Source organism: Zingiber officinale, chromosome 3A (assembly GCF_018446385.1).
Source record: "Zingiber officinale cultivar Zhangliang chromosome 3A, Zo_v1.1, whole genome shotgun sequence".
NCBI classification, from domain to species: Eukaryota; Viridiplantae; Streptophyta; class Magnoliopsida; order Zingiberales; family Zingiberaceae; genus Zingiber; species Zingiber officinale.
Window position 1 is genome coordinate 162,030,000 of NC_055990.1, and position 115,588 is coordinate 162,145,587.

At 39.5% G+C, this 115,588-nt stretch overlaps 11 protein-coding genes, 1 long non-coding RNA gene, 3 other non-coding genes and 1 pseudogene across 21 annotated transcripts; 9 read left to right on the plus strand and 7 right to left on the minus strand.

Annotated features, from left to right (window-relative positions):
• Positions 1-1,292: 1,292 nt before the first annotated feature.
• Positions 1,293-3,241, minus strand: LOC122053172 (pentatricopeptide repeat-containing protein At1g09820-like). The gene has a single exon (XM_042615099.1). It carries the CDS (start codon positions 3,190-3,192, stop codon positions 1,387-1,389), a length of 1,806 nt encoding a protein of 601 aa, XP_042471033.1. The 5' UTR covers positions 3,193-3,241; the 3' UTR covers positions 1,293-1,386.
• A 17-nt stretch (positions 3,242-3,258) lies between these two features.
• Positions 3,259-5,101, plus strand: LOC122053175. The gene is made up of 3 exons (XM_042615101.1): positions 3,259-3,438; positions 3,566-3,627; positions 4,764-5,101. The coding sequence occupies exons 1-3, from the start codon at positions 3,381-3,383 to the stop codon at positions 4,881-4,883; spliced, it is 240 nt and encodes a 79-aa protein (XP_042471035.1). The 5' UTR covers positions 3,259-3,380; the 3' UTR covers positions 4,884-5,101.
• Positions 5,102-5,478: 377 nt separating this feature from the next.
• Positions 5,479-5,562, plus strand: TRNAL-CAA. Its single transcript has one exon. It is a non-coding gene; the product is annotated as a tRNA-Leu (tRNA).
• Positions 5,563-7,686: 2,124 nt separating this feature from the next.
• TRNAL-CAA lies at positions 7,687-7,770 on the plus strand. The gene has a single exon. It is a non-coding gene; the product is annotated as a tRNA-Leu (tRNA).
• Positions 7,771-30,418: 22,648 nt separating this feature from the next.
• Positions 30,419-33,455, plus strand: LOC122050856 (annotated as a pseudogene).
• Positions 33,456-33,804: 349 nt separating this feature from the next.
• LOC122053176 (ABC transporter G family member 28-like) lies at positions 33,805-43,573 on the minus strand. Its single transcript, XM_042615102.1, has 14 exons — positions 42,968-43,573; positions 42,795-42,871; positions 42,322-42,594; positions 41,144-41,207; positions 40,900-41,046; positions 40,720-40,754; positions 39,860-39,933; positions 38,782-39,623; positions 38,197-38,493; positions 37,141-37,629; positions 36,862-37,010; positions 34,828-35,117; positions 34,590-34,714; positions 33,805-34,241 (listed from the first exon to the last, which is right to left on the minus strand). The coding sequence occupies exons 1-14, from the start codon at positions 43,255-43,257 to the stop codon at positions 34,085-34,087; spliced, it is 3,309 nt and encodes a 1,102-aa protein (XP_042471036.1). The 5' UTR covers positions 43,258-43,573; the 3' UTR covers positions 33,805-34,084.
• A 123-nt stretch (positions 43,574-43,696) lies between these two features.
• On the plus strand, positions 43,697-48,860 carry LOC122053177 (SEC1 family transport protein SLY1-like). Its single transcript, XM_042615103.1, has 3 exons — positions 43,697-43,854; positions 43,934-45,784; positions 48,435-48,860. The coding sequence occupies exons 1-2, from the start codon at positions 43,824-43,826 to the stop codon at positions 45,781-45,783; spliced, it is 1,881 nt and encodes a 626-aa protein (XP_042471037.1). The 5' UTR covers positions 43,697-43,823; the 3' UTR covers position 45,784; positions 48,435-48,860.
• Positions 48,861-49,365: 505 nt separating this feature from the next.
• LOC122053178 lies at positions 49,366-52,414 on the plus strand. Of its 4 annotated transcripts, XR_006132163.1 has the most exons (5): positions 49,368-49,565; positions 49,815-49,957; positions 50,207-50,304; positions 51,633-51,711; positions 51,893-52,414. It is a non-coding gene; the product is annotated as an uncharacterized LOC122053178 (long non-coding RNA). The 4 variants fall into 4 exon arrangements; XR_006132164.1 differs by having other exon boundaries at positions 49,369-49,565; positions 51,633-52,414; XR_006132165.1 differs by having other exon boundaries at positions 49,366-49,565; positions 50,180-52,414.
• Positions 49,428-49,530, plus strand: LOC122054303. Its single transcript, XR_006132631.1, has one exon. It is a non-coding gene; the product is annotated as a U6 spliceosomal RNA (small nuclear RNA).
• A 10,914-nt stretch (positions 52,415-63,328) lies between the features above and the next one.
• On the minus strand, positions 63,329-63,844 carry LOC122050857 (zinc finger protein ZAT1-like). The gene has a single exon (XM_042611727.1). It carries the CDS (start codon positions 63,842-63,844, stop codon positions 63,329-63,331), a length of 516 nt encoding a protein of 171 aa, XP_042467661.1.
• Positions 63,845-67,217: 3,373 nt separating this feature from the next.
• On the plus strand, positions 67,218-73,701 carry LOC122053179 (mitogen-activated protein kinase 2-like). Of its 2 annotated transcripts, XM_042615105.1 has the most exons (6): positions 67,218-67,598; positions 69,445-69,574; positions 71,155-71,292; positions 72,340-72,672; positions 73,184-73,367; positions 73,449-73,701. In XM_042615105.1, the coding sequence occupies exons 1-6, from the start codon at positions 67,438-67,440 to the stop codon at positions 73,616-73,618; spliced, it is 1,116 nt and encodes a 371-aa protein (XP_042471039.1). In that variant the 5' UTR covers positions 67,218-67,437; the 3' UTR covers positions 73,619-73,701. The 2 variants fall into 2 exon arrangements, 1 of the variants encoding a protein (XP_042471039.1); XR_006132166.1 differs by lacking the exons at positions 73,184-73,367; positions 73,449-73,701 and adding an exon at positions 72,794-73,173 and having other exon boundaries at positions 67,241-67,598; positions 72,340-72,750.
• Positions 73,702-74,005: 304 nt separating this feature from the next.
• LOC122050858 (U-box domain-containing protein 35-like) lies at positions 74,006-77,001 on the minus strand. The gene is made up of 8 exons (XM_042611728.1): positions 76,857-77,001; positions 76,707-76,792; positions 76,515-76,636; positions 76,223-76,442; positions 76,096-76,181; positions 75,758-76,007; positions 75,565-75,666; positions 74,006-75,498 (listed from the first exon to the last, which is right to left on the minus strand). The coding sequence occupies exons 1-8, from the start codon at positions 76,999-77,001 to the stop codon at positions 74,371-74,373; spliced, it is 2,139 nt and encodes a 712-aa protein (XP_042467662.1). The 3' UTR covers positions 74,006-74,370.
• A 3,061-nt stretch (positions 77,002-80,062) lies between these two features.
• Positions 80,063-82,954, minus strand: LOC122050859 (U-box domain-containing protein 52-like). Its single transcript, XM_042611730.1, has 10 exons — positions 82,810-82,954; positions 82,660-82,745; positions 82,468-82,589; positions 82,184-82,395; positions 82,049-82,106; positions 81,710-81,959; positions 81,516-81,617; positions 81,117-81,440; positions 80,274-81,029; positions 80,063-80,194 (listed from the first exon to the last, which is right to left on the minus strand). Exons 1-10 carry the CDS (start codon positions 82,952-82,954, stop codon positions 80,105-80,107), a joined length of 2,145 nt encoding a protein of 714 aa, XP_042467664.1. The 3' UTR covers positions 80,063-80,104.
• Positions 82,955-94,197: 11,243 nt separating this feature from the next.
• On the minus strand, positions 94,198-99,508 carry LOC122053180. The gene is made up of 7 exons (XM_042615106.1): positions 98,772-99,508; positions 97,910-98,194; positions 95,878-96,984; positions 95,586-95,755; positions 95,253-95,417; positions 95,017-95,170; positions 94,198-94,940 (listed from the first exon to the last, which is right to left on the minus strand). The coding sequence occupies exons 1-7, from the start codon at positions 99,505-99,507 to the stop codon at positions 94,414-94,416; spliced, it is 3,144 nt and encodes a 1,047-aa protein (XP_042471040.1). The 5' UTR covers position 99,508; the 3' UTR covers positions 94,198-94,413.
• Positions 99,509-104,947: 5,439 nt separating this feature from the next.
• On the plus strand, positions 104,948-110,014 carry LOC122053182 (UMP-CMP kinase 3-like). 3 transcript variants are annotated; one of them, XM_042615109.1, is made up of 11 exons: positions 105,043-105,068; positions 105,180-105,224; positions 105,744-105,798; positions 106,023-106,077; positions 107,049-107,166; positions 107,712-107,868; positions 107,961-108,041; positions 108,120-108,227; positions 108,795-108,866; positions 109,282-109,323; positions 109,866-110,014. In XM_042615109.1, the coding sequence occupies exons 3-10, from the start codon at positions 105,772-105,774 to the stop codon at positions 109,288-109,290; spliced, it is 627 nt and encodes a 208-aa protein (XP_042471043.1). In that variant the 5' UTR covers positions 105,043-105,068; positions 105,180-105,224; positions 105,744-105,771; the 3' UTR covers positions 109,291-109,323; positions 109,866-110,014. The 3 variants fall into 3 exon arrangements, with proteins under 3 accessions (XP_042471042.1, XP_042471043.1, XP_042471045.1); XM_042615108.1 differs by lacking the exon at positions 105,180-105,224 and having other exon boundaries at positions 104,948-105,068; XM_042615111.1 differs by lacking the exon at positions 105,043-105,068 and having other exon boundaries at positions 105,215-105,239.
• A 238-nt stretch (positions 110,015-110,252) lies between these two features.
• Positions 110,253-114,001, minus strand: LOC122053181 (uncharacterized membrane protein At4g09580-like). Its single transcript, XM_042615107.1, has 4 exons — positions 113,682-114,001; positions 111,696-111,966; positions 110,770-110,940; positions 110,253-110,693 (listed from the first exon to the last, which is right to left on the minus strand). The coding sequence occupies exons 1-4, from the start codon at positions 113,849-113,851 to the stop codon at positions 110,577-110,579; spliced, it is 729 nt and encodes a 242-aa protein (XP_042471041.1). The 5' UTR covers positions 113,852-114,001; the 3' UTR covers positions 110,253-110,576.
• Positions 114,002-115,588: the final 1,587 nt, after the last annotated feature.

A 115,588-nucleotide genomic window follows, 5' to 3' on the forward strand; every position in this document is an offset into this window, starting at 1 on the left:
GAGTTGCTGAGTCCAGTATAACTATAACAGCTCCACAAGGGGAAAAACCATGAAGATTGATTTGATTGTCACTTTGCCAAAAAGAAGGTACAATCTAACAAAATTGTCATGCCATTTGCCCGCACCAAAGATCAGTTAATGTGAGTTAATGGAGTTGCTGAGTCCCTAAGAGGTTCTGGGATCATATATAACTATAACAGCTTGAGTTTTCATAGTATCTTTAAGTTAGTTTGAAGGGGGCTATTAAAGAACTAAATGTAAATAATCAATGTTTGACTCCCTTGTCAGATGTGGAAAGCCTCTGACATTTGAAGACAAATGATGCAGGGAAAATTTGCTAATAAAAGGCACCTCAGTGCAAGATCTCTGAATTATAGCTATCCTTCCAGATGGAAGGAGACAAAACATACCTTCTGTTCATCAATGCAGGATGTCTTGGATGTTATTGTTATTTTTGGTATGTGGCGTACTGACCAATTCAGTAGTGAATTGGTCAACACAATTTTTTGTTTAAGCTTTGAAACAAGTTATAAGTAGTACACAGTAAAGTTTTGCATAGTTAGGTATTATCTTTCAAAATATCACTAGTGAAACATCATGCATGTAGTTCAATGGAAGAATAAGATCCATATAAATGATGCCAAAGAATGAGACTAATAGCCAAAACAAAATCCCTAGAAATGGTCACAGTTATACTAGTCAACTTAAAAAAAATTATATTCATGATTCGTAAGATACAAGATCACCATATTGACAAAAGAATGCAACTTGTTAGCACGATATACTTACATGGTGCTATCTGAAATATGCTCAGTCGGCTGTGCTACATTTATTCCTTTAAAGGGAATTTTTTTCCAGTTCATGCAGTTGTAAACAAAAGAAATCAGATGCCACTATGCATCACTATGACCTTTGCCATCCAAACAGATGTACAACCCCTGAACTACAAACTGCTTGAACCCATAAGATCATTTACTTCTCATATTACACTGCTGTGAGCATATAACCTTTAAACTTGATACAGAAAACTGACTTTTTTGCAAGATTTTCAAGCAAATCATTGTCTACAATAATGTTTCTGATATTGCAATAACCAAGTTAACGAAACCTGTAGAGCATGGATATCAAATCTCATTGCAGCAATTCAACAGTTTTATTCTATATGATGAAATCAGTAATCTTAAATGAAACATGCAGAAGTTGAAAATTTCTATGCCCTCAGCCTATTAATAAATGGTATCTTGGTCATAGCCACCACCACTATCATAACTTGGAAAGATTTAGAATTTATCAGAGAAACTGCAATCTCTTTCTCAATTAAAGTCTCATGAATATACATTTTACTCCTTTAAAATTAATCTAATGCCATACTATTCCTTTCTCCAACTAAGCCAAACTACTGCTACAAAGATGTCCGTCTATATTAGGAACATAACCTTTCTCAATCATCTCATCCTTGATCATACCATAAGTCACTCTGTTTGGTAACAAACCTTTCTCCAGTATCATGTTCAGTAGCTCGTTTGCCTTTTCCATCTTACCTATTCCACAAAAGTACTTGATAAATATATTATAAGTTGGAACATTTGCACGTTTTCCACTCCTTTCCATCCTTATCTTCATATTATAAGCTGCACCGAGGTTCCCTTTTTTACAGAATGCTTCTATTAATGTATTGTATGTTAGGTGGCTTGGCTTCACGCCCATCTCCAACATCTCATCCAACAACTTAACTGCCTTTGCTAACTTCCCTTCATTGCACAAAGAACCAATCAACACATTGTAAGTCACAAGATCAGCTCTTACGCCTTTCTCTTTCATTTCATCTAAAAGCTCTACAACTATTTTTCTATCCCCATTTTTGCAGAATCCATTTATCAAGCAATTATAGGTTGAAATATTTGGATTAATCCCTTTCTTTAACATCAATCCTTTCAACCCAGTTGCTTCCTCCATCATACCAGCACGACAGCACCCATCAATCAAGGTGTTGTACGTAATAACATTCGGCAACAAGTTGTTCTCACTAATGACATCCAAAAACCCCTTAGCCTTTTCCATGTCTCCTTTCTTACACAATCCATTGATGATAGCATTGAAGATCACCACATAAGGATTCAAATTATAATCCTGCATTTCCGTAAGCAACTCCAGAGCTTCTCCCAACTTGTCCTCACAACAAAGACCATTGATCAAAGAGCTATAGGTAACAACATTGGGGGAGAGTCCTTGCCGCTTCATTTCATCCAGAAACCTCATTGCAAAAGAACTGTTACCATCCTTGCAGTAACCGTTGATCAGAATATTGAAAGTAATCACACTGGGACGAATATTACTGGCCACCATCTCTTTTAGTATGGAATCAGCCTTGTACAACTTCCCAGCTCCGCCGTTCTTGCAGTGCCCATCAATGAGCGTGTTGTAACTAACTACCGACGGTGAGAACCCCCAGGACTTGATGGAATTCAACACATCTGTAGCTCTCCTCAGCTTTCCTACCTTACAAAGGCCATTAATAACAGTATTAAAAGTGTACAGGTTGGGTGCTATCCTCCTTCGCATGATCTCCTTATACACAGTTTCCACCATGTCGGCCTTCTCCTTTATTAAAGAATTTAATAAAGGGTTACAAGACAGGACGGAGAGGCGGTACCCGTAATCGCCGGTACGGTAAAAGACCTCGATGGCGGAATCGATCTTCGAGTTATTTACCAGGGCAAGGAGGAGCATGTCGGCGAGGATGGAGAGGCAGTCATAGCGGCGGCGGGAGGGCTCGGCGGTGACAGAGAGCATGTGGAGAATGGATATCGCGGAGTGGGTACCGGAAATGGTGAGGTAGTGGAATTCCGAGCGAATTTTGGGGTAGAGCTTATCGGCCGCGAGGGCGAGGATGAGCCGGCAGTGGAGGTGTAGTTCGAGCGGTACGCGGTAGTGGCTCTGGGACCAGCGGGAGAAACATAGGGCAGTGGCAGAGGAGGAGGGGCACTCGAGAATGAGGCGGAGGAAGGATGCGACAACATCTGCAGGGGTGGCGGCGGAGGCGGAGATGAGAGTCTTGAGGCAGGACCAGTCCTGGCGGGAGGCGAGATCACAGATGGTGGCGGGATCAGGAGAGCTCAGATTACTGGCGGCGGTGGATGTGGCGGAGCAGATCGATCGGAAAAGGAGGCGTCGGTGGAGAAGGCGGGGCATCAACGGAGATGAGACGACACCACGGGTTTGGGTTTTTCCAGCATCCTGGTTCTGTATATATAGTCGGAACCGACTTCAGTCACGACTTAAGCAGCGACATGTTGGCCAGACTTTATATCACGCCCCTTCCTTGCTTACTCCTCAACAGCTAGGGTTTCGAACTTGCAGCGAGAGAGAGAGAGGGAGAAATGTCGAAAAAGAACAACTTGGCGAAGCGGAAGAAACAGCACGAATTCGACCTCAAAAGTGAGATTTTTGCCCTCCTCGTTATTTTTCACAAATGCCTGTCCTTCCTTTTCTCCCTTCGCCTTTTTCCCGTGTTCTTTGTACGTTGTCTTTGTTCTATGCCTTCTGTGTGTGTTCTTTCGATCAGGAGAAAAGGAAGAAAGGGAGAAGAAAGAGAAGAAGCTGCAAGCTAAAAAGAACAATATGAAGGTGCGCCTCTTCACTAAGATTGCATTTTTTTTTTCTTTCAATTTATCGTTGGCTTTTTAACTTCTTAATGTCATTATCTCTTCTTTTTCATTAACATTGTTTGAAAATGTATTTCTTTTAATCATGAACTCTTTTGGATCAAAACTCGGTTCTATGCGTGGAGAACATAAAGCTCATACGGTCATACGACTCTGATATTATGTTTTTGACCTGAGATTTGATTTGAAACAAGAACATCAATTTGAGAGCCCTCAGAGGTTTACTGCAGAATCACTTTAGGCTTACTGATTCTACATTTCAGTTTGGTTTTATGATGGAATATAATTTTAACTGTTCTTGTTATACATTGGTGTGGGGCACCAGAGTCAAAAGTGAACAAATACCTAAATGCTTAAAGTCATTTTGAGATTGTTGGGAATGTTATGGCCAAGCAATTTTCGATTCAGTATCGCCCAAGCAATAAACGGCTGAAATGGGGCTAAAGTTCTTCAACCTTATGAACATCAATCTGTCAATTCCTTCTGTTTGGACTCCTTATTTTATACAGGATCAGAACTTTTAGATTCTTTACTCTTCACCGGATGAAACCTTGCATGCCTCAAAGAACCCCTCTGGCTTGACCTTGGCATGGAAGCAACATGAGATGTTTCGTGTTGGTCGGCGGGTGGAATAAAATCTTTCGCTTGTGCAGACTGGCCCGAAACAAAATTGCATTTTATGGTTTCCAGTGCTATAAGCCAATTACAGTATACTGACTGGATTTGTTTTATAGCACTATGATAGATATAACCTTGCATTGTAGGGAATAAGGAAAAGGCAGATGTATTCAGGCTGAAGTCTCTGCCTGGATACTAATACAGATGTGGATCTAAGTATTTGACACTTTGTTTTTAGAAATTTTTATATACAAGATCGACAAAAGTACCGGGTCGAAATGCCCCATTTTGACACAGCTACTGAGGAGGTAAATGAGGTTGCCTGAAATGGAGTAAGGAACAAATGACATTTTTTTTTCTGTTCTAAACTCTGGAACTTGTATTTATTTGGCTGTTTTTAACTTGAATTGTTCTTATAAGAAATTTCTTCTTTCCTTGAATTTTACTTATCTTTTGTTTGCTTTAATTCAACTTATTTAGGTAGATGGTTCTGCCATGAAAAGGAGGAACAAAGGAAGGTTTCGAGTTGGGAAGGTGAAAACCAAATTATCCAACTTGGCCAAGGCTAAAGCAGCCCAAGCCATGGAACTTGACAAATAGGCAACCATTTGAATGTAGAGGCTTGATTACATGAGCAGATGCCAGCAATTTGAACCATGTATCATGCGAGTTTAGCTAGAAGTTGTATGGTTCTTTTCACTGAACAACTGCAAAATTAAATCTTGCTATGTTTCTTAGAGACTCGAGTGGTGTGTAATTCACACGAATTTGAATTTTGAATCCAAGTGTTTGGCTGGATTGCCTTTAAAAGGCTTTTACATACAACCTTGTAGAGTCCTCCTCAAAAGTCAGGATGGTAGATCGAAAGTATTAGAGCATCTCCATGTCAATTTTTCTAAATACATAATTTATTTTAAATTTCAATTTTTCTAAATACATAATTTATTTTAAATTATATATTTTATATAAAAATTATTTTATATCAACTATCATATCTATTCTTTAAATTTAGATCGACTAATGAAAAATAGATATATAGAAAGAAAAATAATAAAAAAATAAAAGAGTGAAGAAAATAATAAAAATTTTAGAGTAGTTGATATAATATAGAGTGAAAAAAAATGATAGTTTCAATTTAACATGGTTAATGGAACAATATATATGAACTAAAAAAATAAGCTTTTTAAGAACATGGGTCAGGATGGCCGAGTGGTCTAAGGCGCCAGACTCAAGTTCTGGTTCTCGTGAGAGAGCGTGGGTTCAAATCCCACTTCTGACAATTTATGTTTTTTCCTTTGGAAAATCCAACTTTTCGAAAATGTCATTTTAAATTTAATATTAAATTTTTATACGGAGTAATTGCAAACATTGAACGTTATTTTGACACACCATTAATCAAATTTTTTAGTCCCCTCTGGAAGGGGGCTGGATGGGCGATGATTAAAATATGGGATATTATAATATGAGGTCTTAGGCTCAAAATTCGATGTGTCCGAATACATCTCCCCTTCATGCCTTGTCACCTGTATTAATTGTTAGTAGACATCCGTATTTTATTTCCTTTGTGTTGGTCTAGGGACGAATTGACGGGAGCGCTGAGGTGAGCGAATGAAAAAAAAAATGAAAAGGATGAAGGATGGAGTCTAATGGCTATATTGTAGCATATATATGGGGAGGAGCTCTCTCACGCGTGGGTACATAAGGGAGTACAAATCCAAGGCACTAATCTAAGTTGACTCGTGTGTGAGCATGATTTGCATCATTGAATGTCAGACCAGTCGAGGTTAAATTTATCCAAGCGAACGAACCAATATTTATCGCTCAAATTTAATTTTACTACCTGCTCAAATGAATAACGGATGTATTAACTAATGTTAATAACATATCCAAAACCTCCTGGCATTTTGATCTAGGTGAGTAAAGACATTAAATGGTGAGATCTTGAGTGGAGTGTGCAAGAACAATGATCTCTATCCATCTACCTTCTCCCATTGTTTTTCCTTTGTCATGCATCCACTCGGCAAATCCACTCATGATAGCCTTTAGGTATCTCTTAGTTTGCCACAACCATCAATATTTGGTGAGGATCACGATTTACTATTATATCATGGGAAACATATACCCCACGACAACCTCAAAGAACAGTTGAAGGTGGGATAAATCTTGTTTAAGGATACTACGTAATATGCAGACCTCAACATTGTTTCTTCCTGATTTAGATAATTAAGTGATCTCATTCCTAACTCAATTATGACATCGACTTGGGATTACTTCCCGAGTGTTCTGTATCTTCTATTCACGACTTGGCTACACTCGGCATCTACTCAAGCGACTTGAGTCCCGACTTGGCTGCACTTAGCATTAACTCCGATGACTTACATCTCGACTCGATTGCACTCAAAATCCACTCGAGATTACTTCCGAGCACCTGATTCTCCACGCTCGAGTACTTCACACTCAGGTGATACTGTGACTTCTCCTCGACTCAGAGCACTTGGTTGACTCAGCGCTTGGCGCTCGGAGACAGCTGGGACTCGGATTCGGTGATACAAGAGCAACCATCTTCCATACTACCTAGCAACTCTATCTAATCTTCAGGATCGATAGTTTGAGATTATTAGCTAAGCCGCTCATCAAATAAATCTAACTTGATTTATAATTTCAATTTGGACCTCACTCCTTGTATCTCCGACAATGAAACTTATTTAGCGTGCAAAAACAAAAGCATCAAAAATCCATATGCGGCCAAAACAATGATGGATAAAATCTAATGAGCAATCTCACGGAATGATCAAACTATATATGTACCCGACAACGATCGTTGCATGCATGTTCACTCCTGCCTATGTTGTAAATGAACCAAACTGCTCATGAGCTATTTGAAGCTCGATTCGATAAAAACTCGTTTAAGCTCATTTAATGAGGCTCGTTAAGATAAATAAATCAAGCTCAAGCTTCACAATATTCGGCTCGTTAGCTCGTGAACATTAGTAAGCTCATAAATAACTTTTAAATGAAAAAATAATAGTTTTCCTATTGAATTTATAGATTTTATACTCTACTTATGAAAAATATAGACAAATATATTAAATTTATTTATTAAAATAAAATTATAAATTTTAATAAGAATATTATAATTTTTTCTAAATATATAATTTAGATTTTTATGAATATTTAAATTTATAATTTATAATTTATATTTATTAAACTCGTTTAAGCTCGATAAAAGTTTGAATAAGCTTATGAGCCATAAATATATTCATTAAATAAAGCTCGAGCTCGGCTCGATTATAAACGAGTCAAATTCAAACATTCAAGAGTCCGGCTCGGCTCAATTACACCTTTAAAATTAATCAGCTTGGTTCCAGATTTATAATAAAATATAAGCCGTTGTAACATCTGAGTCAGGATGGCCGAGTGGTCTAAGGCGCCAGACTCAAGTTCTGGTTCTCGTGAGAGAGCGTGGGTTCAAATCCCACTTCTGACAGACATTATCTTTTTTCCTTTCTAAAATCCAAATTTTCGAAAATGGCATTTTAAATCCCACTTCTGATAGTATTGTTTCTTTTGGTTCCCTATTTTACTGACACTTCCTCACTTTTCTCATAGAGAATTAAAAAAAAACACTTTTTAAAATGTAAAAAATAAAGAAAAAGGACTGATATCAATTGCCATTTTAACTTTATTTCTTAATCCAAATATATACATCTAATTGAAGTCAAGGTCAAACTTTCATGAATAAGTTTACTCTTCCTTTTCATTTGTGTATACTAATCAATTCCCCGTGCATATTGACTTATACGCCACCACGTTGACTAAGAAATATATTAAACTAAGATGGTGCACGCAATTTTTAAAATTTTTGAAATTTGTGAGGACTTTTTAACATTTTTTTTTATACCTTCGCTCTTTTATTTTTCATTGAATTTATCCTTTATTTTCAATTTTAAATGTCAATCAAATACTATTCTATTTTAGCAATAAAAAAAATTAAAATATTTATATCTTATAAATTGTTAAGAAAAATAATTAATTATCTTACCTTTTAAGGAGAGCGCACAACGTTCAAGTTATTATTTTATTACTTAAAAAAAAATTACGAGTTTGGATTATGAAAATAAACTTTTATAAAATGTAAGGTCAAACTGTGTTTAATATCCTTCTCTGACATCACATGACCTGAGCTTTACGTATTGGAGTATCTTTTTATCATACTATTTTTTTTTATTAAGAATATGAATTAACTAATTTTGATGAAACTAAAAATAAAATTATGTTAATACTTTTTTCTTTTCATAATAAAAATAATAATTTTAAGATTTAATAGTAATTTTTTTATTATTTTATATAAAAAATATACACTATAAATATTTTGGGTTAGTGACTGATCCGGTAGTAAGAGTGGGCCCCCCTTCTTGCAAAGTCAACGCCAAGTGGAAGTCACCGGAACAGCCGCCCACCCAGAGGAGAGTGTGGTCCGACCGGACGGACGGCCGTAGACGGTCGGTCCGATTGGACTGTCGGCCGGTCGATGGAATCGAGTACCTGGAGGGGTCCGGCCGGCTCGCACTTATAGTTGGGAGGCACCCTGTCAAATCGGGGTTCCGACGCTCAGTTAAAAGGGTCATGGACCGAGCTGACCTTTTGACCGACCGCAGTCATAAAGCACCCCTGTTAGTCTCCACAAAGCACAAGTAAACCATTGCGGATGTCCGGTCGGATGTTTAGGTATCTGTCCGCTCGGACTACAAGTTTGGAGCAAAGGAAAAGGCCAGAGGATTTCTTTCTTTGACAACCTGTAGGTTTCACGTGTGTGCCATGCTCCAAATCTTGTGACAGGGGATTCTGCTGTCCCATCGAGGGCATGCTTTGACTGTAGCGATATGGGTCAGGTAAACTTTCTGACAGCCGCGTACCTAGGAAAGGACAGAGGACACTTATGCACTTCGGGATTCCGCTGTCCCATCGAGGGCATGCTCTGACTGTAGCGATAGGGGTTAGGTAAGCTTTCTGACAGCCGCATACCTAGGAAAGGACAGAGGACACTTATGCACTTCGGTACGCGTGCCCAAACTTGACACCGCTCTATATAAAGAACCTCAGGTTTCACCGGCAGGAGGATTCTGGTATGTACTCTGAGACTTCTGGAGCCACCTTGTTCATCGTGATTTACCTGACTTGAGCGTCGGAGGGTCGTCGCTGGGAATCCCCTTCCCGGCTCGACTTCTGTGCAGGATAGCCGGAGCATCTCGACACTAGTTGGAGATCTACATCAGCGAGCCTTGGAGCGCCACGTGCCCAGCGTCTGTTGACTTCTGGTTCGGACAGGATCAAATTGGCGCCGTCTGTGGGAACGCTCCTGCATCCGATCAGAGACAATGGACGAGGCTGGACGACAACACACGGTGACGCTTTCAACAGAAGAACTCGACGCCCTGGTCAAGATAAGGGCCGCCAAACTCATAGAGCAAAAACAAAAAGCATCCGCCGAGCGGGCGGAGCAGCAAGCAACATCTGCGTCTCATGGCCGAGCGGAAGCACCTCAAGCCACCGTCGCATTTCACCGAGCCTTGTTTCGCACTCCTGAAGCTGCACCAGCTCGAAGAGATAGAGGCTCCTCTTCAGATGAAATGCCAAGGCGGGATGACAGAAAAGGGAAAGCCCCCCGGGCAGACTCATCTCCCGAGCGGACCAATCGCCAATTCTCGGAAGATATTTTACGAGACCCTCTGCCCAAGCACTACGTGCCTCCGACGATCGGCGAATACAATGGAACAACGGACCCGGATGATCATCTGGGTAAGTTCGATAATACAGCCACGCTCCATCAGTACACAGATGGAGTAAAGTGTAGAGTTTTCCTTACCACCCTCTCGGGATCGGCTCAACGGTGGTTCCGTAGGCTGCCGGACGGATCCATCACAAGCTTCAAAGACTTCCGAACGGCCTTCCTCCACCACTTCGCTAGCAGTCGGCGTTATCAGAAAACAAGTGTTAGCTTGTTCGCCATCAAGCAAGAACCAAAAGAATCGCTTCGAGCTTACATCCAGCGATTCAACCAAGTGGCGATGGACATCCCAACGGCCACATCGGAGACGATGATGAATGCCTTCACGCAAGGCCTTGTGGATGGGGATTTCTTCCGGTCGCTCATCCGAAAGCCGCCCCGAGATTATGATCACATGCTACATCGGGCCAACGAATATATAAATGTGGAAGAAGCGCAAGCCGCTCGGAAAAAGGAAACTCCGGCCGAGCGCGCACCTGTTCATGCCGAGCGGAAACAGCACACCGCTCAGCAGCCACCCAGAGGACCGAGGGCCGAAGCAATTCGATCCCCTCACGCCAGATCGCACGTACAAGAAGTGGCTGCCGCTCGGCCCAAGCCAAAGAAGAGGTGGACCCCTATGTTCTGCAAATTCCACCAGACGGATACGCACAACACGAGGGATTGCCGAAGCCTTCCCTTTGTGTCCAATCCTGTTCCCAGGAAAGCCGAACGACGGTCACCTCCCATCGACAGGAGGCAAAGGACCCAGGAAGCCGACCGGACCCGCATAGAGAGGCGACATCACCAGACGTCCGATCGGCATAGATCCCCAAGACAGGAGAGTCGCCGGACGTCCAGAGAACGGTCCCGACCGTCCGCTCGGGAGGAGGAAAATAGGAGCAATACTTCCCGGGGCGAGATCAACGTTATTGCTGGCGGACCGACCGGAGGAGATTCCAACCGAGCACGAAAGGCGGCCGTCCGGCAGCTGCAGATCCACACGGTCGGCTGTAGCCAAGAGCGGGCAAGTGGACCGGAAATCACTTTCGGGCCTGGAGACTTGGAAGGAGTAGAAGTGCCCCATGACGACGCGCTGCTCATTAAAGCGGTAATAGCAAATTACACTATTCATCGCGTATTTGTTGACACAGGAAGTTCGGTCAACATCATATTCAAGAAGGCGTTCGATCAGTTACAAATTTATCGCGCCGAGCTGCTGCCCATGACAACCCCGCTCTACGGGTTTACGGGTAACGAAGTTCAGCCGGTCGGACAAATCCGGCTGGCCACCTCACTGGGGGAAGAGTCGCTCAGGAGGACCAGGACAATAAACTTCGTGGTGGTCGACTCTCCATCATCCTACAATGTCATTCTGGGACGACCGGCGCTCGGCGAATTCCGAGCGGTTGTTTCAACCTTCCATCAGAAGATAAAGTTCCCCGTGGAAGACAAAGTAGGAGAAGTGCGTGGAGATCAACTAGCAGCTCGGCGATGCTATATAGAGATGATCCGAGCAGAAGCTTCTTCCGCTCGGAAGGCCCCCCGAATCGAGGTACACGCCATAACCGAGAAACCTCCTGCTTTAATTTATGATGAAAAGGTGGAAGTTCAGATCCATCCGACCCGATCAGAGGCCACCACTTTCATCGCCTCGGATCTAGAGGAAAAACAGAAGAAGAAGCTGATCCAATGCCTCCAGCAAAATCATGATGTCTTTGTTTGGTCGACACACGAGTTGCCCGAATTTCGCCGAGCCTAGCGCAGCATGAGTTGCATGTCCGACCTGATGCTCGGCCATGAAGCGAAAAAAAGAGATTTTAGCGCCGAGCGGAATGCCATAATCCGGCGGAAGTAGAAACTTCGGAGGCCGGCCACATCTGTGAGGTTCGGTGGCTAGCTAACGTGGTATTGGTCTCCAATCCGGGCGGCAAGTGGAGAGTTGCATTGACTTTCGGGACTTAAACAAAGCATGTCCCAAAGATTTTATCCTCTGCCGGATAGATGGACTCTACGGTCGGCTGTGAATTAATTTGCATGCTCGACGCCTACTATCATCAGTGCCGCTCACCCGCGAAGATCGGAAAAGGTTAGCCGTGCCGGCCACTTCGTTACAACGTGATGCGTTCGGATTGAAGAATCTGGGCCACCTATCAACGCTTGATGAACAAAGTGTTCGGGGAGCAGATAGGGCGGAATCTGGAAGTTTATGTGGACGACATTCTTATTAAATCCGTCCTAGCGGCAGATCTCTTTAAAGACATGGAAGAGACATTCCGAACGCTACGCAAATACGAGTCAAGCTAAGTGCCTGTTCGAGCAAAGGGAGGACGTTTCTTGGGATACGTAGTTACCGAGCGGGAATCGAAGCCAACCCCGGCAAGGTGAAAGCTCTGCAAGACATGCTTCCTCCGAAACACAAGGGAAGTGCAACGGTTGACCGGCCGGATAACTGCTTTGTCCAGATTCATCCGATCGGAGCCTGCCATTCTTCAAGATCCTGCGCAAGGCTACTAAGTTCCAGTGGAACGAAGAGTGTGACCGTGCATTTGAAGAGTTGAAAACATATCTGAATTCTCTGCCTATACTTGTCAAGCCGATCGGGGGTGAGTCACTTTATCTGTATCTATCGTCAACGAGCATGCTGTAGGCTCAGCACTTGTGAGGGCGAACGGTGAAGAGCAACCGGTGTATTTTCTGAGCCATATTTTGAAAGATGTGAATCTCGCTACACCGGGCTCGAGAAGTTGGCCTTTGTTTTGGTTCTAGCCGCTCGGCGCCTCGACCGTATTTCTTGGCTCACACAATCATTGTCGGACGAGCAGTCCACTCGGAAGAGTCCTGTTGAATCCGAAGCGTCCGGACGGCTTATCAAGTGGACGACAGAATTAGCGAGTGACATCCAATACCAGCCCGGCGATTAAAGCCCAATCCTTGGCTGATTTTGTGACCGAAGTGCAGAGGCCGGCCGGAAGCTCTGTGGAGGATATATGTGGATGGGTCTTCCACTCGACTCGAAGCGGGATTGGGATATTGCTTATCTCACCGCAAGAAGAAAAGATGCACCTATCCGTCCGGACTACAAGGCCACCAACAATGAGGCGGAGTATGAGGCCCTTATAGCCGGATTACAGGCAGCACGACATGTGGGAGCTGGTCGGGTGACCCTCTATTCAGATTCACAGTTGGCCGCCAATCTGGCACCTTTGAAATCAACGTGTTCGGCTTAAACTCTACGCGAGGCCTTTGAAAACTCAAAGCTACTTTCCGAGAAGTGCTTATTCGGAAGATTCCCGAACGGAGAACCAGGCGATGGATGAGTTGGCCAAACTCGCGAGCTCAATAACGTCGGTCGCCATTCAGCAACCAATTGAAAAAGCAATGGTGGCGCATGTCGACCGGATGCAAGGCCTCGCGTTTCCAAGTACTGGAGGACACCTATTATAGAATTCCTCCGTTCGGGCACCACACCATCCGATGAATATGCAGCCCGGCTCCTCGGAAGAAGAGCCGGTCGGTTTACACTCATCGGAGATCAGCTTTACAAGAAAGCTTTCTCGCGTCCTCTGCTAAAATGTGTAAGCTCGGAGGACTCAGCTTACATCCTCCAGGAAGTACATCAAGGATCATGTGGAGGTCATCCGGGCGGACGCTCGTTAGCCAAGAAGATCATCTTGGCCGGATACTTTTGGCCAACTTTACAAGCAGATGCCGCTCGGACAGTATCTACATGCCTTTCATGCCAGAAGTATCACAACTTCTCCCACCGACCGGCAGAGGAGATGAAGGCATCAACCATCTCATGTCCGTTCGATCGGTGGGGAATGGATATTGTGGGTCCCAATTGCGACCGGGCAGAGGAAATTTTACTAGTGGCGGTAGACTATTTCTCCAAGTGGGTGGAGGCCGAGCCACGGCAAAGATCACCGAGCAAATGGTTAAAAATTCATCTGGCAAGACATCATTTGTCGGTTCGGCATCCTGCGTCGGGTCCGACAACGGGCGGCATTCACAGGAAGATGTTGGAGGATTGGTGCCAAAGCTACGGCATTGAGCAACATTTCACGTCCGTGGCCTATCCTCGGAGCAACGGTCAGCTGAAGTCGCCAATTCTTCGCGCTCGGCTCGACCATTTGGGAGGAGTTGGCGGATGAAGTGCCGAGCGTCTTGTGGGCTATCCGAACGACGCCAAAAGAAGGGACGGGAGTCACACCGTTCCATTTGGTATATAGCGGTGAGGCTGTCATACCGGTCGAAGTCGGCGTTGAGTCAGCCAGGATCCAGAACTATGATGATGACAACACCGAACGAAGAAACATGGAGCTGGACTTGGTAGAAGAGGAGAGGGCAAAGGCGTCCGTTCGGCTGATGGCGTACCGTCAGCAGATGAAGCAAAACTACAACCGGCGCGTAATTCCCAGATCGTTCCAAGTCGGCGATCTTGTCTGGAAGAAAGTCAAGTCGATCGGCGACGTCGGCAAGCTTGAAGCGCCATGGGCAGGCCCTTTCAAAATCATCGAAAAGCTCCGCTCGGGCGCATATTATCTGGAGGATGAGGACGGACGGCAGCTAGATAGGCCGTGGAGCGCGAACCACCTCCAGCCTTACCGGGCGGGGTGAAAGGTGTATCACTGTAAATCACCCTGTGTATTTCATTTTTCGACTAAATACTTGAAATGCAGAGATGAAAAGTCAAAGGAGCGAATATAAGGCATTATCATTGTAGCACGAAGGCCCCGCGCCGTTCGGCCGGAGGTAAATTGGTCGAGCCAAACGCTCGAAGCACGAAGGCCCCGCGCCGTTCGGCCGGAGGTAAATGGGTCGAGCCAAACGCTCGAAGATCGAAGGCCCCGTGCCATTCGGACGGAGGTATATTATCCGAGCCAAAATACTCGATGAAGTAGATCCTGAGCCGTGCGGCCACGAAGGCATTATCCAAGCTGGGGGAAAGGCAAAGAGCTACGCCGAACGGAAGTGTCAAAATTAGCCTTGACGGCCGTCTAGCATCGAGAGACGAGCCGGCCGGCTATAAATATCCGCTCCGACGAGCACCGTGGTTAAAGATCAAGAGACGAGCGGCGTCTATAAACCCTCCGGCGGAAGATCGACGAGCACCGTCGTTAAAGATCAAGAGACGAGCCGGCGTCTATAAACCCTCCGGCGGAAGACCGACGAGCACCGTCGTTAAAGATCAAGAGACGAGCCGGCGTCTATAAACCCTCCGAGCGGAAGACCGACGAGCACCGTCGTTAAAGATCAAGAGACGAGCCGGCGGCTATAAACCCTCCGGGCGGAAGACCGACGTTAAAGATCAAGAGACGAGCCGGCGTCTATAAACCCTCCGAGCGGAAGACCGACGAGCACCGTCGTTAAAGATCAAGAGACGAGCCGGCGTCTATAAACCCTCCGAGCGGAAGACCGACGAGCACCGTCGTTAAAGATCAAGAGACGAGCCGGCGTCCATAAATAATCCGAGCAGGCCAACCGTCGAGCTCCGAGGTTGAACATCGAGAGGTTCGGATCGTCTCATAACCAGCGATTATTGGTAGCAACACAGAATTATGTGCGGCCGAACGGAAGAGCTGGAGAAAATACTCCAGCGATTCTCCAAAGGTGTGATGTGACAGGAGATGAGCGCACAACACAAGTGTTAGCAAGGGGACAGTACAAGAAGATAAAATACACTAAAGGAAAGCATTTCATTAAAATTAAAACCTTAGGCCGAGTGGCCTAAATACAAAAGGGTTCATGATCAGCCGAGCGGCTAAATTACAAGAATTACTCGATGTAGTCGTAGAGGTCCCTCAGAATGTTGCTCAGAAGCTCCACCTGATCGCCGCCCGGAATATTGGTGGACTCCGGAAGAAGGCCCTTCGACTTCAGATAGGTCATAGTAGCCGTAATTGCCAAGTCGAAAGCCGAGTACATCCGCTCGCAAATTTTCTCCGAGAACTCGGGCGATCGGATGTGGCTTTGTCGGAGAGCGGCGACTCGGCTCGGCTCGGCATCCTGGTATTCTTTGAAGGTTGCCTGGGAGCTTGTGAGGGCCTCATTCAGACGTTCGATCTTCTCCGCATCAGCCGAGCGGCCTGCCTTCTCCCGATCGAGCTGCTCTGTCGGCTCTTTTATCTTGGACTCCAGGCCCCGGGCCTCCACGTTTTCTTCTCCGGATCGGAGATGGCCGTGTTCTTCCGAGTGGTGGCGAGTTATCTTTGTGTCAAGCGACTTGACCTGCCGCTCGGACTCGGCTAGGGCGTGGGCCTGGTCAGCTGTTTTCTTCTGCTCAGCAGCCAGCAGAGTTTGAGCTTTCTTGAGCTCTTTTTGCAGCTCGGAGTAGGAAGGTCCTTGGGAGCCGCTCGGACCACCTGGCGCCCGCAGTTGCCTTATCTCCTCGTCAGACGGCTGGAAACTGCTATCTCTTCCACCCACCTCAAACGAGAAGGCGCAGTTGTTAGAAGCCGAGCGGAAATATTTTAGGCAAAACAAAAACAAAAACAACGAAGAACTTACCCCGTAGCCGGTTGCATGTGGCTGTTGGCTAAGTTCGAGAGGGATCAGTGCTACGCGCCCGAGCGTCGGCCCACATCTCGAGGCTTCCTCTTCCTCTTCGAAATCGTCCGAATCGGATCCCCGCCCCTCTTGATCGGAAGATGAAGAAGAGATCGAGACGACGGCAGCGGCAGGTCGACGGGAACGTCGCATCCTTGCTCGGTGGCTCCTGATTTCCTTCTCGGGGAAGATTGCAGGAAGCGCCAGTCCCCCCAAAAGCCAAAACCATCCGACGAATTGCCGAAGTAGGAATTTTACTTCACGTTTTCAAATTTAAACGTACTCTGTGGGCCCCACTTTTTTTTTTTTTAACCCTTGTTATTTTCCGTGGGCCCCGCGTGTTGAATCCAGTCAATGAATCAATTTATTTATTTTGGAGGGTAGCTCCGCTGTCCACCTGCTGTTGAGAGGCCTGAGCGGCCGATTCAGCCTGGGTGCCGCTTTCTCCTTCGTGAGAACCGACCGGCTGAATACCCAGCGCCTTCATTTCTTTGGCTGCCACGGCCTCTAGCGCCGCTGCCTTTCTCTTTAGAACGCCGGCCATCACCGAGTCCATGACGATGTCAGCTGCAGGAAGAGAAAAAGAAATCAGTTAGCAATTAAAGCAAGTGCCAAAGCAAAGTTCTTACCGAAGCTAGTCGGAAGTGGGGTCCGTATAGGACTCAGCCCAAAAATGTACATCACTCCCTCGTGAAGAAGCTTGTTGATGTCAAGCCATAGACCGGCTAGTACATTTGCGGCGTGAAGATAATCCGGTCGGGTCTTGAATTTCTTCAGTTCGGGAGGGGGAGGTAGACTGACTTGCCACTGGGTCGGAAAGTTTGGTTGGCTGGGCATGCGGAGGTAGAAATAATAGTCCTTCCAATGTTTATTGGAAGTGGGTAGTTTATTGAAGAAGACCAGACCAGGCCGAGCTTGGAACATAAAGGTGCCCGGCTCGGCTTGCTTAGGATAATAGAAGTAAAGGAAGACCTCCGGTCGGAGGGGATGTTGTGAATCTTAAACAAAACGACAACGCCGCAGAGCAGACGAAAGGTATTTGGTACTAAACTGCCGAGCGGCACGCTAAAATAGTTACAGACGTCTACTATAAAAGGATGTACGGGAACCGCAGACCGGCGATGAATTGGTCGCGAAGACACGAAACCTTGGCGGTGATGTGAGGCCGAGCGGACCGGCTAGGCGAACCCGATATCCTCGGGATTTCAAATTGTCGACCAAAATATCAAAATCCGTTGTTCAAACGAGATCGCATGGTAGTATACCATGGGCCTAAAGATTGTTCTTCGGGATGAGAAGAACGGCCATGATCGGAGACGAAGAAATCAAAAGGAAGTTTCAAAGGCGAAATGGAGTTTCAAAACTAGAGCGATGCGAATTAGATATCGGAAAGGAAAAAGGAGAGATCTAAAACCTTACTGGGGAAGAGGGAGCCGGATAGCGTCAAAGGGCAAAAGCGAGATCGCCGGAGCTCCAGAGCGCAGAAAGCAACAGTAGAGGTGACGGAGGCGTGTGAAGGTGAGGAGGAAATGAAGAATTTATAGGGTGAGGGCCGGGCGGCCTCCACCGTCGGATCCAGGTCACGGGAATCAAAGCATACATCTAGCCGTATATTTCGAATTGCTTCGGTCACATCAAAATATCACGCTGCCGCCTCCGTATTCCGAGAGCATCGTTCCACGTGGCAGTCAATCATTCGGAGCATTTAATGAAGGTATGATCGACATTGATGTCGAAGATTGGCACAGAACGCAAGGAGATCCGGCGAAAGCCATCATTGATTCATTCAAGGATATCTCTGCCGCTGACCGGGCGGAGAGTATTAGCATGGAGGAGCCGTTCGGCTAGACTCACAGTCCAGTCAGTCGGACTATGCGCCTCCTTCGACTAGACTTGAAGGGAAGGCAAGTGATCCGGTAGTAAGAGTGGGCCCCCCCCCTTCTTGCAAAGTCAACGCCAAGTGGAAGTCACCGGAACAGCCGCCCACCCAGAGGAGAGTGTGGTCCGACCGGACGGACGGCCGTAGACGGTCGGTCCGATTGGACTGTCGGCCGGTCGATGGAATCGAGTACCTGGAGGGGTCCGGCCGGCTCGCACTTATAGTTGGGAGGCACCCTGTCAAATCGGGGTTCCGACGCTCAGTTAAAAAGGTCATGGACCGAGCTGACCTTTTGACCGACCGCAGTCATAAAGCACCCCTGTTAGTCTCCACAAAGCACAAGTAAACCATTGCGGATGTCCGGTCGGATGTTTAGGTATCCGTCCGCTCGGACTACAAGTTTGGAGCAAAGGAAAAGGCCAGAGGATTTCTTTCTTTGACAACCTGTAGGTTTCACGTGTGTGCCATGCTCCAAATCTTGTGACAGGGGATTCTGCTGTCCCATCGAGGGCATGCTTTGACTGTAGCGATATGGGTCAGGTAAACTTTCTGACAGCCGCGTACCTAGGAAAGGACAGAGGACACTTATGCACTTCGGGATTCCGCTGTCCCATCGAGGGCATGCTCTGACTGTAGCGATAGGGGTCAGATAAGCTTTCTGACAGCCGCATACCTAGGAAAGGACAGAGGACACTTATGCACTTCGGTACGCGTGCCCAAACTTAACACCGCTCTATATAAAGAACCTCAGGTTTCACCGGCAAGGGGATTCTGGTACGTACTCTGAGACTTCTGGAGCCACCTTGTTCATCGTGATTTACCTGACTTGAGCGTCGGAGGGTCGTCGCTGGGAATCCTCTTCCCGGCTCGACTTCTGTGCAGGATAGCCGGAGCATCTCGACACTAGTTGGAGATCTACATCAGTGAGCCTTGGAGCGCCACGTGCCCAGCGTCTGTTGACTTCTGGTTCGGACAGGATCAGTGACATTAAAAAATATATTTTTCTTAGTTTTTAGTTAAAATAAAATGTGATATTAAATTAATTTATTTTTAAATGTGATATTAAATTAATTTTTTACGGAATATTATTATTATTATTTTTTTATGAAGGAAAGTTTCTCACAGTAAGTTACTATTGAAGATTTAGCCCATCCTTATCAAATTATTATATTACACATATAGTATGTGTAGGGGCCTAGCAGACCTTTACCAAATTATTATATTACACATAAATTGTGCACGCGCGATGACGAGTATAAATAAAAAAAGTCATTAAATATTTTGAGTGTACTTCTATTCAAATTAGTCTTTCTTTTTAAATATAAATATGTAGATCAATTCAATGTATCTAGAGTGTACTATTCACAGTGATAACTAAATGATTTTGGTTAGTTAATTGTCCAATGTACCATAGAAAGCACTTGAGTCAAATTACATTAATTAGGTTAATTAATGATGACGATGATGATATAATAATCTAGGTGTCCTTATCCTATTGGTGAGTGAGAGCTAATATAAAGATTTAAATTGTACTATGCAACTTTTATTAATAATAAAATATTCTTAATTTTGATTGAAATTTTAACAGACAAGAAGAAGAGGCTAAGTTCTTTGTATATGATCTCATGTCGAAACTATAATTTGTTAAGTTGTCGATTCAATGAATTCATTCATGATGACATAAAGGTGAATATATTCGTCTTCAGTGCCCTTATTAATTCATCCCAGGGTTAACACGAAAGAAATAAATCATGGACAATTACTAGCCTTTGAAATAATGACTAACACATAAGGGAGACATTTATCTCGATTTTATCGAGATTCGAACCCTTTCAATAAATTCATTCATGCTCCATTCCCCAGCGTCCCTTTCAAATTTAGTAGTGGAAATTTAGTTGGAATGAACAGTGGGCCCACCAAATCCTCTCGGTTGTCGCCATGCAACTTCATCGAGTAATTATTATGATTCGGTGTAGCGAAATTCAATGTCTTTCAATATATGACTTAAGAAATACACCGACTGTTCCTCGTCGTTCTGCCTGACCAACGCCGAGCCGACCGCGTGCTCGGTCGAGGATAGATAAATTCGGAATGGTTCACTGACAATTAGCTTAGCTAGTACAGGTAATGAGTTAAGATATTCCTTAAGCTCTTCGAGCGCCCGGTCGCACTCTTGGTCCCATTGAAACTTGGTTGTTCGGCGCAATATCTTGAAGAATGGTAAGCTTCGGTCGGAAGACTTGGAGATGAATCGAGACAACACTGTTATCCGACCGATGAGACGCTGAGCTTCCTTCAAATTTCTAGGTGGCGGCATATCTTGCAGTGTTTTTACTTTGCTGGGATTTGTTGGTGCAATCCCAATGGTCTGTGCGACCATGTGTTTTGGTGTTTGGGCAAAGGGTTTAAGTTAGGTTCACCCTTGTATTTGATATGTGTATTTGAGATGTGCAGGTTTACAGGATACACATGTGACTCAGGTTGATGGCTTCGGGTCTGGTGAAGGATGGAGCATCCGAGGGACCGTGGACAAGCCAGCAAGGACAAGGGCCGAGGGAAGCGACTTCGAGGCATACGCGAAGAATGACATTGGGGACGAGCCGCGGGCTTGAATGCATCCGAGGGACGAGAGCCAAAGGAAGTAAGCTTGAAGGCAAGAGGTCAAGGCTGCAAAGAAGCGTCAAGTGAGTCATCATAAGGGTGAGGGTACGAGTGCACGAGAGATTGCACTCGGAGCAAAATCCTACTTTTAGGGTTTTACTGTAGCAGTACTGTAGCGTTACTATAGCAATAATGTAGCAGTCGACTGCATGTTTTAGCAGTCGACTGGGTGCGAACAGAATGATTATGTTCGTTCGATCAGTGGGGATCAGTCGACTGCATGTTTTAGCAGTTGACTGCACCAGTCAACTGCAAGTTTTAGCAATCGACTGGTATCAAGCCGTTGGGATGTAACGGTCGAATTTACACAGAAGGTAGTCGACTGCATGTTTTAGCAGTCGACTGGTAGGCGGGGTTTTCAACCCGCGGCCTATATAACCAAAGCTTGGGAGCTTGGTTATAGTTGACGAAATTAGTGGTGGGTAACCTCTAATTAGTAGTCAACTAGTGCTCTAGCAATCCAAGTGCTCTTGATCGAGTTGTGGCGAGGTTTCTCCACCGACAAGGAGGATTGTGCTAGCCGGAGTTTCCAGGGATTAATCCACTGACGGATTGAGGGATCGTCCACCTTACGGGCAGCCGTGGAGTAGGAGCAAGTTATCTCCGAACCACGTAAACGAGCTTGTTAGCGGTTTGCATTCTTTCTTATTCTTGCCTTTAGTTTAGCTTGTTTGTTTAGTATTATTCCGCTGCGCTCGTTGTAGGAAGAGCGAGTATTTGGAGGTGCCGTGTATCCAACCCCCCTTTAAGCCAGCCACTGATCCCTTACAAGTGGTATCAGAGCTAGGTGAGCTCTTGTTGGACTAATCGCCAAGAGAGCGGCTAGAGGAAGAAGATGGAGTCTGAGGGACCTCTCGGATGGGACATCCGAATCCCACCTCCATACGAGCGTGAGGACTTCGACTATTGGAGGAAGCGCATGGAGAAGTGGTTCCAAATGAATTGGAACTAATGGATTGCGTTGGAGGAACCGTTTAAAACTCCAACGGACAAGAAGGGAAAGCGTCTTCGACGTCGATATTGGACCGATGAGCAAAGGGAGCAATCAGAGACGGACAAGGAGGTAACTAGAATTTTAATTAATTTATTACCTCCTAATGCGATATTGAATGTAGGTGAATACGAGAATGCAAGTGACCTTTGGAAAAATGTAATTGCACTTCATGAGAGTCCTACACAAATCCAAGAAGAGAAGGACCAATCAAATGTTGACACGAGCTCAACATCCGAGGAGGAGAAGGAAGATGAGGAGGTATCATCCACATCTTCAAGGGAGGAAGAAGTGGAACTGTCCACATCTTCAAGTGAAGAGGAAGAAGAGAAATCCAAGGAAGAGGAGATCTTGGAAGCTCAACCCTCCACCTCAACTACCAAGAAGAGAACAAAGGATCACATCAAATGCTTTGAGTGTGGTAAGATGGGGCACTACAAGAGTAGGTGTCCTTCGCTCAAGAAGATAAAGGAGGTAAACTCTAAACTCACTAAAGTTAATTTAGAAACTAATGTGAGTTGTAGGAAGAAGAAGGAGAAGAAGCACATTAGGTGCTTTACATGTGGTGAGTGGGGTCACTACCACACAAAGTGCCCAAGGAGAGAAGAGCTCAAGAAATTGGCGCACTTGAAGAAATGGGAAAAGAAGAGGAGCACAAGTCATGGGGGAGCTTCAAAGGTAAAAGGGAAGGTAATCCCTATTTTGAAGTTTAATTCAATCTCCAATTCTTATATGCTTGTTAGAAATAATGTAGATTGTTTACCTAAGGATAATTTTGGATTTAGATATCATGATAGAAGTAGGGTAATTGTCGATCAAAACCCTAGGAAATCTATGCATGAAAAATCTAGAAACAATAGACCTAGGTAGACCCAAGGCATTAATCCCAAGAAGGGGAGACATATGCCTAGAAAAGTGGGTAGGTCTAGGAATGTCCATGGTGGACATGTTGATTCTAGGGTTAGGAACCTAGAAAGGGAAAATCAAGCTTTGAAGGCAAAGCTTGATAAGTTGGAGAAAACCCTAGAAAGATTCAATGTTGGATCTAAGGGTTTAGGTATGGTGTTGGGTAGCCAAAGACCCAACAATGATAGATCGGGTTTGAGATACCGATCTAGTGTCTTTAAGGCTAAGGGAAAGTCTTATGCTAGGGTTGCATATGACTATAGCAAGGAGAAGCCAATAAATGGCAAGGGAAAGCCATTTAAAGGTAAGGAGAAACTAACCAAGGTTAAAAAGGTTAGATTTGTAGGCCAAGTGTCACCGGAGGTGCACCAATGTGGTCTAGCCATTATGGATGAGTCACCTAGGGAGGTGACTAAGGTTAACAGCTCTAGGGGGAGCTCAAAGAGTCAATTTGGGACCCATGGCCAATGGATCTCAAGGGGGTTTTACTTGGGAGTCTAGACAAGCCATGGAATGTGCCAAGTGGTTTGGAGACGGACTTGAGTCTCAACCTACGGTTTTGGCACAATTAGTTTATGTTTCATGCAAGAAATATGATAATTGGGGTCATATAACATGAAAATTGATTTTGGATGTATAAATGTCATATAAACCAATGTTAGAGATGCATTATGGGTTAGTATGGGTAAATACATCAAGAGGAAGCCAAAACTAGGACTTTAGGTCAATGTTCAATTGAACTTTTTAGCTAGTTTTATGTTTTGTATCAATCTTGAGATTTGTGATAAATATATTTATATATATATATTTTTTCCCCAAGTAGACATTGATAAAATAGACCTCTCCACAAAATTTGAGAATTTTTGGAGGTCTATGGAATTTCTGGCGCATTTCTGAAGTTGGTTAGAAAAGGCTGATTTTTGCATGAATACTGTACGAGTCGACTGGTAACACTGTTCATGAGCACAGAATATTTCTGTAAGCTCGTTTTCATGGGGGCAGTCTACTGGTACTTCTGACAGTCGACTGATACCAATCTGAAAGTATTTTCAACACTGGATTTTGACCGGGTCAGCTCTTATATGTGTATGAAATCCATGGGAGATTAATACATGAGTTTAGGGTCAATTTGGATGACAAGTTTTCAATAATTGGGATATTGTTGGAGAACTTTTTGGATGTTAGGCAAAGGGGGAGAAGTAAGGTTTAGTTGGGAAAACCTGAAAGTGTCTTTGCGTAGGGGGAGCCTTGGGATAGGTTCTTAAAAAGCTCGTTGTAAAAATCCTAGCTCATTGGGGAGCGTAGGTGTAGGGGGAGCCTTGAGATAGGTTCAAATGCATGTTTCATTGTTTGTGATTCGGCGGAGTAAGTCCAAGTGTGTAGCCTTGGCATCGTAAGTCCATTCGGCGTTGTAAGTCCAAGTGTGTAGCCTTGGCAACGTAAGTCCATTTGTTTTAGCATATTTATTTGCTATTGTTTTCCCTAACTTAAACGTATTGCCAAACATCAAAAGGGGGAGATTGTTGGAGCAATCCCAACGGTCCGTGCGACCATGTGTTTTGGTGTTTGGGCAAAGGGTTTAAGTTAGGTTCACCCTTGTATTTGATATGTGTATTTGAGTTGTGCAGGTTTACAGGATACACATGTGACTCAGGTTGATGGCTTCGGGTCCGGTGAAGGATGGAGCATCCGAGGGACCGTGGACAAGGCAGCAAGGACAAGGGTCGAGGGAAGCGACTTCGAGGCATACGCGAAGGATGACATTGAGGACGAGCCGCAGGCTTGAATGCATTCGAGGGACGAGAGCCAAAGGAAGTAAGCTTGAAGGCAAGAGGTCAAGGCTGCAAAGAAGCGTCAAGTGAGTCATAAGGGTGAGGGTACAAGTGCACGAGAGATTGTACTCGAAGTAAAATCCTAGTTTTAGGGTTTTACTGTAGCAGTACTGTAGCGTTACTGTAGCAGTACTGTAGCAGTCGACTGCATATTTTAGCAGTCGGTTGGTGCAGTCGACCGCGCAGTCGACTGGGTGCGAACAGAATGATTCTATTCGTTCGGTCAGTGGGGATCAGTCGACTGCATGTTTTAGCAGTCGACTACACCAGTCGACTGCAAGTTTTAGCAGTCGACTGGTATCGAGCCGTTGGGATGTAACGGTCGAATTTCCACAGAGGGCAGTCGACTGCATGTTTTGGCAGTCGACTGGTAGGCGGAGTTTTCAACCCGCGGCCTATATAACCAAAGCTTGGGAGTTTGGTTATAGTTGACGAAATTAGTGGTGGGTAACCTCTAATTAGTAGTCAACTAGTGCTCTAGCAATCCAAGTGCTCTTGATCGAGTTGTGGCGAGGTTTCTCCACCGACAAGGAGGATTGTGCTAGCCGGAGTTTCCGGAGATTAATCCACCGACGGATTGAGGGATCGTCCACCTTACGGACAGCCGTGGAGTAGGTGCAAGTTATCTCCGAACCACATAAACGAGTTTGTTAGTGGTTTGCATTCTTTCTTATTCTTGCCTTTAGTTTAGCTTGTTTGTTTTGTATTTCCGCTGCACAAGTTAACAAGTGTAGGAAGCAAGGATTTGGGTGAGACGCTATTCACCCCCTTCTAGCGAACGTCAAGGTCCCAACAGGATTTGCCTCGATACCTCGCTCGGTGACGATGTAGCCTAGGAAGCGCCCACTCTTTGCGCCGAACAGGCATTTGTTCGGATTCAGCTTGATCTCGTACGTCGGGAGTGTCTTGCAGGTCTCCTTGATATCTACACATAGGTCATCCGCTCGGAAGGATTTGATTAATATGTCATCAACGTATACCTCCAAGTTACGACCGATCTGCTGTCGGAATACTTTATTCATCAGCCTCTGATAGGTAGCTCCGGCTTTCTTCAACCCGAACGACATGACATTGTAACAATATGTCCTGTCGGCCATAATAAAGCTGACATTTTCCTGATCTTCCCGAGCGAGCGGCACCTGGTGGTACCCTTGATAGACGTCCAGCATGCATATCAGCTCGCACCTATCAGTGGAGTCTACCATCTAATCAATTCGAGGTAGTGAGTAGAAGTCCTTCAGGCATGCTTTGTTGAGATCACGGAAGTCGATTCAGACTCGCCACTTGTTGCCCGGCTTGGAGACCAACTCTACATTTGCGAGCCAGCTCGGGAATTAAACTTCCCGTATGTGGCCGACCTCCAGCAGCTTATCTATTTCTACCCGGATGATCAGATTTTGTTCAACGCTAAAGTCTCTCTTCCTTTGTTTTACTGGCCGAGCGTCCGGTCGGACATGAAGTTCGTGTTGCGCAACGCTCGGGGAAATTTCGAAGAGCTCGTGCGTCGACCACGAGAACAAGTCGTGGTTTTGCTGGAGACAGGCGATCAACTCCGCCTTTTGTTCAACTTCCAGATCGGACACTATGAAAGTTGTTGCTTCTGCTCGGTGAGGATGAATTTGCACTTCCTCTCTCTCCTCATAAACTAGAGTAGGTGGTTTTTCAGTGATGGCGCTTACCTCTAGCCTGGGAGCCTTCCGAGTGGATCTGGCCTCGGTCTTGACCATCTCAACATAGCAGTGCCGAGTGGCTAGCTGATCACCTCTAACTTCTCCCACCCGGTCGTCTGCCGGGAACTTGATCTTCTGACAATAGGTTGAAACTACTGCTCGGAACTCATTGAGGGCCGATTGGCCCAAGATAATGTTGTAGACTGAGGGGACGTTTACCACGATGAAGTTAGTGGTTCTGGTCCTCCTGAGTGACTCCTCTCCAAATGATATGGCCAATTTAGCTAGGCAATCGGTTAGTGAACCCGTATAGTGGGGTCGTCATTGGCAGTAGCTCGCCTCAGTCGATCTGGAGCTGGTCGAAAGCCTTCTTGAAGATTATGTTTACCGAGCTCCCTGTGTCAACAAAAAATTGATGGATAGTGTAGTTAGCGATTACCGCTCGGATGATGAGGGCGTCATCGTGAGGGACTTCCACTCTCTCGAGGTCCCGGGGGCCCGAAGCTGATCTCAGGGCCACTTGCCTTTTCTCGACTGTAGCCTACTGCATGTATCTCTAGTCGACGGGCGTATGACTTCCTGGCTCGGTTGGAGTCACCATTGATCGACCCGCCGGTGATGATGTTTATTTCCCCCGAGAGGTATTGCTTCTGTTCTCCTCCTCCCGAGCGAATGACCTATTCTGCTCGCGAGAGGCTAGGGGATGATCGACGCTCTCCCTCCGCTGATGATGGCGTTGTCGCTCGGGTGATCTTCTTGTATCCTCCCACCGTCCGGCGGATTGATGCTCATGTCGTCGGTTGGGAGAGGGAGATCGGCGACGATAACCCCTTGGGGCCGGTATGGTGATTGGCGTCAGACCACGGCAATCGCGTGTATTGTGCGACGCCACATGCTGCACGACATGCACCCTCATTTCCTGGTGAGGCTGGCCTTCGGCTCTCAGCCCTTTCGGTGGTTGGTGACCACTCGGTGGTCGCCATTCGGCCGACACCGAGGGGTCGGCTAGTGCTTCCTTCCTCCTTGCCGCCTACGCCTCCTCTACATCTATATACTCATTAGTCTTCTTGAGCATATGGTTGTAGTCGCGGGGTGACTTCCTGATGAGCGACCAGAAGAAGTCGTTGTTCGGCCGGCACCGAGGGGTCGACTGGTGCTTCCTTCCTCCTTGCCGCCTGCGCCTCCTCCACATCTATATACTCATTAGTCTTCTTGAGCATATGGTCATAGTCGCAGGGTGGGCTTCCTGATGAGCGACCGGAAGAAGTCTCCCTCGACGAGCCCCAGGGTGAAGGCATTCATCATGGTCTCAGATGAGACCGAGGGAATATCCATAGCTACCTGGTTAAATCGCTAGATATACGCACGGAGAGCTTCTCTCGGTCCTTGCTTCAAAGAAAATAAACTGACCCTTATTTTTTAGTAGCGCATACTGCTCGCGAAGTGGTGTAAGAAGGTCGTTCGGAAATCCTTGAAGCTTTGTATCGATTCGTTCGGTAGTCTCCTGAACTATCGTTGGGTCGAGCCAGAGAGCGTGGTAAGAAAGACCCGGTACTTCACCCCATCTGTGTATTGGTGAAGTGTAACCGCATTGTCAAACTTACCCAAATGGTCATCTGGATCGATCGACCCGTTGTATTCTCCAATAGCCAGTGGAGCATAGTGTCTCGATAGAGGGTCCTGCAGTATCGCTTCGGAGAACTGGCGATTAATCCGTTCGGGGGACGCGTCGCCTTGAGATGCCTTGCCCTTTTGGGCGTCCCAAACAAGCGCTTCATCTGAAGAGGATCGCTGCTCTTGATTCGCTTGTGCGATTTCCGAGGGCGTCTGGAATAAAGGTCGGTGGAACGGTATCGGGGCAGGCAGTGCCCCTCCATGGGTGTCGGTCGGGCCTTTATTTTTCCCCCAGATGGAGAGATGTTCCGGCCGGTCCTCCTGCGCCGCTCAGCCTCCTGACGGTGACATGGCCTGTTGCGCCAACCGATCAGCCAGCGCCTTCTGTTGCTGCTGCTCGATTATTTTGGCTGCTCAAGCTTGCACAAGCATATCGAGCTCCTCTTGAGTGAGTGTCGTAGTGTGAAGTCGTTCAGCTTCCTCCATCTTCTCGGCTCGGATGCAGGTGCGTTCCCACATACGGCGCCAAATTTGGTCCTGTCCGAGAGTCGAGGTGATGGACGCTGGGAGAACGTGTCACCCTTGTTGACCGTTGGTGGACTCCGAGCTGGAGGATCCTGCAATCACATCAGTCTCAGTGCCGAGCCAAGGAGGGGTTCCCCGGCGATGACCTTCCAACGCTCAAGTCAACCTTCGATGATGTGTAAGCAAGGAAACGGAGAATCAGAGTAACAGTGTAGCTACAATAAAATTATGCATACCTCCGTTGAAGCTTGGGGCCCTTTATATAGAGCTCCGAAGGCTCGTGTGCATGCTCTCGAAACGTGCACGCTTCTCAAAACTTACCCTGAAAAGATATATCAGGAAAGCGCCCCTGACACCATACCTCAATGACCCGAGTATATCTCTGATATGACGGGGGAAGCTTCTATCGTACGATCCTCTGCTAACCATGCCGCCAACCATGCCGTCTGTCGGTGGCACGAGTTCCCACAAGGATATCGGCTAATCCTCCTTTTGTTTGTTGTGGGCCAAGCGGGATGGCTGTTTGACCAGCCCTTAGCCGTCTGGGTGGTCCAGCCCTTGGGCTGAGCAAAGTGGACACTCGACCAATATTCCACTGGCCGAGCTTAGTTGTTGTGTCGGGCTATACCAGGGTGTGACTGCTCGGCTGCGATCCCATTTCGCTGGTTCCAAGGTTCGATGTAAGTCTGAGCGAGATGGTCGCTCGGCGTATGCCTTGTTGGTATGATTTTCTAAGCGTCGGAAGTTCGGTATGCGACCAAGCTATGGTAACATTGGGTTGATATCGACTTGGCTATCCTTCATCCTGGTCAGGCAAGTGGGTTGTCCGACCGGCCAGCGATGCAGGGGCGTTGACCTCCTAGTCTTTGACTTTCACCGTGACAACGACCCTCTGAGGGATGGGTCCTTATCACCGGATCACATGTATATATATAATTAATATATAAATATAATATTATTAAAATATTTTTGATAATGACTTATAAAATATATTCTGAATGACCAGATTCTAATCATTCAATATTATGAATTCTCATAACCTCAACGAAATTAAATAAAATTTAGCTAAAGATTTATCTATTATTTTTCTCTATCGAAGTTGGTTTTTTAATTAATATATTTTCCATGGAATTTTAGATGTGATGGCTAGATCGTGCGAATCCACCCAGCTAGTCATTAGATCCTATTAGTTGACTCTGAAAACTATGTCAGATGAGACGCCAAACATTGTTTTCGATCACACAGGAGCGACAACGTGTTGGGGAGACGACCGACCGTTTCGTTGTAAGTTTACCCGACCGCCATACGTCATTGTTGCACGTGCTCTTGCGAGTCTTGGGCCCCACGGTTCTGGCCCAATGGAAGGATCGACCCACCTCACCCAATTTGTACATCTCATTTATTGGCATATAAAATGACCGGGAGTGGGACGCTCAAATGCTGAACAAAAAACCAGAGCAAAAAAACAGAGCACGCGAGCTGCTTCGATCTCTTCTCCCTCTGCCAATCTCAATGGATTCTGACAGCCTTCTCCACTTTCTACTCTCTGAATCCTTCTTGGTAACGGAGACCATCTCGACAGGTCCTTTCCGGTACGACGACGCCGGCGGAGAGGGCCACCCTCTTTCCTTCGACATGAACGACGCCGAAGAAATGAAGTTGTTCGATGTCTTCTTCGTCAGGGACGACGACGACGAGCGGGGAAGGAAGCGAAGAGGCGGAACCCCGTAACACTAAGTAAATGGAGGTGGCGGCGGCGACGGAGAAGACAACATGGGAGAAGAGCTACCGTGGGGTCCGGAAGCGGCCGTGGGGGAAGTTGTTGGTTGATACTCGGAATATCGTACCGGTTCCACTGTATAAAAATTTTGTACAAGTCCTGAACCATTCCTAACAACTTATTGTGTTTTTAAAAATTAAATTAGGAATCACAAGCGGAACTTAACATTATTGATTCCAAATTTAACTTATCTGTTCTTAGAGGTTTAGACTTGGATTATAAACGATACTTAACATTATTAATCCAAGTCCACCCATGTTACAAAGTTGATTAAATATTTATTTCTAAAATTGACTTCTAGGTTAAACATGGCGAGACACTAGGCCTTCTTGGTTATGGGATCATCTACCACTTCCTTGACAAAGCCTTTTAAAGAAATTTAATATTCAATCTCCTTATAGTAACCCTAGGTTTAACCAATAAGAACAATCGAATCACAAGATCGAAAAAGAAAAGAAAAGAACACAAATTTGAAACCCAGAATCATATGTCTCTTGTGTTTGGTATTTCAAAATTCATACAAAGAAAACTAATATGATGCGGAATAGAATTACTAGTTATACATTTCTTTGTAAGCAACAACCTCTCGATCTTCTATCGTATTTCTCTTCTTATCTCGGACATTGTGTGAGCGACGATCTACCAAGACGAGAACCACCCAAGCTTCCTTCTTCTCCAACAAGTTTCGACCACCACAAGATCTCCAAGAAAGGATGAGGTTCGACCACCACCACCAAGCTCCAAGGGATGCTAGAAACAAAGCCTCCTATCTCTCCTTCTTCCTCTAACAATATCCGGCCACCAACAAAAACTCCTTGAGATGAAGATGTCGCCGGCCAAGGAAGAAGAATAGGAGATGGAGAGGAAGAGAGGGGTCGTCCACCAACCAAGGAAGAGAGGAACCAATAGAAAAGATATTGTTATGAGGTGAGACACCTCTACCCTCTCTTTTATATTCCTTGGTCTTGACAAATAAGAAAAGTTTTATTAAAACTTCCTTATTCTCTTTGGCAATAAAAGGAAAGTTTAATAAAATTTCCTTTCAAACTATATATGCCCGACCACCTTAATCCTTCCAAACAAGGAAAGTTTTAAACATAAAATTAAAACTTCCTAATTTGTTTCCGGAAATTTTTAAATAAAAATTTCTCTTTAAAAAATTTCATTCATGGTTAGGAAACTTTTATAAATTAAAATCTCTCTATTAAAACATGTGGATGATTTACAAAAGGAAAGTTTTCTCTAAAATTAAAATCCTCCTTTCAATCTACAAATAAGGAAAGATATCAAATCTTTTCTTAATCTTTTGTAAAAACTATAAAAGGAAAGATTTAATTTTAAAACTCTCTTTTAAATCATGAGGATAATTATAAAAAAGGAAAGTTTTATAAAAAAAATTAAAATCTTCCTTTTAACTACTAATAAGGAAAGATATCAAACTTTTCACTTAATCTTTTGTAGAAAGTTATAAAAGGAAAGATTTAAATTTTAAACTCTCTTTTAAAACCATAGCTTCCACATAAGAAAGATTTTAAAATAAAATCCTTTTTAATTTAATGTGGCCGGCCACACCAAGCTTGGGTTCAAGCTAGGGCCGACCACCTAATGAAACCAACTCACCTTGGTTTGGCCGACCCTAGCTTGGGCTCCAAGCTAGGCTTGGCCGGCCACCTTAAGGTGGGTAAGAGGTGGGTATGGGTGAGTATAATACTTTATAAATAAGAGGCTACGATAGGGACCGAGAGGAGGAATTGGTTTTGGTCTCCCTATAAAATTAAGCTTCCCGTGTTCGCCCCGAACACCCAACTTAATTTCATCAATAATAATTCATATCACTAAAGAATTATTATTGAACTACCGCACCAATCCCAAATTATATTTTGGGCTCCTTCTTATCATGAGTGTGTCAATCTCCCTGTGTTTAAGATATCGAATGTTCACTAATTAAATGAGTTATTGATAACTCACTTAATTAATATCTAGCTCCAAGAGTAGTACCACTCAACCTTATCGTCATATCGGACTAAGTCCACCTGCAGGGTTTACATGACAATCCTTATGAGCTCCTCTTGGGGACATTATCAACCTAGATTACTAGGACACAGTTTCCTTCTATAATCAACAACACACACTATAAATAATATCATTTCCCAACTTATCGGGCATATTGATTTATCGAACTAAATCACACCCTTTGATAAGTCAAAGAAATAAATACTGGATATATGTGCTTGTTATTATATCAGGATTAAGAGCACACACATCCATAATAACAAAGGTCTTGTTCTTTTATGCAGTCAGTATAAAAAGAACTTATCTTAAATGGTCTAGCTCAATACACTCAGAATGTACTAGTGTAATTTTATAGTTAAGACAAACTAATACCAAATTACACTACGACTATTCCAATGATTTGTTCCTTTTTATCTTAGTCGTGAGCTACTGTTTATAATTTATAAGGAATTGATAACATGATTTTTTGTGTGTGGCACCACACACCATGTTATTTACAATATAAATTAATTGAATAACTACACTTAGCATATAAATATAGACATTTGACCAATGTGATTTTTTATTTCAAAATAAATATTTACAAAAAGCTAGGCTTTTAGTATACACTCTAACAGAAGTTTGCGGCGGAGATCCGGGACTCGACGCGGCAGGGGGCTCGGGTGTGGCTGGGGACCTTTGGCAGCGCGGAGGCCGCCGCGTTGGCATACGACCAGGCCGCATGGGCTTTGCGGGGGGCAGCAGCGGTGCTCAACTTCCCTGCAGAGCGCGTCCGGGAGTCGCTGAAGGCGATGGGGAATGGATCGACCTCGGGGGCTCGCCGATGCTGGCCCTCAAGAAGAGGAATCACATCAGGCGGCTGCGGCGATCAACCGGGAACCAGAGCAAGGGGAGGGAGTTCGACGCCACAACAAGCTTCCTGGAGTTACAGGACTTGGGAGTAGAGTATCTAGAGGAGATCATGAGGCTCTCTGAGCTCACATGACAATCATTAGTGGCAAAAGGTGAAATCGTTCGCTCCCAGCGTCTTCGTCGCATCCGACCCAAGGTCATCACGAGTAAAGTAAATCACGACAATAGAAAGGGCAAGTGGTGGTGGAGTGAGAAACACAAGATCCGAGGATTTACGTTCCGACAGTCCTACGATTCGACCCCGTGCCCTCATGACAACCATTAGTGTACAAATGGATAATAGACTATCCTACTCTCAGGAAATAAGACAAATTGTTACCACCTACACTAATTATTAGTAATCACATGTTATTTAACTCTTCTATATTACTCTAGAAATGAATTGACGGAGGACGTGGAAAGCGAATCATCTTTTACCACATAAAATAAGACAAATTGCAATCTGCGAGTGAATAGACAAAAGACCAACTAGCTAATGCTTGTGGCACTCAACCAATGTTCAACGAAACAGAGACAAAGCATGTACACCTCGAAACACAATCAATTTATCTACTAGCTTTTGCTGCTGGCTGGTTTCTATAAGGACCAATCTGATCGCGATGTGCTTTACATTATTGCGCATTTCCTCGACAAGTTAAACATCAAAATTGAATGAGGAAGATAGGAATGAAGCTAAGACAAGAGGCATGAAAACTGTATCCCTTAGCTCTTCTGGAAAGTGACCATACAAAAGAAGGCAATGCAGCGAAAAAGGAGGCCATACAATGCTAGGATAACTATACTCAGCCACCAATCGCCAATGTCGTATCCATTCTTCATAAGCGAGCCGCACCGGGTTATCAACCATACTCCAGAGTACCTGCAAGGAACAGTTTAGTCTGTTTCGATTTGGTGCAGATTCAGGTCATGGCACTAAAGCATACTTGTATAGATAATCAGTGAAGAAAAATGGTGAAGTTTGGAAGTAACTTATGTTTAGTATTATCAGCAATCAATCAAGAACTTTTACAGCAAAGAAGTTTCATTACTTCCCATCTGTTCATTTTGTTTTTCACTTTCTTTCGATATCGAGAAATTGGAAAGGTGAACTAAGTCTCAATGAAACCATTTTTTTAAGCTAATCCTGTGATGTTAGCACATGCCGACTTGGATAACATTTATACTTTAAACACTATTGTCCAAAGAGAAAAGAATCGAAAGGTCATACTTGTTTGCATTTGCAAGGACAAAAGCTTCCAAGGCCCACTTCGTGTAGCATAAGTTTGCCAAGGTTTTCGAGGTTTTCTGCTGAGTTGCAAGTAGAGTCAAAACAACAGGTAGTAGCACAGACCACTGCCATTCGAAAATAATGATGATTAAATTTTAAAAAAATAGAAACTAGTATACGAGTGAGCTAAATGATTGCATGAATGTAGAGGGATTATGATGTGTAATGTAGAGCATACCAGTTGTGCAGAACCTGGCTGGAAGAAAATTGCAAAAGCGTATCCGATTCCGGTCACACAATAGACCAGTCCGACTAAGATGATGTAGTTGTCTAAAATGGATGATCTAGGATTGTTGAAGAAGTAGAACATAGAAAGATAAACAATTGGCTTGATGATCGTGTTGAAATGATCAATTGTATCTCTTGAAAGAAAATAGGCAAGTGAGCTCATGCCAGATGCTCGTTCTCTCAAATACTGCAATCTTTCGAGTGAAAATGATCTCAATGCTCCAATCTTGCACAAGAGAGCTGCGATTTAAGAGTGATAATTAAGAAGTGTATGCTGTTATGCACCAAATACATCAGAAATCACAAGGTGATGCCAAATCAATTAACTAAAGTTTCACCTTCCTAAAGGTTCTTAAGACAATAGATTGTCTCCATTTTCGACTAAATACATGGTGAGGCATGCATGAAACATAAGCGTAAACAATAAACAACGATTCAAAAGTATGTCACTGGATTATGCTGCGTCATATTTGATCAACTAAAAAGACTTACTGATGCAAAATCAAGTCAAACACTAAATCTGACTGAAAAACTGGATTCAATGCGAATAATGAATATATCATTTTAAATAAGTTAGAACTTTTGTTAGGCAACAAGTGAACCAGGAAATTAAATATTTTAATCAGGTTGACAATAAGTTGCCAAGGGAATTAAGGAGTTCTATGGTGGAATACTACAGCGAACAGAATTTTTTTGTTTAGCCAAAGGGCCAAAGCTGAAAAACATGAGTATATTTTTCTTATGGAACCTGTTAATTGCAAAAAAGGCAGCCCGGTGCACGAAGCTCCCGCCATGCGGGGTCCCGGGAAAGGATCCATTGTACGCAGTCTTACCCTGCTTTTTGCAAGAGACTGTTTTCATAATTCAAACCCGTGACCTTTTGGTCACATGGCAACAACATTACCGTTGCGCCAAGGCTCCCCTTCAACCTGTTAATTGCATAGGCTGCAAAAAGGAAGAAAGCAAGAATTTTTGTGTGCCACACGATAGCTAATGTACATTACAAACCTAGACTGATATCAATCAACACTAACTATGGGTTTTTGGATCACCAAATTGCTCTGTCTAGCAAGATATTATTATTTTGTATTATGTTTGCACCTTCCTGCTAGTATCTTCATGGCACATGAATGATCAGCTTAGTTGCTAACAAATTAACACCAGATTACTTAAGCAAATAAATGCATTTCTAGATATGAACTCCTAGTGTAAAGTCATCAAATCCCCAACTGATCAATCAAACACCTGGTGGATATTAATCAATTATAATTTACCATGTACAAGTTTGTCATATACATCATATTTGCCGTCCTATGTCTTTGCCATAACTGAAAAGTGAATGCATAACTCATGTAACCCCTCCCCTCTATATCAATAACCCTACTTGGCCACTGAAGTCATCAAGGATACTCCTCTCTACATCTCTTCTTGTTCTCCGTTTTCTTACAGTTTTGTGCAACAAATGATATGACTTAGGCTGAGATTTGACCTTCAGTTACAGAAATGAATTCTCTCTAGTGTCAAGTCAAGAGATCAATCATGAAACTCCTCATTGATTGTATGTTCCAAGTTTTCTATTTTGCTTGGACTTATTGGGAAGGCCTAAGCTTCAGACGAACTAAAATATACCATGAAGGCTTCCAACTATTCAACCTGTATAGGAAGTAACTCAAATTCGCCAAAATTTTCCTTATCAAAACAACTATCACTACCAACTTACCAAGTCTAAGAAAATTTATTTTCTTGAGTCAACTTCAAATTGTCACATGTCTCAGGGCACAAGTATATACCCTTGTACATTATTTCTTTACAGGATTAGTTAAGGGTAGAATTTCACCTTTTTTCCCCCTCAAAAAAATTGTTGTCTGTGGTACAACAAATTATTTGTGTTATTTACACAAGTTTATGTCCAACAAATTGATAATATATATAGCATAAAACACAAAAACAGAAAAAGGGGTAAAACTACAAGTCTCCAACTTACAAACAGCAATGACGGTATATGTGTAACCCAGTGCACCGAATGTTTCATCGCTCACTTTAGCAAGTGTTCCTAAGCATACACCAGCCAGACATAATATAAGAAAATCAACACCTTGAATTCTAGCTTCCCGAAGCCGTTGCTTGCCAACCCTGTAAATGAACCAGTAAGATCGAAACATGAAATTCAACAATTACTATAACATATGACCATTATTTTCTGAGTTTTGAGCATTTGTGGGCCTTATTAAGATCATGAAATTTTGACAGGTGCAATATTTACCTTCCCAAAAAATATTTATATTGGGTAAGAACACCAGGTGTCCTTCGATTAGATAAATCTGCTGATTTGGAGAAATTGTAATCATACTCATCTTTCTTTTGTCCCATAATATCCTTGACATTATCCCATACTTCTCCTGCGATTGATTTTTTCTCAGTCTCAGGTCCAGTTTCTGAATGATTTCCTCCAGTTCCCCTGTTAGATGAATCAGCGTCACTAGCATTCTGTAGCATATCTGGGGGTACATCATACCCATTATGCAGCATCCAACGTAGAGGTAATTCTTTGTAATTTACACCTGAGCTCGCACTTGGCTTAACTATACCCTCTAAAATATCAATGAAATAATCTGGAGGATTTACACGCTCAGGGACATTGATTCCCAGGCCTGCAAAGTATTCTTCAACTTTTTTAACTGATCCAAGATAAGCAATCATGCCTCCTTTTGCTAGAAGTATCAAATCATCAAACATATTGAACAAGGTGTAGCTGAAACAAAAGAAGATCGTATTACTCAATCTCATAGAGAAATGATTACATGTTTTTGCAGACAATATTTACAAAAATTGCTTCATGGTTTTCCCAGCATAAACTGGTAAGCGAGCTGGCATACAAGACTTGTCTAGCTAGTAGCTTGAACGAATATAGCCAATAAAAATTGCATTTTGTCTAAATATTTAGACTATTCATGCAACATAATTTAATAGCTAAAAAAATTTAACCATGCTGAAATTCTTATATGCATAACGACATTGCACTAAAATGCAGCATAGTTCAAGTCATGTAAAATAATTTGGCATTCTAACAGGAGAGTCAGAAGCATAAACAATTACATAGTGGCCAGTCAAATGCTAGCAGTTTGTTTTCTTCTTTTGTTAATCTTTTTCTAACTTTTTGAGAAACTAACCACTGACATTTTGCAATAGGCAACTAGTTTCCTTCAATATTAAATTATTATTATTTGTATACGACATGGATGTTGGAGTCCACTTGCAGGAGAAAATTTATAGTTTAGTATAATTGTGAAGTTCATGTTGCCATGAATGTTAAAACAACCTGGGTTGGTGAACAACCATGCAGATGTTTACCCCTTCAAGGGCCTCACGTCGAAGAGCTCGCAGCAACAAATTTGAAGAAGAACTATCCAAACCAGATGTTGGTTCATCCAATATCAAAAGAGAAGGTTCCATGACCATTTCAAGACCAACATTCACTCGTTTTCTTTGTCCACCAGAGATACCACGTTTCTCTACAGTTCCAACAAGCGACTCTCTTATTGCCTGTAGGCCTAGGGCCTCAATAACTCTTTCTACGACTAAAACTTTATCAGCTTTGGAAATGTCTGCCGAAAGTCTGCAACATCATGGAAAAAGGTTACAACCATGTCTATAACTATTCTCATTAGTGAGAGAAACATGAACAAGGACTTGTATAAATCTTTTGCCATGCCAATACAAAAAGGTAAATGGTTACATATGATTGTGATTATCATTAAGAAAATGAGAATCTGGGTGTTTTAAGAGCATAATAATTTATAGAGTCTACACCTACTTGATGTAATTCTGGCATACCAAAAGTAAAACATTAAATTGCTAATCTCAACATATGAAAGAACGCAATGAAGTTAATGTACCATCGTACCTGCATCTAGCACTGAACCAAAGATTCTCTTCTACTGTTAAATTTCCATGAACAATATCATCCTGTGGGACAAAACCAATAATTTTTTTATAAGACCGTATCGGTTCTGCTTTCCCATTTATAAGTATGTGGCCTGACATAGCACATCCAGTTGCCTTTCCAGCCAGAGCACTCAGAAATGTGGTTTTACCAGCCCCAGATGGGCCCATCACTGCTGCCACACGACCAGGCATAAGTTTTCCTGTAACAGACCTTAGGAGTTTTTTCTTACTCCCTTTAAGAGTCAGCGTGAGATCCTTGAAAGCAACTTCGATTGCGAGCCTACTTCTACTATCAGAATCAGTGGCCATGGAGATTACTCCAGAAAAGGTCAGGTTCGCGTTCTCTTGCTGCATAGCCTTTTCCTTCTCTATCTGACCATATGCATACTTGAATATTTGGCTGCGAGTATGCATTTGTTTTCCTCTAGGCATATTCTTCTTCAAATTTTGATCTCCTATTTCAACATTGAAGCCTTCATAACTATCAGGATTTTCCTCTAGTGATTCAATCATGTTAGTAAGATTGTTTTGATCCTTTTTCTTGGAAGGTTTGCCTGCCCCCTTTGAAGGCTCAGTACGAACAGACTTTTTTTTAGAAAATGTGCGAGATAACTGTGTCTGCAGGCCAACTGCATGCTTCTTAGCAACATCTTTAGCACTTTTCCACCTTTCACGAGCTTGAGCAGTTTCTCTTGCATGTCTTGCAGCAGCTTCTCTAGATTTTGCTTGTCTTCTTTCACGACTGGTGAGAACTTGACCAGAGAAGTTATATATTATCAATAGCAACAAACACAATGCAACCTACAGTAATTACACAAAAGGTTAGTAGGGTACAATTGAGATGCACTTCCACTAGTGTAAGGATAGACTTCCTCCCCACCACCCCCCAAACAAACCATGTTAATTTCTATAAGGGATGAATGCTATAACCGAATTGGATGTCCATTTATTAAGAATTTCTTAATACGATAATAATAGTCGAACTCGACAGCAGTAAGAGTACGAGAAGAACAAGGAGTAACCAAAATAAGACTCACCATCAGCAAGGCTCCAAATATGGTAATATCTTGATTTACAGAATTTGGTGGACAAGAGCGTTTTTGGAAGCACCCTGCAAAAGCATATAACTTCAATAAGAAAAGGCTAGTTTCAGTTGCAAAAGAACGCAAAAAAAACTTTTGCTAGGCTTCCAAAAAAATAAAACACGGCAGATAGTTAGCTCAGCTGAGGAGCAAATTAAGTTTGCGGCTTGGTAATCAACTTAGGCCTCTCAAACAGACTATGTTGAGTTCTGTAGCAAGTGAGAGTGATTTTATTCTCATTGTGAGAAATTCTATGGTGTGGTTAACATACTTTGATAGGCATTTTGTTGGAGATAAAAAAACTTCAGCCTCAATTGAGCCAACACCAGATGAAACTCGACTTAACAAATCACATAGATCAGCCAAACTTCAATCCAATATATTTGGCTTCAAGTAGATTCAAACTTCAACGATGAATCCAAATATAGATATTTTAACCCAACTTCACTCCATGCTAAGTTGAAAATCCAAATAGATGTAAACTTGAATGATGAATCTAACCCAAGTCTGAGAGATCCATGCACCCATCTAGACTCAAAGAAGTCGATGTCTCTGATTTAGCACTTCCCCTACTTAAATGGAAAGTTTGAATTTTTACTAGGATGTGCTGCCTAGAAGAAACCTAATAGCTAGTCCTATAATCTATTCGTTGTTGTTTTAGATGGTTTCCGTTTTCTACTTTACAATTCAAATTTTCATTATCACTTGAAACATTTCACGAGATGTATTTTATATTTCCTACTTTATAATTCTTCATCATTGAATAAAACATTTTGCAAGATCTCTAATTAACTAAGTCACTAGAAAAAACTTACTCGTTTGAGAAGTAGAGCCCTTCCTACAGTAATATCTGAAGCAAGTATTATAAATGGGTGTCAGTCGCACATATAAGAATCTAAGTAAGAATTGTAGTATAGTTGACTCTCATGAAGAAAGTCTCAAATGATATTATAGGTAGAGAATTGCTCTAGAAAACTAGGATTGAGAAACAATACCCACTACTACAAGAAATTTTCTGTATAGTGCTTGGACAGTAGAACCCTGCAGGGCAAAATATTTCACCACTAGATACCACGTCAGCCCACATATCAGCACTCCCACATGTATGGTTTGGTTCTCCAGCAGGTAGCTGGTAGTTGTACCTGAATATATTTTAATGTCAAGATGCAAATAATATTGCTTTAAGAAATTAAACAATGTATATCTGGCAGAACCTTGAAAAGATTGAGATCAACTTACGGATCACAAACACCAGTAGTTTGGTTGAACTTTCCAAGTGGGCAGTATGAACCTAATGGGCAGGCTACAGACCATTAAAGAAAATGAAATTAGTGAAACTTTCTTTGTAGTTCCAATGGTAAACTAGGGCATATGACGTTAGTAAAGTGTAAGGTAGCATAAAAGGTACTTTGTTGAGCACCATCTAAACTAAAATAGTTATAAGAAGAAAACAAATCAATGCTTAAAACGGAAGGTACCATTTTTTTCTCTCTCTCTTTCTAGATTTGGTGAAATATAAAGTTACAGTAATCTTTAAAACAGAAAATAATATTTCCCACATCTATAAATCACATGCACAAATAAATAGATTAACAAATGTATTTGATAGTAACTCTGATAGAATGAATAGTTAAAGTCAAGGCTTCCCCTTCCGGAAAAATAAAATAATAAACAATTTGATAGCAAGCTACAAATTTAGGTCTGTTCAGTAGTTAACTAAGTATATAGCTATACAGGTACAAATCATATGCAATTATCTTGCTCAGTTTACCCTGAAAGTGAAGAGAGGTCAAATACCTCAGTACATACTGCTGGACTATTGCAACTGTCCATTGCACTGTATCAACTGCTGAATTGAAAGAACTATTCAATCGAATGCTTATTTGAGGCTTTACCATCTAAAAAGTTAATAAATTTACATAAAGCCCCAACTAGAACCAAGGTATCATGGTCTTGTTTTCCTGCAATTTATACTAATAAGACTGTATCTTCGATATGGTTTGAAGGAAAGCAAAGAGGATAGACTACCACATGAAGCTCTTGCAGGTTAGTTTATGGGCTATAAGACAAAATGACTATTTACATAACTTTTTGAACCTTAATCCATTTTTAAGCTAGAAGCTACAGTCAAACTAAGAATTCACCTCATTCTTTGTATGATTAATGTATGTGTTTCAAATAAAATTTTTACTGAAGAAAGGCAAAGGCAATGTGAATATAAATGCAGAATAAATAGATATCTCAAGCATATAATATAATTCAATATGATCTAACCATTTTTGACATGTGCAATAAGTGGTTTTCTTTTTACTGAGAATTAAGAAATTGAACTACAGGTTGAACCAACATAATGATATGATAACAAATTGAAGTTACTTCTGAGAACACGTGTTCAAATCCAAGAGAAAGATACTCACGGATCATGCATGTGATACCATGGGGACAGAAGAAACCCTCACAACAAGGATGACAATTTGTAGTTCTGATCGGCACGACCTTGGAGTCTCTAAGATTAACTTTTTGGCCATCAGAAGCACTGCAAGACCATCCTGGCTCGCATCCAGAAACCCATGATGTCAAATTACAATTCTTATTAGGTCTCAGATAGTTCTTTTTTCCACCATTGTCATAGAAACTGCTGAAGTAAAAGTTAATTTCTGCAGCTGTGCATAGGCGACGAGTGAGATCTCCTGTTAATGCATTGAAGTATACCGTCATAATGACTTGAAAAAATAATGTGGAGTATAAAAGATCTCTAAGCAAACCTGAATTGTTAATACGAAATGATCACTTTTATGAAAAATATGGAATGATTATATTCTCTGAATGATTTGTATAAACTAAAAAAATGAATGCATTGCAGTAGGAAAGCAATCAAAAAAGTTCGCACCTTTAGTTTCTTTGAGGCAATTTGAGATAAAAGTGGTGTCCTTGGAGAAGTTGAATGCCTCATTCCACTCCTTGTCCCTGGAACCAACACCACCATCTCAAACATCAATCCCCTGCAACTGAAGAATCCCAACAAATGATCCAGAAAAAAAAAGGAAGGGTCGATGAGCATACGTGTTATCAATGCAGAAATCCAGCTGCCGTCCAATGTCCTTAGCGAAGGCGCTGGTTAGGTTCATGACCTTTTGGTACACCACCTGAGTAAACATCTGGGACGCTCCCTGGCCAATGCCTCCGCCCCCGCCTCCGCCTCCGCCGCCGCCGCCGCCGTCGTAATCGTCATAATCCTGGCAGTGGCCGAGAGGGAAGAGGAAGAGGAGGATTAGGACCGAAGAAACGACGGGTATTGGAGAGGCATAGGCGGAGCCCCGTCGCGGCCTCCGGCGGGACCATGAGGCCAGCATTCTTTTAGATATCTCGTCGAGCTGGGGCAATTGCGGGCTGCCCTGAGAGGCGGTTTGGAAAATGGCAATGCAGATGGGGGTGGCGGTGTCGGAGGAGATGGAGGAGGAGGAAATCGGAGAACGGGAGAAGGAAGGAGAAAGGAACGGAAAAGAGACAGAGAGACGCAGGATTGGAGCGATGGAAAAGGAGCTACCTTCTTAATTTGGGGGGCGGGAAGGAAAGAGGACCAAATGGTCTTTCTCGCCTGTCATCCACAAATAGAAAATCATTAAATCAGTATAAATAAAATATAGATAATTATAAATAAATTAAAAAAATGGGAATTTCAAATAGAAAAATCATTTTGACAAGAAAATCGAATATTAGGGGTCATTGTAACATTATCAAAATTATAGGAGATAGTTTTGAAAAAAGTTAAATATAAAGGGTGTAGTTCTAGAAAAATCTGAAGAGGCTTGAACTGCCCCCTTTCTTCTTCTTCAGATCCGATCGAGAACCCTCCCTGCCTTTTGCTGCGGACTCGATTGCGATTCCGACGAGCGCGAGAACCCGATTGGCCGTGGACATGGCGCTCAATCTTCGGCAGAAGCAAACTAGTAAGCCCCCATCTTCTTCTGCTATGATCTCATTCGTGATTTTCTCTGTTTTCTGATCGTATCGATGTTTGTTCCGAAGATTTCATTGTCCGGATGCTGAATCTGAACCAGACGATAACTCCTGGCGGCGCCGGTGGGATGTCGTCCGCGTCCGCCCCCGCCGAGGAGGTCTACAAGATCCTCATCATGGACGCCTTCTGCCGCGTCGTCTTGTCCCCGCTGATACGTGTCAACGACCTCCGGAAGCACGGCGTCACTCTCTATTTCAGCATCGACAAGGAGCGCCAGAAAGTCCCCGACGTGCCCGCTGTCTACTTCGTCCGCCCTACTCCCGAAAACGTCGAGCGGATCGCTGCTGATGCGGCTCGTGGCCTCTACGACGCTTTCCATCTCAATTTCTCATCCTCTCTTCCTCGCCCGCTGCTCGAGGATCTCGCTCGGAGGACCCTCGAGATGGATTCTGTTCACCGGATCTCGAAGGTATACGATCAGTATCTTGAGTTCGTGTCTCTGGAGGATGGTCTCTTCTCGCTCGCCCAGCCGAAGACCTACGTCCAGATTAACGATCCCTCAGCGGGAGATCGTGAGATTGAGGACCTCGTGGAGAAGATAGTCAGCGGATTATTTTGCGTCCTTGCCACGCTGGGAGTTGTTCCGGTGATCCGGTGTGCTCGTGGTGGTCCTGCTGAGATGGTCGCGTCCGCTTTGGATGCTCGTCTTCGTGATCATCTGGTCACAAGAAACAACCTTTTCACAGAGGGCGGAAATCTTACTAGCTCCTTCCAGCGCCCAATCCTCTGTTTGTTTGATCGGAATTTCGAGCTGTCTGTTGGGATCCAACACGACTGGAGCTACCGTCCACTGGTTCATGATGTGCTTGGATTGAAGCTGAATAGGGTGACAATGCCTGCAGAAAAGGGTGCAGCAAAGTCGTGTGAATTGGATGACTCCGATCCGTTTTGGGTTGCCAACAGCTGGTCTCCATTTGAGAAGGTGGCAGAGGAAATAGAGACCCAATTGAGCAAGTACAAGCAGGATGTTGATGAGGTGAATAGGCGAACTGGGGGAAAGGATGGTGTTGAGTTTGATGGGACTGATCTGATTGGTAATACCAAGCATTTGATGAATGCAGTTAACTCACTTCCTGAGCTGACTGAAAGGAAGAAGGTGATCGACAAACACACAAACATCGCCACTGTTCTTTTGGGTGAAATCAAAGCAAGGTCCTTGGATGCTTACTGCACTCTTGAAACTGACATGCTGAGCAAGGGAAGTGTGGATAGAAGTTCTTTGCTCAGTCTTCTCAGAGGGAAAGGTACCAAGGTAGATAAGCTTCGTGTTGCAATAACCTATCTTCTTTCTTTGGAAACAACACCACAATCTGAATTGGAGTCAATAGAAGCAGCATTGAGGGAGTCTGAGGTCGATACACGTGCCTTTCACTATGTGAAGAAGGTAAAGTCCTTGAATACATCCTTGACTGCCTCAGCGAGCTCTGCTAGCAGGAGTAACATTGTGGATTGGGCAGAAAAGCTCTATGGGCAGTCCATCAGTGCTGTAACCGCAGGTATGAAGAATCTATTGTCAGGAGGGAGGCAGCTGGCTCTAACAAGGATAGTGGAGGCTTTGATGGAAGGGAAGCCAAATCCAGAGGTTGATTCTTACCTTATATTTGATCCAAGAGCCCCCAAAACAGGTCCTGGAGCACAGTTGAAGGGACCCTTTAAGGAGGCAATTGTTTTCATGATAGGTGGAGGGAATTATGTAGAATACAGGAGTTTAATGGAGCTGGCACAACGCTCGCAGCCAGTGAAACATGTGATATATGGAACTACAGAAATTCTTAATGGGATTGAATTTGTTGAACAACTTACAGAGTTAGGACAAAAAATGGGTCTAGGAAACGCTGGAGGCCCAACTGCCCAATGAGGTACAGAAACATCATGTTAGCTTTCTTTCATACAGACTTCATCTTTATCTCTTTGTGTTAAGAAAGATAGAGAGATTACCTATGTAAAACTGTGTTTTTGTCGGTATCTTAGATAAGATTGAGTGGTAATTACGTATTTACGTTCTTCTGAAATCAGCTAACTGCTTTCTCACAATTTCAACACTTCATTGTCCATGTGGAAAAGTTCAATTTGTTAATGATCAGAATTATTAAGATCTTGGTTTGCCTTGTTGAATTATCCTATATATTTGTCTTTAGATTTAGATGAGAGAATTTATAAGATGGGGAGATACTTTTTCTTAACTGTAAATGAACAAACCCCTTTCGAATAACAGCTCACTTATTTAAGAGCTTATTTATGTTATTTGTGATTGAATAAGCAAATTTCAAAAGCTTATTTATTTGATCATTAATTAACCAGATAGATGGACATGGGTAAGCTTTTTCACATATTAAATCTAATGCCAAGAGATACAGGCAAGTCCTATTGTTCCAATGATATGTCTAGAATAGGGACCAGTAGAATGATGACACTTTTGATACTTGGTGCTACTTTGCTGCCCAATATGGGTCAAAAAAAAGTGCTACATAAGTTGATACAATTGACGTGAAGCTCTATTGCAAGCTATACATAGCCTGCTTCCAGGAATATAGAGCTTGAGAGTATGCAACACACATATAACAGAAACTTGAAAGAAATAGTTACAATGATAAAATTAAGACTACTATACATGCATGGTAAAAGTAGAATAATAATATTGGCAAAACTAATCTGGAAAGAAATTAGTCAATTATCCCAAGACTCATTACATATGTAACTTGCATGCCAAGTAGAGAAAATATTATTTGAGTACATAACCATACTTTTAAGTTTCTTATCAAAGTTGTAATTTTACAGTGTCTTGAATGTTATTAAAAAAGGCAACATGAAAATGTCACATCATTAAAGTTATAAAGCAAATGTAAACATAAATTCATTGGTAACAATTACAAACTGAATTAAGACAATTGTCCTTACTTTGCAATATGCATGCATCTTCTACAAAATCAATTTTGTATTCTTTGAGATGCATAATTTCTTGTAGAAAGTCAGGTCAGATTCAGCAAACATTATAAGTTGTCAAACAATAAAAGATTATGACAATTTGGTAATGAAACAAGCAGACGGTGGAGCCATGAAGTTCAAAGTTAAAATCTTAATGAGACAAATATAAAGAGATTAATATTTTCTGAGGGAGTTGTAACTACATTTGATTCAAGGACAAAGAAATTATATCAATAGGAAAGTATAATTTGACAATTCATGTAAAAAAATAGGTTAGTACAGTCAATCTTTTGCCAACTTGTTCCATACATCAATGCAAGCTGACACCTAGAAAATATATTTTGAATTTGGATTGGAATCAGTATCATACTTGAGATTGGAAATTTTGAGCTGTGAACATAAACTGTTTACCTGAACAATTATTTGTGTTTCAATATTCTATGTACTCATAACTTATCGCATTCATGATATATTGAGTATTCCAAATAGTAGATATGGGCTTGCTCATATAGATTCTATTAAAAATATGTTTTATACGAATAGAATTTATGTTTAGGATTTTGTTTTATTTCTGGTCTAATTATTCTAATTAGACATATATTTTTGCTAATTGAACTTTATGGGGTTTTTTTTAATCAAAGTCCTTTTTAGCATTGTAGTATTCATATTAATCAAACATAGCTAAGCCATCTTATGGTGCTATAGCTGATGGAATTCCTCATTAGTTGAAGGAATTGATGAAATCCAAAAGAGACTAACAAGAGGTTGTGGAGATGGTTAAGATGTTTGTAAAGGCATGTGGGATGTGCCTCTGGTCAGCCCTAGAGATGTGCTGCGATATTATCATGTTTCGTTTGCCTAGATCTTTAAGGATATTTAGTCTCATATGCGACGAAGATAAGGAACTTATTGAACGAGGAGTTGAGAAAGTTCCATTTTTTTGTTTACTTGGCAGAAGGTGATGGCATGGATGGAAAGGAGACAAATTTGTTGAAGAAAAGTGGCTGTGTTGTTGGTTTCCATATCCATTCACTGACTTTTGGCGGATTGGTTTCACTGGAAAGGATCAGTTGAGGGATCCTTATTTAGGATTCTTCCTTCTATCCATGAACTTCATAAATACCAATTTTTTTCGATTCCCCTCTGATCTTAATCTACTTCACTGAAGTAAACACAACCTTAGAATTGCAGCCCAAAAGCTAGGTCGGCTTGTTTAACTGCTCCATAGTCCCACTCAAGAGAAGGTTCACATACCTTTCATGAAGCTTGTCACCTGAAAAGCAAAGCATATTCATTTCTTTTGTTATGTTTGTTCATTTCTAGAACCGCATGTTCTTTTTTCCCCTGATTAAACTGATGAGTTGAGGCCACTGGAAGCAACTTTTGTAAAAGAAGTGATTCCTCATATCATCATATTGAATTCGCTAATCTATTACAGATAATTCTGCAATTGTTATTGACTAATGTTATCTGACCAGTTGTCTATTCGCATTTAGTTATTCAAGTGGTAAATATAACATTCTCTGGTTGATTTTTTATACACATTTGTGGCTGATTAATCTTTTTCTTTTAAAATTTTTGAAGGGAGGGATTGCTTCAATCTTGGTGACAACTTCAATTGGATTAATTGCACACAATGCAGGAATGGGCCTCGACCTTTGGAATAGACAGCTGCATGCTCTACCACCTAAGCAAGCAGACACTTCACCCATAGAACTTGCAGTCCAAGAGTACCGACAATCTCCCTGATTGATGAGTCTGTGTTTCTGTTTTTGCTGTATTCTTGCAAGTCCTTGCTACGTTTCCATGAGCCACCATTCCATAACACCAATATCGTAGATTGGTAACCATTTTATAAGTTTACCTCTTTATAGCAGCTCTATGTATTTCCTTCAGCAAGTAATCTGAATCTGCGTGTTGCGTAATGTCTATTGGCGAGAATTCGTCAATGGTATTTTTCTATTGTGGGTAGGGGAGACCGTATTTACTGAATTCAAGAATTTTTTTTTATCTCGTTTTTGTTCCATGTTTCCACTCGGTGCACATTTTGCATCTCTATTCCTATTATTCCGGTGTTATAAGAGATTCTCCATTACCTTCCTCTTCGAGTAGGTGTAGAAAAGCATCTTTTGAAGTATTAAAGTTTCATCGTAGGATTTGTTAAAGAGTGAGAATTTGTCTTCAAATACCCGGTGAACTTGTTAGCTTCGAACCTGACTGATCCTTCTGTTCGCCCTTGTTTTTTAGCTAAGCTAAAGATAAAGCCAGAATTTCCAATCCCAGTCTGATTGAACAGTGAGTAAAAGCAGAGTAAAAATCATCACAGTTTGTTTAAATCAAACACGGGTCGGGTCAGATAACGCAGACGTCACTAAGTAGGTTTAGTCCCACACCGGAGCTCTCGTTCTTTAAATCCAACACGGGCCGGGTCGAATAACGCAGACGTCACTAATTAGGTTTAGGCCCACATCGGAGATCTCGTTCGTTAAATCGAGCACGATAAGTGTGTTTAGTCCCACATTGTAGATTTTCGAGTTAAAGCAAGTAGTTTTATTGATTCTCTGCTGCGCCTTGGTTGTCTCTTCGGAGACATCCGATAAAATTGGAACGATACAGAGAAGATTAGCATGGCCCCTGCGCAAGGATGACACGCATAAATCGAGAAATGGTCCAAATTTTTTTTCCCCGATCGTGAACTCGTTCGTCTTCTCGAAGGTATGATCGTGTACACCTCTTGCTTCTTTACTGTGGCTTTAATCCTCCTTTATTACGATCGTTTCATGGCTGCAATCTTTAATCTTTTTGTGATTTTCTCCGTAGTTGGATTTCGTCTCATGCGTATAGCCCTAGTTCAGCGAACCCTAGATTTGCGCTTCTTCGCAACTTTCGCCTCTGTTCGCTTGTAAACCAATACTTTCACTATTTGTCATTTTACAGCTTGTGTTGCTTTGGTTGGCTTACCAGGATTTCGTTTGATTGAAACACGGGTTTTATCTTCCTTTGCGAAGTTGTCTTCCAGTAAAAGAAACATTGCATGAGACAGAGGGCATCGGCAAAATGGTCCAAATTTTTTTTCCCCGATCGTGAACTCGTTCGTCTTCTCGAAGGTATGATCGTGTACACCTCTTGCTTCTTTACTGTGGCTTTAATCCTCCTTTATTACGATCGTTTCATGGCTGCAATCTTTAATCTTTTTGTGATTTTCTCCGTAGTTGGATTTCGTCTCATGCGTATAGCCCTAGTTCAGCGAACCCTAGATTTGCGCTTCTTCGCAACTTTCGCCTCTGTTCGCTTGTAAACCAATACTTTCACTATTTGTCATTTTACAGCTTGTGTTGCTTTGGTTGGCTTACCAGGATTTCGTTTGATTGAAACACGGGTTTTATCTTCCTTTGCGAAGTTGTCTTCCAGTAAAAGAAACATTGCATGAGACAGAGGGCATCGGCAAAATTAGGTTAGCATTGTCTTGTGCATTTTTTTTTCTGCTCTATAAACTTTTGTGGATTGTCAATGCCATTGAAGTCTTTGCCTTTTTCCCTCAGATCTTGTCAAATTGGTTTTTGTTTAGATTTCAACTTTGTTGTTTCAAACTGCTCGTATTGGTTTTTTCGTTTTAGTAAGCAAAGCAATGAGCTGAGGCCAGCCCTCATAACAGAAATTTGTCATAATATTAGGAAATTTCCAGTTGCTATTAGTATGATGAATCAAAACTTCTATCCTAGCAATGCTGGGTAGAAATGAAGAATGCTCTTTTCTATTGAATCTAATATGCACGACTATCTAGTCAATGTTTACATACCTAAATGTGGTTTTCATCTATCCCTTTACTTTCTGAATGTACAACCAATTGCAATTCTTCATTGATTTATAGTCGATTTTCTTAGCTGATGCTTGTGCTTGACTTAATTTCTTTAAAAAAACCTCTCATTAAAGATGGCACCACATGGTAACTACGAAGCAATATTACCTTGTTGCTTGTATCTGTACTCATTTTAGCCTGGAATTAGTTCTTGGACTATAGCTTCATTGCCCCTATAATTATTATCTTGATGACAGCATAGTTTCACTCTCTTAGAGGAATCATTTGTGTGGAAAGAAATTAACAAATATCATGATTGTATTGGATGTGTTAGCTATAAGTACAATTAAAGATACTTGTATTTCAATAGGAGAAAATATAATGACTTGATGCTCAAGATTGTATTCTATTTAGCAATGGTTTATAGAATAGATTCTATCAATGAGAGCCTGAATCCATTGCTATCATTTTAATCCAATTGTAAGTCGAAACCTGTGCATTTCATGTTTGCATATGATATGCTGTGAATTCAAAATTGAATTTTTCGTGAACAAGCTTTAGACTTTTTACAGAGGGAGATTAATTAAGATAATAAAGGTGGTCTGGTCTTTTGCTTTACACATTATCCAGTGCACATCTATATTTCAAAATACCTTTTCATCCTTTTCATGCCATATATAATGTGTCCAGATCATTGCTATAATTTTGCTTTCATCTTTTTGGTCCTACCCTTTTCATAAGGTTTACATGGTTCCTAGAGTGTGAGGTTCAATGGTTCATGGACCTTTGTAGACTACAAACATCCAGTTCAGTAGGAGGGGAGATCTATCTACTACAAATGATATGCAATCATCATAACATCTTGGCAAAAGCAACAAATGTTATTGATTGATGTTTTAGTTTAATCTGTTTATCTTATCATTGAACAATAATTTGCATGACCATGTCTATTGAATCAAATTATGGATCGTGTGAAACTAAAGAGGATTTGCTCAAGATTGATGATGTTACACTACCAATGAGCCAAAAGATGGTCATAGAAGGAAAGGATGAGGGAAGAAGGTACTATGTCCTATATAACGAATGTTAAGTTGTGTTTGTTCCTACATTTTGGTATCAGCTATAAGGATCTTATGAACTTTATACCTTTGTTAAACATACTATGTGTGTCTATTAGATTATTAAAAAAAAAACTTATTCCCTGTTCTAGAGAAGCACTTGACTTGTTCTTTTTCTTATGCAGGTCCTCGTGAACCAAGTCTTTTTCTTATGCAATTTCCAATTTTTATTGATGTAAATTTTAATCATTCTTCTGGAGCAGAAAATTGTTGTGGGGAAGATCCAATAATCCAAAGTCTGAATCATATCAACCGATGAAAAACTCGACAAAGATAGACGAAAATCAATTTTTAGTTTTTGCAATCAAAAACAAAGATCTACATGTTGAACCTTCTGTTCAAAAGGATCCTTCAGCATCTTCTTGTATTAGCATTTCTGCAAAACTAAGTGTGAAGCACGACTCTAGTTGGTCTTCACTATTCAGTTTCGGAGGAGCAAGGAGTCCCCAAAAGCTTCTGTCGGAAATACATGAAAATGTTTGAGAAAATAAAGAGATCTTGTAAAGAAAATCTGATTTTAAGAGGCGATAATAAGATTTTGATTTTATCATAATGATTGTATACACTCTAGTTTATATTTGGTTTCCTAATTCTCATCGGTTGTTTGCGTAGGTAAACAATCTTGAATTATTTGGCATGATCTTTCAGAGCTATGTCTGTGTATCCACTCAAATACAACGTCTATTTTTAGGGTGACATTGTTGAAGAATCGTTTTCTCATAGAGGCTCCTGTCATGATGTCCCACTACTTACTATGTGATATCGAATCAAGATAGGCCCATTTAAATTACGTGAAAGCAGGGAATCCTCATGGTAATCTAAGCTATTTTCATGACCAACCTCCCATGTCACAATGTTCTACAAGTCGGAGGATTGAGTTCATCTTTCTATCCTTCCCCCTTAGGATATGGAAATACCCTTTTAGCGTCGAGTTTGTGTGTACACGGTAGATTCGAACACAAACAATTAAATCATAGATATTAAGAAATGTCAAAAACAAACTATGGAAAGGAAACAAGTGTCTACATATCACAAGGCTACTCCTTAGTCCTAAAATTAAGAGTATTACTCTATGAATATAGAGTTATAATAAGGAGATATGAATTGAACAAGCTTTTACAGTCCAAATCAAAGAGAAAGGGAAAAAAAAAGCTTATTCTATGAAGCGATCAATGTCTTTGGGCTTCTTCTCCAACTTCAACCGTAGATGAGACCTCCTTTTGCTCCTTGGAACGGCTCTCCTAGGCCTCCTTGTCACCAAGAAATTTTTTTTCTCCTTTCCATGAGCCTAGGGGATCCTTTTAAAGCCTCCACAACCTTTAGATTTGGAAGAAACTTTTATTAATATCAAAATGGTGAATCTGCGGTGGGCGACACGGTTGTGTGAAAAATACACGGCCAAGCCATATGAAATTATGAGGGAAGAAACGACACACGACCGTGTGAAAAACACGCGGCCAAGTCATGTGAAATTCTGAAGCCGACAGGAGATGGCACATGGCCGTGTGAAAAACACACAGCCAGGCTATGTGTGGTTCTAGGTTCCCAACAAAAATGGCGCATGACCATGCGAAAAACACACGGTCAGGCCGTGTGGAATTCTAGGACCTCTGCGACTGCTCCTATTTTTGCTTCTCTTCCTCCCGAGGAATATGCTCGTATCTTAGAACTCAGGCAGAGCGTATTCCTTTCTTGTAGAGGTGTAAATGAGCCAAGCCGCTCGTGAGCTATTCGAAGCTGAATTCGATAAAAGCTCGTTTGAGCTCGTTTAATAAGGCTCGTTAAGATAAACAAACCAAGCTCAAGCTTCACAATATTCGGCTCGTTAGCTCGTGAACATGTTCGTTAAGCTCATAAATCAACTTTTAAATAAAAAAAGTAATAGTTTTGATATTGAATTTATAGATTTTACACTCTACTTATGAAAAACATAGACAAATATATTAAATTTATTTATTAGAATAAAATTATAAATTTTAACAAAAATATTATATTTTTTTAAAATATATAATTTAGTTTTTAATGAATATTTAAATTTATAATTTATATTTATTAAGCTCGTTTAGGCTCGATAAAAGCTCGAATAAGCTCGTGAGCCATGAATATATTCGTTAAATAAAGCTCGAGCTCGGTTCGATTATAAACGAGCCAAACTCAAACATCCAACAGTTTGGCTTGGCTCGGCTCGATTACACATTTACACCCCTACTTTCTTGGTGCCTTCATTTCAAGGTTCTTTAACTTTGTTTTAGCTCTAGTTCTTCATCCTATCAATGCAAAAACATAAGAGTAGATCTCTAAATAAGAAAAATAGTAAAACAATACTAAAAGGAAATAGACCATAGAAAATATGCTCAAGTATTAATGAAAACATTATATGAAATACACTTATCAAAATCTTCAAGACCTAAATTTTTATTTGAGGAATTGATGTCTAGTCCAATGTGCATGAATAAACATTTCTGATCCCTAGCAAGTTCACCTAGAATGATCAAACAATAAAATTATCAAGCTCAAGTGTGCAAGTAACTTCACTAAGTCCAACAAGATTATCACTGTACTATGTGTATAACCCAAATCTTAAAGTTTTTCAATTTTCAAAACAAGGCAAATCATCATTCCATCATGTTCCTCAAGTTTTCAACGTTAGGCATTTACCTAACCATACGCGAGGTTCGTCCACCTAATCTAGACACAAAGTCTCAAACGAGCACTCGGTAATGAGAAAAATTAATACGTATTTCCCTAATAACTTAACTCGGTCTCAAAGGAGTACCTCATCATTTTCACTCACAATAATTTTTTTTTAGCCCATGTTTTTTTCTTGCAAGATGCTTGCAAAGTGCAACACCTGAATATTTTTCTTTTTGGATCCTGATTTTTCTAAATGGATTTGCACAAATCGAGTGTCATCCAGTAACTAATATGTTTAGACAGGGTCGTCTATGAATAGGGATGTAAACGAGCCGAACCGAGCCGAACAGTATTAGGCTTGAGCTCGGCTTGTTTAAGTTATATTCGGGCTCGAGCTCGGTTCATTTTGGAATTATCAAGCTCGCGAACAGTTCGAGCTCATCTCGTTATTAGCTCGATTATCATAGTTAACGAGCCTAATTCGTTAAGCGAGCTCGGGCTCGTTTTCGGGCTCATTTTAGAGTTCGTTTTTTTGATTCGTTTTAAAGCTCGTTTTAAGGTTCGTTTTAGAACTCAATTTTTGGCTCGTTTAGAGCTTGTTTTTTGGCTCGATTTAAGGCTCATTTTAAGGCTCGTGAGCCTACAAACGAATATGTTCACGAGCTCACGAGCCGAATATCCTTAAGCTCGAGCTCGACTCGATAAAACTGTCGAGCTCGAAATCGAGCTCGAGCTCGGCTCGATAAGATAAACAAACGAACTCGAACGAGTTTTTTATCGAACCGAGCTCCGAATAACTCGTGAACCGTTTGGTTCATTTACATCCCTATCTATGAATTCTAAAGTACTAGTTCGACAAAATGAATTATGTCTATATTATACTAAATCGAACTTTTCGAATATAAGTCATAAGTGTGAGTGAAATAAGCAAATAATCAAGCAAATGCATGATAAAGTAATATTTAACACAACAAAAGCGTATGTCAAATTCTATGACAAGATAGAGAAACCTGAACTACTAAAACACAAGAGCATATTATCATGGCATTATTGAAGTCTCTACAATCAATCAATTGTTAAAGAGGACAAGTCTTATCCATGTATGAATCAAATCAAAATTATAAAAAGTAAACATAAATGGAACGAAGGAAACAAATATTATGCATGCTACCTAAACAAGTCAAACAAACAAACAAACCCTAGCAAAAATACTAAACAACTAATAGACAAAAAAAAACCCAAGACTTTGATCATATCCCAACAAAAAGAAATCAATAAAGAGAGGAGGACACCTGGTTGAAGTACCATCTCTCTCTCTATCTCTCTCTTCACTTTGCCACCAATAGATTGGGCAAAATAGGTCAAAACTCTGATTTAGTGGAGGTAAGGTCATGTGAAAAGCCCACAATCTTGTCGTGTGCTTTCTTGTGGTTCAATACTCGGAGGTGCATGACCATGTGTGAGACACACAACCTCACTATGTGGGGCATTGTTTCAAGGGACATGGCCCTGTGAAATTCACACAGCCCCCATGTTTGGTCCTGAATGCTCTCACGCCAGTAACTTTAGCTATGGCTAGATCGTGGATGCCCCTAACCCTGTGGAAATAAAAATACAAAATAGCATGATAATAATAATAAAAAAGAAAATCTTAAGGACTAAAGAAAAATATTAATTAAAGTTTGGGTTGCCTCCCAAGAAGCACTTTTTTTTTAAGTCATTAGCTTGCCCCTTGTTAACTCAACTAGAGCACATGGTGTAAGGTGGTCACGCTCCCCTCTTCTTTTATTAGAGGTGTCAAGGAAATATCTCTTGAATCATGCTCGTGCTAGTGCAAGATACCTTCTTATCCTTTTACTACAAGCTCTGAGCCCTTTAGCATACATGCTTGATCTCATAACACTTTCATATCTTCTACATTCAATTTCATAGTATCATTAAGAGGTTGTTCATCTGATTGTCCACCAAAAAAAATTCAATGTCAATTAATATAGCATTGACGGCGATCGAAGGAAACTTTTTTGGAATCTTGAGGGTCGGAGGCAACTAAATTAAAGTAATGCAATCCTTTCTCAAAGTCTCAATTTATTATTTCTCAGGTTTTCCTTCACACAATGTCTGAGTTCTAACTCTTCACTTCTTTGTTTGAGAATTTTTTTTTCGAAAGGTCAGGAGTCTGAGATCCCTCATCCATCTTAATTATACCAAAGTTTGCAGCCTCAACCAATTTTTCAACTTCTTCAAGTGATGTCTCCATGACTTCATCCTCCATGCTCATCTTAATCTCCCCAAAACATAGCAATATTCAATAGAGTTTATCTTAGGTTGATCTAAAAGTCTATCTGCAGCTCTCGAAGAATAAGTAACTTGCGGAGCTTTAGTTTCCAACGTCTCATGGTTGTTAATTGAGTTATCGAACTCCTTGTCGATCTGTTCATTTATGTCCATCATGACTTACTGTCGTGGTTTCGTCTAGACCAATCGCTGAGGAAATTGTATCAGTGGCTTTTAGACCCTTATTGAAGTGGCAAAGTTGAGTTTTTGTGGTTCCCTCTTGTTTTTTTCATCATTTCTATACCCATCTACCCCCCTGAAGTTCTTTAAAATCTCTGTCACTTCTCAACTTGATAATATTATATGTTCACTTTTCAACCCTATCTTCACCTTGTCTTCAATTGTTGACTTCTTTTTTCAAACTCTTAATATTGTTCATTATTTGTCATATCTTCTGTTTGTGACACTCACATGGCTCTATTTTGGTTGAAATCATGATCATCTTTTCGGTAAGGTTTAGGACAGCTTCCTTCGAGACCACCCCTCTTCCTTTTATTGCGGCTTGTTGGGATATCATCTTTTTCTCCTCATCTGACCACTGGTGAAGTTTCATGTCATCTTGTCGATAAAAGAGTATGCTTCATTCAAATTTGTCTTCATTAAGGACTCTCTCACAGCTGAATCCAATGAAGCTTTTGTTGAGTTAGATAGGCCAATGTGAAAGGTATGGATGATCAGCCACATCTCTAGGCTGTGATTAGGACATTTCTACAATAGGGCTTTGAATCTTTTCCAAGCTTTTAACAATAACTCTTCATTCCTTTGTGCAAATCCCATGATTTGAAACTTGAGGTGGCTGCCCAGCTTAGTCGAAAATTATTGTTGGGACCTTGATACCGGTTACAGGGGAAGTGAATAGACGGTCCACCCCAAATTGTTTGTTTACTTCCTACACTTGTTTGCGCACGGCGAAAATACAAATACAAAAGCTAAACTAAAACAAGAAAACAAATGTAACACGTTAATTTAACGTGGTTCGGAGATGATGCTCCTACTCCATGGCTATCCATAAGGTGGGCGATCCCTATCTGTCGGTGGATGATTCTCTCTTAAACTCCGGCTATCACAATCCTCCTACTCGATAGAGAAATCTCGTCACAAACTCAATCACACTTGGACTGCACTTGAGGGATTGGGAGACTCTAATTAGGGGTTAATCACCTTAAATTTCGTCACCCAAGCCAGCCACACCAAGCTTTATTATAGAGTTTGGGGAAAACAACCAAGTTGTTTCTACCATTACCAGTCAACTGGTCTTCTGTGGAATTCAATCGTTACAACCCCAACGACTCGATATCAGTTGACTAGTCTACTTCGGTTGAGAAAATAAAAATATTATGTTCTCTCCCCAGTCGACTGGTACATATATCAGTCGATTAGTAAACCATAAACCTAGGGTTTACCCCGAGAACATTCTCTTAGCACTCGTCCTCGCTCGTACAACCTTGACCTTGCTTTCTAGCCTCCTCCATCAGCCTTGCGCCCGTTAGATGCTTCCACATCCTTCACGCTTTGCCTTCAAAAGCTTCCTTCGGCCGTATCTTTATTATCGAGTCTTCCATTGCCAAGAGCTCCTCGCTCTGGGATTTCAATCTTGCCAAGTCACACTTATACATACTTGGACTTACACTGCCAAGACTCCACTTGGACTTTCACCATTGCCAAGATCACACTTGGACTTTTCCTTTGCCAAGATTACACTTGAACTTTGCCTTATTGTACCTGCATCATACACACTCACAAGAGTATATATCAAATACAACAAATAACCTAACTTAAATTTTTACCCAAACATCAAATCCTAGTGTCACACCGATATATTACTCCAACAATACTTATCTAGGAAGAGTTTTTCCAGCTGATCATGATGCTTCTGGCTGGGAGAGAGTGCAACCAAATTATGGATTCGTCCTTCAAGAAAAAATCAAAACCCAGCAACCTAATAGCGTCGTCAAGCACACCTTCATGTTCACCATGCAATAATATCCTAGAAAATTCTCCAAATGTCAATAGGAATCATCTGAAGGTATTCCTCTAAATTGAGTTTGCTAGATGATGGAGATTAGCGAAGGGTTTAACTTGAAATCCTAGGCTTCAATCTCACGGTGAAAGGTGTTGCAAAGTCTCATAGGATCCTGTCTCCGTTGTCAGTGGTCATTGCATCTTGTTATATTCAACATACTCAAACCCTAATTACTTGAAAAGGAAGTGAACACAGTGAAAAGAACATAAAAGAGACAAAGAGAAGATAGTAGAAAATAAAAGTGCACCAATGCAATTCAGGAAAGAAATCGAAAAAAGAAAAGAAAAATCAAGAAAGGAGAAAAAAAATTAGATTAACCAAATCATAAATCGACCGACATCGATTTGAAGTAGTCTCCGACAACGGCGCCAAAAATTTGATGTCACAAACCATAAGTGCACGGTCATCGTCAAGTAATAAAAGTATCGATCCCACAAAAATTAAAAATCGAGTATCGACCTACAATGTGAAAATGGTTATCTAGAGAATTTGAAATTCTTGAAAATGTTGAGAAAGCAAAGAGATCTTTTGAAGAAAAGTTCTAGGAAGAAAATCCGATTTTAAGAAGCAATCCTAGGATTTTGATTTCATCGCAATTACTATAGACACCCTAACCCATATTTGGTTTCATAATTTTCATCAATTGTTTGCATAGGTAGATAATTCTGATTTACTCAACGTGATCTTTTGAAACTATGTTGATATATCCACCCAAACGCAACATCTACTTTTCGGGTGCCCTGAAAAATCGCTTTCTCATGGAGACTCCTGTCATGATGCCCCATGGTTCTTGAGTTTCCTTCTCTTACTGCATGATGCCGAATCGAGACAGACACATTAAGCTCCGTGAAAGCCTAGAGAATCCTTGTGATAACCCGACCTCCTTTCATGACCAACCCCCACATCTCGATGTTCTACTGGTCAGAAAATTGAGTTCACCTTTCGGTCCTTGCCTGCACTCCTTAGGATACAAAAACATATTTTGGCGTCAAGTTCTTGTGTGCACAATAAATCTGGACCACGGATAATCAAATTATAGAAATTAAGAACTGCTAAAAACAAACTGTGGAAAGAAGCAAGTATGTAAGTATCAAAGGGCTACTCCCTAATCCTAGATCAAGAGTACTACTCCATGAATATGGAGTTACAACAAGGAGGCATGATGGAACAAGCTTTTACAATCAAAATCAAAGAGAAAGAGATAAAATCTTATTCTATGAAGCAATCAACGTCCCGGAGCTATTTCTCCAACTCCAAATGTGGGTGAGAACTCCTCTTGCTCCTCAGAATAACTCTCCTAGGACTCGTCACTAGGAAACTCTTCTACTCCTCTCCATTAGCATAGGGGATCCTTTTAAAGCCTCCCCAGCCTTCAGATTTGAAGTAACTCTCAAAAATATTGAAACGATGAAATCTACGGCAGGGTGACATGGCCGTGTAAAAAACATATGGGTGGGTCATGTGAAAATACATGGTCGGGTCGTATGAAATTCTAAGGATGGCAGGAAACGACACACGGTCATGTGAAAAACACACAGCCGACCCGTGTGAAATTCTGAAGCCGACAAGAGATGGCACACACCTGTGTAAAAAACACACGACTTCTGGGTCCTCGAGCAAAAATGACTCACGGTCGTATGAAAAACGCATAACCTGACTATGTGGAATTTGTAGGATCGAAAAGTGTTAGAGAGGGGGTGAATAGCGCGCATCGCTTTTTTACTTTTTCGTAAAAACTTAACAATTGCGCAGTGGAAATAAAAGAAATAAAAACAATGCTAACACAGGTTGGTTTTACTTGGTTCAAAACCTTCAACGACTTCTACTCCAAGACTCGCACTCGTTGAGTATTTTAGTTGGACAATCAACTAACTCGACTAATAATACAAGATTCAATTGCAAGATAATAAACAAATTATACTGATAACAAAGTAGAGTAGTAGCTTGAAAGTTGGTTGTCTTTGGACCGACTCTAGGGGGTCGCTGACGTGGCGGTTCCACATTTTTGAACGTTGGTTATCATAGCAGCGTTTTGGTGTCATAGAGAGCTTCTCAGAACAACGCGTGAGTATAAAAGTCGTAGCAATTGATGATCTGAAGCTAGTGGTTGAAGCTTCTTTTATAGGCCTTTCCAGGCGCCTCCATTGAAGCCTATCTGATCCTGTCATCGTTGAGTTTATCGATCTTCGAGCGCCTGGGTTGCTGATGTGGCTACACCTCGGCAAAGCTCTATCCAAATCGCCTCTATCCCTTTCCGGGCGCCTAGATCACTCCCGGACGCATGGAAGTTGACGTAGGCCGCCAACCAACATTTGCTAACTCATCAGCTTACAAAGTTGGATTCGGGTCATTCCGGGCACCTGGATCCTATCTAGTAGCCCGGACGTCTGGAATGCCCTAACTCCAACTTTGATTTCCTACATCATAAAGTTAGCAAAATAGATATAATATGAAATATTAAAACATTTAAATAGTCTCAAAACTATCTAGTCTTGACTTTAGATTTCATTAGAATTCTAAGTCAGACCGACGCTTATTGTTTCCTCAACGGGAAACGCGTTCTCATTAGACCTCTCTCCTCTAGTGCTTACCTCCACTTACCAATTGCAAACTTACTTGACTTTGATCTCTTGACCCACCAGGTCTTCCTGCCATATGCACTATCTAGACTTCAGTCAGTCGTCTAGTCCTCCCTGACCCGATTGGACTTCTTGCCAGCTGTCTAGTCTTCTCTGACCTAACTGGACTTCTTGCCAATCGTCTGACTAGACTTCAGCCTGGTGTCAAGTCCTCTAGATCCATCAAGTCTTTCAGTCTTGCACACTTGATAATCAAATTATAACACACAAAATCTAACTTTAACCATTTGTTATATATCAAAACTCGAGCACCAACAAAATTCTGAGACCTCTACGACTTCTCCTGTTTTTGCTCCTCTTCATCCTGAGGAATACGTGCATGTCTTGGGATACGATCACAATATATTTCTTACTCGATACCTTCGTTCCAAGGTTTTTTAACTCTGTTTTAGCTCCGGTTCTTTTTCTTATCAATGAAAAAACACAACAGTAGATCTCCCACAAGAAAAACAACAAAACAATACTAAAATGGAACAAACCATACAAAATATGCTCCTAGAATATACGTGCAAAATACTAATGAAAATCCGATATGAAATACACTCCTTACTATCACTCTAATGCAAAAGAAAAGGTCAGTTCTTACAAGGAAATGAATCTGAATGTGAAATTGCTAAGACCTGCATAAGATCTTGGTTTGCACTGCTCTAGCGCATAGAGCCAGTTATGTCAATGCTTTCCCCTGATTCATATTTTAACTGCTGTTTTTGTCTTCTCTTTTTAATTTATAGTCATCCTATCAGTGCATTCTCACTTGACTGTTGCTTATTTGTACTTTGTGACATGAATCATTAGCTGTGGCAATTCAATAAATTGTTGTGTATATGTATGGTGCCAATTATCCACAGTTCATTTAATACAAAGAAACATAGTTGAACAAACATTTAGAACCTTATATGAATGAATAATATTTCTATAAAAGTTTATGTTGCTTGTTAATCTTAATCTTACTTTGGAACCACTCAAATCACTTGCACGTCCTCTAAAACTCCCTAAGCAATTGACCATCATTTAATACTGTTATTCATTGTGGCAATTCATCGAACATCAGGCGCGCGCAGTCAGCCACCATCGACTCCCCTGGCTAGCTTGCTCCGCCGCAAGTGGCCGACATCCCCGTCAACGGTTCCCAGCATCGATGGCTTACTTTTAGGCAATCAACGTGGATGCCGTGTACCTTTGACTCAGAAAAGTATCCTTCCGGAATGAAAACAAATACTGTAAACTGGAGCGAGCCGAGGTGCCATGCATGGTGGTCGAACTTGATCATGTGAAGGTCACGCTGGCTTGGCTTGGCTTGGCTTGCCTTTAAGCTTCGTGATGAGCTCTTTCTTGGCATGTGAAGGTGGGAGAATGATTGGGCTTTAAGCTTTGTGGACTCTGGAAACTGATGATGGAGAATCTTGACGCTGTCATGGAATGAAGTGGAGCTCAAGCGATGGGGAATAGTCTGCACACTGTCTTCTGGTAAGTGCTTGTCGGGGAAGAACAGCATCAATGGTGCCACCACCACTCGCCGAAGGGGTGAGTGAGAGGAGGCAATGATGATGAGGAGGGGCGATTAAGCAGATGAGCACAGTGCATGCATGCAGAGGGAGTGGACAGAGAAGAAACAACAAAGAGCTGTAACTGCGCCTGTTCCACCTAACGCACGCCACACTTCTTCCTCGTGTGTCAGTCACGCACAGAGAGCACCAGCTCTGAGTTGCTTGCTGCTTAATCGCGGCAACGATTGTAAACGCTAATTTACGGGAGGAGATTACAGACCAGTTGTTGATTTTTAGTATAGGCGGAACTGGATTCACTGAAACAACAAAAGAATGCGATGGAATTTTCGAAGATCAAGTTTTTTTTTTGATGAAATTTGACGTTTAGCGCACTAGAATTGCCCCCAATTGCCTCCAAAATGGCGTCTTTGATTGTTGTTCGCTTCATTTGCTGGCCAAATCTATCGCCACGGAGAGCGCCGAGAGTTCCGCCTCTTCCTCAGGCGGAGCTGGGAGGTTGAGATCTATGCCGGTTCTGGTCTCGTTGTCGTTGGAAGCCGCGGTGTTTGCTGCGGTAAAGGCGGGGCGTGGACGAGGAAGAGGTGTTTCCGGTGAAGTGATGGTGGCGAGGATGGCGGAGGAGGGGAAAAGGTGGGATCTTTTGTGGCCGCCGAGGGCCTGGCCGGAGCGGAACACCCGGTGGCAATAGGTGCATTCCCAGAACTTTTGCTCTTGTCTGACGGCGGCTGCGGGATCCTCGTCGGGAACTGCCACGCGCTCCCCCTCGCCCCTCTTGTGGCTGGCGCTGTGGCCGCAGGGAGCTTTCTGAGAATGGCAACCCGCCGCCCAGCTCGCTTCGCACTGGAACTCCATCAGCATGCGCAGCGGCGATCTGGATCCGCTGGTTTCCGGCCCGCCCTTCGCCTCGCACCTGGACCACGCGTCGCGCGACAGCATCATCAGCCAGCGAGCGACGTCCTCCTCAGCCGACCCATCGGACACGGAGCTGTGCACCTCATCTGCGGCGTCGACGCCGCGCGAGCGCTTCGGCCGGCGGCTCAGCGATGACACGGCGTCGCTCTCCCCGGAGGACGGCACCTCAGCCCCTAACCTCTTGCCACTCTCCCCGCCAACCACCCACCCCTTCGCGGGAGACGAAGAGGACACGGAAGGAGACGGAGGAAACCCACGGCGGCCGCCCTTGGCCGCCACGGAGTGCGAGCGCATGTGCCCGGCGAGGGCACGCCCGCTGGCGAACCGCCTATAGCACTGCTTGCACCGATGCCTCTCCATCACCGGCGACCCAAAAAGCCGAGATCTTGGATACCTTTCCGAGCAGTTTCACTGTTCCATCACCAGAAACAGAGCACAAGAGAAGCAGAGCTGGCCCGGAGAAGGAGAAACCTCCCCTGCCTGTGCCCACTAAAGGCCGCAGGAGGAAAAAGAAGTAATAGAGCAAGTCAAGTAACAAAAGAAAAGGAGTTAATAAGACAAACTAATGAATGTTTCAGATATCAACCCTCTTTTTATCTTAATAATAAATAATAATAATTGATATTGGGATTGAGGTGAGCCCTCTGAGTCGGATCAGAGTCCAGAAGATCAACTGATATGACGATCAAAGTCGATGAAGGATCAACCCTTGAAGCCAGGACAATCAATCGTTCAGATCGAGAGGTTATACGATCGGACCATTGGGTCGGTCTAACGCTGAATCCCTCAATATTGATGAATAACTCAAGACTAAGTTAGTATTTTCCGGAGTCAAAACTTTTTTTGCCACTTGAAGATAGCATGATTAACTAGCTTAGTTGAGTAGTTGAGCCGATCGGAGTTATACTTCGATTGGATAAAATGGACGTCCGGTCTGATTGAACTCTTTAGTTAAACAGATAGGCTGAGTGAGGGATGAGTGCCTGAGAACACTCTATAAATCTGATCGGCTTGCCTTTACAAGCGATTGTCGTTCGGATCATAGGAGGAACTCGATCGACTTGTCATGTAAGCATATTATGAGTTCCTCAATTCAACAGACACATATTCCTTTTTGACATCTTGTGTCATGGAGGATAGAAAATATTTTACATGCAAGTTGTATATTAGAAGCTTCCTTTTTACCAAACGCAGAGATTGTGGATCTATTTTGAAAAATGTGTCGAAGCATCTTCATTATATGTCTTTACTTTTTTGAAAACACTTTGAGATTAGTACCTAAATGAATAGAAATACTATAGTGAGTCTTTATCTATAGACACAGATATAGGATCGACACTACACAAATTTAGATACTCATAGTACTGTTCATCATCTTCAATCGGATCATCGACTTAAGCGTCGGAGGATCTACGCTAGGGACCCCTCCACAGCTCGATTGCTAATACTCCTTTTGACACACAGGACCACTCGAAGTCACTTTTTGCTGAATCAAAGTTTTCAAACAGTCAACATCAAAACCACTTTCTCAACCAGTCATCTTCTCTACTTTCGAACATTAATAATTATAATAATAATAATAATATAGATTTTTCTCCCTAATATCTTATAAATCACATACCAAAATGCGTTCCCCCAACCATTTGCTACTTGTCAAAAGAATGTTGATAGGTAACGAACAAAGTTAGGAAGGAATTTAAGAAGGTGAGAAGGGTGCTAAATGTGTCAATTCAATACATATCTCTTTTTTAAGAATGAATTCTTAAGAGTTTTTTTTTTCAAAGTTATATGAAAGTATGGACTGTCTTTCTCTATCGAATAAATCAAACTTAATTGCGCGGTTTAATTAGTTTCATTTAGTAAAATTCTACTCCATTTTGGCAACACATAGAAAGAGGAAAGGGGAAGATTATTCACATTGATATATTGAATTCATTGTACTAGGGCTAAATTGGGCATAGTGGAGGGGGGATAGATTTGGTAGGAGGTGAGATTTTAATACGAGAATCATGGGCGCAAAGTCGCCATCGCATATCCAATTTAGTCGTGGGCTCGTGTTCGCGATATCTAGCTTGTGAGGGTGGAAGAACCATCACAATTGAAGTTGGTCTTGATTTCTAGGGTTTTATTGTTAGGAGAATAAATAATGTGTTCTAATTATGAGTATCAATATAGCCAACACTTGTATCTGATATATGATACCATATTGCAATTTTGTTTAACATTTTTTAGAGTAAAGACGAGTTATAAAGTCATCATTTACATAGGGATCCCATGAGTCAATCTTGGACTTCTTCAAATTGTTGACTCATGGACAATTCATTCCTCCTCTAAACCTCCATGGGTTTCCTTTAGTGGTGGAATCGAGTCAAGTTGAGCCGAACTCTTAAATATTTGAATTTGACTCGTTTATAATCGAGCTGAGCTCGAGTTTTATTTAACGAATACATTCATATCTCATGAGCTTATTCGAGCTCTTATCGAGCCTAAACGAGCTTAATAAATATAAATTATAAATTTAAATATTTATAAAAAATTAAATTATATATTTAGAGAAAATTATAATATTCTTATTAAAATTTATAAGTTTATTCTAATAAATAAATTTAATATATTTATCTATATTTTTTAGAGTGTAAAATGTATAAATTTAATATCAAAACTATTATTTTTTAAATTAAAAGTTGATTCATGAGCTTACTAACGAACATATTCACGAGATAACGAACCGAATATTATGAACCTTGAGCTTAGTTTGTTTATCTTAACGAGTCTCATTAAACGAACTCAAACGAGCTTTTATTGAATTGAATTTCAAATAACTGACGAGCGACTTAGTTCATTGACACCCTTAGTTTCCTTTTCCTCACAAAGTCCTACATAAAATAAATATATTTTCCTCATATTTCTAGTACTAGATACAAACTTATCACATTATTCTCACCTTTGACGAATAGAGATGAGCAAATTGCGTGATATTTCTATTCGACTAGCACTTTAATAGTCGTCCTTCATAAGTTAGTCGACAAGTCTCCGTAAAGACTTAAGTTGTTAACAAAATAATGACTTAAGAATAATACTATTGCTAAGTTGCAAGACTTAAAAATAGATTAGCTATTAAAAAAATTATTTTTTTAAAAAAAAATTATATGACAATCCAATAAAAATAGATTGAATATAAGATGCAATGGCGTTAACATTTAATATCTAAAAAAATATATTTAAAATGAAAACCTTGAATTAGTTTCTTATGAAATATAATAAATTAACATCGTTTAATTAAGTTTTTTTTATTATCAAGAATCACCTTTTTTTAAAAAAAATTTAATGATAATAAATAATAATAAATAACTTATTTCGCGATAAATAATTAGGTAAAGTCTTTGAAGTCTTTGGCGCTTCTTCTCTTCGATGGCAGTAAAAAAAATCTCGCAGAGAGAGCGAAAGCGACGGCGAGGCACCACGAGAAACGCCGGCGAAAGCGAACTCCAACCTCCCGTTTCACGGTCGCGGGCTTCCTATTTACTCCTTTTTCTTTCCCCTTTCTCGCTCTTCTCCTTCACGAGATCCCAGCTTTTCCATCTCCTTTTTCTTCCATCTCCGCTGGAGAGGCCCTAGGCATGGAGTCCGCCGCCGCCCTCGGGGAGGGCCACATCAAGGGCATTCTCACCCACAGCGGCCGCTACGTCCGGTACAACGTGCACGGAAACCTATTCGAGGTCACGGCGAAGTACGTGCCCCCGATCCGCCCCATCGGCCGCGGGGCCAACGGCATCGTTTGGTGAGTCCAAAAGTTCACACCTTTGTACCTCACTCGCCTTTGTTCTTTATTCCCTTTGTTTGGCTTTTCCTACTTTGTGCTTGGATTGGGATACTTCGAAGGGTGAAGGGTGAAGAGTGAGTAGGATTCAGTAGCATTGACTTGGCATTATGAATGAGGCAAATCCGAAATTTTTATAGAGACAACATGTATTGTAGCAAAAATAGTATGCTTCCGTGCTCGTGGTAGTGAGACGATCTTGAAATTGCATATTTCCAAATAAAGGTTTCAGGACTTGAGATGATAGGCAAACAAGTTCAAGCTTAACATGTTCTCCTTTACATGATGTCGCTGAGAGTTCTGTGTTAGATAGATTTATTACATACGTCTGGGGAGGTAGAGATATAATTGTCTGATCCATGATTCAGAATTAATATGTTGTCTTTCCGTGTATTTTACTTGAGAGCTTCATCGCATGGGGTTTTATGATCTTCTGATAATAGTGGCATCCAGAAGTCACTGTTGCTTCATATATAATATGGCTAGTTGTTATTGGGCTAGTCAAGTTTCAATGTTTGAGTAGTGTTTCACTATGGCTGGATCAATCTATGGCTGGCTGATTTTATTCTGTTTTTCCTGACTTGCAAGATATATACATGGAAAATGAGAAATATTTAAGATCTTGAGAGCAGATAAAGCAAAATTAGTTTTGAGAGATTTGATGATGCTTAGTCCTCTTGACCAAGGGACTGTCATGTTTTTGTTCAATCTCATGTGCTTTGGGTCAGAATAGAGTGCTATACAAGCCAAGACAACATTTGCCACAAATTCATCTTCCACCATATAGTTCATTTTGCATTGTGGAATCTCATGTACAGGCTCTCTGTTTTATCAGTATGTAATAGTTGACTTTTACTACTACATGATTCAACCATTACTTATACTTTTCTTTCTAAACAAAGCAGTTTGTGCAAAAACAATATTTTATTTCCCTTTTTTTCCTTCCTGCTGAACTCTCCCTTTAATGTTGCCGATTTTCTTGTTATTATTATAAAGATGATAAAACTTAAAATGTATTATTTGTGATCTTTGAAATAAAACCTATACTGTAAGATATAGACATACTCTTTTCTTCTTATTATTATTATTTCTTTTAAATGTATCCCTGTTTTCTACTTGAGACTTGAGAGCCTTCAATACCTATCTATACTTGATTCTACACTCTAGTAGTACAGTGGTAGCACCTTTTCTTGGACATTCAACTTGACCACGTGCCTATGGCAACATATATTGGTGTCCACCAGAAGGATAAAAATTGATATTTTTAATTGTTTCACTTATATTCTACAATACCTTGAGGTATATAAGTAGGGATGACAATAGGTAGAGTATGTGCAATTTTTTTTTTATTATCTATATCTATGCCTGCTTGGTACATCCAAACCCATACTAATCTCATGCCCATGATGGGTGCTTACTATATGAGATTGATCATTACTTAATACTATTCTCTTCCTGTCTATGCTATACCAAATTGAACTTTGCTATTCTCAGAATAGTAAAATTCTTATTGCATGATTCACATTCTTTGGCTATGGATTGCTGCAACTGCTAGTTGGGAGATGCATTCCGGTTCAGTATTCAGTTGCCTCACTTTCCCTATTTTCATTTTTCTATAGTTGTGTCCTTTTACAAAATTTTCTGCAAACAATTTTCAAAATCAGGACTACATTATGGAATCAATTTGATTTTTTTTCCCCCTTCACTTTTCACTGCAGCATAATTCACATTTTGATGAAAAACTTGATAGTTTATTTCTTCTAAATTACCAATATTGAACGGGTCTGTTGGTTCCCCTGGTCTTTAGTGCTGCAGTAAATTCCCAGACTCATGAAGAGGTTGCGATAAAGAAGATTGGCAATGCATTTGATAATAGTATTGATGCCAAAAGAACTTTGCGAGAAATCAAGCTTCTTCAACATCTGAATCATGATAATGTAAGTTTAGTGCCAACTTGGCATGATTTCTTCATCTTCTAGTTTCTTTAGAGCTGTTTATGGTACTCGGGTTCTTCAATTAAATTGCACATTTCTTCCTGGTTCAGTACATAAGTTATTCATTGTTGTTGCTTCACCATAGTTTCGTTTAAAAAAAAAATCCACATTATTTTTACTATTACTTGGCATCTGATATTCCTCTGCTTCATAATCATATTTCCAATGTTTACTTCATAAACCATTGATCTTAAGAATTACTTAAAATTAGCAAGTAGTAATCTAACATGTATTCACATTCATAATGAAGGAAATTCTGCTTGATGAATGATGAATACCCTTTTTACTAATCTAATGCTGCTTCATTTATTCGTGAGATTTTCTAGCATTCAATGTAGAACAATTAGTGTGGCTTCATTTGTTTCAAAATCTTTTAGGATTTAGTTGAGAATGCTTCCTATGATCTTTTGGTGTTCTAATTGGTTATACTGAAATAATTGGGAGGTTGAGTTTGGTACCATTTCTTTTGCTTATTTTGAATATCCACTGGTTATGGCCTTCTAAAACTTCTGAAATGATACCATGTTAGACCAAACTATTATTGGTCAATTAACCTACAGGGCAATGTCTGTTAATGTGGAGAGCGTTGTTTGACGTCTATTATGACCTCAATAATATTCTTCAATTGTTTTTTGATTGGTCCCTTTTGGTTAAATGATTGATGATTTGATGCTAGTCACTCTTTTTTTAAGTTTCCTATTTATTTAATATTTACTGTAACAAAGCTTAATTTTTAATCTTTAATTTCCAAGTTATGCACATATATTATTTTCCTTTGTCACTCTTTGGTAATTGTATACATTTTTCTATTGAAAATGATGAACATGAGATAGACGCGATGAGGTATTTCTAGGAATTGGAAGATGATGAAAATTCTCTAGAATGACAGCATCAAGCAAGTCATGGTTTAGGAATCCAACGTGGTTTACTTTATTATAGTTGACCATGGCATCATTTTTATCTATGATTGCTGCTCCTAGCTATCAATTTTCAACTCATGTCTCTGATGATCCTGTGGGAACTCAAAGGTCTTATTTTTGTTTGACAGGACAATTTTAACAAAAGGAATGGGGGGTGGTATCGCTACTTGCCACATGTGTAATATTTATATTGTGGTTGAATAGTATTCCATCGTATTTGGAGAAATAACTAAAATAATTCTTTATTTGTTTAGTGAATATGATTCATGTTGAATCTGTTCTTGCAAGTCTAGGATTTCAGATGCCAGATAAAGAAGTGCAGAATCTATTTATTAGTTTATGTGTCTTAGTGTAGCATTTTTCTCACAACGAAATACTCAAAGATGGTTCATTGCTTGATTAGGCTTATTTTCATTTTTTGCGGTCAGTTTACTACTCAAGTATTATATGGTATTCACATCCTTAGCTTGATAATTGTGGTTAAGTTAATTTTTATTTGGATTTAACATTCTTTCTAAGAGTTTCATCTCTTTTGAAGATATATACTTTTGTTTTAATTGAAACTTTTATTATTCAGCTTATAGTTCATGTACTTTGTTGTAGGTTATTGCAATTAAGGACATCATACGGCCTCCAAACAGGGAAAACTTCAATGATGTCTACATCGTTTATGAGTTAATGGATACTGACCTTCATCAGATAATTCACTCCAACCAAGCATTGACAGATGATCATTGCCAGGTTTGATGTTAGCAACCACTGCACATGTGCATAAGATCTGCTTGAAAGAGGAATATAGTTATTTTTTAGTGCTACATAATTTTTTGAGATCATCATCTGGATTTTGGATGGATCTTAGAGTTGGCATCCTTACTTGAAAATGTTTTCCTAAATGAAATTTAAGGCATCCCCTTGGCATCACGTATGTTGGCTCTTAATACTAGAAGCCCCTGTTTAACAGTTTATTTTCATCACGTTTCAGAAATTTTTTTAGCAGGTGTTTTACCACAACAATGGAAAACGTTCTATTTATCAAATTTCTTTGGTTTAGTTAGGTGGATTTTTCCCCTTCTTTTAAGAGCAACACAATCCATTAAAGTAAAACCAATTAAATCTCTTTTTGTTGTTTCTAATAAAGTTCTCTGAGATTTTTAGATTTGACTCACATCTGTATCTATTAAATTTGACCATACTGTGAGCTTTTAGTGTTCAGATGTACCATTTTCAGTTGCTTTAATCAATGCATATGAAAGTTCTTAAGATGCCAATGTGCTTATTCTTTTATTATGAAAGTTTTTTTTCCTGTTTTCCAAGCATAAAATCAGGCATTTAGATCCATACAGTTGTTATGATGAATCTCTTGTATGGAATAGCAGAGTTATTTTGTAGTGTATATTGGAGTCAAGGTTGCCAATATTAGTTTATATCACCAAGTACCAGCGATACATGGGTTTGTATGGAGAAACATATAATTTCCCTGTGCTGGTTGATTTCAATTTTGGTTCAGTGGCAAAATGGTACATATCACCCATTCCAATTGATTTTTTTTTTTTTAAACCATGCATAGAATAGATTACTTTTTTAAGATATAATTGATCATACGGAGAGATGGCATAGAGTTCAATGGAGCATAAGAATCGTGTAGCTGATCTTAAGTTGTTGGGAAAAACACAATTCAATGATGGTAACAATCAGTTGGTGTAGTTTTCTACTTGCATGTCTTACTGCATGGTAGCTTGCAATGCCCACTTGTTACTTTTGTTTCCTAACACTATCTATTATTGGCAGTTTTTTCTACATCAGTTACTCAGAGGGCTGAAATATGTGCACTCTGCAAATGTTCTGCACCGTGATCTTAAGCCTAGCAATTTGCTCTTAAATGCAAGATGTGATCTCAAGATTGGAGATTTTGGATTGGCAAGAACAACATCTGAAACAGACTTCATGACTGAATATGTTGTCACTAGGTGGTACCGAGCACCTGAATTGCTCCTTAATTGTTCAGAGTACACTGCTGCTATTGACATCTGGTCTGTGGGGTGCATACTTGGTGAAATAGTGACTAGAGAGCCTTTATTTCCAGGAAAAGACTACGTTCATCAATTAAAGCTAATAACTGAGGTAAAATTGTGGCTGTCTTAAACACAAGCATTCATTAATTTACATTTATGTCATGCATTGTTTACTCACAGATGGATCTTCTTCAAGTATATTATGCCTGTTGGTTTATTTGGGTTTTAGTTTGGTGATTTATTGTTTTCTTTCTTCTTGGCCATTGCTAACCATCATTGGTGCCTTGATCACCATTCTGCAACTCTTTTCTTGAGGTGGATCAATACTCGTTTTGTGTTAATTCTTTACTCTGGGTTAAACCTTTCTCAATAAGTTAAAGAAAAATTAGTTTCTCACTTACGTTTCGTTCACTATTATATGTACATCACCAACAATATGATTATCATTCTTTTGTCAGAATTTTTCACTCATAAGTTTACAAGGCTCTCTAGATTGGTCATTTATAATCTATGAGAACACTGATGCCACTTTGTTTCTAACCTAATATTACTTTCTTCTTTAGTAAATTACTTCTTGAAGCTAATAATTTGGCACTTGCATTGCATTTTTACATGATAAGTTAATAGGTTCACCCGATGACTCAAGCCTCGGATTTCTCCGGGGCGACAATGCTCGTAGATACGTGAGACAATTCCCTCAATATCCAAAGCAAGATTTTCATTCTAGGTTCCCCACTATGTCGAGTGGAGCCATTGATCTGCTAGAGAAAATGCTTGTATTCGACCCAAGCAAGAGAATCACAGGTAAATACTACATCTTTCTAGCTGTTCTTAGTTACAATTACGTTCTACATCAAGTGTACATTCAATTATATCTTGTGGCAGCTGATGAAGCTCTCTGCCATCCATACTTGGCATCTCTCCATATCGACGGTGAATCTGTTTGCCCCACTCCATTCAGCTTTGATTTCGAACATCCATCGTACACCGAAGAGGATATCAAAGAGCTCATTTGGAGAGAATCATTGAAGTTCAACCCAGATCCACATCACTAGCTACGAATACACAAGCTCACTATAATCAGTCCTTGAATGGAGGCCTTCTCTATACCTTAACTGTTGCTAGTCATTCCACCCAACATCGTTGCAAAAAGCTTGAGGAAAATAAGGTAACTCAACATTCATAATCCAAGCAATGTTTTAATTGGCTCATTATATGTATTGTTAAGAACCCTGTGCTGTTTTCACGATTGATCTATGACACTGTTGTGTTCGTTTAATTTGCTCGACTATCTACATCAAGCAGTTGTTAATAGTATCTCATCTCCTTCCATTTTCTTGTGAAGAAATAATCATTATATTGAAAGTACTAATGGGGGATTTGTATATTTGCTTGATTTGCCTGCTAATTTTCTTTCTTTTTTATTCTCATATTTATTCAAAATTGTTCTATACATATATCCACAAACTGTGTAGCGAGTAGTAACATGCTTGAAATTGCTAGTTTTGCATATATTCTCAATTGATTGTGCAGTTTTTGCCAGTCGAGAAGAAAGAATTAAACAAATTGTATTGATGATCATTCAATTACATCACAAGATTGGATCTTTATATACATCATACAGAGATTTGATCAACTCATCTCACTTTTGACCCCGATCGTTTCTTCCCTGTTCTTGGAAGCTGCTCATCTTCTTCCCAGCATTCCTATTCCACTATTCGGGCTTCTCGAGCTTTCACTCCCAGATCGTATCGTTCCATGCCCATTCATCCCATCCTGAAACAAAAGAAAGAGACACATATTACATTCATGTTCGACATTCAATGATTTCAATCACAAAATCAGATAAACATACTTGCGTCGAGACGTGACTAGAGATGGATGAAGGAAAGGAGCCCATGCCAAACCCACCGTACTCCAAGTTATCCTCCGCAAGCTCCCGGAGTCTATTGAGCTCCGGAAGTATCACCGTCGCAAGGTCCGGCCTGTCCTTCTTCCTGAGCTCCGCGCACTTGAGCGCTACCTTGGCCAAGCTCAAAGCTTCCTCGACTGGCCAATCAGGCACCGACTGGTCCAACATTTCTCCGAACGTCCCCTTCTCGATGGCACGATCCATGTAGTGCGACAGCCCCATGGGAGGCTTGGCAGAGATCAGCTGCAACAGCAAGATTCCCAGCGAGTAGACGTCGGATTTGGTGCCGAGCATGCCCGTCTGCTGATACTCCGGGTCGATGTAGCAGAACGTGCCGGCCGTGGCCGTCATGCGATACTGGGTGACGTTGTTCGCCACGGAAGGGGGCACCAAGCGAGCGAGTCCGACGTCACTGATCTTGCTCACGTAGTTCCTATCGAGCAGGATGTTCGCGGGCTTCAGGTCTCTGTGGACCAACGGCTCGGGCTTGGTCTGGTGCAGGAAGAGCAAGCCGGTGCCGATCTCCGCCGCAATTCGGAACCTGTGCTGCCATGGAATGGGCGGCGTGTTCCCTCTCCTGAACAGACGATCTTCCAAGCTCCCGAGCGCCATGTGTTCGTACACAAGGCAGCCGTACTCCGGGCAAGCGCCTAGCAGTAGCACCATGTTTGGATGTCGAATGCAACACAGTATTTCTACCTCCTGCTGAAATTGAGACTTTCCATGAGCAGCATCCGGACGCAATACCTTGATCGCCACTGGTGTATGATCTAGATTACACTTGTAAACAGGGCCGTAACCACCTTCTCCAATTTTCCTCTTCTCTAGGAAGTTTTCAGTGGCGGCTTCAATCTCCTCTATCGAATACCTTCTATACCTGAGATTTGCATGTGAGTCTGGATTCGACGCCCTCTGTGCTTCAGACTCTGCGATCCTTTTCGCTTTCTCGCTCTCTGCCAAGGCGAGCGTAGCTTCTTCTAGCCTCTTCTCTTCCCCCATCTTCCAGCGCTGAAGCTCCATTGCCTGCGATACAGCATCATTAATTCTTCTCTGAACACCTCCAATTTTGAAAGAAAAAAAAAACTCTACTTTTTGTTTGGCTGTAAGTGCTTCCTTGCAGGCTGTGCTATACATGTCCATGGTTTGCTTGAGTTCTAACTTCAACCTTCTTATCTCTGTTTCGACATCGTCCTGCGAGTCGCAAGGAACACACTTGTTAGTTAACTCGATCACCAACACCATGATTTGCCAACATGTTTGGATTTACTTCTGTTGTTCTCACCACAGACTGAGATGATGAACTTTCATGAGACAGGGAAGAATGTTGTTCGTTCCCTATCGAGTACGCACCCACCGACTTGCGCGGCGACTCGAAATTGCGTTCGTAGTTGTCCAGCATGTTGGAGTATCTCTGGGGGTATCCGTGGTCGATGCTCGGCCTACTACTGCTCACGAATGATATATCGCTCTCCACCATTATCTCTCCATATGATCTTGTGGCCGAAGCTCGTGTTCCTCTGTTAAAAGGTGACCTGTTCGAGGAAGATTGCCCATTCTTCAGCAGGTAGGACGAGCAAGCGATCAAGGAAAGTTTGTGCATGTTAAGAGAATTATTCTTACTTGATCGAATCACTCTCTTTCTGTGAACTCCATGGGCCAACCGGAGTCTCACTTACAGCTATGAAATATGACAAGTTCTTCAGAGGCTTTTCATTACAGTAACAAAGTTAGTTTATGTTGATAGAAGCAACAGACCTTTCATGGCATTCCTGTTGCTTGGTCTTGCTGATTCAGATATGGCGATCGGTTGCGCTTGGATTTGTGAGCGAATAGGCGGCGGGAGGGTCGGCGGCGGCCGGGAGGCATTCCTCAGGGACAAGACCTTCCCCTTTGAGATGACGTAGACAGTGGAGAAATCAGGAACCCCTTTGTAGATGGTAGTGCTGAGGTCCGTGCTTCTGAATGCTCTGAAGAGTGCAAGATTCAAATTGTAGTGCCACCATGCCTCCTAGTAAAATCGCAATTCGACATGATAATACCTGACGAATCCGCCTTTGGGTGATGCACCAACAACGAGCTTTTCGACTACAATATTCGAAACGAAGTCTATGATTGCTTTGGCAACATCACTTTCTTTCACTATGATTTCCTTGCATTGCACCTGCTCAAGAATGCTCTGATTTCCATCAGTTCATTCATGTGATCGCTTAAAAGAGAAATAAAATGCTCACATCCTTTCGAGCGCAGAAGCATTTGCAAGGATTGATGATGTCTCTTGTGATATTGGCAATGTAATTGGCTTCATCCTCTTGGCCCACTGTGAAGCATGGAATTCAAGGAGGGAAGAAAGAAATATATGGAAGTCACAATGCATCGCTTACTCGAGGTCTTGGTGTTGATATGGAGGAGGGTGAGGGTTTGTCCTGCCGTGACGAGGTTGTCCAGAGCCCACTTGAAGGCGTTCTGGCTGCTCTTGTCTCTGTCCATCGCCACCACCACCATTGGCGAGACTTGACCTTCAGACATGATGCTCTGCACTACAAACATTCGTGCGTCAGTGTCAACTTGATTATCATTCTCCAACAAAGCAATGCATTGAGAGAGCTCACCGTCTTTTTCTTTTGTTTTTTGTTTTCCTTCGCGAATGCAGAGTTCTGTTTGATCTCCTTGTTGTTCACGTTTATTTATCCCTTGCACTTTCAAGCTTTTTATTAGTATTATCCTGTTTGATCTCGTTGGCCATGCAACTATTAGGAAGGCGTTGGAGTAAGGACAACTAGATTATTAACTAGATTAGGAGATGTTAATTAATGGATGTAAATTTCTTTTCCCACCCCCTCTGACGGCCCATCCCCCTCTCTCTCCTCTATTAAATGACATTTTCACCCTTCCTTCTTTAAATAACAAGTTTTTTTTCTAATTTTATTTACTTCTTTAATATTAAAAAATAAATAAAATATTAAAAAATTATACTATTTTTTTAATATTAAATAAATATTATTTATCATGGTAAATATATAATAAAAAATTATTTAAAAAGAATAAAATTGATAAAAAAACTGATTAAAAAATAAAACAGTTAAAAAAAGTTTGATAAAAAAACTGATTAAAAAGAAATATAAATGTGAAGAAAAAAAACGTGAAGTGAATAAGGGGTATAAAGGTCAAAACATGGGTGGGCCCGGGAGGTGAGGGTGTCAGGGGAGGAGGGAAAAGCAGGTCTCATTATGGATATAACAGCTGATGTAGATGTCCTATCTGCCTTTTAAAAATAGTGAAGTCATATATTTCTCGTATCATGAATGTTTTAAGTTGAACTAAATCTAGGTTCGCCATGTTTAATTTTTTTCTTCATTTTTCTATTTTTGTAATTTAGTTATTTGTTTATCAAATTATTATGCCATTTTAGAAATATATAAATGTTAGAACCCGGGATAATTTTGATATGATCAACCAAGTTCAATTAAGTCATGTTGTATTTGATCCTTGTGTCTAAGTGCGCAGGAGCTTAGGAACACAAGAAGTCGAGCGGAATACATAGCTAGTGAGAAGGGTTGTACGGGAAAGGAGCTGACGGGTTTGGTGCATCTGAGGGACGAAATGCTACGGAAGAATATACCGGTGGACGAAAAGAACGTGCACGACGTTCAAGGAACGAGAAACTGGGGAGGAAGCTTGCTCGAGGAGAAGGCCGGAAGATAGATCCGGGTAGACCTAATTCCGGATAAACGAAATTACCTAGATGATCAGAGCAACGAAAGAGAAAATAGAGCTACTGAAGCTACTGAAGGCGCCTCCAACGCTGTTGTAGGCGCCCTCGCGCCTTTCTGGTGGAAGACGCCTTCAATCTCTTGAAGGCACCTTCGAGCCTTTATGGAAGACGTCTTCAACTACTTGAAGGTGCCTTAAACCGGGCAAAAGCAACCGTTGGCGAAGATAAAATATTATCTTCGCTTGCCTCCCTGGAGGCACCTTCCACCTTATTAGAAGCGTCTTCCACCTTATTAGAGGCGTCTTCCAACTTCGGATAAGATTTTCTAAGGGCTATAAAAAAACCCTTAGAATTAGGAAATATACAACAACTTTTTTATTCATTTCCTAGCAACTTTCTGAGCATGTAAAAGGCTTCTCCGCCTTCAAGATCTACTAATGTTTTTCAACGTCTTGGATTAATAACCATTTAGATTGTAATCAAGTAAACCTCTGACCTTTTAGCTATTCTTTATTTTATTAGTTGTTCGATTATTGTTATTATAATTGTGCTATCGTGCTGCTAATCTACGTTGAAAGAACGAGAAGAGTTTTTCTATTTTATCTTATATAGACAATTCACTCCCTCTTGCCAACCTCCTCTGAGCCAACAATAACTGTTAATTTAAGAAATTAAATAAATACAAGTGATTTGTATGGATTACTATCGTCTAAGCTTATTTATATCGTTTAATAATACATGAAAATAAAAAAATAAATGCGCTATAATTTTCAGTCTGTAATAGCAGATAAATTTAAGATGCGCTTTAATTTTCAGTCATTTACAATTAAAAGGCATCAATGAAAGAAATAAAAAAGTAGTCATTTAATTACATCAAAATGTTCATCAGATTGTCAAATAGGGAGTGCCACAGGTTCCATAAAACAATCTCCAAGTTCTTTGTTATTGCTATGTGCATATCGAACCGTCCGTAGGTAACCTCATCGTAAAGCGATGGTTAGTGTGTGGATTCATCCTCCCCCATCACATGCACCCACTCAAAGGAGAGGTCGCCATCTCGACTTCTACTTGGGCAGCTCCCTTGCTTGTATGTCATGTAGGACTGGATCAGTGGTCCATTCAGAGGACCTGATAATGTTTGTCTTGTATTTCCATATCCTGAAACATCAAAATATGGACTTACTTGATCGTTTGCAACTGCTGCAATGAATCTTGTATTGGCCAGATTCGCAGTCATGGCATTGGCAACTGGGTGCAATGCAGCATGCTCTTGGTCAAGAATGTACTCTAGTTCTACATCTCTGTGAATAGACTTGTTATTTCGATCCTTCAAAATTTGAAATCGGGCCATCACGGATGATTCAACATCTTCTGCCTTGCTCGATTCATGGTTTGCTGATGCACTGACTTGATTTTCTTCTTCTCTTATGCTTTCAGTATCTTTGGGCTTCAAAGGTGAATCATGGGCCTAGAGGCTATGCAGGGAGTTCAGACTTGAAGACATGCCGGATTGTGGAGGCTTATCTGGAAATATATATATATATGTAAAAAGAGTAACTAGTAATTTTAGAAAAGAGGCCAATTTGAGAATAGTGCTTATGGTTTTCAGATTCAATCTTCATTTGAGCAATTACAAGTTCTTGCTTTAGTCTACAGGCCAAAAGTTCTGCTTGTACCCATAGATTCTTGTACAACGATGCTTGCTTGCTTTCTTCACTTTCAGTAAAACTTCGTGATACTGCATTCTCAAACGTCTGCAGATTTACGAAAGGTAGAATAGACAAAATGGTCCAACGAATTGTATTGATGATAATTCAATTACAGCACAAGATTGGATCTTTATATACATCACATAGAGATTTGATCAACTCATCTCACTTTTTGACCTCATCGTTTCTTCCTGTTCTTGGAAGCTGCTCATCTTCTTCCCAGCATTCCTATTCCACTATTCGGGCTTCTCGAGCTTTCACTCCCAGATCGTATCGTTCCATGCCCATTCATCCCATCCTGAAACAAAAGAAAGAGACACATATTACATTCATTTTCGACATTCAATGATTTCAATCACAAAATCAGATAAACATACTTGCGTCGAGACGTGACTGGAGATGGATGAAGGAAACGAGCCCATGCCAAACCCACCGTACTCCAAGTTATCCTCCGCAAGCTCCCGGAGTCTATTGAGCTCCGGAAGTATCACCGTCGCAAGGTCCGGCCTGTCCTTCTTCCTGAGCTCCGCGCACTGGAGTGCTACCTTGGCCAAGCTCAAAGCTTCCTCGACTGGCCAATCAGGCACCGACTGGTCCAACATTTCTCCGAACGTCCCCTTCTCGATGGCACGATCCATGTAGTGCGACAGCCCCATGGGAGGCTTGGCAGAGATCAGCTGCAGCAGCAAGATTCCCAGCGAGTAGACATCGGATTTGGTGCCGAGCATGCCCGTCTGCTGATACTCCGGGTCGATGTAGCAGAACGTGCCGGCCGTGGCCGTCATGCGATACTGGGTGACGTTGTTCGCCACGGAAGGGGGCACCAAGCGAGCGAGTCCGACGTCACTGATCTTACTCACGTAGTTCCTATCGAGCAGGATGTTCGCGGGCTTCAGGTCTCTGTGGACTAACGGCTCGGGCTTGGTCTGGTGCAGGAAGAGCAAGCCGGTGCCGATCTCCGCCGCAATTCGGAACCTGTGCTGCCATGGAATGGGCGGCGTGTTCCCTCTCCTGAACAGACGATCTTCCAAGCTCCCGAGCGCCATGTGTTCGTACACAAGGCAGCCGTACTCTGGGCAAGCGCCTAGCAGTAGCACCATGTTTGGATGTCGAATGCAACACAGTATTTCCACCTACACAGTCCAATCGAAGAACTTCAAGGTTTGATTGTTGTTGTTGTAGTAGAAGTAGAAGAAGTAGTAATTGTTTACTGTATCTACCTCTTGCTGAAATTGAGACTTTCCATGAGCAGCATCCGGACGCAATACCTTGATCGCCACTGGTGTATGATCTAGATTACACTTGTAAACAGGGCCGTAACCACCTTCTCCAATTTTCCTCTTCTCTAGGAAGTTTTCAGTGGCGGCTTCAATCTCCTCTATCGAATACCTTCTATACCTGAGATTTGCATGTGAGTCTGGATTTGACGCCCTCTGTGCTTCAGACTCTGCGATCCTTTTCGCTTTCTCGCTCTCTGCCAAGGCAAGCGTAGCTTCTTCCAGTCTCTTCTCTTCCCCCATCTTCCAGCGCTGAAGCTCCATTGCCTGCGATACGGCATCATTAATTCTTCTCTGAACACCTCCAATTTTGAAAGAAAAAAAAAAGAAAAAAAACTCTACTTTTTGTTTGGCTGTAAGTGCTTCCTTGCAGGCTGTGCTATACATGTCCATGGTTTGCTTGAGTTCTAACTTCAACCTTCTTATCTCTGTTTCGACATCGTCCTGCGAGTCGCAAGGAACACACTTGTTAGTTAACTCGATCACCAGACACCATGATTTGCCAACATGTTTGGATTTACTTCTCTTGTTCTCACCACAGACTGAGATGATGAACTTTCATGAGACAGGGAAGAATGTTGTTCGTTCCCTATCGAGTATGCACCCACCGACTTGCGCGGCGACTCGAAATTACGTTCGTAGTTGTCCAACATGTTGGAGTATCTCTGGGGGTATCCGTGGTCGATACTTGGCCTACTACTGCTCACGAATGATATATCGCTCTCCACCATTATCTCTCCATATGATCTTGTGGCCGAAGCTCGTGTTCCTCTGTTAAAAGGTGACCTATTCGAGGAAGATTATCCATTGTTCAGCAGGTAGGAAGAGCAAGCTATTGAGGAAAGTTTTGTGCATGTTAAGAGAATTATTCTTACTTGATCGAATCACTCTCTTTCTGTGAACTCCATGGGCCAACCGGAGTCTCACTTACAGCTATGAAATATGGCAAGTTCTTCAGAGACTTTTCATTACAGTAACAAAGTTAGTTTATGTTGATAGAAGCAACAGACCTTTCATGGCATTCCTGTTGCTTGGTCTTGCTGATTCAGATATGCCGATCGGTTGCGCTTGGATTTGTGAGCGAATAGGCGGCGGGAGGGTCGGCGGCGGCCGGGAGGCATTCCTCAGGGACAAGACCTTCCCCTTTGAGATGACGTAGACAGTGGAGAAATCAGGAACCCCTTTGTAGATGGTAGTGCTGAGGTCCGTGCTTCTGAATGCTCTGAAGAGTGCAAGATTCAAATTGTAGTACCGCAATGCCTCCTAGTAAAATCGCAATTCGACATGATAATACCTGACGAATCCGCCTTTGGGTGATGCACCAACAACGAGCTTTTCGACTACAATATTCGAAACGAAGTCTATGATTGCTTTGGCAACATCACTTTCTTTCACTATGATTTCCTTGCATTGCACCTGCTCGAGAATGCTCTGATTTCCATCAGTTCATTCATGTGATCGCTTAAAAGAGAAATAAAATGCTCACATCCTTTCGAGCGCAGAAGCATTTGCAAGGATTGATGATGTCCCTTGTGATATTGGCAATGTAATTGGCTTCATCCTCTTGGCCCACTGTGAAGCATGGCATTCAAAGAGGGAAGAAAGAAATATATGGAAGTCACAATGCATCGCTTACTCGAGGTCTTGGTGTTGACATGGAGGAGGGTGAGGGTTTGTCCTGCCGTGACGAGGTTGTCCAGAGCCCACTTGAAGGCGTTCTGGCTGCTCTTGTCTCTGTCCATCGCCACCACCACCATTGGCGAGACTTGACCTTCAGACATGATGCTCTGCACTACAAACATTCGTGCGTCAGTGTCAACTTGTTTATCATTCTCCAACAAAGCAATGCATTGAGAGAGCTCACCGTCTTTTTCTTTTGTTTTTTGTTTTCCTTCGCGAATGCAGAGTTCTGTTTGATCTCCTTGTTGTTCACGTTTATTTATCCCTTGCACTTTCGATCTTTTTATTAGTATTATCCTTTGTGATCTCGTTGGCCATGCAACTATTAGGAAGGCGTTGGAGTAAGGACAACTAGATTATTAACTAGATTAGGAGATGTTAATTATGGATATAACAGCTGATATAGATGTCCTGTTTGTCTTTTAAAAATAGTGAAATCATATATTTCTCGTATCATGAATGTTTTAAGTTGAACTAAATCTAGGTTCGCCATGTTTAATTTTTTCTTCATTTTTCTATTTTTGTAATTTAGTTATTTGTTTATCACATTATTATGCCATTTTAGAAATATATAAATGTTAGAATCCGGGGTGGTTTTGGTGTGGTCAACCAAGTTCAGTTAAGTCCTGTTGTATTTGATCATTGTGTCTAAGTGCGCAGGAACTTAGGAACACAAGAAATCGAGCGGAAGATGCAGCTAGCGAGAAGGGTGACATGGGAAAGGAGCCGACGGACTTGGTGCATCCAAGGGACGAAATGCTACAGAAGAATACACTGGTGAACGAGAAGACGTGCATGACGTTCGAGAGATGAAATGCTACATAAGAGTGCACCGGTAAACGAGAAGAACGTGTACGAAGTTCGAGGGACGAGAAGCCGGGGAGGAAGCATACTCGAGGAGAAGGCCGGAAGATAGTGTAGGACCGTTAGATTCGATAGAGGGGGGGGTGAATATCGATTCGAAAAGTCGAGTAAAAATACGCAGCGGAAAAGTAAATGAACACAGTTGTTTTTACTTCGTTCGGAGCCTGTGACGACTCTTACTCGAAGGCCCGTGGTCCTTGACCACTTTCGTTGGGCAATCACTAACAATTTGAATATAATTACAAAATGAATACAGGGAATGCTAGTTAAACAAAGTAATACCGACAAGGAAATTAACTAAAACCGAAGGAGCACTTTGTCGGAGCTTTGTTGGCGTCGCAGCAAAGCAGCAGAACCAGCAGTAGAAGAGTTCTCAGATTGATGATTCTGAAGCTCCTGCCTGGGGCTTCTTTTATATGTTGCTCCGGGCACCTGGATTCCTTCCGGGCGCCTGGAATGTGACGTAGCTGCTCAAACCGAGATGCTCCACGTGGCGACGACTTGGCTGGATATAATTTGCCTTCCGGACGCCCGGATCCCCTCCGGGCGCCCGGACCACCTTGTTCCAGAAAACTCCCTTTTCCTGCAAAACAAAGTTAGTCCGAGGCAATATATATCCTGCAACATAGATTGTTAGCACATTTTATAATAGTATGAATTAGCACAAATAGTATGACTTAGATTCCGTCTTTCCGAGACCGGAATCTAGTCACGATCTCGACTTAGACATCCGAAATGGATCTAAGCCGGATCGACGCCTAATGTTCCCTTCCCGGGAACGCGTCCTCGCAGTCACTCCCCTCCAGTGACTTACCTCACTTACCTGCCAGACGTCCGGTCAGCCCTTCGACCCGTCTGGACTTCTTGCCAGCTATCCGGTCAGCCCGTCGACCTAGCTGGACTTCTTGTCAAGCGTCCGGTCAGCCCGTCGACCCGCTTGGACTTCTCGCTAGCTATCCGGTCAGCCCGTCGACCTAGCTGGACTTCGTGCCAGACATCCGGTCAGCCCGTCGACCTGTCTGGACTTCTCCTGCACACTCGATCAAAGTGTCAGACAACAACAAAACTAATTAACCTATTTGTCATTCATCAAAACCTGGGTTAAATCGTTAGTGCTAACCGCACCAACAATCTCCCCCTTTTTGATGGAATGACAACCTGGTTAAGTTAGTGAAAACATATGCAAGAAACAACATGCATTTATGTGGTTTTAAAGTTAGTCTGTATTTTCAAATTGGTTTAGCTAACTTAACCACCTAACCCTCCCCCTTTGGCATGCATCAAAAAATGAGCAGGGGTAAACAAGCATAGTGTAGAGTAATAAAAAGTTTAGTTCAAAAATTCAAAGATATTGATAAAAGTACAATTTTTAACAGCAAGTTAAAAAAATAGTCAAGTTGACTTGGGGGAGTTTAAAGTTTTGAAAACTTGTTTAAAGCATTGGCTTTTAGCTTTTAGAAAAATTGTTAAGTTTAGATAGTCTAATTTTTAAACATAAGTGTATAAGGTCTAAATTTCAAGATCAAGTTTAAATTTTCAAAATAAGTTTCAACTTTGAAACGCTTTTCAAACATAAGTTTTTAAAACCAAAATTCTAAAACTAAGTTTGAAAAATCTATTTTTCAAAACTGATTGAAATTTATTTTTCAACACTAAGTTTGTAAAAGATTCAATTTTCAAAATTAAGGAAAATGATTTTGAGAAGCTTAGTTTGTAAACTTAAGTTTTGAAAAATCTAATTTCCACAATTTTCAATAACAACGTAATTTTTTTTTTAAGCTAATTTTTGTAAAATTTAACTTTCAAATCAAATTGTCAAAATTAAGTAAAATCAAATTTTAAGAACTAGATTCAGGACAATTTTCAAAGTAAAGTTAAATTAAATTTAAATCTTTACTTTTAGTTTTCAAAGGAGTTTGGTAAAAGTAAGATCATATTTTTAGAATGTTTTTGTAAAATTTGTTTTCCAAAATCAAATTTTCAAAGTTTAAAAGTACTAGTTTCAAAACCATGGTTTAAAATACTTGAAAAATTCAGTTTTCAAAGACTAAGTAAAAAGGATAAAAAGTTTGTGATTTAAAAAAAAAATCACAATTTAAAACAAGTTGTTTTTAAACTTTGATTTTCAAAATTAAGTTTAAAATTCAATTTGGAAAACTAAAGTAGTTTTATTTCTCCCCCTGAATTTGATACTCCTTTAATTTATTACTCTCCTTTAATTTATTAAATTTTCTAGGGGATTTTAAAAAAATTGAACCTCCCCCTGAATTGGTTACTTCCCTTAATTTAATATCTCTCCCTTAAGTTAATATTAAGGTTTGGTTGTGTTAAATTTCAAAAGCCCTAACGCATTTGTCTAATTTAGTAACACTTATATTATTATCTCTGTATCCTTGGTATAACTGTTTATTTGAATTTGATTAATCAATTATTAATTAATTTTAGATTGCGCTTAACTTTAGTTTAAGGTTTAATAAGATTTTATTAATTCAATAACAGTTAACCATTATCAATAATTTATTGATTAATTTTTACTTGATTTAATAAGTTAATAAAATAATTTAAATTTCATATTAATTGATTGAGTTGTCAATGAAAGTGTTAGTTATAATTATATTTTTATTAACTTTCTTTTAAGTGGGATTTGAAGTTAGCATAAAGTTAAAATTATTAGACACAGTTAAGTAAGGTTCAAGTCAATTTTAGTTCTCAAATGAAATTAAACTTAAACAGTTAAGTTCTACTTATTGATTACATAATTAAGTTTAAAGTTAAAGTTAACGGAATTTAAGTTTTTAAGTTAGGTGTCTAAGTTTTAAATGAATTCAAAAGAATTATTATTATTATTATTATTTTTAAGGGATTTCTAACAGGATTTATAAAACAATGTTTAAAAGGATTTTAAAATGATGTTTATAATTATTTAATGGCAATTAACATATGTTCAATTCAGTTTTGATTTTAGATTTAAATTAATATTAGTGATTAATTTAGGTTTAAGTTTTAAGTTTAAGTTAAATTTTTAAATTTTAATTGTAATTTCAATATTAAGTTTTAATTTAAGTTTTAATAATCAGTTAGGTTAAATTAAGTTTAAAAATCATTTTAAGAAAAATAATGTTTAAGGTAAAAAAATTTAAAATCTAAATAATACTTTTTAAAGTTTAAGAATAATTTTTTTTTAAAAAAAAACAATTTAAAATGGTTTTTAAAAGATTTTTAAAAGAGTTTTTAAAAGGATTTTTTTTTTAAAGAGTTCTTAAAAAGATTTTTAAAATAATTTTCAAAATAGTTTTTTTTTTAAAAGGATTTTTAAAGTTTTTTAAAATGATTTTTAAAAGAGTTTTTAAAATAATTTTTAAAATGTTTTAAAATAATTTTTAAAGTTTTTAAAATGATTTTTAAAAGAGTTTTTAAAATAATTTTTTAAAATAAATTTTTTTTTAAGTTTTAAAATGATTTTTAAAAGAATTTTTAAAATAATTTTTAAAAGGTTTTAAAATAATTTTTAAAAGATTTTTTTTTAAAGTTTTAAAATGATTTTTAAAAGAATTTTTAAAATAATTTTTAAAAGGTTTTAAAATAATTTTTAAATGAATTTTTAAAGTTTTTAAAATGAGTTTTAAAAGGATTTTTAAAATAGTTTTTAAAGAATTTTTAAAATAATTTTTAAGGAATTTTTAAATAATTTTAAAGAATTTTTAAAATAGTTTTTAAAGAGTTTTTAAAATAATTTTTAAAGAGTTTTTAAAATAGTTTTTAAATAATTTTTAAAAGAATTTTTAAAGAATTTTTAAATAATTATTAAAATAGTTTTTAAAGAGTTTTTAAAATAATTTTTAAAGAATTTTTAAAATCGTTTTTAAAGAATTTTTAAAATAATTTTTAATTAATTTTTAAAATAGTTTTTAAAGAGTTTTTAAAATAATTTTTAAAGTTAAAATAATTTTTTAAAATTAAAATAATTTTTTAAAGTTAAAATAATTTTTTAAAGTTAGTTAAAAATAATTTGAAATTTAATTTTAATTAACTTAATTAATTAATTTAATCCTTATTCATCTCACCCGATCTAGATTATCAATCAGGGTATCCTTTAATTTTGTGAGATGAAGTTAATTTGATTAATTATAGAGTTTGGTTTAACTTGTGTTAGATTCAGGTTTAGCTTTAGTCTCAACAAATAGATATTATTCGGATAAACTTCTAAGTTTGGTGAGTCACTTGGACGTCATTAGAAGTAACCAACCTTTCGAGGTTTTCCGAATAGTCCTATCCATGGAGCTTAGTACTAAACCTTGGTCTAACTAGTTAGGATCCATTTAAAGGTAGCTTCGGTCGGTTCCACTTGGCCAAATGCACCAGATTGAAGTCATATCTTTCTAGACATGCGATGCCCAAGCTTCCCCAACGTACTATCTGTTGGTTGCTACTCGGAAAACCTAGAGGTTCCACTGTACAAAAATTTTGTACAAAGGTCTGAACCTTTTCCTAGCTACCATGTGTTCTTTTAAATTAAATTTTGGATCTCCTGCAGAACTTAACACGTTTGATCCAAAACTTAATCTATTTGTTCTTTTAGGTTTTGACTTGGATCTCCTGCGGAACTTAACACGTTCGACCCAAGTCACCTTAAGTTATTAATTCCATTAAATATTAATTTCCATAATCGGTTCCCAGTACTGACGTGGCGAGGCACATGACCTTCTTGGATATGGGAGCAACCACCACCGACTAGACAAAACCTTTTATAGAAAGCTAATATTTAATTTCCTAAAATAACTTTAGGTTAACCGAAAAGAACAATCAAATCACAAGGAAAAGAAAAACAAAAGAACACTATATCGAAAACAAATTCGAAACTCTAGAATCGTATGCCTCTTGTATTTAGTATTATTTCCAAAAATAACTAGTATGATGCGGAAACAAAAAATACTAGTTATACCTTTTAGAAAGACCTCTTGATCTTCTACCGTATTCCTCTTCTAACCTCGGACGTTGTGTGGGCAACGATCTTCCGAGATGAGAACCACCAAGCACCTTCTTCTTCCTTGTAAGTTTCGGCCATCAAAACTTCTTCTAGGATGAAGAGGTTCGGCCACCACCACCATGCTCCAAGGGATGCTAGAAACGAGGCTTGCTTTCTCTCCTTCTTCTCCTTCCTTGATCCGGCCACTAACAAAAACTCCACCAAGAGAAGTTTCGCCAAAAGAAGAGAAGAGGAGAAATAGGGCCGGCCACCAAAGAAGAAAAGAGAGGAAGAAAAAGAATAGAGTTGTTCACCATGAAGCCTCCTCTATCCCCTCTTTTATAATCCTTGGTCTTGGCAAATAAGGAAAAATTAATAAAACCTTCCTTAATTCTTTTGCCATGAAAAAGAAAAATTAATTAATTAAAAATTAATTTCCTTTTTCCAACTTATTTGGCCGGCCACCTATAATCCACAAATCAAGGAAAGTTTTAATTAAAACAAAAATTAAAACTTCCTAATTTGTTTCTAGAAATTTATAAAAATTTCTCCAATAATTTTATCCCTTCATGATTGGTTAATAAAAAGGAAATTTTATAAATTAAAATTTTTCTTTTAAACATGTGGATAAAAAGAAAGTTATCTCTAAAAATTAAAATCTCTTTTAATCTACAAATAAGGAAAGATATCAAATCTTTTCTTAATCTTTTGTAGAAACTTATAAAAGAGAATATTTAATTTTAAACTCTCTTTAAATTATTATCATGGTTAAAAAGGAAAGTTTTTCTTAAAAATAAAATCTCCTTTCAATCTACAAATAAGGAAAGATTTCAAATCTTTTCTTAATCTTTAGTAGAAAGCTTTAAAAGGAAAGATTTAATTTTAAACTCTCTTTTAAAACTATGATATCCACATAAGAAATAATTTTAATAAAAATCCTTTTTAATATGATGTGGCCGGCCACCTAAGCTTAGGCTCCAAGCTATTGGCCGACCTTGGCCGGCCCTAAGCTTGAGCTTCAAGCTTAGCTTGGTGGCCCCTATTGGTTGGGTAAGAAGGTGGGTATGTGGTGGGTATAAATCTCTATATACAAGAGGCTACGATAGGGACCGAGAGGAGGAATTGGTTTTGGTCTCCGATAAAATTAAGCATCCCGTGCTCGCCGAACACACAACTTAATTTTATCAATAATAATTCATTCCACTAGAGAACTATTATTGAACTATCGCACCAATCCCAAATTACATTTTGGGCTCCTTCTTATCATGAGTGTGTTAGTCTCCCTGTGTTTAAGATATCGAATGTCCACTAATTAAGTGAGTTACTGACAACTCATTTAATTAATATCTTAGTCCAAGAGTAGTACCACTCAACCTTATCATCATGTCGGACTATGTCCACCTGCAGGGTTTAACATGACAATCCTTATGAGCTCCTCTTGAGGACATTATCAACCTAGTATCTCTAGGACACAGTTTCCTTCTATAATCAACAACACACACTATAAGTGATACCATTTCCCAACTTATCGGGCTTATTGATTCATCGAACTAAATCTCACCCATTGATAAATTAAAGAAATAAATATCAAATATATGTGCTTGTTATTATATTAGGATTAAGTGCACACACTTCCATAATAACCGAGGTCTTTGTTTCTTTATAAAATCAGTATAAAAGAAACGACCTCAAATTGTCCTACTCAATACACTCTAAGTGTACTAGTGTAATTATACAGTCAAGATAAACTGATACCTAATTACACTACGACCTTCTAATGGTTTGTTCCTTTCCATTTTGGTCGTGAGCTACTGTTTATAATTTATAAGGTACTGATAACATGATCCTCTGTGTGTGACACCACACACCATGTTATCTACAATATAAATTAATTGAACAACTACATTTATCATAAATGTAGACATTTGACCAATGTGATTCTTATTACTAGATAAATGTTTATACCAAAAGCTAGGCTTTTAGTATACACCCTAACACTATCATCAAAAAACTTCACCAGTACCATGATTCAAGTTAAACTGGGTCCCTTTTTAACTAATCCTAATTACCCTGCCGGGTTAGTTTATTTGGGTTACCCTGTCGGGTAAGTTAGTTTTGGAGGTGCCAGCTATTTTGGAGCCTCCCCTGAATTATTGGCCTTTAATTTAAGATTTTTGTATAATTAGAGTTAGTTTTAGTTAAGTTTTAATGTTTAATTTGTAATTTAAATTTAAGATTTTAATTTTGAATTAATTAAATTGGTCAAATTATCTTTCTTTAAGAGAGTGTATTTAATATTTGAATTTTCTTTCCATTTCAATTTTATTGGGTTAATTGAATTATATTTCTTTAGTAGCTTATTTTTAAAGTTTAAATTTTTATTTATTTTTAAATTTGAATTAACTAAACTGTTTGAATTATATTTTCTTAACGGTTTATCTTTTAGCTTTTTATTAATTGTTAATTTTGAAATTTCTAGATTATTTTTGTTTAATATGTTATCTTTAACATTTAATTTTAAGTTTGTTAAATTCCGTTTTGATTTTATCAAAGTGTTTGATTTTATCCTTATATTTTCTTTGCCTTTTAAATTGATATGGTTAATTGAATTTATTAGATTAGTTTTATCTTTAAAGTTTAATTTCTTATTAATTAAATTATCTTGGTTTTGGATAGCATTTTCTAGATTAATATTGTCTAGATTAAATAATTTATTAATTTTATCTAGATCAATATTGACCTTGTCATCTTTTTTGTTTGAATTTTCACATTTGTTTAGGTTTAAATTCAAATTTTTAGATTTATTAATTATTTTCATATTTTCTGTATTTTCTAAATTAATTATATTTATTTTATCAGAAAATATCCTAGAGGTATTTTTGCAAGTATTGTCATGTACACTATTTTCACATATACTTTCAGACATATCCAAATTAACAGTCTCATATTTTAAACTACTACTAGCAAGGGTGTTTTGGTAAATATTACTAACCTTGAGCGCAACCCCTAATTCAGCAGGCTTCTCCATTGGATCTGACTCGAGTCCAGATTCGACTTTAACTTGATCTTCTAGCTCCATCGACATCTCGTGAAGCTTGATCAATTGGGTCCACAGCTCATATGCATTCTTGTACTTTTCTAATCTGCATAAAATATTGTTAGGTAAAACATTACAAATAATGTTACTTACCTTTTTGTTCAGTTCCGAGTTTTGAGAATGTTTCCTCAAAATTAGCATATAATCGATGTCTACGCTTCCTAAGAAGCATTCCATTAATCGCTTCCAGTAGTTGAAGTCTTCATGATCGTAGGGTGGTGGTTCGCAGGGGTTCCGTCCTTCTAGAAGAGTCATAATTTCTTGCACACAGAGAAACAAACAAAAGATCCCAAGACTTTGTCTTGGATTAACAGTGCTGAAAAAAAATAATATTTCACTATTTTCGAAAAAACTAATAAAATATTATTAAAATATTAATAAAAAATATTATTTCAAATTTTTGAAAATGTAATATCTTGTTAATACTAAGCAATGGTGAAGAGATGGCGATGTATTTTTCAAAAATAGTTTTGGAGGGAAAAAACGAAAGGCGTTATCTAATTTTTAAAGACAAACGATATCTAATTTTTCTTTCAAAAAGTCCCCCCTTTACCTGATTGGTGGTTGCACCAAATCAGAGCGGTACCTGCTCTGATACCACTTGTAGGACCGTTTGATTCGATAGAGGGGGGTGAATATCAATTCGAAAAGTCGAGTAAAAATACGCAGCGGAAAAGTAAATGAACACAGTTGTTTTTACTTCGTTCGGAGCCTGTGACGACTCCTACTCGAAGGCCCGTGGTCCTTGACCACTTTCGTTGGGCAATCACTAACAATTCGAATATAATTACAAAATGAATACAGGGAATGCTAGTTAAACAAAGTAATACCGACAAGCAAATTAACTAAAACCGAAGGAGCACTTTGTCGGAGCTTTGTTGGCGTCGCAGCAGGACCAGCAGTAGAAGAGTTCTCAGATTGATGATTCTGAAGCTCCTGCCTGGGGCTTCTTTTATATGTTGCTCCGGGCGCCTGGATTCCTTTCGGGCGCCTGGATTCCTTTCGGGCGCCTGGAATGTGACGTAGCTGCTCAAACCGAGATGCTCCACGTGGCGACGACTTGGCTGGATATAATTTGCCTTCCGGGCGCTCGGATCCCCTCCGGGCGCCCGGATCACCTTGTTCCAGAAAACTCCCTTTTCTTGCAAAACAAAGTTAGTCCGAGGCAATATATATCCTGCAAAATAGATTGTTAGCACATTTTATAATAGTATGAATTAACACAAATAGTATGACTTAGATTCCATCTTTCCGAGACCGGAATCTAGTCACGATCTCGACTTAGACATCCGAAATGGATCTAAGCCGGATCGACGCCTAATGTTCCCTTCCCGGGAACGCGTCCTCGCAGTCACTCCCCTCCAGTGACTTACCTCACTTACCTGCCAGACGTCCGGTCAGCCCGTCGACCCGTCTGGACTTCTTGCCAAGCGTCCGGTCAGCCCGTCGACCCGCTTGGACTTCTCGCCAGCTATCCGGTCAGCCCGTCGACCTAGCTGGACTTCGTGCCAGACATCCGGTCAGCCCGTCGACCTGTCTGGACTTCTCCTGCACACTCGATCAAAGTGTCAGATAACAACAAAACTAACTTAACCTATTTGTCATTCATCAAAACCTGGGTTAAATCGTTAGTGCTAACCGCACCAACAGATAGGTCCGGATGAGCCCAATTCCAGATGAACGAAATTACCCAGACGATCTAGTAAGCAAAAGAGCAAACGGATCTACTGAAGTTGCTGAAGGCGCCTCCAACACTGCTATAGGTGCCTTCGCGCCTTTCTAGTGGAAGACGTCTTCAATCTCTTGTAGGCGCCTTCGAGCCTTTATGGAAGGCGCCTCATACTAGGCAAAAGCAACCGTTGACAAAGATAAAACATTATCTTCGCTTGTCTCGCTGGAGGCATCTTCCACCTTATTAAACGTGCCTTCCAGTTTCGGATAAGATTTTTCAGGGACTATAAAAAAATCCCTGGAGCTAGGAAATGGACAACAACTTCTATATTCATTTCCCAACAATTTTCTGAGCGTTCAAAGTGTATAAAAGACTTCTTCGTCTTCAACGAAAGAGATTTGTTAGTGTTTTTCAACGTCTTAGATTAACAACTACTTAGGTTGTAACAAAATAAACCTTTGGCCTTTTACCTATTCTTTATTTTATTAGTTGTTCAATTATTATTATTATAATTGTTCTATCATGCTGCTAATCTACGTTGAAAGAACGAAAATAATTTTTTTATTTTATCTTAAACAGGCAATTCATTCACTCTTGCCAATCCCGCCTGGGCCAACAATAACTGTCAATTTAAGCAATTAAATAAATACAAGTGATTTGTGTGGATTGCTATGGTAGCTTCTTTATATCGTTTAATAATACATGAAAATAAAAAAATAAATGCGCTATAATTTTCAGTCTGTAATAGCAGATAAATTTAAGATGCGCTTTAATTTTCAGTCATTTACAATTAAAAGGCATCAATGAAAGAAATAAAAAAGTAGTCATTTAATTACATCAAAATGTTCATCAAATTGTCAAATAGGGAGTGCCACAGGTTCCATAAAACAATCTTCAAGTTCTTTCTTATTGCTATGTGCATATCGAACCGTCCGTAGGTAACCTCATCGTAAAGAGATGGTTAGTGTGTGGATTCATCCTCCCCCATCACATGCACCCACTCAAAGGAGAGGTCGCCATCTCGACTTCTACTTGGGCAGCTCCCTTGCTTGTATGTCATGTAGGACTGGATCAGTGGTCCATTCAGAGGACCTGATAATGTTTGTCTTGTATTTCCATATCCTGAAACATCAAAATATGGACTTACTTGATCGTTTGCAACTGCTGCAATGAATCTTGTATTGGCCAGATTCGCAGTCATGGCATTGGCAACTGGGTGCAATGCAGCATGCTCTTGGTCAAGAATGTACTCTAGTTCTGCATCTCTGTGAATAGACTTGTTATTTCGATCCTTCAAAATTTGAAATCGAGCCATCACGGATGATTCAACATCTTCTGCCTTGCTCGATTCATGGTTTGCTGATGCACCGACTTGATTTTCTTCTTCTCTTATGCTTTCAGTATCTTTGGGCTTCAAAGGTGAATCATGAACCTTGAGGCTATGTAGAGAGTTCAGACTTGAAGACATGCCGGATTGTGGAGGCTTATCTGGAAATATATATATATGTAAAAAGAGTAACTAGTAATTTTAGAAAAGAGGCCAATTTGAGAATAGTGCTCTTACGGTTTTCAGATTCAATCTTCATTTGAGCAATTACAAGTTCTTGCTTGAGTCGACAGGCCAAAAGTTCTGCTTGTACCCATAGATTCTTGTACAACGATGCTTGCTTGCTTTCTTCACTTTCAGTGAAACTTCGTGATACAGCATTCTCAAACGTCTGCAGATTTACGAAAGGTAGAATAGACAAAATGGTCCAACAGATGCTCAAAATAAGAAACTCAAGAGCCTAATAAATTTACCTGCATCATTTTCTTGCCAACTTTGCTAACATAAGCATCACCTCCCTGGATAACAAGATTGCCAAAATCATCATCAAAGTAATCACATCCAGATATTGTCTTTTGGTTTCTGCTGTTAATGTTTTCAGAACAAGCAGCCTCTAGACTTGAACAACCAACAATATCCTGCCAAATATTCATCTAGTTAGAGTTGGGCCAAAAAATTAAAACATTTTGGCACAAAAAGCTGCCTGTATGATTAGCTGTGAGAAAATAGATCCAAAAGCACTTTGAATAAGCTATTAACCATTGTTATTGTACCATATTGGATCATAGTCAAATTCTATGACATACCTCGTCTTTGAGGAGGAGCGAAATATTGCTAATTGTTGCATAGAGGAGTTTGCAATCATGTGGTTTCAATCCTTCGGCCTCACTACAGTTGGTGGATAATAGTTCTACTGAAGAACCGTGTATTAACTTAACAAGCTCCTCCAGTCTTCTCAATGGTGCTGAACTTGTGCCTGAAGGGCAAACAATTAACAAATAATAATAAAGATATTTCATAAGGGACAATTTTTGTCCCAGAACTTTGTTAAGAAAATACAAATAAGCCAAATGAGCAATGAGACTCAAACAATAATACCTTCAATGTTCTTGGCAATGCCCTTTGGTGGTGGGAAATCATTTGGAGCATTGCTTTCCATTTCAACAAAATTTGCAGCAAAAACATGTTGTGCATCGACCCTTTTCTTAGCTTCAGTGGTTTGATTTGTTTGTTCCTCGTGTACATAGTCAAACAAAATCTCATTTTCTTTATCCTTTCGACAGTCAGATATTTTGTTCTCTGAAAATTCAACAATCTGTTGCATATTTGATGAAACAACTGGTGAGCATTCTGGCTTTTCAGAAACATGACTTTTCTTAACGTAATCAAAACTCAAGTTTCCAACTTGTTCTGCAGAATTATTTGGCTCATGACATGAATGATTCTTGACTAATTCACGCTCAACTAGCATTCTGTCACTGGTAAACAGAGACTGTTGTGATGCTGGAGCTCCTTTCCAACATGGTGAATCAACAGAAAGATTATGCTGATCAAATGCTTCTGAAGAACTCATGGTAGATACATTAAGATCCAAGGAATTGCCCGCAGATGGAGAAGAAACAGAATCAGCAATCGCCATATTTCCTGGTTTCAAATTGGAAGTCAACATGGAAAGAAGATTTAAGGGGCTTTCTGTAGCATGATTATTACTCGATGGAAAATCCCTTCTAGAAACGGCTGGTAAGACATTAGAATTTGTTGTGTGGTAGTCTTCCCATCTCTTCTCATTGTATTCCCCTTTCGGATCCATGCTTTCATTGAGATTAGCCTCCATTGACCTAGAAGGTATAACTGATGCATCATCTACCATATGTAGCACTTCATGATTAACCTTCCCAGATGACAAACTGGTGTTGATGTTTGCACTAGCTGTAAAGTGTGATGGCAAATATACTTCATTTGATGCGGACCACTTGGCAAATGGATAGTAAGATTCTGGATACACAGAGCATGAATCAAGTTGTGTCATGTCACGGTCATAGGCAGAGCCCGAAACATAAGTATCATTCAATCCCATTGCAGATGTCGACAATTGAGGGTTGAAAATTGTATAAGAGGATGCACTGTCATGCTCTCGCTTATATTTCTCTGGTGGGTGGTCATCTAGTAGCCATTCAGTGCTTTGGCATCCAAAGTGCTCTTTTCCTGTTAGTGAACCAGCAAATTTTTCGAACAAAACATCTTAAGAATCATTGCTATAATAGAAATGTCAACCAAAACAATGATAAATATTTATGTAACATTTCAAATTAAAAAATCTCTAGGAAACCAGACATTTATAATAATAAAACAAATGCAAATATCAAGTACTTGGCGTTTAAAAAAATGAGATTTAAGATAACCTATAATTTTATGTAAAGATCAACACATCTGAGAACCACAAAACTTTTCTTGACATTTTCATGACTTGGATATGCCACGCAACATTGGCATCACATACGATGGTCAAAAAAACTGATAGGAGAAAACTTAAGTCCAGCCAATGCTTTCAGAGAGAAAAAATGAAGAATTGGATATTTCTGTACAACAAGTGAAGAAAATCCAGGAACAAATAGAAACAAGGAGACGGTAATATGACTATCTTAAAATATCTTATTGTTGATCTATTAAACCATATATTGCTTTGTTGTCTCATTTTGAACTTTAACACTGCCCTTTTTCTATAAATTTAAAAGGCGCTTTTTTTTTCAAGGCAAGCTCCATGCATTAGAAGGAGAGATTATGCAATACAGAAAATTCTGTTTCTAATATTTCACTGTTCATTTTCTATCTGAGAGAATTTTTAAGAACACTCAGAGATACTGTGACTGTTTCGGTTACCATCACCACAAAGTGCATAAGTTTTTATAGAAAGATATTGATTACGTTAATAAACACTGTCTGAGTAGACTAGGAATTTGTAGTTCATATGCCGAAACATTAGAAATAAATTGTCAGATTTACCCTTATTTATCCTAGCTGATTGCAAATGATTGTAGTTCCTTTCCAATCAATGCTCAATAGTGTAAATACCTAATTGTAAGTCGTCATCAACACTCAACCTAGTAAAACTAAGGATGTAACGAAATACCTCCAGAAAAAAATAGCTCTCTGCTGATAGAAGGTGGTCCCGTCCCTGGCAACTCATCAGGAAGTTTTACACTGACTACATCCTCATCAGACGGCTTATTCCACTGGGCAATACCAAGTGTAGAATGGGCCGATGAGGGGCCAAAGTTATCATCAAGTACTCGCAGTTCAGAGTCATTGCAGTAGTGGCCAAAGCAGGGATGACCAAAGGGAGCATTACTGGACCCAGATGGAAGTGAGTCTGCCGTGGTGTCGTAGGGAGGCAATTGAGAGGTGGAAGGGCGATCTGCAAGTAGGAGAGTGTCAGTGAATGATTCAATGAGAACAGGTTCATGTTATACAATGGCTAAAATCCCACATCTAATATCTCATCATTCATTTTCCAGTGGGGGAAGAGCTATTAAGAGCACTCAAAGGTCTGTGACTATTTCAATTTATTTCTGGCAATCACCAGGTACTACCATCATCATTAAAGGTAGAAGTTTTTATACAAATATATCAATTAGGATAAAGAAGAGATTGCAACTTGTTGATTTATGTTTAGAAGAATCTTTAAACTAAAATATCTTTCTAGGATAAAATATACACCCAGCAAGGTCTAAAGAGACAAGGAGCCTGTAGTTCATATATACGCAGATAGGAACAAATAAATTGCTAGATTCAGCCTTATTCATCCAAATGGTCAGTTAGCTCCATAACATATCAGAAATGGCTATCTCAGAACTCAGAAGGAAAACATTTTGACAGATGAACCTATAATAATATGATGATAAGAAAAAGTTGCAATTATCTTAGAGTGTATATACCAAAATTTTTAAATCATTGTCAGAAACAACCATCCCCCAACAATCTAAGGAAATTACCTTCCAGAAAAGATGTGTAACCAAAAGGCGGTCTTGAGACTTCTGTCAATGGCACCTCATCAGAACGCTTTGCTGGACTTACCTTCCCATCAATTAACAAGGAAGTTCTATTGTTATAATAGGCCGATAATGGCCCGAAGTTCCACGGCTGCGAGTCAGGATAGTATAGAGAGTAGAAGGGTTCAACGAGAGTAGCGGCGTCGCTACCGGCCCCGGATGGTGCCGCAAATCTGGAATAGATCGTTGGCTCGACGGAATTACCGAGCGCCTTCGCCCGGAGTTCTGGGTGCAGTTCTGCGTCACGAAAGCAACCGGCGAAATCGGAATCGCCCGGAGGGGAGCTGTCGGACAGGGGCGGGAGAGATTTCGCGACTTCGTTGTGCGGGGGGAACCGGGCAGAGGAGGGGAAATCGCCGAACAGCAGAGGGTCGGGAGTGTACGGAGGCATCTGCAGCGACGGGTAAAGGGCGGAGGAGGCGTGACCGAGTGTGAATGGAGGAGCCAGGGCCGAGAGGGAGGAGGAGGAGGAATAAGAGGTGGGGTTCCACTGCAACGGATGAGGCAGCGGCAGCAGTGGAGGAGGAGAAGAGAAAGGCGAGGATGGAAGGGGAGGGAGACTCGGCGCCGAAGAGGTAACGTGAGGGGACGTCTCCATGTGATCGCCGGAAGCCGCGCCGCTGAGTAGCAGAGTCGCCGGGCTTGCAGAGAGGGAGGGGCAGAAAGGCCGGATGGGCATCTGGGTCGAATTTATTAAGAAAGTAAAAAATAATAATATATAAATAATTATCCGATTTTTACGTAATTAGTAATTGGTCGGATGACTAATTCAAGCGTATGTATTATCTATTTCTTAAAATTCTGATTGAATTAGCAATAAATAAATAAAATCTTTTTTTTCACACACAAAAAAAGACTTTTTCCTTTCATTATCATATTTAAGCGTGACCGCGCTTATCTATCCATATTAAACCCACCTAAAAAGCAATTAAATAGATCTTAACTTCAATACATTTTTAAAAATAATAAATTAACTTTAAATAATTATTTAATAATTTAATTAATTTGGACAAAAATAAGAATAATCATGTTCGAAAACTGAGAAGATAATTGGCAGGGAACGTGACTTTGTGATTGAATGGAAGAAGATCTTACGTTGTCTTACAAAACCAAGAGCGTTAGTATATGGTCAGAGAAGGGGTCCCGGTATTGGCCCTCCGACATTCAAGTCAGCCCTCGACTCAGTGGAGAAGAATAGTAAAAATGAACAGTAACCAGGAGCGCGTAGAATAACGAAGTATCTCATACCTCCATCTATGGATAAAGGCCCTCTTTTATAGTACCATTGTAGTATATGTGCACGCATCTCAAAGTATATACATATTTTCTAAAGTGTTTTAGGAAAAGATAAGTCGAAAAGTGTTTCTGACACCTTTCCTTAAGCGGACAGACAAATCTTTAATATGACATGCTAGAAGCTTCTAAAGTATATTTGCTTGCTGGACATTCTCTGTTGTTGACGACACAAACTTCTAAAAAAGTACAGTAAGATATGTAGGTAGGTCCCACTATAGGCCGACCGAGAGACGCTCGGCTGGGACGTCACCAGTGTTGGTGCGGAATGCATTAGATGATCGAACCTGAGTTTTTATAATGACAAATGGTTTAAAGTTAAAGTTATTTGTGGTCTAACAAGTTTAATTGAGATTGTAGAAAAAGTCACAAGTGTTGTTAGGCAAAATTCCTAATTGTAGTTAGGCAGGTAAAAATCTTAGGGGGTGGTAACCCTAGGTCCTAATTTTTAGTTGTTCAATTTCATTAATTTAATTGTGCTACTAATCTAGGTTAAAGATCGAGAGAGATTATAATTTTCTTATAGGCAATTCATCCCCCCTCTTACCGATCTCGTTGCACCAATAAGTGGTATTAAAGTCCAACCGCCTCAGAAGGATTAATCGCCGACTGAAGTACAAAGACGATGGCCAGACCTAGCATCTACCCGCCTAAGTTTAAAGGGGAGTTCGTGATATAGAAGAAATGAATGGATATATTTTTAAATCTAATTTTAAATTACTACTAATAATTAATATAATTTTATAGCCCACAAGGACCAATAAGGAGCTGAAAAGGATGAATACCAGTGGACCAAAAAGGAACAAGTCGACTTCGTGGCAAATGGACGAGTCAAATTCTACCTGCTGAGCGTCCTTCCACCCCAGGAAGTCAGTTGAATCGAAGCTTATGACTTAGCAAAAGATCTTTGAGAGAAGTTCCTAGAGCTACACGAAGGAACATTCAAAGCAAAGCTCGCGGGACGGGACTTGCTCCGGAACCAAATCAGCAACTTCCGGATGGAAGAAGGCGAATCAATTGCTCATCTACATATAAGAATCAAAGAGCTAATCACCGGATTAACAAACCTCGGAGAAACGGTGACTAATCGAGATACGCAAAGATATATTTTAAATGCATTCTCGAGAACAAGAATGGACATCAATAGTAGATTACTACTATATCTCCAAAGACCTTGAAGTAAGTATATTGGAAAACCTTTTTTCTTCTTTCATATTACATGAATCTTAGTGTGCAGGATAAAGAAAGGGATCAAGTCAGAACCTAGCACTACAAGCTCAGAAGAGTGGACCAGATTTAGACTCATCGATTGACAAAGACGAAGCAGCCTTCATGGTAAGAAAATTTTCTAAGTTTTTTAAATCTAATAAATTTAAAAATTCGCAGGTCAAGAAGTTTGTTATAGGAAAATGGAAAGTAAGATATTATAATTGTCAAGAAGAAGGGTACATATGAAGAAAGCAGCAGTGAAGGGGAAGCATCCAACTTCGAACATGATATGATAAATGAGATATGCCTCTTATCCCTTGATCAACCGTATTCTTGAATAATATTAATGATTAGATCTTTATGTAAACTAAAATCTAAAAATAATAATTTAAAGAAGAAAAATGGGGATTTAAAAATAAAAATTAACTAATGCATGTCCACTAAATTGTTTGAAAACTCAAAAATAGAAATAATAAATTAAAAGAACAAATAACATCCTTGAAAAATGACTGTATGTCCAACTCTGAAAGATGTACCAAATTTAAATTTTATAAATTACAAATGGTTAAACTTGTATATCAAAAATTATAAGGGTCAAATTAGAAAAATATCTAAAAATTATGTTCCATCAAAATTTTTGATTAATTTAGTAATAAATAATTTATATTGGATTCTCAAATCATGCTTAGTATAATTTAAAGTTAATCTCATGTATCCTTTAAATTTCAATATATTTTATTTTTACTGTGTTTAAACAAATTATTCAAATGCCTAGTGTTTATATTTTGAGTTAAACTATCCTATGATTTAATTTTAAAAAAAATAAAATTTTTTTGTTTGTTAAAATATTTTCTTTTATCTTTTAAAACTAAAATGGTATTTTGAAAACTAAAAAAAGTATTCTGTAAACTTATTTTTAAAAAATTATGTCTTTCTATGACAAAACTAAATGTTTTCTATCATAATAAAAATTTCTACTATTTTATCTGAATTATTATAAATTATTTTTTGAAAAATTAATTTTTAATATTAAAAATTAAAAAAAAAAATTGGAGCTTTAATTTTTCTAGTATTCGACAATCTATTTTTTATATCCATAAATTTTAACCGAATTTTCAGAGCTGAAAAAATAATTTTAAGATTTATCTTCATAAAATTATTTGTTCTGATAAAATAAATTAATTATATTCATTAAACTATTTTTTTCTATAAAAATTTTTCTGCAGACCACTCGTTTAAATTTCCACAAAATTTACATATTTTTAAATTATTTTTGTCGAAATAGAAGATTAATTAAAAAAATAGAATATTTTGAAATCTATTTCTAAAAAAAATATTATCTTACTGATAATTCTTATCATGTACCCCTAGAAAAATATTACAATTTTTTCTAACAATTTATTTTTCCCAAACTTTTTTTTTGATATTATCAAAGAGGAGAAATAATTACAAGCTAAGGGAGAGTAGTAAGACATTTATCTTTGTACGGATTTTGTAATTTTATTGACTTAATTAATTGTAATATTTTATTTTAATTGTGACATTGCTTAATTCATTTATCATGTTATTACCTTTTGATGCACATTTTAATGTGGTCAACCAAGTTAAGTTAGGTCCCGCTATATTTGATCTTTGTGTCTAAGTGTGCAAATGCTTAGGAACATAAGAAGTCGAGCAGAAGTCACAGCTAGCAAGAAAAATGACACGGGAAATAAGTCGACGGGCTCGATGCAACCGAAAGACAAGATGCTACAGAAGAATACACTGGTGGACGAGAAAGATGTGTGCAGCGTTCGAAGGAAGAGAAGTCGGGGAGGAAGCCTGCTCGAGGAGAAGGTCAGAGTTGGGTTCAGATGAACTCAACTTCGATTAGACGGAGAATAACCCACATGAAGAAATAAGCTACTAAGGAGCTGATCTGCACCTTCAATAAACAGTGCGAAGACACCTTCCAACTATAAAAGGCGTCTTCCAGTAGCCGTTAACCACAGATAGAGTTTTATCCTCAACGGATAAAACTTTTCTAATGGAAGACACCTTGGGTCATCTTGAAGGCGCTTTTAAGTTACGCATAGAGTTTTCCAGGGGCTATAAAAAGACCCTTGGAGGTAGGAAATATTCAACAGTTCTAGTATTCATATCCTAGCTTATTCTGAGCATTTAAAGAGTGTAAGAGATTTCTTAGCCTTCAATGAAGAAGATTTTGTTAGTACTTTCATTTGTTTTGGATTAACAACAATTTAGGTTGTAACCAACTAATTTTTTCGCCTCTTTTAATTTCTAATTGTTCAATTTCATTAATTTAATTGTGCTACTAATCTAGGTTGAAAGATCTAGAAAGGTTATAATTTTCTTACAAGTAAGTCACCCCTCTCTTGCCAGTCCCACTGTACCGACACATTTTGCCTGATCAAACCCAAGGTCCGATCGGCCAGGGTGATAGGTTGGGTAACTTAATATTTAGCTCTAGATCTCGACTGCTTGGATGGTCCGACTGACCTTTCATGTCCGATCAACCCTAGAGGTCTACTCGATCACCTCTGGTCTATAGTTTAGCAGAATAACTGATCTTGTAACTTTGACCATTTAACTTTAATCTATACATCAGCCAATTTTCACTACATTGATCCATTTTTTCAAATCATTTTTATCACCATATCAATATCTTTATTGGAATAGTTTAAAGTACATTCTTTCATGTTATCAGTATTTTACTTTTCAAAATTATCCATATTTTCTGATATTGTTACAGCAGCAATAATATGAACGCTCTATTAATTTGTAATTAATATTGATTAATATTATGTTATAAATTCTAATAACATTAATATTGTAGGAGCTATCATAGTACTAATAAATATAATTATAGAAATTAAAAAAATGCTAATGTGAGTTTTGATAATAAATGAAAAAGCACGTCCCTTTAACAATTTTAATAAAAAGAACGTCTAATTAATTTTATTTAGAGAGGTGTTACTATCGTACTTGGACATGAATAAGTTTAATATTCTATTGGTTAAAATTTTATTTACATTCGTTCATATAAATAAGATGAATTGAGTAAATAAATTTAAACAACTCGTCTAATTATATATATATATATATATATATATATATAATTCATTAATATTTATAAATGATATTCATGAACATATTTATATATAATATTAGTGAATTATATTTATCAATAAATTTTTTATCAATTTACTAAATAAATAAAATAAAATAAAAATAAATTAATAAATTAATATTATCTATTTGATAGTTAATCAAATAAGTTTAAAATATAAAAATTTTAAATAATCAAATAAAATTAAATTTAAAATTTGATAATATATAAAGAAATCAAGCTAAGTTTAAATTTAAACTAAATTTAAGCTCGTAAAAAAACAAATCAAAATATAATAATTATTTTAAGGGAAATTTTTTTAACAACTTAATTTATTTTAAATGGAACTCGACTTAGGTTATCTTTCGAACACTTTGAAGTTTAGTTCGACTGGCTGGTTTACGGCCCTATTGGTACTCGAAATCCACTTTGCCGTGTGATCTACGGCCGTCCGATGGAGATCGGAGCGCCATCCGTGTTCCGAGTATGACCAGGGCGACGGAGCACCAGAGCTTGTTTGGAATTGCGTGCTTTCCTCTCGGTGTATAAATGAGGCCGAGATCTCGATTTCCCTCCACCGTCGTTGAGCGGAAGAGTTACTCTGGACGCGAAGTTCGCTTTGCTGCCAGGTATTGGATCCTCATTGCCTGCCCTTCCCTCTTCCGATCTAATATATTTCGTCCTGGTAATGCTCCGATTCAGCTTTCTGAGGTGTTTTTGCATGTGTTGATGGAATTGAGACCCAGTCACCCAGATCTGGAGTGTGGTGGTTTAGATCTGCCGAGGTTTGCACAAACCAAGCTAAGATCTTTTTCTTATCTTGATTATGGGGTTTGGAGAGATTCTCGGGAGTAGATCTGTGTTCAAGATCGATTCATTGATTGAGATGTTGGGGTTCTGATTCGTAATATTGATATAGAGGGTGAAATTTCTTTGTTGGAAGGATATCGTATTTCGTATCGAAACATTTTCGATGGAAATAGAACTCGTGTTTCTGAAACAGAGGCTTTCTTTTTGGATGTGTTATTTTCTGCTCTGTAGGTTCTTAGATCCACAAATGATAAGCACCACAATTTAGCATGTTCGTAAATCGACTTTCTTTTAGGACAATTAACACCGACTCTCTTTGTATCTACGTCAGATAGTGGCAACTGGCAAGAATGGTGTTTGGCTAGTCTTTAAATGATATATGATCCCTGGCTGCTTTATTTGCTTTCGCTGACAATATTTCTCAGAGGTTTTTTTACTTCAATTGATATAATTTTAAATGTATGCTAAATTAACTTGTATTTTGTTTGTTCCAGTTAGTACACAACAGAATTAGCTTTATTCATGGGCACGATGGTAGATTCTAACAAGGTATCTTACTATGGAATCATTTTAATTGAAAAGAGATTTCTTTTGAATAAAAAATGAACTTATGCCATTGGGACTTGTGTTCCTTTGTCAATATCATGGAATGCTTGACATTGTTTTCTCTCCTTTTTTTTTTTTAAATTTGTTCTTATACTTAAATTGCCTTAGTAGGAAATATATAAAAAACATATGTGCACGAAGTATAATTGTTAAATGTTTGAATGCAGGATGCTCATGTAAATTTCCCAGGTGACAAGAAGATCACAGTTGTGTTTGTGCTAGGTAATAATTTCTTGCTTAAAAACATTGGCATGATTCTGTACCCAATTTGGTTTGCTAGAAATATCACCATGAATTATTTAGTTAATCCAAATCCATACTAAGTTTTCCATACTCTAGTAAATTTGTTCCTCAAGACCTGAAACCATGAATAGTTTGAATTTCTTTTGTCACTAAAGAAGTGAAAACCTGAACATTTAGTTATTTTCTCAGAGATATTTTTTCTCAGGTAATATATTAGGTTGGGCACTAATTGTGTTTTCTAGAGCTCAAGGGATAAGAATGGGCACACCTATCCTTTTTAGCAGTACAAAACCTATGCTATTCTAAGAGGATCTAAGAAGCTTTATGATGTACACATATAATATAATACAATGAGAAAGGGGTTGTGAAGCACTCAATGCACCACGGTTACCAAATAGTTACTCCTATCTCCCATAAGCCTACAAAATCCAAACAAATAGGCTAAGTATTCAAACTCGCAACTTGATCTGATATCATGCTAGTTGATTTTCCTTGAATCTTGTCATTTATAAGGTCATACCTGCTTGGCTGGACACTGCACCTCATTTATACTTATGTCTAATGTTGCTTTCTATCCTTCCATATGCATTCTTCCTCTTCCATCAGACATATCTAAGATTAAACCATTAATCTTAAATAACACTTGAGAATATTCCAATGTCAGAAAAACTTTTTTTTGACAATTGAATTCTTTGTATTTCTTTTTCTCTCTCTATCTGTGAAGTTGTCATTTATCTCCTATAAGAGTAATGATATAAAAATATTTTTACCATATGGTTCTATGAAATTAATATTTGTAGATAGATGCTGATTAGAATACAAAGATACTACTCATAAATCTGCTGATTCATTTTGTTTTCTTTGTCTTTTCTAGATTTGCATTTGTTGATAGCTAAACGCCTTTCTATTTTCACTTTTTATATTGCAATTTCACATGACGTATGTAACAGGGGGGCCTGGCAGTGGAAAAGGCACACAGTGTGCAAAGATTGTTGAAAACTATGGTTTCACCCATCTCAGTGCTGGAGATCTTCTGCGTGCAGAAATTAAATCTGGCTCGGAAAATGGGTATTTACTATATTCAATCTGATTATATAATGCATAGATGTGTTAGTGCAACTTCGTTAATTTTTTAATAACATTATAAAATCAGGTTTCAGGGCTCAGCAGTAATCATTAACTAGGGTGGAATTAAGTTGAGTAACTAGGAACCGGCTTTACAAATTAGGGAATTCCTATTCAACTATTCAATCACCTTATAACTGGCCAGATGGTCATCCACAGTTGACTGGCAAGTCTCCTGAAGTGATTCAATGTACAAATTTTAAATTGGATACAAAGGTAGGTTGATCCTAATGTGAAAATGATTTGAGTGGAAGTGACTTTCCATTGTCAGGAGATAAGGGATATTTAAGAGGATCAGAAGAAAACCATGACACAAAACATGTGATATGAATTAGTTCAACACATTACATATCCTCTCTTTCAAAGACTTAAGTAGCTGCAGACTGCACTTGAACGATATGACCAAGTTGAATATCCTGTTATCTGCACTTACTTGGGGAGTTAACTAGAATGGCTATTGTTTTTCTCTGACTACATTCTTTCTCCAGTACCATGATCTCAAACATGATCAAGGAAGGGAAAATTGTCCCTGCTGAGGTTACAATTGATCTTCTGAAGAAGGCTATGATTGGGAGTGGAAATGACAGATTTCTTATTGATGGTTTTCCCAGAAATGAAGAGAACCGTGCTGCTTTTGAGAATGGGGTAATTTGGCAATATGGTAGCTGCTACAACTCTGCAATTTAATTCTACAAATATACTCGTTACATTTTTTTCTTTTCTTTCTGTTGTTATAGACAAAGATTGAGCCAGAGTTCATACTATTTTTTGACTGTCCAGAGGAAGAGATGGAACGCAGACTTCTAAGCCGCAACCAGGTTATTTTAGCACAGCCTCTTATCCCTTAATTTTCCATTCCCCAAATTTGCCATTTTTTAATTTTCTGAATGATGCAGGAGAGAGTTGATGATAACATTGAGACCATAAGAAAGCGCTTCAGAGTTTTTGTTGAATCCAGTCTACCTGTCATTGAGCATTATGAATTGAAGGGCAAGGTTCGAAAGGTACTAAGCTTTTACTTGTGAAATTTTCATTTAATCAGTTATATAATTTTGCTCAGAGATAATCTAATAATATTCTCACTCTACGTGTACCGAGGGGAATCATATCTTAGACTCTTTTCATCCTTCATGGCTATTTGGTATTGTGATTCCAATGGGCGGTTTCAGTCTCCTTTCAGATGGTATTATGAAATTTAATGCCAAGGTGGAACACCGGTATTAGAAAACAACCAATTTGATGCTGAGTAGAGTTGACCCAGATATTTGTGGTGCCCTGATCTCTTAGCTGGATCTACACGATTACTAGAATTAATAATATCTGATAGAGTATGCAACAAAACATTCTAATATAATATTTATAATGTAGCAGAAGTCAAAAGAATCTACTAAGCATACACTTAAATGGTGTCTAATCTATTTGTATTCTTTCACAATTGAACTTGTGGTTATGTTTAGTATTACTTGTCTCTATCTAGTGGTAGGTTGTCGGCCTTATTTATCAAAAAAAAAAAATTGGATATGTAGAAAAGTTATCTTTTTAGACGTAAATATCTTTGCTTGGCCTTACAGGTAAATGCTACGAAGTCCATTGAAGAGGTCTTTGAAGATGTGAAGATCATTTTTGCTCCATTCCACACCAATGTAAGATCACATTGCAAATCTTACATGATCCAGTTTTATCTACAAGCTCACCATATTATTGTAAATTCTTTTGAGCGATCCAGATCATAAATAAACTTATGCAAAAAGGGACTCAATGCCTATAAATTATAGTTTATACTAGACCTTTAGACACCTGAGCACTAGACTATACTGTAGCATTCAGTGTTCTGCGCCCAGTACACAAGACATAAGCTCGATGATACCTTTCATTCCTTAGCATCATGAGCAATGCATATTTTTGAGCACCAGTTTGTATAGAATGCAGGTTGAGAATATGATTAACAAATCTATCTCCTTCTTAGCCACTCGTAGGAGCTTAGAGTACAGGATGAGGAGATGATCATCAATTAGTGTTTTATATTTACACTTATATTTTTTGCTTATACTTTTGCAGATTGAGTAGGCATGCCTCGATGTTAAACAACACTATCTAAAGGTAAATTATTTTTCAGATGTTTCTTTTGTCATTTGGATGTGATATTAAAATCTTGTCTTCATGTGAATTGGTGACGAAAAAATATTCTCTTTCTTAAAACCAATCTGGACTGACCAACCAGCTGGATTAACTAGCCTATCTGACTCAATAGGACCAACTAAACCATCATTCCGGCCAACCCACCCACCTTGCCCGGCCTGACATGACTGGACCTCCTAGCTCGTGGCCTAACTAAACCAAGCAACTGCTCCAATTGAGCAGGCTAATTGGCCAATCCGGCTTAACCAATCTAGTTTGTCCGACCCATACGATTTGACTGACCCAACCAACTGCCTGCCTTGTCTGGATAGATCAGACGAGTCATTGTCCATGATTTTTCATTCAGCATGACCATAGCGGTAAATATCGTACTCTTGAATACTTGGGTGTTTCATCTGTTAAAAGGTTTTGCTTTGAGCTTAAACATCTTTCTATTTTAGTATCTCACATAGAATGCATGTTCTGGAGCAGGTTCTGATGATTTATCTGTTGCGTTCTTGCAGTTATCTCCATCGACTTATTTGCTCCGTATCATCCTTCATAAATATCATGTCGTGTTGTATTAGTAGAGTTATTTCTTCGTCGCTGCAGTATGCTTTTGCAATTGCACAATAATTTTCATATAATCAGTATCACAGCTTGATTGATTCCATGTCTTCTTTTCAACGATAAATCATCACTGTGTTTAGATTTGGTTCTTCAAGAAAAAATCAACAAACTCAATATTCCATGCAGTTGGTAAAGCATGCTCTTGAAAAGATTCAGAGGAAGGGATTTTCCTCTGTATTCTCCGCTATCCCAATCAAACCAACCAAACAAATTGAGCGGATTCAAAACTTTAGTTTTCTTTAAAAGTGTATAAAATTTTAAAAATGATCGAGCAGAAATCATCTAACAAATGGTTTCAGTATCTCATTTCAACAAAAACCTTTCCGGTAACTTGATCAGATGAAGTGCACAAGTTGTATCAATTTCGCATAAGTAGACTAGGAATACAATAGTTGATACAATCAATTCATGTAGGTTGCTGTTTTTGACGATCTTCTCAAATCGACATCAGAGGAGAATCAACTTCTGGGGTCGTATATCAATAATTTATATACTGCAACACAAGGAGCATTAAAATTCATGTATTCGCCGACCCCAAACAGTCATCAACGACCATAATATAGGCTTTTTGAAGAAAGGTTTCAATTTTGTGAAGCTTGTGCACTTCACTTGCTTATAAATGTAGGTGTAACTGAAACAATTCCTATTAAGAAGAGTGTCACTAATGCTTGGAAATCATACAAGTCGGCCACCGACTTCAGTTCGCCTAGGGCTGTTCCTGCCTGCAAGAATTACAAAAAAGCAATTAGTTTAAGTTCGCGTGACAAAGTACTCAAGAATTAAGAAAGGGCATGGTACCCGGACTGTCACATATGCAGCTGGTATGAGTCCGATCAAAGTAGCCACAAAGAAGATATGGTAAGGCACATCAACTATAGGAGAAGCCATGTTAATGAATGTGTTTGGCAATGTCGGTGTCACCCTCAAGAATAGCATGTAGTTCAATAATTTCTCACGTCTTCGAGCAACCTATCCATGATTAGCTAACCCATTAAAAGGTCGAGGTGCAAAGTAAATGTAAATAAAGCAGAAAAGACCTCCGTAAGATAACTTCGAACAGAAAATTCATATTATCAAACACTGAAATTATGATTTAAAATATGTATAATCATTCTCATCATTAAGCCTGTGTTAGTCTCAACTACTTGAGTTCCACTAGATAATTCATATAATCAAAATAAAACTTGGTAAACAATGTTAATCCTGACTTTTGAGGTCGGCTTTATGACTCATATAATCAGAATAAAACTTGGTAACAATGCCGCAAGCTCATCATTAAGCCCATATTAATCCTAATATTTGAGATCAGCTATATGATTCATGTAATTAAAAGAATTATAAACTATGAGAAACCATAGACTTTCTCCTCAGGTGAACTCTAACTAAGCAACTAGAATGAGTTTCTCTTCCCTTGTTTTAGCCCTATCATGAATTCCTAGCTCAACATGAGACACAGGAAATCAACAATGGTAGCGGTAGTTCCATTGTTAGTAAGCAAAAGAAGAAAAAAAGAGTTGGGTAAGTCCTTGAAGCAAATTGGGTGGTATTTCTCATAGTAAAAGCAAGAAAGTAGTAGTTCCTCCTGCTGACAGAGATTGACAATGAGTGAAAGGCTGACATCATATAACAAAAATAAGGGAACTAAATCACCATTTATTCCCAAAGCTAGATAACATGAAGGATCTTCCGGCGATATAGGTGGAAACTATTATTATCCAATTTACCTGATCCTGGAAGAAGCCCATCTTATCTGGCCACAATGCGGAAACCAATGGCCTTCCTATCATCTTTGACAGGAAATAACAGGAGGATGCACCAGCAGTTGCTGCAAGAACTACCAGTATCACACCTCCAACAACTCCAAATAGGGCTCCAGCAAGAAGTGACAAGAACACTGTTCCTGGGATCATGAAAGTCTGCATGAATATGTACACTGCAAAATAGCATATCAAAACCTGCACCGTGTAGTCACTTGTGTAGCTTTCTAGATGATCTCTGGACAAATTTCAAAAAATAACAATGTTATTCCACAAGTATCTGAGAGATGATGCTTATAACTTAAAGAGTAGCAAGTAAGACATTGTTTTTTTTTTCAAGGAAATGCAATATTAAAAAGAAGAAACACTCCTCAGATTAAAACAAATGATAAAACTATCCAAAAGACAATATTGCGATCACCATTAGCCCCCTAAAATGCCAGCAACCACAATTACTGAAATAAAATAAATCAGCATTTTATGAAATGATATCAGGAACAGGAAAATTGTAGTGTTATGCTTAACTTTCTGTAACCGACTTGGAGAATGTTAAGAAACCAGCCTAAGTCAATAACAAGCATCTTAAAGCATTTTTCTGTAACAAATGAAACAAAAATGTCTAAACGCCTAAGAAATGGTGTTTGATTCATTTGAACAACCGCAGAAGTTGAGAAATTCCATGTGGAAATGTAGGCGAGAAACCTCAAAAGTAAATTAAATTCACAAGTAAGCAAAGATTGATGCTATGTAATTAACTTAAAAAAAGAACCGTCGCCTAATTTCTTTTTCAGAAAAAAAAAACACACAGAAGAAACCATTTCTCAAACATTCACATGCCTTGTAAAGAGAATGGTACTCACCTGATGAAGACGGGATTCAAACACAAGACATTAACAATAACTCGAAAGACTTTACAAAACATTCAACAACATTTTTCCAAATGCATTGTATACAAACAGCTATGCTGTTCCTTCACCAAAATTATAATGTATTTCTGAAATTGAATTGCAAAAATGCACATAGTTCATCAAACAGGTCAGATTTCATTTATAAGTGGAAATTACCATTTGTAGCAGAACAAATGCAAGTTTCACTTCCAAATTGCTATCGTCAAAAAAATGACATAGCATGCAACATGTATGCAATGCTATATTCTGAAAACACTAAGATTTCCTCAATCACTTTTAACTACGTTAGCCAGTATTTCCTTTATTTTCATTCTTCCTCTCACACATTTAATTCTAATCGATTCAACATGACTGAATATGAAATTCATTACCAACTATGATGATCATAGTATTTTAATATATTTTCTCTCATCTAATCAATGATTGGGTACACTCAACTTGTCCTCTTGGAGAATAGTATTTTTTTCATTTCATCTTTAAGTAGCCCTTGCATATCTATCTTAGTATTTCCATCCCTACTTCATTAATATTTTCTGTGTTATTTTCCAGCTTGCATATCTATCCCTACTTCATTAACATTTCTATTCTCTTTTGCCAACGAAGTCCACATAATAATATTACCACGTTTTTGTTTCAGTCTTCTTCTATTATTTGCATTCTATCTATGAAATGTCTTCCATTATAGTCTATAGAGGACTGTGTTGGGTATTCACAGACGTCATAAAGTGTCTAAACCCTACCAGTACGGATATCATATTTGCCGTGTCATAATCTAGGAACATATACGATTCAATAAAAATTTACTATTGACCTTCTCTTTTCAAAAAATTGTTAAAAATTATGGACACTGTTCCATTCCCTTCCCAAAGGAGTAATTAGTGCTAAATGACCCAACCAGAAGCAAAACGACGAGCCAAATCTCGAATCGCCAAGCCGGTTGAAGACGTGAAAAAAAAAGATGCTAACTTTTTGAGCCAAAGATATGGACCATGGATCTCGTCGAAGATGTTCGTAGAAGAAAATAAAAAAAAATCAGAAGCTAAACCTTAAGATCTGGAGGTCCTCGAGGGTGCGAGGCAACTTTAGGAAGCTGTAATCGGAGACCGGCATCGAGAGGTATAGCGCCGCGAGCCCTACGGCGAAGCTCGCAACCACCGCCGCAGCAACCGCCGCAGCTTCCCACCGCGACAACGGGAGCCTCCGCTCTCCGCCCATCTCCCTTCCTCTACCGCCCAGAACGGGCCGAAGCTTCCGCCTTTCAATTCTCGCCCTTCCTTCCCAGAGTCGCTCGTTCCCGGTAGAGAGGGAGAGGGAGAGAGAGAAAGGGAAGAATAGCGAAGAGCTTCAAGAAAAATAGGATGTTCCGCAGGAGCAAAGGAGCCGGAGGCGAATATTCTCCGTCACGTGTCATTGGGTCCGCCGTAACGTGCTTAAATAATTGCTTCACGTGACCGTTACATAGGAACCTCTGAAGAGTCGCCTGTCTTAGAATAGTCACAGAACACAAAAAGGTTACTTCTCATTGGTCCACCTCATGGGGACATTATTTTCCAGCCTAACAACTGAGACTTATTTTATGTACGGTGGTACAGATAAAACGCAGAAAAAAATATTGTTGTTTGTCTTATGCTATCACGTCTGAGACAGAACCGTAGTTCGCGGCGTATAGAAGGGGCAGTTTATTTTAATAATATGTATTTTTTTCCTTTTGGATTATGCCTTTTAAATTTATTATTATTATTATAAAATACCATTTATTCCAGACTAAAAATATTTTAATAACATAATAAATATATTTGATAGTATTTGATATTAATTAAATTTTAAAAGCATTTAAAATGGGATACAAATCAAAAGGGAGTCACAATCGTCAAATGAATGCTCTTTTCATTTCAAAGTCAAATGGACGATTTAAAGTAGGGATGACGAATTCGGTTCGACATCCTATCAAATAGATAGTGATACGGAATAAATTTTTATATCTAATTAATAGTAAATAGCTATTTGATAATCTTATCCATACTTTTATATATATATATATATATATATATATATATATATATATATATATATATATATATATATAAGGCTCATAAAATTTCAATCGGCTTTCCGTCTCAGAAAAAAAAAATAATTTGTCTTTTTATTCAGTCATCAATATGTATCGCATCTTCTTTTTCATGAGAAATGTTTAAAGGAGTGCGAGATGAGGAAGAGTAGATAAGTACATTGAAATAATTTTTTTTTAAAAAAATGAGAATAATAAAGAGTAATAGGATGATGAGTACGATATGGATAACTGAACCTCCAACGGATATATAGATGGGTATGAAAATTAAATACTCGATGGGTATGGAAATGAGTATAGGGATGGATAAGGAGGATATGAAATCCTACCCAAATTCTACTTGTTGTCATCCCTAATTTAAAGTAAACTATATGAAATATACGGATCAAATGATCTCAGATTGATATAAAACTAGTTTTTATGTATTCGACTATTTCTCCTAATTATATCCATGTCCTTAAATTTCAATTTGACCCAATGATTTTTTGAAAACGAATATATTTAAAAAATTTAATTCAAGTTCAAAAAAACATTCTTGTCAGTATATTAAGTCAAATTGATGTTTGAGGCATGGATATAATCAGGAGAATTAGTCGAATTCATAGGATCTAGTTCCATATTAATCTGAGGTCGTTTAATCCATCAGTTGAATTTTTTAAACACCAATTAAATTTTTTAAATATATTCTTGTTCAAAAAATCATTGCTCTTACTATATTGGGTTAAATTGAATTTTAAGAGTATGGATATAATTAGGAGAATTAGTCGAACACATAGAAACTAGTTTCATATCAATATGAGGGTGTTTGATCCATCAGCCGTTTTTGTCCAAAATTGGCTGATGGACCAAATGAACTCGGATTGACATGAAACAAGTTCTTATAT

Bases quoted from the DNA above. Each gene is read 5' to 3' on its own strand.
- LOC122053172 (XM_042615099.1), bottom strand. From the start codon at position 3,192: ATGCCCCGCCTTCTCCACCGACGCCTCCTTTTCCGATCGATCTGCTCC.
- LOC122053175 (XM_042615101.1), top strand. From the start codon at position 3,381: ATGTCGAAAAAGAACAACTTGGCGAAGCGGAAGAAACAGCACGAATTC. The intron at 3,439-3,565 runs GTGAGATTTTTG...TCTTTCGATCAG, and splicing joins GCACGAATTCGACCTCAAAA to GAGAAAAGGAAGAAAGGGAG. The intron at 3,628-4,763 runs GTGCGCCTCTTC...CAACTTATTTAG, and splicing joins CTAAAAAGAACAATATGAAG to GTAGATGGTTCTGCCATGAA.
- LOC122053176 (XM_042615102.1), bottom strand. From the start codon at position 43,257: ATGCTGGCCTCATGGTCCCGCCGGAGGCCGCGACGGGGCTCCGCCTAT. The intron at 41,047-41,143 runs GTAAGTTGATCT...AAATATATTCAG, and splicing joins ACTACTGGTGTTTGTGATCC to GTACAACTACCAGCTACCTG. The intron at 38,494-38,781 runs GTACGATGGTAC...ATGATGTTGCAG, and splicing joins TGGTTCAGTGCTAGATGCAG to ACTTTCGGCAGACATTTCCA.
- LOC122053177 (XM_042615103.1), top strand. From the start codon at position 43,824: ATGGCGCTCAATCTTCGGCAGAAGCAAACTA. The intron at 43,855-43,933 runs GTAAGCCCCCAT...TTTGTTCCGAAG, and splicing joins TCTTCGGCAGAAGCAAACTA to ATTTCATTGTCCGGATGCTG.
- LOC122050857 (XM_042611727.1), bottom strand. From the start codon at position 63,844: ATGATGCTGTCGCGCGACGCGTGGTCCAGGTGCGAGGCGAAGGGCGGG.
- LOC122053179 (XM_042615105.1), top strand. From the start codon at position 67,438: ATGGAGTCCGCCGCCGCCCTCGGGGAGGGCCACATCAAGGGCATTCTC. The intron at 71,293-72,339 runs GTTTGATGTTAG...TATTATTGGCAG, and splicing joins TGACAGATGATCATTGCCAG to TTTTTTCTACATCAGTTACT. The intron at 72,673-73,183 runs GTAAAATTGTGG...TTACATGATAAG, and splicing joins AATTAAAGCTAATAACTGAG to TTAATAGGTTCACCCGATGA.
- LOC122050858 (XM_042611728.1), bottom strand. From the start codon at position 77,001: ATGTCTGAAGGTCAAGTCTCGCCAATGGTGGTGGTGGCGATGGACAGA. The intron at 76,182-76,222 runs CTTCTATCAACA...TGTAATGAAAAG, and splicing joins ATGCCATGAAAGGTCTGTTG to CCTCTGAAGAACTTGTCATA. The intron at 75,667-75,757 runs GTGAGAACAACA...TGCGACTCGCAG, and splicing joins GTTCATCATCTCAGTCTGTG to GACGATGTCGAAACAGAGAT.
- LOC122050859 (XM_042611730.1), bottom strand. From the start codon at position 82,954: ATGTCTGAAGGTCAAGTCTCGCCAATGGTGGTGGTGGCGATGGACAGA. The intron at 82,746-82,809 runs GTAAGCGATGCA...CATGCTTCACAG, and splicing joins TGTCAACACCAAGACCTCGA to TGGGCCAAGAGGATGAAGCC. The intron at 82,107-82,183 runs GTCTGTTGCTTC...CATATTTCATAG, and splicing joins CAACAGGAATGCCATGAAAG to CTGTAAGTGAGACTCCGGTT.
- LOC122053180 (XM_042615106.1), bottom strand. From the start codon at position 99,507: ATGCCCATCCGGCCTTTCTGCCCCTCCCTCTCTGCAAGCCCGGCGACT. The intron at 98,195-98,771 runs GTAATTTCCTTA...TCCTACTTGCAG, and splicing joins TTACACATCTTTTCTGGAAG to ATCGCCCTTCCACCTCTCAA. The intron at 94,941-95,016 runs GTAAGAGCACTA...ATATATTTCCAG, and splicing joins GAAGATTGAATCTGAAAACC to ATAAGCCTCCACAATCCGGC.
- LOC122053182 (XM_042615108.1), top strand. From the start codon at position 105,772: ATGGGCACGATGGTAGATTCTAACAAG. The intron at 108,042-108,119 runs GTTATTTTAGCA...TGAATGATGCAG, and splicing joins GACTTCTAAGCCGCAACCAG to GAGAGAGTTGATGATAACAT. The intron at 108,228-108,794 runs GTACTAAGCTTT...TTGGCCTTACAG, and splicing joins TGAAGGGCAAGGTTCGAAAG to GTAAATGCTACGAAGTCCAT.
- LOC122053181 (XM_042615107.1), bottom strand. From the start codon at position 113,851: ATGGGCGGAGAGCGGAGGCTCCCGTTGTCGCGGTGGGAAGCTGCGGCG. The intron at 111,967-113,681 runs GTTTAGCTTCTG...AAATTTGTCCAG, and splicing joins GAGGACCTCCAGATCTTAAG to AGATCATCTAGAAAGCTACA. The intron at 110,694-110,769 runs GTACCATGCCCT...TAATTCTTGCAG, and splicing joins CTGCATATGTGACAGTCCGG to GCAGGAACAGCCCTAGGCGA.